Source organism: Salvelinus sp. IW2-2015, linkage group LG4q.2, assembly GCF_002910315.2.
Source record: "Salvelinus sp. IW2-2015 linkage group LG4q.2, ASM291031v2, whole genome shotgun sequence".
NCBI lineage: Eukaryota > Metazoa > Chordata > Actinopteri > Salmoniformes > Salmonidae > Salvelinus > Salvelinus sp. IW2-2015.
The window spans coordinates 3,238,484-3,382,662 of NC_036843.1; the positions used below are offsets into that span (position 1 = coordinate 3,238,484).

The window sequence follows — 144,179 nt, forward strand, 5'->3', positions numbered from 1 at the left end:
GTTAAACGTGCAACCCAATATTGATTATTGAATTATCATGGATCTAGTTCAGTCTTATCAATCACTTAAACATATTTAATAATCTCTTACCTAGCTTAATGACTGTGGGCATTTTTGCTTACTTTTTGTTGTTCTAAATAGAGATGGCTAGAAGGGCCATGGGTCAAATTAAATTGTGTAGAAATGCAGGAAATGTTCATTAGATGCCCCCAAAAATGTGAGGACCCCCAGACCTCCTTCCAAATTATGTCCATCTTTGCAAATAGCACTGCTGGGTGATTTAAAAAGTCATAGTCAATCGATCAATAGTATAATAATACTCTGAGCAAAAACTATTATTTTTAATTTACCATATGTAGAATCTATGAGAATAGAAAGGTTTAGAACTTCTGTGAAATATCACAGCACAGTTGAAAAATATATGGCAAATAGAAATCAAAACTGGATGGTGTTCAGAGAAAGATGGGAGGGGTTGAGTGGAGCTGAATGGGACTAAAAACAAACAAAAGATAACTATTGTAAAATATACTGTGGCTGTAAAATGTATATAGTATGTATAAGCTGGAAATAGAGGCTTAAGTGTTGTTGTCCATTAGTTTACTCCAATTAGGGGAGAGATGGTATTAGGGGAAAAGGAAAATATATATTTTTAAATATATATATTTACAAAGAAATATATGGGGGATTGGAAATGATGCAGACAATTACATTGATTGAAGCCACCATCTATCTGCAATATTGCCCCCTAAAAAATGTAAATAAATAATAATAATAATTCTGTCCCCACCACTTCTAAAACCAAAGTTACGCCCCTAGGACAAGGTATGACAGAAATCCATGCGTTGGTTTTGTTGTCCACTGTTTCAAATGCTAACTTTTTAGCATTTGCAGCACAAATCCAATGCAAATCAATGGTACCTATATTAGCATTTCTGTGCTTCATATCCAAATCATCTATAAGTAATATCATTGAGTTACAAAATCAATTTTTATCAGTGGAGGCTGCTGAGGGAAGTACGGCACATAATAATGGCTGGAACGAAGAGAATGGAATGGCATCAAACACATGGAAACCATGTACTGTATTTGATACCATTCCACTTTTTCTGCTTTGTGCCACAAATGCTAAAACGTTTTCATTTGAAACAGTGGACAAAAAAAACAACGCATGGATTTCTCTCATACCTTGTCCATAGACTAAATCACCTGGAACAGCACCATCTAGTGGTAATATCAGGATGTAGAATGGGACATAAACCCAACAACTTCAATGACTAATTTATCTGAACAGGGGGGAAAAAACATCACCAAATTCACTGAGAATACATAGCATAGGTTGAAGAAACAATACCCTGAGCCATAGCTCCATACTACTTTACAGACATATAAAACTGATACTTTATAGTTGTTGTTGGGGTGTGATTGGCGTGGGGTCTGAAGGGTCTGGGGTGGCTTTTGAACATTTCTTTGGATTCCTCATGTCTAACTCATTGTTTGAAAAAAGTCTGATCCAAATCAGACGTTAGGTACTATATTTATTGAATATTATATGAATCCCATAAATTAAAATGGCCAAATTTGGGTGCAATCAAATAGCTTAATTTCCCAGAGATCAAATTATATTTCAACAAAATAATATTGCAGGAATGCTAATCTTAGCAGTTTCTAACAACTGAAATTTCATAACAATTATCTGAGATGGTGGGTGTCAAAATCCTCTTTCTTGTCCTTTTTGAGTGCTTACCGCCATGAAAATATTGTCCCCTGTTATTTTGAACAACATTGTCCCCAAGTTTGCCCAATAGTTTCAGATTGTGCTGCGCTGGCCTTAATGAAACAGTCAAGTAAACATTTCAGAGAAAGAACAATAACAATTCTACATGAGACAGTGCTTCCAGATATTGCAATCTCAGAGGTCCTTCTGAGGTAAGTAAATAATCTGGTGACTGACTAAATACAGGAAAGGTATCCATGATTCCAGATTAAGCTAATCCTTTATGTGATGCACATCCTATCTGGGTCAGCAATGTAATGACTGCTACATCAGAAAAGACAAGCCTTCAGGCTACAATATGTTTTGGGCCTGGAAAACATAGAAAAATAATAACTATTGTGATGTATTATTGCCATGGTAATTTGTAATGCTCAGTCAATGATCATTCCAATGGCCAAAGCTGATTTTGGACTATGAGACCCTGGGCTATATTAGAATGAGCCAGTAATATGCATAGATATCATTAGGCTATGTATAATGCATTGCTTGAGTCAGTGTTTGGGTAAATGTACATTCCCGTGTTGCAAGGCCATCTGTCCAGGTCGGAATGTAAAGTTGCAAATTCGTTCAACTCAAGTTACTCAAGTCAAGTGATTGCAAATGTTTGTTGTTTTGACTGAGCCTTTTGAACTAAAAGATTAAAAGTAGTAATTATAGCTTAACCCATATGCTTACCTTGCACACGCTTATACAAAAGGTCTATCCAATCCTGAGTGAAGATACCGTTGGGCAGATAAAAGCACAGGGCCATTTACCTCAGACACACGCTCTGTAAAGTGAATCATACTGATATAAAAGCAAACCCTTATTTATCATTTAAACTCTAAAATGCCTTTTAAGCCAATCAGAATCAAGTATCAAGTAACAATACCGTGGGTTCCATGTAACGCCACAATCATATTAGGCCACTTTACGTCACAAATTACAGTCAGTGAACATGGGTAAATAGAATGGGATGTAATAAAATATAATATAATAATGTAATTTCTCCCAGATGGACTTCAGGGAAGTCTGATTAGGCTACATGTATATGCATATCATATATGCACATCATGTATATGCACATTTAATTGAGAATACATGTATTCGGGGGCAGACTGACCATCTTGGCTGGTCCATTTTTCGCCCAGTGGGCCTGTCTAATTTGTTTATTTTTTGCAAAATGAAAATGATCTGGCTAATAATGGGTGCTTCAAGGAATAAAATGGGCCTCAAGGGAAAAAAATGTGTTAGATATGCCAGAGGCGATTTCTAGTCCCAGTCAGCCCCTGCATGTACTGCATCACTGAAATCCTATGAGGATAATCATAACAATAATAATCATAATAATAGTAATGTATACATCATCATGAGTAGCCTAGCTTTAGTTAGGTCAACCAATAGAGGCCAAGTCTTTGAGTGCATGCATCCTCCAAATATGGAGAGGGACAGTTCAGACGATATGATGACATGTCCTGAAACACTGAGTGACACAAGAAAGTGATCAATTCCAAATTATTGATTACACTGCTGTATACGATTTATACAATAATTGAAAATTTTCTGTTCGAATGACTTCAGAGTTTCGAACCTCTGCCTCACATAGGGAAAACATTTTTCTGATTAATTTATATGGCCTCATGGGCTAGTGAGTGTCTTTTTATTTATTTTTTTGCATAAAAGGGGAGTGCTCCTCAACTGATCACGTGCAACACCATTGGTTTAGGAGCTTCCTGATTCTTTCTCATCCTTAGCTGCCTACTTTCGCAGAAGATCGAAATCCTCTCCAAAGCAAATCCAAAATGTTTGTATTTTTTTAAATGATTACATTTCATGTTACGTAACATTATAGAGAAGATAACTTTCGTTTCTAAGGGAATCAATCAATCCGCTTTCTCGCGACATAGCCAGCTGTCACTATTGTTGACAGTGTGGATTATTTTGTTCGACGAGAACTGCAGCCATGATGGCGTCTAACTACAACGCTAAGGAAGAGGACGGGCACCAACCTGCTGCTATTGGCCATGGAGGAGCAGAAACTGTGAAAAATAAAAAGCCGGACAACACTGCGTTCAAACAACAAAGACTACCCGCTTGGCAACCTATTTTGACAGCCGGCACTGTTCTTCCTGCTTTCTTTGTCATTGGTCTCATCTTTATCCCAATCGGCATTGGCCTATTCGTGACATCAAACAACATCAAAGAGTTAGAGGTAACGTTAACTAACTAGCAAGCCAACACAACAGGAAGTAGCCAATTTATTGTGTTTGTATGTGTTAGCTCTGTTTGGCTAGCTATCTTTCAGTTCTTGTCTATATTTAGTGTATAACACTTATTTATATACACATAAGTGCCATTGATCATCTCCTTACTTTACAGATCGATTACACTGGTGTTGACATGTCAAGTCCGTGCTATAACTGCTCTCAAAGTTACAGCTGGAACAGCACAAAGCCATGCACCTGCTCTGTTCCCTTCTCTCTGGATCAACCATTTGAGGTAAGCTGAGCAGAACCTGCAACCTTTACGGTCCCCAAACTACTGTATAATCACAGTTAAAAGTGTAGGCTAATTATTCAATAATTGATGTTAGTGTTTTCACATCAAATCGTTGTTATTTATTTGTCACATGCGCTAGTGTAACCGATGTGAAATGACTAGCTAGTTAGCGGTGGTGCGCGCTAATAGCGTTTCAATCGGTGACGTCACTCGCTTTGAGACCTTGAAGTAAGTAGTGGTTCCCCTTGCTCTGCAAGGGCCGCAGCTTTTGTGGAGCGATGGGTAACGATGCTTTGTGGGTGACTGTTGTTGATGTGTGCAGAGGGTCCCTGGTTCGCGCCCAGGGCGAGGGGTCGGACTAAAGTTATACTGTTACACTGAATACAACAGGTGTAGACCTTACAGTGAAATGCTTACTTACAGGCCCTAACCAACAGTGATTTTTAAGTAAGAAATTAGTATTAGGTGAACAATAGATAAGTAAAGAAACAAAAACAACAGCAAAAAGACAGTAGCGAGGCTATAACAGTAGCAAGGCTATATACAGGCACCGGTTAGTCGGGCTAATTGAGGTAGTATGTACATGTAGGTATGGTTAAGGTGACTATGCATATATGATAAACAGAGTAGCAGCAGCGTAAAAGACGGCTGGCTGGGGGGGGGGCGGGACAATGCAAATAGTCCGGGCAGCCATTTGATTACTTGTTCAGGTGTCTTATGGCTTGGGGTAAAAACTGTTGAGAAGCCTTTTGGTCCTAGACTTGGCGCTAGGCGGTCTCGTCATAGTCGGTGGTCAGGCCTACCACTGTTGTCTTTTGCAAACTTAATGATGGTGTTGTAGCAGGAAGAAGGACTGATTTCCCCCAGTCCACAACAATGCTTAAACCACATCAGGGAACCATTTTTGTGTGTGTAGTTATCCTTTAATTCAGGTGTGTACCAGCCACACAGTGCACTTGTGATGGCGTTCTCAAAACAAATGGCTACTGGATTGATGCAAATAATCATGATTCTGCCGGTAGGCAAATCTACTTTTAATTGCCTTATCATCTACCTGAAAATGATACGGCCATCAATAGCATTGCTAACGACTACACAAAGTGGTAGACGTATAGGCCTTACGCGCACCTTACACAGCAGGGTTTGATATTCAGGTATATTTACCAGTGCCAACTGAAAGCTACTGGCCCGAAAGGAAAAAACGAAATATATATTCTTGACCCATCCTGCCATGGGTCAAGATCTGACAGGGAAGCGAATGATACGTGCAACATTTCAATAGCAGGTGATTTATCTTTCATTTGCGGGCTGATCAAGTAGCCTATACAGGGCTACCTTTTTTATATTTTTTATATACATTTTATATTTGTTTTAATAGCAAATACTGTTGACCAACCACATTCCTTAAAAATGTGCGCAACCGCGGCATTCAAACGAGGCTGCAATAAAAGCTAATGGGACTCTAGCAACTGTGTTGGCATCAAAATCTGGGGTGTGAACTACATTTCTATTCAAGCATTAATCGACATGGTAATGGCCCGATTATTATTGGAGAAAAGTAGAATAAACTGACCCCTCCGACGCTGTACATTAAATTGTGACGTGTCGTGACATAACGCACAACTCATTCTGTGTCGTACAGCCTCTCTCCAGCAGGTTTCGCTTCCCCACCCGCCATTTTGAAAAAGACCCTACGAAGCGCTTTGCCTTCTTCAATCAGCAGAGATGGGCAGCATCAAGTCTCCTCATTGATTTTGCTGGAAAGGGGAGAAATTGTGCTTTACAATGGTATTCATATTACAGTTGACCTGGATGTATTACGTTTTTTTGGGTACTAAAATAAGGTCAATTGTACGTTACAGTGCGATGTACAGAAGTGCGTTAGCTCACAGTAGAAGGAACCCCCCTCTCTCCCCAAATGTATGCAACAAAAAAGTATGCGTTACCACTTTAAGAGTAATGCATCTTTTAATAAGCCTACAAAATGGAATTATGTATTGACATTATTTTACATTCTAAACATTATTTTTACTTTTTTTTTTTAAATACAAAAACGTGGGCAATGTTGGACTACATGCTCCCAACACACATCATCAATCAAATGTATTTATAAAGCCCTTTATACATCAGCAGATGTTAAAGTGACAAACACACTAATAAAGTCTGTCCTTGTGGTAGCGAATCCTTTCTCGCCATTTGAGATGTTGAGTTTAGGGCTGTCCCCGACCCCCAAAAAATCTTGGTATATCGAAAAGAAGCCATCCACCCTTGATGTCAATGTCAGATTTTTCTTTTCATTGAATTTCCTTTAGGATATTGGTTGGGATACAATTAGGCTGTGGAATAATGTAGCCTAAATAAATAAGGAGTAAGCCTATTTTGCTCAATCGCGTACAGTATAGGCAACTCCAACAACCGCAGAGGTTGTGAAATACAGTATGAACACAAGACTCACATGTTGCGGTTCATTTATTGTTTAATTATTCAAGGCCCCCTCATTTATTTTTAATGTTATAAGTAAAATGCTTGAACTAATTAATTATTTATAGATAGATATAGAAGTAGCAATGGAAGAGAACTCTTTGGAGATTATGGGGCAATTATCAGACCAAATGTGGACACAACAGTTCACCTGATACAAGACTAAAGTTGGAAATGTATCAATATCACAGGCCTGTTTTGCCCTAATGAAAAATACATAAAATGTAAATGTATTATAATCCACATTATAGATAATGATTTATATACAGTTTAAGTCGGAAGTTTACATACACCTTAGCCAAATACATTTAAACTCAGTTTTTCACAATTCCCCATAATGATAAAACGAAAACAGGTTTTAGAAATGTTTGCAAATGTATTAAAAAGAAAAAACAGATGCCTTATTTACAAAAGTATTCAGACCCTTTGCTATGAGACTTGAAATTGAGCTCAGGTGAATCCTGTTTTCCATTGATCATCCTTGAAACATTTCTACAACTTTATTGGAGTCCGCTTGTGGTAAATTCAATTGATTGGACATGATTTGGAAAGGCACACACCTGTCTATATAAGGTCTCACAGTTGACAGTGCATGTCAGAGCAAAAACCAAGCCATGAGGTCGAAGGATTTGTCTGTAGAGCTCAGACAGGATTGTGTCGAGGCACAGATCTGGGGAAGGGTACCAAAAAATGTGCGCAGCATTGAAAGTCCCCAAGAACACAATAGCCTCCATTCTTAAATGGAAGAAGTTTTGAACCACCAAGACTCTTCTTAGAGCTGGCCTCCTGGCCAAACTGAGCTATCGGGGGAGAAAGGCCTTGGTCAGGGAGGTGAAACCAAGATTAAACTCTTTGGCCTGAATGCCAAGCATCACGTCTTGAGGAAACCTTGCACCATCCATATGGTGAAGTGTGGTGGCAGGGATGTTTTTCAGTGGCAGGGAGTGGGAGACTAGTCAGGATCAAGGTAAAGATGAGAGGTCCTTGATTTTAAAACCTGCTCCAGAGCACTCAGGACCTCAGACTGGGGCCAAGGTTCACCTTCCAACAGGACAACGACCCTAAGCACGCAGCCAAGACAACACAGGAGTGACTTTGGGACAAGTCTCTGAATGATCTTGAGTGGCCCAGCTAGAGCCCGGACTTGAACCCGACCGGAAAATAGCTGTGCAGCTATGCTCCCCGTCCAACCTGGTAGAGCTTGAGAGGATTTGCAGAGAGAAATTGGAAGGTAGTACAGGTGTGCCAAGCTTGTAGGGTCATACCCAAGAAGGTGCTTCAACAAAGTACTGAGTAAAAGGTCTGAACTCTTATGTAAATGTTTTGTTTAAAAAATAATAATAATAATAATATAAATTAGCACAAATTTCTTAACCTGTTCTTGCTTTGTCGTTATGGGGTGTTGTGTGTAGATTGAGGGGGGGAAATAATTTTATAATAAAGCTGTAACCTAACAATGTGGAAAAGGTCAAGAGGTCTGAATACTGATGCACTGTATGTTGAGAAACGTGCCTATTTTCCTTAAATACATATTGTCACGATTCTAAAGCTATACGATACTACAGATGGCAGGTTAATTATCTCATATCTTGGGAAATATTTGTAATGTTGTACTTCTTCTTGATGAGATTTGTGCTAATGTTGAGTTTTTGAGCTATTGCCCAATAGACTCCTATTCACTCTTTAAAAGGGGCGGGCTCCTTGTACCAGAATCGCTCAGAATGCGCTCCTCTGTTAGGCACATTGATCTGCAGGTTGAACAGGGTGAGATTGTAAACACCTAAATTGATAGTGCAGTTTGTTTAGGTGATTTTTACAACTATCTAGCTTCGTTACATGCTGATATTGTCTTTGGTATTATTGTGTGTAGCTATGTTTGCTTGCTAGCCAGCCAGCCCATAGAGAGAGCATTGCATTGTGGATGTTGTAGTCTACTTGAGTTGCAACAGATTTCCACCTATTTAAAAAATAAAAAATAAAATAAAATAAAGATTTCTCCCCCCAATGCCAAAATGAAACATTAGTTCACAAAAATATAGTTTGCAGTGTTATTTAACACTGTAAATGAAAGTAATGGGTGGATTTTTTTCCTTTTAATGGTCAGGCTCTTTCCTCAGAATATATCATTACTATTTTAAAACATTGTCCTGAAAGTTATTTCACACACACGGCTTTTATAGGAGGATGTTATTGATTGCAGGAATTCCTTTAGACTCACCCAACCCCCTGCTCTTTCATCTTAGGGTTGCAATGTTGTTGCATTGTCTTATGAAGTCCTACTCTCTCATCCGATGAATAACTAAACTAATTCATTGGTCCTTAATCTGCAATTCTTCCCCTCTAGAGCAACGTGTTTATGTACTACGGATTGTCAAACTTCTATCAGAATCACAGACGCTATGTGAAGTCCAGAGATGACAGCCAGTTGAACGGAGACAAAGCTTCTCTGAAGGTATGTTTACAGGTGCACTTAGTAGAGAGAACATAGGCCTACATCCATTCAATGTAATGGTTAATTGTTTGATTTCAACAACCTGCAGTTGCACTGAAACATCTTGACACTCTTTACAGAGCCCCAGCAAGGAATGTGAGCCGTACCGCACCAGTGACGAAAAGCCTATTGCTCCATGTGGTGCAATCGCCAACAGCCTCTTCAATGGTAAGACCAGAGGGATACATTTTCTCTTAGCAAATAGTTGTCCCATTTCCAGTACAGGAGTCAAGTAACAATACTACACACTAATGCTCAACCACAATCTTATCATATTTTCCTGTACTTACTTACAATGCTATTCAGATACGTGTCTGCCAATTTGGGCCAACCCTTGTATATGGAGTCTTGTCTGATTTTTACATTATTTTTTTTTAGGTTGAAGTGGTTTTGCTTTAGTTGACCATGTAGCACATCACTGTTGGTCTACTACTTAAGAGACTTGTCTTGCTGTTGATTGCCATGTGGTACTGTGTTTCTCATCAGACACTCTGGAGCTGTATTACATTGACCCCAATGGCTCCAGAACTGCGATTCCTCTGGTGAAGAAGGGTATTGCATGGTGGACAGACAAGCATGTGAAGTTTAGGAACCCCAGTGGAAATGACAACAACCTCACTGTAGTTTTCCAAGGTGATTTGCATACCATGCAAAATGATACCTAGTAGTAATCAAATTATCATGACTAACTAGGCCTTTTTCCTCCTTCAGGCACAAGCAAACCTGTCAACTGGAGGAAGTCTGTCTATGAGCTGGACCCTTCAGACCCTGACAACAATGGCTTCATCAATGAGGATTTCATTGTGTGGATGAGGACAGCTGCCCTGCCCACCTTCCGTAAGCTGTACCGCATCATCCATAAGAAGCCCAACATGACCCCGACTCTGCCCCTAGGACAATACATCCTGGAGGTCACCTACAGTATCCTTTTGAGAAAGATCGCAATAAATCACAACAAAGAGGTTCATGGCAGGCATATAGGTTTGTATTGAGAGAACATTGCACATAGAAGGCATAGAGACATGAGTTTGTGTTCAGTTATACACTAATCCATTTGGTTATAATTACAATTGAGTCAACCAATGTCCAACTACAGTGAACATTGTCAAAGATGGAGTTGATCTGTGTTGTTTTAAAAAAAAAAAAAAAATTTTTTTTTACAGATCACAAGTTCTACACATGATACAAAACATTCACTGACCCATCTGTATCATTCCAGATGTCTTTTCCTTTAACCATATGAACTCAGATTATCCTGTGCGGAGCTTCGAGGGCAGGAAGCGTATGATCCTGAGCACCATCTCCTGGATGGGCGGCAAGAACCCCTTCCTGGGCATCGCTTACATCACTGTGGGCTCAGTCTGCTTCTTCCTGGGCATCGTCCTCCTCATCATCCACCACAAATATGGCAACCGTAACCACAGTGCAGACATTCCCAGCTAAAGGTCTTCCTAGTATGGAGACCGTACCTCCTCCTCCCTCTGCATGCCTGGGTCTAGCCACCACTGGTCTGGCCCTGCTCTGGACTGCTTGCTGATTTAGCCTGGATGCACTGGTCTTTGTTTGTTCAAATGTTTGTGTTTTGTGTTGAAATGTTAGCTCACTCCTCCTCACCTCCAGGGGAAGGCTGCAGTCTGGTGTTTGTTCAGAAGATTGATACATTCAGCACATTCTAGATAAATATATTTTGTGTAGAACTGACACAGACGAGTCTGTTCTACAAAATATATTTCTAACATTGTGCACTCCCGAATAAGCCCAAGGTATGTGTTGTAGTTTGAGTGACACCCTGTAAACTAATGGGATGAGACACAAGAAGGCTCTGGGAGCTTAGGATACTGTGTCTTTGTATGACATGACTGCTGAAATTGTTGTCTGTGTACCTTAAGTACATTTTGTATTTCTATTTATCCATATGTTGTCTCAAAGGAGAACATGTATATTATTTGAGCAATGCTTGTCATGATGCTTGTCATACATTTCTCGATACTGAAGAATGTTTATATTTTTAACCAAGTTCCACACTCATATTATGTAATATGTCCTGCTGGTGAATGTACTAATGTATTTAATTTACATACCTCTGAGGCTTAAATGGGGAACGTAATGAGGGCCAACATTTTTAAGGGATAAAAGCAGTCATCGATTTTACCAAATGTTCACGTACAGATTGTATTGACTCTCACCAATTTGTTTGTCAATGTCTAATAGTTCAATGTATAATCAAAAAACATTTTTTTTTCAATTTTATTTGAAGGTTTTTATGGACCAATGCTACTGACCTTGTCTCTACGATGATGCTTGACTATCAAAATCTATTTAAAAACAAATGTATAATTTCAATGTCGACCAAATGCTGTGCATTTTACAAGTGTCACATTTGTTATGCAGTTCTTACATTTTTCATTTGGTCGTTATCTCTTTCAAAGCTAATTCTGCCTTTTATTCTTTAATATGGTGTTGGATAATTTAATAAAAGTTAATAAAAAAAATTAAAAAAGAATGGTATTTGTAAGTTATTGATTAGTTTTTGTTTCCCTCACCAATGGTGTTTAAAGGCAATTCAATGTAAGGTCCAGTCCTTGGTCTTGCCCGATAACAAAGTGTAATTTCCCACACACAGGGCTGCTCTCACAATTTACACATTTTAGATGTTACTGTCAGCCAGCAGCCTACTGAATGCCAGGCCAGGCTTCTCTACATCTGCACGTAGAACACACAAATGCACACAGACACATGATGGACCCAATATTGATCTCTGATAGATGGGGACCGATTGGTGGAGATTTCACTTCAGGACAAATGGATGGTCTAAAATATACAAACTCCGCTACCCGGGGCACCGGACCATGCAAAACGAGCTCGCCCATTTGTCACTCAATGTAAAATGTTTGCTAGCCTTGTGCTATCGAATAAAGATCAGAGTCCAGCCTTCACACACCAACCAATGAGCAGCCAGTGAACATGACCGGAAATGTAGCAATTTCTCGCCGCAAAGGATTTTGGGATATCACCGGAAGCAGTAGCTAGGTTTTCGAAGTGTCCTTGTGCACTCACCTCGAAATTAACACGTTTGCCAAAATGTACAAGCAACTTATGGTAAGTGTTCAATATTATTTGTTCGAACTTTTCATGGCTAACGTTACTGCAATTACCTGACGTCTCCTCAATTATTAACTAGCTAGCCTAGCTAGTTACATCGGGGTAGTTGGCTAACTAGCTAGCATTCTTGGGCTGCTAATGCTAGCTATCACCGGTTATTTTAAAATTGCTTGATAAAATCAGATAGACTTCTGATCTAAACACACAGTATTTTATTGTTAGTTAGCTACTTAACGGTAGTAGCAAATCAATCAGGTCGACCTAGTAAAAGCGTGCCCCTTAATCTCAGCTACAGTGAACAAGTAAGTGAAAAACAGTGAGGGCAAGTGTAGAGGTCGCATAGGGCTACTAAAAGTCACAACATGAGAAGTCACATTTCCTTGTTTTTTTTAACAATACATTTTATTTGATCACAAGGTACAATCATTGATATGTATGAAGTTTATTTATATATGTATATATACACACACACACACAATGTGCAATATCCACATAAATAGTTAGATACATAGGTACCCCAATTCTGATATACCTTCCACCAATCGTTCCCCATCCACACCAGATCTTTTTCAGAACTTTTCTTATTGGTCAAAAGACCAGAACTGGGCCACTTTATTTTATTTTTTATTTTTTTTGAAAGTGAAAAACGGACAAGTTTTTATTTTCGTCAAAAACAACTGTAAATCGAAGTAGAGCGTTTGATATGACGGCCTCCACATGCGCAGTTTGGCGCGTGACGAACGTTAGACCCGTGAGGTGTTTCTACGCATTAGTTTCGCTCGCCAACGTTGCCATGACATCGCCTACAAGCGTGATGAGGGATTTAATTTAATTTATTTTTTATTTTTATTATGAACACGACAAATACAAAAAAACGGAAATTTACAAACAAGAGTACATAAACCTAACAGACAGAACAGGACCACCTGTCCAAACGCAGCCCAACTGATGTGTTCCAAGATGGCATAGCATTCAAGAAATGAAAGGGGGGAGAAAAACAGAATAGTCACCTATTTTTTTAAAATGTATTTTAATTCACCTTTATTTAACCAGGTAGGCTAGTTGAGAACAAGTTCTCATTTGCAACTGCGACCTGGCCAAGATAAAGCAAAGCAGTTCCACACATACAACAACACAGAGTTACACATGGAATAAACAAACATACAATCAATAATACAGTAGAAAAATCTATATACAGCATGTGCAAATGAGGTAGGATAAGAGAGGTAAGGCAATAAATAGGCCATGGTGGCAGAGTAATTACAATATAGTAATTGAACACTGGAGTGGTAGGATGTGCAGAAGATGAATGTGCAAGTTGAGATACTGGGGTGCAAAGGAGCAAAATAAATAAATATATACAGTATGGGCATGAGGTAGATTGGATGGGCTATTTACAGATGAGCTATGTACAGGTGCAGTGATCTGTGAGCTGCTCTGACAGCTGGTGCTTAAAGCTAGTGGGGGAGGTAAGAGTCTCCAGCTTCAGAGCTTTTGCAGTTCGTTCCAGTCATTGGCAGCAGAGAGCTGTAAGGAGAGACGGCCAAAGGAAGAATTGGCTTTGGGGGTGACAAGTGAGATATACCTGCTGGAGCGCATGCTACGGGTGGGTGCTGCTATAGTGACCAGTGAGCTGAGATAAGGCGGGGCTTTACCTAGCAGAGACTTGTAGATGACCTGGAGCCAGTGGGTTTGGCGACGAGTATGAAGCGAGGGCCAGCCAACGAGATCATACAGGTCGCAGTGGTGGGTAGTATATGGGGCTTTGGTGACAATACGGATGGCACTGTGATAGACTGCATCCAATTTGTTGAGTAGAGTGTTGGAGGCTATTTTTGTTAATGACATCGCCGAAGTCGAGGATCGGTAGGATGGTCAGTTTTACGAGGGTATGTTTGGCAGCATGAGTGAAGGATGCTTTGTTGCGAAATAGGAAGCCGATTCTAGATTTAATTTTGGATTGGAGATGCTTAATGTGAGTCTGGAAGGAGAGTTTACAGTCTAACCAGACACCTAGGTATTTGTAGTTGTCCACATATTCTAAGTCAGAACCGTCCAGAGTAGTGATGCTGGACGGGCGGGCAGGTGCAGGCAGCGATTGGTTGAAGAGCATGCATTTAGTTTTACTTGCATTTAAGAGCAGTTGGAGGCCACGGAAGGAGAGTTGTATGGCATTGAAGCTCGTCTGGAGGTTTGTTAACACAGTGTCCAAAGAAGGGCCAGAGGTATACAGAATGGTGTTGTTTGTGTAGAGGTGGATCAAAGAATCACCAGGAGCGAGAGCGACATCATTGATGTATACAGATAAGAGAGTCGGCCTGAGAATTGAGACCTGTGGCACCCTCATAGAGACTGCCAGAGGTCCGGACAACAGGCCCTCCAATTTGACATACTGAACTCTATCGGAGAAGTAGTTGGTGAACCAATCTAGGCAATCATTTGAGAAACCAAGGCTGTTGAGTCTGCCAATAAGAATGTTGTGATTGACGGAGTCGAAAGCCTTAGCCAGGTCAATGAATAATGCTGCACTGTAATGTCTCTTATCGATGGTGGTTATGATATCGTTTAGGACCTTGAGCGTGGCTGAGGTGCACCCATGACCAGCTCGGAAACCAGATTGCATAGCGGAGAGTTTACGGTGAGATCCGAAATGGTCGGTAATCTGTTAACTTGGCTTTCAAAGACATTAGAAAGGCAGGGTAGAATAGATATAGGTCTATAGCAGTTTGGGTCTAGAGTGTCTCCCCCTTTGAAGAGGGGGATGACCGTGGTAGCTTTCCAATCTTTGAGAATCTCAGACAATACGAAAGAGAGGTTGAACAGGCTAGTAATAGGGGTTGCAATAATTTCGGCAGATAATATTAGAGAGGGTCCAGATTGTCTAGCCCGGCTGATTTGTAGGGGTCCAGATTTTGCAGCTCTTTCAGAACATCAGCTGACTGGATTTGGGTGTGGGGGAGGTTTGGGCGAGTTGCTGTGGGGAGCGCAGGGCTGTTGACCGGGGTAGGTGTAGCCAGGTGGAAAGCGTGGCCCTACTGGGGTTCCAAGTAGCAGAAGTCCAATTGGCAAAATGGGTATAGTGGTCCAACTAGATAGCTAGCAGGCTGCGGTTAGCAGAATGGGCCTTCAGGGGACGTCGCACCTGTTGGGATCCTCGGGCAGATTTTGTCGGTATTCCAGTCGTGAAGGATCGGCGGGGTTCCGTGCCCCGTACCGGCAGTAGAAGGGTTTTGGATATTGTAGCCGAGGAGTGGGCTTCAGGAGTAGCCCAGGAGCCCTAGTCCGGAGATAGGTCTAGCGTGGGCTAGCCCCAGGCTAGTTGGTGCTTGCTCCGGGATGGAAACGATTAGCCAGGAGTAGTCAACCCGGGTTACGGTTAGTTAGCTGCCATGATCCAGATGAAAGGGTTCAGAGTTTGCGGTAGGAATCTGGGGATATGGAGAGAGAAATAGGTCCCGTATGCTCTGGTTTGAAACGCGTTGTACGAACTGGCGAGAGCTTTCCGAGCTAAAGGTTAGCTGACTGATAGCTGGTAGCTAGCTAGCTAGCTTCAGTTGAGGTATTCCAGTTCGGAGTTAAATAGAAATACTTTAGAAAAAAACAGATCCACACCACATTGGGTGAGGCGGGTTGCAGGAGAGTATTTTGAAGTTGAGGTTTAGGAAAAATATTAAAAAGAATGCGAAGAAAAAGATATATACATGGGACAAGACAAAGACGTCTGACTGCTACGCCATCTTGGATCTACTTTTCTTTATTTATTTTTATTTTTTTTGACTACTTCTGGCAGAGTATTATTATCTAAAATACCAGCAATGGAACATTGCTGTGGGGACTTGCTTCCATTCAGACACCAACATTATTCAGGTCAGGCACGCAGTCGGCGTTCCAATTCATCCCAAAGATGTTCGATGGGGTTGAGGTCAGGGCTCTGCAGGCCAGTCAAGTTCTTCCACACCCGTCTCGACAAACCTTTTGTGTATGGACCTCTCTTTGTGCACAGGGGCATTGTCATGCTGAAACAGGAAAGGACTGTGTATATATATATACAGGCCTCTCTCGTCTTTTTAAGTGGGAGAACTTGCACAATTGGTGGCTGACTAAATACTTTTTGCCCCACTGTGTGTGTGTGTGTGTATGTATATATATATATATACACACACACACACACAGTGGGGCAAAAAGTATTTAGTCAGCCACCAATTGTCGCACTTTCTCACATTAAAAAGACGAGAGAGGCTGTAATTTTCATCATAGGTACACTTCAAACTATGACAGACAAAATTAGAAAAAAAATCCAGAAAACACATTGTAGGATTTTTAATGAATTTATTTGCAAATTATGGTGGAAAATAAGTATTTGGTCAATAACAAAAGTTTCTCAATACTTTGTTATATACCCTTTGTTGGCAATGACAGAGTCAAACGTTTTCTGTAAGTCTTCACAGGTTTTCATACACTGTTGCTGGTATTTTGGCCCATCCTCCATGCAGATCTCCTCTAGAGCAGTGATGTTTTGGGGCTGTTGCTGGGCAACACGGACTTTCAACTCCCTCCAAAGATTTTCTATGGGGTTGAGATCTGAGGACTGGCTAGGCCACTCCAGGACCTTGAAATGCTTCTTACAAGCCACTCCTTCGTTGCCTGGGCGGTGTGTTTGGGATCATTGTCATGCTGAAAGACCCAGCCACGTTTCATCTTCAATGCCCTTGCTGATGAAGGAGGTTTTCACTCAAAATCTCACGATACATTGCCCCATTCATTCTTTCCTTTACACGGATCAGTCGTCCTGGTCCCTTTGCAGAAAAACAGCCCCAAAGCATGATGTTCCACCCCATGCTTCACAGTAGGATGGTGTTCTTTGGATGCAACTCAGCATTCTTTGTCCTCCAAACACGACGTTGAGTTTTTCCCAAAAGTTATATTTGTATTTTGGTTTCATCTGACCATATGACATTCTCCCAATCTTCTTCTGGATCATCCAAATGTCTCTAGCAAACTTCATACGGGCCTGGACATGTACTGGCTTAAGCAGAGGGGACACGTCTGGCACTGCAGGATTTGAGTCCCTGGCGGCGTAGTGTGTTACTGATGGTAGGCTTTGTTACTTGGTCTCACGTCTCTGCAGGTCATTCACTAGGTCCCCGTGTGGTTCTGGGATTTTGCTCACTGTTCTTGTTGATCATTTTGACCCCACGGGGTGAGATCTTGCGTGGAGCCCCAGATCGAGGGAGATTATCAGTGGTCTTGTATGTCTTCCATTTCCTAATAATTGCTCCCACAGTTGATTCTTCAAACCAAGCTGCTTACCTATTGCAGATTCAGTCTTCCCAGCCTGCTGCAGGTTTACAAGCGAGCTTTGACAGCTCTTTGGTCTGCCATAGTGGAAGTTTGGATGTGACTTAGGTGTGGACAGGTGTCTTTTATACTGATAACAAGTTCAAACAGGTGCCATTAATATAGGAACGAGTGGAGAAAGAGGAGGCTCTTAAAGAAGAAGTTACAGGTCTGTGAGAGCCAGAAATCTTGCTTGTTTGTAGGGGACCAAATACTTATTTTCCACCATAACTTGCAAATAAATTCATAAAAAATCCTACAATGTGATATTTCTGGTTTTTTTCTCATTTTGTCTGTCATAGTTGAAGTGTACATGATGAAAATTACAGGCCTCATTTTTAAGTGGGAGAACTTGCACAATTGGTGGCTGACTAATACTTTTTTAGAAGTATTTGAGACACTGCCGATTTTGCAGGTTTTCCTACTTACAAAGCTATGTAGAGGTCTGTAAATTTATCAGGTATACACTTCAACTGTGAGAGACGGAATCTAAAACAAAAATCCAGAAAATCACATTGATGTTGTTAAGTAATTAATTTGCATTTTTATTGCATGAATAAGTTTGATCGCCTACCAACCAGTAAGAATTCCGGCTCTCACAGACCTGTTAGTTTTTCTTTAAGAAGACCTCCTGTCTTCCACTCATTACCTGTATTAACTACACCTGTTTGAACTCGTTACCTGTATAAAAGACACCTGTCCACACACTTCAATCAAACAGACTCCAACCTCTCCACAATGGCCAAGACCAGAGAGCTGTGTAAGGACATCAGGGATAAAATTGTAGACCTGCACAAGGCTGGGATGGGCTACAGGCAATAGGCAAGCAGCTTGGTAGAAGGGCAACAACTGTTGCGCATCTATTAGAAAATGGAAGTAGTTCAAGATGACGGTCAATCACCCTCGGTCTGGGGCTCCATAGCAAGATCTCACCTCGTGGGGCATCAATGATCATGAGGAAGGTAGGATCAGCCCAGAACTACACGGCAGGACTGGTCAATGACCTGAGAGAGAAGCTGGGACCACAGTCTCAAAGAAAACCATTAGTAACACACTACGCCGTCATGGATTAAAATCCTGCAGCGCACGCAAGTCCCCCTGCTCAAGCCAGCGCATGTCAGGCCCGTCTGAAGTTTGCCAATGACCATCTGGATGATCCAGGAGAGGAATGGAGAAGGTGATGTGTCTGATTAGACAAAAACTCTATTTTTGTATCAACTCAACTCGCCGTGTTTGTGAGAGAAATAGAAGGATGAGTCAACCCCAAACACCATCCAACGTGAAGCATGGAGGTGGAAACATACATTCTTTGGGAGATGCTTTCTGCAAAGGGACAGGACGACTTGCACCGTATTGAGGGGGAGGATGGAAGCTGGCCATGATATCGCGAAGATCATTTGGCCAACAACCTCCTTCCTCAGTAGAGCCATTGAAGATGGGTCGTGGCTTGGGGCTTCCAGATGACAACGACCGAAACACACAGCCAGGGGCAACTAAGAGAGTGGCTCCGAAGAAGCAATCTCAAGGTCCTGGCAGTTGCCTAGCCAGGTCTCCAGACCGAAGCCCAATAGAAAACTTTGGAGGAGTATGACAGTCGAAACTGAAGGTCTGTATGGAGGAGTGGGCAGAAAATCCCTGCTCAGTGGTGCAACAACCGTCAAAGAACTAAGGAAACGTACTGATCTCTGTAATTGCAACAAAGGTTTCTGTACCAAATATTAAGTTCTGCTTTTCTGATGTATCAAATACTTATGTCATGCAATAAAATGCAAATGAATTACTTAAAAATCATACAATGTGACTTTTGTTTTAGATTCCGTCTCTCACAGTTGAAGTGTACCTATGATAAAAATTGCAGACCTCTACATGCTTTGTAAGTAGGAAAACCTGCAAAATCGGCAGTGTATCAAATACTTGTTCTCCCCACTGTATATATATACACACACACAAGAAAAAAATTAAACTCTGTATGTAATCAGACACTGGTATCGGTTTCAACAAAAGAAAGAAAAGTTTGCCATATCTTAAAATAAAGTTGTGGATCCACGTAGGGTACATTAAGTTTTCTCCAAAGTGAGACTTTGTAAAATGCTATTGACCCATTGATTGTAAGCTGGTGAGTTTGGGTTTTTCCATTTGGTCAAAATCAGGTTTCTGGCAATAAGCCCAGCATATGCCAAGGTATTTGATTCCACCTTTACTATTCCAGAACTACCAACAGTTGTCCCAAAGATGGCTATCAGTGGTTCAGGACTTATACATACGTCGCTATAGCCTTTCGGACACAACCAGAACATATGTTTATGAGTTGCAGTGTTATATTGGCATCATTCACATTTGGTGTCAACTTGGTGTCAACAAGTTCTATGTATCACTTCAAAGTGTGTAACAACATGCCTGTTACATATAGAAGGAACTTTGATCCCAACTATCAGTTGAAATTTCGATTCCTAAATCCTCTTACCAAGTTGGTCTCAATGATTGTAGGCATGGAGTGCCAACAATTAATAATTTTGAGTACACAGTTGATAGACATCCTTTTGCAGATGTTGGTTTTACTTTTGACAATATCATCCAAAATGGTGTGAGATGGGACCTGTGGGAAATCAATTGGGCTCAAAAAAATGACAATCTCTGGCTGGTAAGTACATAAATAAATAGTTATTTGAAATATTTAATTTATTTAAAATATATTCAAATCATTTGATTTGTCACATGTGCCGAATACAATACAGTGAAATGCTTACTTACAAGCCCTTAATCAACAATGCAGTTTAAGCAAAAAAACAATACAAAAAAAAGAAATAAAAGTAACAAATAATTAAAAAACAGCAGTAAAATAACAATGGTGAGGCTATATACAGGGGGTACCGGTACAGAGTTAATGCGGGGGCACCGGTTAGTCGAGGTAATTAAGGTAATATGTAGGTAGTGTTATTAAAGTGACTATGCATAGATACTAACAGAGAGTAGCAGTGGCGTAAAAGAGGGGGGATGCAAATAGTCTGGGTAGCCATTTGATTAGATGTTCAGGAGTCTTATGGCTTGGGGGTAGAAGCTGTTTAGAAGCCTCTTGGACCTAGACTTGGTGACCGGGTGCCACTTGCCATGCGGTAGCAGAGAGAACAGTCTATTACTAGGGTGGCTGGAGTCTTTGACTATTTTTAGGGCCTTCCTCTGACACCGCCTGGTATAGAGGTCCAGGATGGCAGGAAGCTTGGCCCCAGTGATGTACTGGGCCGTATGCACTACCCTCTGTAGCGCCTTGCGGTCGGAGGCCGAGCAGTTGCCAAACCAGGCAGTGATGCAACCAGTCAGGATGCTGAAAAGGCAGTGTGGAGTGCAATAGAGATTGCGTCATCTGTTGGGGCGGTATGCAAATTGGAGTGGGTCTAGGGTTTCTGGGACAATGGTGTTGATGTGAGCCATGACCAGCCTTTCGAAGCACTGCATTGCTATAGATGTGAGTGCTATGGGTTGGTAGTCATTTAGGCAGGTTACCTTAGTGTTCTTGGGCAGAGGGACTATGGTGGTCTGCTTGAAACATGTTGGTATTACAGACTCGGACAGGGAGAGGTTGAAAATGTCAGTGAAGACACTTGCCAGTTGGTCAGCGCATGCTCGCAGTACACGTCCTGGTAATCCATCTGGCCCTGTGCCTTTGTGAATGTTGACCTGTTTAAATTATGCAAATGCAGTGGTGTAAAGTACTTAAAAATATTTTTACTTAATTAAGTAGTTTTTTGGGGTATCTGTACTTGACTTTACTATTTATATTCATGGCAACTTTTACTTCACTACATTCCAAAAGAAGATTATGTACTTTTTACTCCATACATTTTCCCTGATAACCAAAAGTACTCGTTACATTTTGACAGGAAAATTATCCAATTCACACATTTATCAAGACAACAGTCCTGGTCCTCCCTACTGCCTCTGATCTGGCAGACTCACTAAATACAAATGCTTTGTTTGTACATTATGTCTGAGTGTTGGAGTGTGCCCCTGGCTATCCGTAAAGAAATATATAAATTAATGGTGCCGTTTGGTTTGCTTAATATAAGGTGAAATTATTTATACTTGTACTTAAGTATCAAAAGTCGAAGTGAATTTCAGCAATTACATTTAATTGAGTACTTTTTCCACCACTGTGCAAAAGTAACACCTTTGTAGAGGTCATAGTAATTTCACATCATTTTATCTCCATATATCATTTTGTCTGCAGGGGATGGTGGAAATAGATGGTTACAAACTAAAGGGGAGTAGGGAAGAATCTCTCCAAGTTCAGCCTTACATGCTGACTACACCGGGCACGTGGATGGTGATTTTTGTCCATCCACACTAGATGCGATCAGGACACGCAGGCTGTAATATCAAAATGAACTCTGAACCAACTATACTGAACAAAAATATAAATGCAACGTGCAACAATTTCAAAGATCATATGAGGAAATATATTCATTAGCCCCTAATCTATGGATTTCACGACTGGGAATACAGATATGCATCTGTTGGTCACATATACCTTTAAAAAGATGGACCTCAGGATCTCGTCACGGTATTTCTGTGCATTCAAATTGCTATAGATTAAAATGCAGTTGTGTTTGTTGTCCGTAGCTTATGCCTGCCCATACCACGCAACGCGGCCGGTGAGGTCAGCATGTTGGGTTATTCAATATCTTCAGAGTTTGTCTGACCAGGTAATTCTTTCCAAAGGCAGTTGCAAGGGGAGAGCATACGATAGCTCTTAACGATGTGGCCATACAGCATTTGGATTCTACGATTGCCCACTCTGGAGTTAGAGTCATGAGGATGAATCCAAAACATATTACAAATGTTTGCAGCCCCATAATATTTCTGAAAATGAAGGAGCCCCAAACCCCCTAGTTCTTTTGGTTTTTGCAGTATGGCTTTACGGATTCGTTGCTTTTTATTATTCCATATAAACTCTGAGCTCATTGTGTCCAGCATCTTTAAAAATAGTTTTGGGTATAGCAATTGGGATACACCCGGAAAAATGTAGGAATTTCAGTTGGACGTTAATTTTTATAAAATGTATTCGACCCATAACTGATATTGGTAGGGTTGACCATTGTATCAGGTCTTTCTTAGTCATTTCCAATTGCCGCATGAGCTTTTCCTTTAGGTATGACGAGGTTGGCTTAACAGTAATTCCTAAGCATCTAAAATGATCTGTAACGATTTTAAATGGGACATTTAAGAGTAGTATTAGACAGTAGTCTTTGTAATTGGGTACAGTTAACTTTTGCTTTAATTTAGTATGTATCCTGAGATTAAGTAAAAATGTTAAGGACCAGTGGAATGGAAGCAACCGGTTCTGAAATTTATAAAAGCAAGTCTTCTGCACATACACTGCCTGTTTTGTCCTCTCTTTTCACTCCACTAATATTTCCATTGGCCCGGATTGAGATGGCCAGAGGTTCTATCGCAATGGCAAATAGGAGCCCCAAAAGTGGGCACACTAGCCTAGTTTCACGTTTTAGTGAGGAAATATTGTGATTTGTGTCCATTCATTCTTACTGAAGCACATGGTAAAGCGTACAATACTTTTACCAAAGGAAATGAAATTGCAGCCAAATCCACCTTTTCATAACGTTGCAAAGCGGTAATTCCATTTGTTGTTGTTGTATAAGTCAGATGGGAACCCGTCAGGTCCAGGTGACTTATTAGTTTGCGTTGATTTAATAGCTTCTTTTTTTTTCATTGACACTTAGACACTTGTCAAAGAGCTATCTCGAGAATCAAGAGTGTGTAATGAGAGTTTAAAAAAAATAAAAAAATATTCAATTATTAAGGGAGTGTTTCCAATAGATTCTGATATAAATTAAAATACGTTTTTGAACACTCGGTTTATTTCATTGTCACAGGTGGCCATACCATTACTGTCATTTATTTGTGCAATTGTATGCGATGCGGCAGATCGATGTATTTGTTGAGCTAGTATTTCACTGGCTTTTTCTACCTGATTCGTAATGTTAATGGGTCTTTCTATAAGTAATAGGGACATTGTGAGACATTGGGGTCAATGTTTCAAAATGTTTTGAAACAAAATAAGTGATATATATATATATATACAGTGGGGCAAAAAAGTATTTAGTCAGCCACCAATTGTGCAAGTTCTCCCACTTAAAAAGATGAGAGAGGCCTGTAATTTTCATCATAGGTACACTTCAACTATGACAGGCAAAATGAGAAAAATCCAGAAAATCACATTGTAGGATTTTTAATGAATTTATTTGCAAATTATGGTGGAAAATAAGTATTTGGTCACCTACAAACAAGCAAGATTTCTGGCTCTCACAGACCTGTAACTTCTTATTTAAGAGGCTCCTCTGTCCTCCACTTCGTTACCTGTATTAATGGCACCTGTTTGAACTTGTTATCAGTATAAAGACACCTGTCACAACCTCAAACAGTCACACTCCAAACTCCACTATGGCCAAGACCAAAGAGCTGTCAAAGGACACCAGAAACAAAATTGTAGACCTGCACCAGGCTGGGAAGACTGAATCTGCAATAGGTAAGCAGCTTGGTTTGAGGAAATCAACTGTGGGAGCAATTATTGGAAATGGAAGACATACAAGACCACTGATAATCTCCCTCGATCTGGGGCTCCACGCAAGATCTCACCCCGTGGGTCAAAATGATCACAAGAACGGTGAGCAAAAATCCAGAACCACACGGGGGGACCTAGTGAATGACCTGCAGAGAGCTGACCAAAGTAACAAAGCCTACCATAGTAACACACTACGCCGCCAGGGACTCAAATCCTGCAGTGCCAGACGTGTCCCCTGCTTAAGCAGTACATGTCCAGGCCCGTATGAAGTTTGCTAGAGAGTCTTGGATGATCCAGAAGAAGATTGGGAGAATGTCATATGGTCAGTGAAACCAAAATATAACTTTTTGGTAAAAACTCAACTCGTTGTGTTTGGAGGACAAAGAATGCTGAGTTGCATCCAAAGACACCATACCTACTGTGAAACATCATGCTTTGGGGCTGTTTTCTGCAAAGGGACCAGGACGACTGATCCGTGTAAAGGAAGAATGAATGGGCAATGTATCGTGAGATTTTGAGTGAAAACCTCCTTCCATCAGCAAGGGCATTGAAGATGAAACGTGGCTGGGTCTTTCAGCATGACAATGATCCCAAACACACCGCCCGGGCACGAAGGAGTGGCTTCGTAAGAAGCATTTCAAGGTCTTGGAGTGGCCTAGCCAGTCTCCAGATCTCAACCCCATAGAAAATCTTTGGAGGGAGTTGAAAGTCCGTGTTGCCCAGCAACAGCCCCAAAACAGCACTGCTCTAGAGGAGATCTGCATGGAGGAATGGGCCAAAATACCAGACCGTGTGTGAAAACCTTGTGAAGACTTACATAAAACGTTTGACCTCTGTCATTGCCAACAAAGGGTTATAACAAAGTATTGAGAAACTTTTTATTGACCAAATACTTATTTTCCACCATAATTTGCATAAATTCATTAAAAATCCTACAATTGTGATTTTCTGGATTTTTCTCATTTTGCCTGTCTATGTTGAAGTATACCTATGATGAAAATTACAGCCTCATCTTTTTAAGTGGGAGAACTTGCACAATTGGTGGCTGACTAAATACTTTTTTGCCCACTGTGTATATTATATATATATACACAGTGGGGAGAAAAGTATTTGATACACTGCCGATTTTGCAGGTTTTCCTACTTACAAAGCATGTAGAGGTCTGTAATTTTTATCATAGGTACACTTCAACTGTGAGAGACGGAATCTAAAACAAAAATCCAGAAAATCACATTGTATGATTTTTAAGTAATTAATTTGCATTTTATTGCATGACATAAGTATTTGATACATCAGAGAAGCACAACTTAATATTTGGTACAGAAACCTTTGTTTGCAATTACAGACATCATACGTTTCCTGTAGTTTTTGACCAGGTTTGCAACACTGCAGAGGGATTTTGGCCCACTCCTCCATACAGACCTTCTCCAGATCCTTCAAGTTTCGGGGCTGTCGCTGGGCAATCGGACTTTCAGCTCCCTCCAAAGATTTTCTATTGGGTTCAGGTCTGGAGACTGGAAGGCCACTCCAGGACTTGAGATGCTTCTTACGGAGCCACTCCTTAGTTGCCCTGGCTGTGTGTTTCGGGTCGTTGTCATGCTGGAAGACAGCCACGACCCATTCTCAATGCTCTTACTGAGGGAAGGAGGTTGTTGGCCAAGATCTCGCGATACATGGCCCCATCCATCCTCCCCTCAATACGGTGCAGTTGTCCTGTCCCCTTTGCAGAAAAGCATCCCCAAAGAATGATGTTTCCACCTCCATGCTTCACGGTTGGGATGGTGTCTTTGGGTTGTACTCATCCTTCTTCTTCCTCCAAACACGGCGAGTGGAGTTTAGACCAAAAGGCTCAATTTCTGTCTCATCAGACCACATGACCTTCTCCCATTCCTCCTCTGGATCATCCAGATGTCATTGGCAAACTTCAGACGGGCCTGGACATGCACTGGCTTGAGCAGGGGGACCTTGCGTGCGCTGCAGGATTTTAATCCATGACGGCGTAGTGTGTTACTAATCGTTTTCTTTGAGACTGTGGTCCAGCTCTCTCCAGGTCATTGACCAGGTCCTGCCGTGTAGTTCTGGCTGATCCCTCACCTTCCTCATGATCATTGATGCCCCACGAGGTGAGATCTTGCATGGAGCCCAGACCGAGGGTGATTGACCGTCATCTTGAACTTCTTCCATTTTCGAATAATTGCGCCAACAGTTGTTGCCTTCTCACCAAGCTGCTTGCCTATTGTCCTGTAGCCCATCCCAGCCTTGTGCAGGTCTACAATTCTATCCCTGATGTCCTTACACAGCTCTCTGGTCTTGGCCATTGTGGAGAGGTTGGAGTCTGTTTGATTGAGTGTGTGGACAGGTGTCTTTTACAGGTAACGAGTTCAACAGGTGCTAATACATGTAATGAGTGGAGAACAGGAGGGCTTCTTAAGAAAGACTACAGGTCTGTGAGAGCTGGAATTCTTACTTGGTTGGTAGGTGATCAAATACTTATGTCATGCAATAAAATGCAAATTAATTATTTAAAAATCATACAATATGATTTTCTGGATTTTTGTTTTAGATTCCGTCTCTCACAGTTGAAGTGTACCTATGATAAAAATTACAGACCTCTACATGCTTTGTAAGTAGGAAAACTTGCAAAATCGGCAGTGTATCAAATACTTGTTCTCCCCACTGTATATACACAAATTAACCCATAACTCCACCCTAAACAACAACATAAGTCTAGGACTATACATCCTTTAAGCAGGACTCATCTACTGTATCTAGCAGAAGAAGTATTTATAGGCCACTAGTTGGTCCACATATTATTACTTCAGTAATCATTGACAAACATTTTCATGTATCTTTTCCTGATCACCTGTTTTTTTTCAGGGTCTTCAGCAGCTGTCCAGGCGGACTATCTCCAGTAGTGCCCGCAGACAGGTGGACAACATGGTCAAAGAGAAGCAGAAGCTGTTCCAGGTAAGGCCTGGGTCGAGGCAAACGGGTGACGATGCAGCTGATGGTTCCCCTGAAGAGCAGTAGAAATGTGGAACTGAACACCTGTCTACCGAAGCTGAAATACTGTTTTTAAAAGTTAACAATTCTATCCTGGTTTAGTTTTATTTACCTAATTTGACAGTCAATGTGTGTTGATTCTTGTTTGACCAGTAATGGTACAGGAATGTTAAGGTTAAAGTTTGCACTTTATTCCCAGGTTCTGGAAACAGAATCTTATTTCCCCCCTTTGTAGCCTGAAAGATAAGTATGTGTTTGCTCACAGGGTTCACTCATAGTTTGGCCTGGACTAACACATTTTTGCATGCAGTATGATACGTTAACAGGCATCAGTCAACGCAAAATCAGACTTATGATATCCAATGCTTTGCTGATTCTTGTCTAACCTCTATGGTGTCCACAGCTGGCACTCACACTGCCTTAAAAATCATAGAGCTAAAGCAATGACTGCTTCTCGGCAATTTGTTGTTGAAATGCATTTTAGCCTAAGAAATTCCTGACCCTTTTAAGGGCACATGTTTATGATATGTGTTTCCGTTTGTATTAGGTTCAGCTATAACATCTCCCAAGCAGCACTTCGCTCTCCAAGAAGTAGCCTTGTTAAAACCATTTTAGTTGTTTTAATTGGGGTTATATACAGTGGCTTTCGAAAGTATTCACCCCCCTTAGCATTTTTCCTATTTTGTTGCTTTACAACCTAGAATTAAAATAAATTTTTTGGGGGATTTGTATAATTTTATTTACACAACAAAATAAAATAATTATATTCCCCACCGTCATTTTTTTTATTTATTTTTTATCTTTGACCATCATACTATTTGTAGTCTTGCCTGATGTCTACTTTTATTTTAATTAGCATTTTCAAATCTGATGGTAAATAGATTTTGAAGATGCTAAATATTTTTTCTGAAACAAACAAGGAATAACACAAAACTATTTCACCCCCCCCCCCCAAAAAAAGTTAATACTTTGTAGAGCCACCTTTTGCAGCAATTACAGCTACAAGTCTCTTGGGGTATGTCTCTATAAGCTTGGCACATCTAGCCACTGGGATATTTGCCCATTCTTCAAGGCAAAACTACTCCAGCTTCTTCAAGTTGGATGGGTTCCTGTTGGTGTATAGTAATCTTTAAGTCGTATCACAGATTCTCAATTGGATTGAAGTCTGGGCCATTCCAAGACATTTAAATGTTTCCCCTTAAACCACTCGAGTGTTGCTTCAGCAGTGTGCTTAGGGTCATCATCCTGCTGGAAGGTGAACTTCAGTCTCAAATCTCTGGAAGACTGAAACAGGTTTCCCTCAGGAATCTACCTGTATTTAGCACCATCCATAATTTCTTAAATTCTGGCCAGTGTCCCTGCTGATGGAAAAACATCCCCACAGCATGATGCTGCCACCATCATGCTTCACTGTGGGGATGGTGTTCTCGGGGTGATGAGGTGTTGGGTTTGCGCCAGACTTAGCGTTTTCCTTGATGGCCAAAAAGCTCAATTTTAGTCTCATCTGACCTTCCATATGTTTGGGGAGTCTTACACATTCCTTTTGTTCTTTAAGCAATGACTTTTCTGACCACCTTTCCGTAAAGCACAGCTCTGTGAAGTGCATGGCTTAAAGTGGTCCTATGGACAGATACTCCAATCTCCGCTGTGGAGCTTTGGTCTCTTTGTTGCCTCTCTGGTTAATGGCCTCCTTGCCTGGTCCGTGAGTTTTGGTGGTCAGGTTTGTTGTGGTATCAAATCAAAGTGTATTTGTCACGTGTGCCGAATACAACACGTGTAGACCTTACAGTGAAATGCTTACTTACAGGCTCTAACCAATAGTGCAAAAAAGGTATTAGGTGAACAATAAGTAAAGAAATAAAACAACAGTAAAAAGACAGGCTGTATTCAGTAGCAAGGCTATAAAAAGTAGCGAGGTTACATACAGACACCGGTTAGTCAGGCTGATTGAGGTAGTATGTACATGTAGATATGGTTAAAGTGGCTATGCATGTCTGATGAACAGAGAGTAGCAGTAGCGTAAAATAGGGGTTGGGGGGGCACACAATGCAAATAGTCCGGGTAGCCATTTGATTACCTGTTCAGGAGTCTTATGGCTTGTGGGTAAAAACTGTTGAGAAGCCTTTTTGTCCTAGACTTGGCACTCCAGTACTGCTTGCCATGCGGTAGTAGAGAGAACAGTCTATGACTGAGGTAGCTGGGGTCTTTGACAATTTTTAGGGCCTTCCTCTGACACGCCTGGTGCAGAGGTCCTGGATGGCAGGCAGCTTAGCCCCAGTGATGTACTGGGCCGTACACACTACCCTCTGTAGTGCCTTGCGGTCAGAGGCCAAGCAATTGCCGTACCAGGCAGTGATGCAACCAGTCAGGATGCTCTCGATGTTGCAGCTGTAGAACCTTTTGAGGATCTCAGGAACCATGCCAAATCTTTAGTGCCCTGAGGGGGAATAGGCTTTGTCATGCCCTCTTCACGACTGTCTTGGTGTGTTTGGACCATTCTAGTTTGTTGTGGACGCCAAGGAACTTGAAGCTCTCAACCTGCTACACTAGAGCCCCGTCGCTGAGAATGGGGGCGTGCTCGGTCCTCCTTTTCCTGTAATCCACAATCATCTCCTTAGTCTTGGTTACATTGAGGGATAGGTTGTTATTCTGGCACCACCCCACAAGGTCTCTGACCTCCTCCCTATAGGCTGTCTCGTCGCTGTCGGTGATCAGGCCTACCAATGTTGTTGCGTCTGCAATCTTAATGATGGTGTTGGAGTCGTGCCTGGCCATGCAGTCATGGGTGAACAGGGAGTACAGGAGCAGACTGAGCACGCACCCCTGGGGAGCTCTAGTGTTGAGGATCAGCGTGGCAGATGTGTTGCTACCTACCCTCACCACCTGGGGGCGGCCCGTCAGGAAGTCCAGGATCAAGTTGCAGAGGGAGGTGTTTAGTCCCAGGATCCTTAGCTTAGTGATGAGGTTTGGGGGTACTATGGTGTTGAATGCTGAGCTGTAGTCAATGAATAGCATTCTCACATAGGTGTTCCTTTTGTCCAGGTGAGAAAGGGCAGTGTGGAGTGCAATTGAGATTGCATCATCTGTGGATCTGTTTGGGCGGTATGCAAATTGGAGTGGGTCTAGGGTTTCTGGGATAATGGTGTTGATGTGAGCCATTACCAACCTTTCCAAGCACTTCATGGCTATGGACGTGAGTGCTACGGGTCTGTAGTCATTTAGGCAGGTTGCCTTTGTGTTCTTGGGCACAGGGACTATGGTGGTCTGCTTGAAACATGTTGGAATTAGACTCAAATCAGGGACATGTTGAAATTGTCAGTGAAGACACCTGCCAGTTGGTCAGCACATGCTCACAGTACACGTCCTGGTAATCCGTCTGGCCCCGCAGCCGTATGTATGTTGACCTGTTTAAAGGTCTTACACACGTCAGCTACGGAGAGTGTGATCACAGCTGATGCTCTCATGAATGCCATGAGTGTTGCTTGCCTCGAAGCGAGCATAGAAGTGATTAGCTCATCTGGTAGGCTCGTTTCACTGGGCAGCTCGCGGCTGTGCTTCCCTTTGTAGTCTGTAATAGTTTGCAAGCCCTGCCACATAAGACGAGCGTCGGAGGCGGTGTAGTATGATTCAATCTTAGCCCTGTATTGACGCTTTGCCTGTTTGATGGTTCGTCGCAGGGCATAGCAGGATTTCTTGTAAGCTTCCGGGTTAGAGTCCCGCACCTTGAAAGCGGCAGCTCTACCCTTTAGCTCAGGTCGAATGTTGCCTGTAATCCATAACTTCTGGTTGGTGTATGTACGTACAGTCACTGTGAGAACAACGTCCTCGATGCACTTATTGATAATGCCAGTGACTGATGTGGTGTACTCCTCAATGCCATCGGAAGAATCCCGGAACATGTTCCAGTCTGTGATAGCAAAACAGTCCTGTAGTTTAGCATCTGCTTCATCTGACAACTTTTTTATAGACCGAGCCACTGGTGCTTCCTGCTTTAATTTTTGCTTGTTAGCAGGAATCAGGAGGATAGAGTTGTGGTCGGATTTACCAAATGGAGGGCGAGGGAGAGCTTTGTACACGTCTCTGTGTGTGGAGTACAGGTGATCTAGANTTCCAGTCTGTGATAGCAAAACAGTCCTGTAGTTTAGCATCTGCTTCATCTGACAACTTTTTTATAGACCGAGCCACTGGTGCTTCCTGCTTTAATTTTTGCTTGTTAGCAGGAATCAGGAGGATAGAGTTGTGGTCGGATTTACCAAATGGAGGGCGAGGGAGAGCTTTGTACACGTCTCTGTGTGTGGAGTACAGGTGATCTAGAATTTTTTTTCCCCTCTGGTTGCACATTTAACATGTTGATAGAAATTTGGTAGAACTGATTTAAGTTTCCTGGCATTAAAGTCTCCGGCCACTAGGAACGCTGCCTCTGGGTGAGTGATTTCCTGTTTGCTTATTTCCTTATACAGCTGACTGAGTGTGGTCTTAGTGCCAGCATCTGTTTGTGGTGGTAAATAAGCAGCTATAAAATGTGTAGCTGAAAACTCTCTAGGCAAGTAGTGTGGCCTGCAATTTATCACAATATTCTCTACTTCAGGCGAGCAAAATCTAGAGACTTCCTTAGATTTCGTGCACCAGCTGTTGTTTACAAATATGCACAGACCACCCCCTTCCCTGTGCAGCGTATATCCCGCTAGCTGAATATCCATGTCGTCATTCAGCCACGATTCCGTGAAACATAGGATATTACTGTTTTTGATGTCCCGTTGGTAGGATATTCGTGATCGTACCTCGTCTAATTTATTGTCCAATGATTGCACGTTGGCGAGTAGTATTGACGGTAGCGGCAGCGTTCCCTCTGGCCTTCTCCGGGTTCTGACCAGCCATCCGGCTCTTTGTCCTCTGTATCTGCGTCGCTTCCTCTTGCAAATAACGGGGATGTCGGGCCTATGGGGTGAATGGAGAATGTCTTGTGCGTTCTCCTTGTTGTAGAAAAATTCTTCATCTAATCCGAGGTGAGTGATCGCTGTCCTGATATCCAGAAGCTCTTTTTTTGCCGTAAGATACGGTTGCAGAAACATTATATACAAAATAAGTTACAAATAACGCGAAAAACCCCCACATAATAGCACAATTGGTTTTGTTCGCCTGTAAAACTGCTGCCATTTCTTCCGGCGTCATTTTACTGCCACTACCAACTAGAGGTCGACCGATTATGATTTTTCAATACCGATTATTGGAGGACAAAAAAAGCCGATACCGATTAATCGGCCGATTTATTAAAAAAAAATATATATCATACACACACACACACACATTTTTGTAATAATGACACTTGCTACAATACTGAATGAACAATGAACACTTTTATTTTAACTTAATATAATACATAAATACACACACGCACACAGCTCTGAAGTGACAATGATACTGAAGAGTCAAATACTCTCAACTGTTTGAATAAAAATAGAGTTTAAGTTACCTGTGATGAATGTTGAAAACAAAAACTTTAATTTCTATATGCAGGAAATCCTATTTTAATAACGGGCATGGTAAGAATTGACAACCAAAGTGCGAGTCATAATTCCCATGACACCTAGCAAAATCTGAAAAGCGGTTCCTTCATTTATTCCATAGGATATTTTTAGATTCACTTAAAATAAGGTCTGTGTTTCGTGTAGGCTTACATCACTGTGCCAATTTTATAACTGTGTAGATATCCATAGGACAAGGTAACTCTGATCAATATTGGCTAAATATAAGCGAAGATATAAAAAAATTGTAGAGTGGATTTATGAAAATATGTTGACAAACGTTACCTTATCCTAGTGAGATTTACACAGGTATCAAAACGTCGAGGCGGTTTAAGCCTGCACGAAACACAGACCTTATTTGAAGTAGATCAAGACATTCTCTATGGAAGACATGAACGGTAAAATAACGAAGGAACCCCTTTCAAATTCAGCCGCAAGTTATTACAGGAATTATAACGCGTCGACTATTTCTCTCTAAACCATATACCTTTGACTAATCCGGAAACTATCACCTCGAAAACAAAACGTTTATTCCGTTCTGTATTTTATCTAACGGGTGGCATCCATGAGTCTAAATATTCCTGTTACATTGCACAACCTTCAATGTTGTCATTGAATTACGTAAAGTTCTGGCAAATTAGTTCGCAAAGAGCCAGGCGGCCCAAACTGTTGCATAAACCCTGACTCTGCGTGCAATGAACGCAAGAGAAATGACACAATTTCACCTGGTTAATATTGCCTGCTAACCTGGATTTCTTTTAGCTAAATATGCAGGTTTAAAAATATATACTTGTGTTTTGGTTTTAAGAAAGGCATTGATGTTTATGGTTAAGTACACATTGGAGCAATGACAGTCATTGATTGATTGTTTTTATAAGATACGTTTAATGCTAGCTAGCAACTTACCTTAGCTTACTGCATTCGCTAACAGGCAGGCTCCTCGTGGAGTGCAATGTAATCAATGCAAGATTGGATCCCCCGAGCTGATAAGGTTAAAAATCTGTCGTTCTGCCTCGTTCCTAGGCCGTCATTGAAAATAAGAATGTGTTCTTAACTGACTTGCCTAGTTAAATAAAGATTCAATAAAGGTGTAAAAAAAAAAATATATATATTTTTTTTAAATAAAATAATAATAAAAAAATCGGCAAATCGGCGCCCAAAAATACCGATTTCCGATTGTTATAAAAACTTTAAATCGTCCCCGATTTAATCGGTCGACCTCTACTACCAACAGACCTGTACTCAGGTGCCATATTCTTTCAATGTTTTTAATAATGGATTTAATGGTGCTCCGTGGGATGTTCAAAGTTTCTGATATTTTTTTATAACCCAACCCTGATCTGTACTTCTCCACAACTTTGTTCCTGACCTGTTTGGAGAGCTCCTTGGTCTTCATGGTGCCGCTTGCTTGGTGGTGCCCCTTGCTTAGTAGTGTTGCAATCTCTGGGGCCTTTCAGAACAGTTGTTCTGTAATATACTGAGATCATGTGACACTTAAAGTCCACCTGTGTGCAATCTATTTGACTAATTATGTGACTTCTGAAGGTAATTGGTTGCACCAGATCTTATTTAGGGGCATCATAGCAAAGGTGAATACATACGCACGCACCACTTTTCTGTTTTTTATTTTTTGAAACCGGTTATTTGTTTCACTTCATTTCACATGAAATCCAAATAAAAATCCATTTAAATTTCAAGTTGTAATGCAACAAAATAGGAAAAACGCCAAGGGGGATGAATACTTTTTCAAGTCTCACTGAATATTTGGGGCTTTGCCAGGTCTAATTATAGTGCCGTGCTGATGAATGAAATGCATCAACAAACATATTCAGGTGGTGCCATTTAAAATACTACTGCCACCACCAGCAGACCTGTACCCAGGCAGAATCATTTAGCTTTTGGCTCATTTGTTGCCCTAAAGGGCTTGTCAGTTTTCTGAATGCCGGATGATAATTTCCTCTTTGTGCAGGCAGATAACGGGATTCCAGTCCATCTGAAGGGAGGAGCCAAGGATGCTATTCTGTACAGGCTAACAATGGCCCTTACAGTCTTTGGTAAGTGCATTAACCTGAAATTGGGTATGTGAAATTGTACAGCCCTGATATAACCCTCCTTGATTGTAAGTGTTAATGGCATCTTTACGGCAGTTGATCAAGTAATCTTGACTGGAGTCATGTCTAACCACAAACAGTGGAGTCCAATGCCAGTTTCACACACATTTCTTGCTTTGCCTGTTATTTTCAAAATCTTTCCTATCTTTTCACAGGAAGTGGATTTGTCGTGTATGAACTCCTCAATGCAGCAATGCCCAAGAAGGCATGAGTGCCCTTGTCCATGTCCATCTCTACATTAATGCTCTCTGTTGTGCAGATGTATGATCTGGGAGATTATTTGTCCTGTCAATAATGCCAATATGTTTCATGCCTGGGATCAATATTTATTGATTGTACAATTAATGTACCATAGATAATAAAACAACTACAATACAAAGTCATATCCATGTGTATGTCTTCATTTTAAAATCTCAATTAATCTGATGTTGTCATAAACAGACAGCTTAAAATAAAAATATATAAAGCTTTGTATATGACAATAACGTTTTTAGCTGTGATTGTGCACATGAACCAATAAATTAACCGTTATATTGGATAGAAACCCCTGGGCCTATAGCCTAGTGGTCACTTCTGCACGTGAATGACTTTCAATGTGCTGTCCTATATGTATGTCCTGCTTTTAAACACTAGAGGGCCTCACTGACCAAGAAATGAGTGACATAATCTAGATTTGGTTTTAGGAAACTGGACTGACCATTTCTACTCCACGAAGATCCATTCAAAACGTTTACAATGAAAGGCAACACTGCCTCAATAATACCCAAACTATTCAAGGCTGTTCACATGGCCTACCTGACCTGTAATTACTTAATCAAGCGAAATGGTACTAAATAAGTAATATATTTTATTGTTTGTAATTTTCCTTAAATGTAGGACTGTTAGTGTGTTTTAACATTGGTGGCTCAACTTGGTTTACTACAATTTTCAATGCGTAAAAGTTGCCTGAGTGAGCGCATCTCGAGATCCACAAGAAAATCCACAAACGGATCTTTGGATGGTAAATTCAACAGATTTTTATTGATTGAACAAATACTTAAAATGAAATATAAAAAATATAGTTGACACCTATTTGACCATTATTTATTTATATATACACTAACGTTCAAAAGTTTGGGGTCACTTAGAAATGTCCTTGTTTTGAAAGAAGAGCAAATTTTATTCAATTTTAAAATAACATCAAATTGATCAGAAATACAATGTAGACATTGTTAATGTTGTAAATGACTATTGTAGCTGGAAACAGCAGATTTTAAAAAATGGAATATCTACATAGGCGTACAGAGGCCCATTATCAGCAACCATCACTCCTGTGTTCCAATGACACGTTAGCTAATCCAAGTTAGAAAACCCTTTTGCAATTATGTTATTATGAAAACTGTTGTTCTGGTTAAAGAAGCAATGAAACTGGTCTTCTTTAGACTAGTTGAGTATCTGGAGCATCAGCATTTGTGGGTTCGATTACAGGCTCAAAATGGCCAGAAACAAATTACTTTCTTCTGAAACTCGGCAGTCTATTCTTGTTTTAAGAAATTATGGCTATTCCGTGCAATAAATTGCCAAGAAACTGAGGATCTCGTACAATGCTGTGTACTACTCCCTTCACAGAACAGTGCAAACTGGCTCTAACCAGAATAGAAAGAGGAGTGGGAGGCCCCGGTGCGCAACTGAGCAAGAGGACAAGTACATTAGTGTCTAGTTTGATAAACAGACACCTCACAAGTCCTCAACTGGCAGCTTCATTCAATAGTACCTGCAAAATACCAGTCTCAACGTCAACAGTGAAGAGGTGACTCCGGGATGCTGGCCTTCTAGGCAGAGTTGCAAAGAAAAGGCATGATCTCAGACTGGCCAATAAAAAGAAAAGATTAAGATGGGCAAAATAACAGACGCAGGACAGAGGAACTCTGCCTAGAAGGCCAGCATCCCGGAGTCGCCTATTCACTGTTGATAGTCCCACTAAGCGCAAACCAGATGGGATGGCATATCGCCGCAGAATGAAAAGCACCATCACACCTCCTCCATGCTTCACGGTGGGAACCACACATGCGGAGATCATCCGTTCACCTACTCTGCATCTCACAAAGACACTGCGGTTGGAACCAAAAATCAAAAATTTAGACTTGTCAGATCAAAGGACAGATGTCCACCGGTCTAATTTCCATTGCTCGTGTTTCTTGGCCCAAGCAAGTATTTTCTTCTTATTGGTGTCCTTTAGTAGCAGTTTCTTTGCAGCAATTCGACCATGAAGGCCTGATTCACGCAGTCTCTGAACAGTTGATGTCCGTTACTTGAACTCTGTGAAGCATTTATTTGGTCTGCAATTTTCTGAGGCTGGTAACACTAATGAACGTATCCTCTGCAGTAGAGGTAACTCTGGGTCTTCCTTTCCTGTGGCGGTCCTCATGAGAGCCAGTTTCATCATATCGCTTGATGGTTTTTGCGACTGCACTTGAAGAAACTTTCAAAGTTCTTGAAATGTTCCGCATTGACTGACCTTCATGTCTTAAGGTAATGATGGACTGTCATTTCTCTTGCTTATTTGAGCTGGTCTTGCCATAATATGGACTTGGTCTTTTACAAAATAGGGCTATCTTCTGTATACCAACCCTACCTTGTCACAACACAATTGATTGGCGCAAATGCATTAAGAAGGAACGAAATTCCACAAATTAACTTTTAACAAGGCACACCTGTTAATTGAAATGCATTCCAGGTGCCTACCTCATGAAGCTGGTTGAGAGAATGCCAAGAGAGTGCAAAGCTGTCATCAAGGCAAAGTGACAACTTTGAAGCATCTCAAATATAAAATAAATTTAGATTTATTTGACACTTTTTTCATTACTACATGATTCCATATGTGTTATTTCATAGTTTTGATGTCTTCACTATTATTCTACAATTTAGAAAATAGTAAAAAATAAAAACCCTTGAATGAGTAGGTGTCCAAGCTTTTTACTGATACTGTATATATAGTATGTATATATATATATGTATGTATGTATGTGTATATATACGTATATATATATATATATAGCCTACATGTTAAGTTCCTTAGGGTTGCCCATTAGGCACTTGTAACTCATAAGATCAAAGTGCCAAATTAATTCAGAAAATAATGCAGTTTCCAGAAGTGTATTCCCACTTTGGGGGATGTTTCATATATCAAACCATTGCGAGGTTTACCAGTGGAGCTTCGTAAGAGCTTATTGTAAAATGAGAGTTGGGAACAGCCCCCTATTAAGTAGCAGATTGTGGAAAGATTCTTCCCACTTGGAAGGAGACTTTCATTCTGGGACACATGCTGTTGGATCTTCCAGTAGCCAGCTAGAGAGAAGAGTCCACCCAGAGCTCCTGAAAGTTCTCTATCAGTTTTTAGAAGGGGGAGTCTTCAAGGCGGGTGCACCTACATTTTTTGATTTTATTCTGTTAAGATTGACCAGGTGAGCAACATATTTTATTTTATTCTATCCTGCTGTGGGTTAGAAATAATATAAGATTTCTACAAAATAAATGGTTTTCAATTAATCAAACATTGTGCTTAGCTGTATGTGCTATATTTATGAGCTTTTTCTAATGAAAGGACTGATTTATTCTTTTTCTGTGAATAACTGCCAGACAATTGGAAGATTTTTTTGTGCTTGGTTAGTTCTTCAGCCTGTATTTTTCCCATAAAGGAATATATATGTTGGATTATGACGGTACCCCTGTGTGGAATCAATAAGTATACTGTATTAGAGTATGAACATTGAATTAGAATAGCCTAGCCAAAGTAACCAACAAATGAGTTGATTATTAGTAATTTGCTAATAGGCACATTGTTTTGGCAAAAGTTATTTATACTACATTGTTTTTCAAAGTTATCTATGGGCCTGATGTATATTAAGTTGACAATCATGATAGGATATATAAGGGCCAATTCTGAGGGTCTTGGGAGCTAAATGGGATAACTGAATAAAATGTCCTTCCAGTTTCAGTAGGCCTATATGAGCTCCTGTGCCACTAGGCGGGGTGCACAACCTGTAGGACCAGTAGCCTATATCTGATATTCCAGGCAGGTTTGCTTTTGACGAAATTCTCAACCGTTTTCAATGTCGAGCCTATACGACAGGTCGAATTATGATTAAATTATTTACTAAAAGTACGTGATTTATTTTTTTTAAACGAATGGTTATTAACGAATAGAGTTATGATCATTCTTGAGACCATCATTGTAAATAAGAATGTGTTATTAACTGACTTGCTTAGAGGAAAAATGAAAAAATGTAAAAGACAACGCATGCATGAGGTGACAAAAATTAGGTCGTTACTTTCACTCCTTTGAACCAAATTTTGCCTCTTCAGTCACGTTAATTTAATATATTCCCTTTCAAAGGCTCGTGACTTTTTGCCCATTCTCTTCTCAAAGCTAAACCTAATGGGTTTGAACGCAACTCTCTCCTCAGATTCATGAATGTGCAGCTGCTGACCCATAACTTCTAAAAATGAAGATAAGGCTGTCATTGGCCGTGTCGGCTTTCGTTGCAGTGTTATTCGCCTCCGTTGAAGCGCAAGGTAAATGTGCCTCCCTCCTGCCCTTTTCACATACCCCCCCCAACTCTGGCTCGCTTTCTCTATCTCTCTCCAGTTGTTTGATATAAACCTACAGGATTTAGGGTATTTATTGTGTGAGAAACATCACATGGAAACAACCATAATGCATTGTACAGTATGATTAATAAAATGATACCCAGTTGTGAGTATTTGACTTGATTTGACTTGCCCTGCACCCAGGGGCACCATGCACCCCCAAAATCTGAGGGCACAAAGTACATGTTGTAGGGGGTGGTCGGGAGAATTTAGAATTTTTCAAACAGCTGAAACAGCTTTTTCCTGGAATCAAGAGGCATAATCACCAATTTGTAAGTCGCTCTGGATAAGAGCGTCTGCTAAATGACTTAAATGTAAATGTAAATGTAATCATTATGCCTAATTTTATGTAAAAAAGAAAAAGGGATAAAGCTATATTTTCTGCATAAGTTATGTAAGCATACTGCCTTCACCTGTTCAATTGTCATTTTAATAAACTGTTATGCCTTTAGTACAACTGCCACATGGGTATATAGTATCATTACACAATAATTAAAGCAATTTTATTCAAGTGTGTATCTATTTGTCATTAGAGTGTTGAAAATAACAATCTAAATATCTGTCAATCTTTGCATGCATAGCTCTGTCTATTAATTTCAGTGGTTACATTTCCCCAGCCCCAGCCTGCATCTTTGCTAAAATATGGGTAAAATAATAGAACATGAGTCTTATTCAGTACATTTAGTAATTTCTTGCTTTTTTAAAGTCTAGCAACCTTGCCAGCAGGCATGCAATTGCCAGCTAAGATAGTTAGGCAAGGTAGACAATCTTGCTAAAACTTGATTGATAGCCTGAAATGGCTTCTTGGTAGCTCGTTATGAAAGGGAAGAGATGTAGAGCCCATTTATAGATGGGCTACCAACTTGGCTAAAGCCAACTTGATAAAATTGCTAGCTAGCTGGCTAGAATTACAGAGAAACAACAAAACATATTAGTTTTATTTATTAATCAAGAGGGAATCTTGATCAAATTAATTTACAAACATACCTCCTGCGAGTTCTGCCCATTACATACAACGGTATGTGGACACCCCTTCAAATTAGTGGATTCGGCTATTTCAGCCCCACTCATTGCTGACAGATGTATAAAATCGAGCATACAGCCATGCTATCTCCATAGACACACAATGGCAGTAGAATGGCATTACGGAAGAGCTCAGTAACTTTCAACGTGGCACCGTCATAGGATGCCACCTTTCCAACAAGTCAGTTTGTAAAATTTCTGCCCTGCTAGAGCTGCCCCGGTCAACTGTAAGTGCTGTTATTGTGAAGTGGAAACATCTAGGAGCAAGAACGGCTCAGCCGCAAAGTGGTAGGCCACACAAGCTCACAGAACGGGACCGCTGAGTGCTGAAGCGTGCGGCATGTCCTCGGTTGCAACACTCACTAAGAGTTCCAAACTGCCTCTGGAAGCAACGTCGGTACAAGAACTGTTCATCGGGAGCTTCATGAAATGGGTTTCCATGGCCGAGCAGCCACACACAAGCCTAAGATCACCATGTGCAATGCCAAGCGTTGGCTGGTATGGTGTAAAGCTCGCCCCCATTGGACTCTGGAGAAGGGGAAACGTGGTCTCTGGAGTGATGAATCACGCTTCACCATCTGGCAGTCTGACGGACAAATCTGGGTTTAGCGGATGCCAGGAAAACACTACCTGCTCCAATGCATAGTGCCAACTGTAAAGTTTGGTGGAGGAGGAATAATTATCCGGGGCTGTTTTTTGTGGTTCGGGCTAGACCCCTTAGTTCCCTTAGCATTACAGCATACAATGACATTCCAGAATACTTCTGTGTTTCCAAGAAATAGACTGGCCTGCACAAAGCCTTGACCTCAACCCCGTCGAAGACCTTTGGAATGAATTGGAAGAACAACTGAGAGGCAGGCCTAATCGCCCAACATCAATGCCCAACCTCACTAATGATCTTGTGGCTGAATGGAAGCAAGTCCCCGCAGCAATGTTCCAACATCTAGTGTAAAGCCTTCCCAGAAGAGTGGAGTCTGTTCTAGCAGCAAAGGGGGGGGACCAACTCCATATTAATGCACCTGATTTTGGAATGAGATGTTCGACGAGAAGGTGTCCACATACTTTTGGTCATGTAGTGTGTGTGCGTGCAGCGTGTCACTCTAGTCTACAACAAAGATGGTGGATAGTATACTCATACTCAGAATCACAACAACTTGCAGACTTCTGGCCGAATGAAGCGTCTGCATTGCTTTCGTGACGTTGTCAGCTAACCCATCTATAGAGAATGATAGAGAAAACATCTCTATATAGTTCCCATTATGGTGTATGTGAGCACATGGGCAGCGCCATTGAGGCAATCTTCATTTTGAAGTCGTTAATTTTTTTCTAAATGATTAGGTGATCCCTTCTAATGACCCAGTTGGACATGACTCCAACAGGGTCATCAGGAGGGATCAGCCAATAAAGTTGGAAGTCCCACCCAGTTGACTACATTAAAATGGTGGAAGCCCTCAATGGCGCTGCCCATGCTAAAACTGCCTTTTGGCCACTAGATGGAAAATCTTTATTAAGTTTAGTAATTCATTTATTAATTTATGTTTTTTTAGCAGGACAAATCTGAGACGGAACGTGCCCCTGGGCGTGACGCTTCTGTCTACACCTCTTCCCTTTCTCTGTGATGTAATATGATGCCCCATTCTAGGAGTCCCATTCTAGGAGTCCCATTCTAGGAGTCCCATTCTAGGAGTCCCATTCTAGAAGTTATTTCAGGATAATTACAATTTTATTAATTTATTTGACATTTAGTCCATATTGGTATATGTGTGTATATGTATATATATTGGTACTGTGTGTATATGTATATATATTGGTACTGTGTGTATATGTATATATATATTCTCAATTTGGTTTTTTAAATGTCATATCCCAAATTTTGGAAGTGTTTCCAACTTTACCAATGAGAAAACAGTGACTCATGTTGTCAACTGTAACAGTTGGATCTGACTCTTACATTGATGTCAGTGTCTTCACAAGGCCAGGTAACAATGTGTTACCTTAGTCTTATTGACGTTATTGTTTGGTAGAAGAATCCAGGACCCAATAGTCAGTCCTTTAAAAATTGGATATGATTGTTGTTGTTTTTTTCAATTATGTTTTCTCAAACAAAAATTAAGTAAAGTAAAACTACAATTATTTCATGGTTTAGCTATTCCCCTCTGTAATTATGTTGTTACATTGACGTTACGGTAGCTGTTCTAGATTAGATTTTTTCTCATATTTCAATATCCAAACCAAATTAGTGGGCTTGATCATTTGTAGAAATGTGACATCATAGTTTCAATATCCTTGATGTTCAAAAACTGGAGCATTCAATTGTTCTCTTTTTTGCCCTGAAAGCTTTTTGGGGGAGTCCAATGTCTACTCCCATATATCTTCACTAACGGAATGGAAAGATGTAATATGAGATTCGCTAATTAATCCTCAGACAGGGCAAAGACAAAGAGCCTTTTTAGGCTTTTTACGGACATTCTCAAAACGCTGAGTTGCAATCCATATAGAAAGTTAATATGCAGAAATGTTTAATGTCAGCACATGTTGCGGAATTACTTTGGCATCTGTTCTGCCTTTTTGGGAGAGTCAGAGCTCTTTCTTTGACTGGCTGGCCTGGCAGTAGAGCAGGCCAGGATGAATGGCTGACTGGCCGCAGACTGAGGTTACTGACAGTAGCCAAAGTCTGGCCATGGGTAAGGCAGAGGTGTCCTCTGGTCGGTCAGGGTGCTGTGATGTGCATCCACCCCTGGCATAGGGAACGAGACTGAAAAGATATCTGCTAATGCTTATTATGATTATTTTATATCTTCAATGTATTTGTTTCAATATCTTGTTTTAGAAAATTACATTAAAACGCAACATGAGAAGCTTGAAAAGAAAATGTGTGAAGTAACAACTCTGTCATGAATGATTCCAACTACTTGCGACTTTTTGTACAACGATGAGCGAGGTGACACAGCTCTTTGCTCTTGTGAGTGAAGACATTCTCCCTACCCAACTTTCCTCCCCACTGCCCCTCCCAACCCCCAAGTGGGTTTATTGATTCTTGTTCGAGAGACTTTGTTGGAGAGGAGGGCAGCTTACCCGGGCCCCTAAATTGATGTGGCAGGTTGGTGATCCTCCTTTACCGTGTACCAATACCAGCTTGGCTCAGGTCCTAGATGTTGTCTGCCTGTACATTCAGTGTGTCCTGAGCTGTGGCTTTTCTCAGCAGGTATTTTACAGTGATATTCTTGCATCCCATCCCAATGCCCCTCCTCAGCAGCTTGCATGCCGTCCACTCGCTGACATAGTCTGAAATGCCAGCCTTTGTATGTATGTCTTTATCACATCCTCATCATCATCCTGGACTATAGTATGTAGCCATGAGAGGTACATATACAGCCATAGGCTACAGGAAGAATAGAAACTCATACATCACCTCATAGATATTAAGACTTTCTTATATTCTACGCAGTTAAAGCTTGTTATGCTGTTTACCCTTAAGTACAAGTTTGTCTGTCCAAAACAAGAAATAGTACTTTTTAAACACTTTGTTTCCACTCTCCTTTAACTGCACTCACATAAAGGTGAAAGGTCACCCAACACTCTGATCTAAATAGGTTGCATGTGAAACCCCAGTGAGGAAGAATATCATTGTAAAATACATTTATTGTCTCTATGTGTGGTCCCTCGTGTACATGGAAACACTTTCACCCAATTTGTCAAGTTGTTCTGAACAACTTTCTCATGTACACATGCATGGTGCCGTGGCAACCTGCTCAATGTGGACACGCCTGTTGTCGGACTGCATCTGTCGCAGTTTTTGTTTGTTTATTTTGAATGTGTACACTATTTTTCCTCTGTATCTTAACTCTCTCTTCATTTTGACTGTGTACGCAGTGTGCCTTCACCTCATGCCATCTTGTGCACTCTGCCAATGAAAAGAACATACACAACAGTCTCCTGTGACACATTGTGTATTCTTTTTGCAAGGTTTGCAATGGATGTATGCCAATGACTTGTGCTAGAGTCTCTCTCTCTCTCTCTCTCTCTCTCTCTCTCTCTCTCTCTCTCTCTCTCTCTCTATATATATATATATATATATATATATATATATAAATATAAATATACATAAACACTTCATTTTGTCAAAATATGTATATATACTCTGTATTTTTATTTATTTAAACAGGGAAATCCCATTGAGGCCCCTTTTACAAGGGTGCCCCACACACAATCATACAAATTCACAATATTTACAATTCCAACACAATAAAAGCATACAATATTTACAAGTAATTTAAGATAGGTAACTTACAAAACACCATCATGAAAAACAAACACATTCCTCAGTAAAAAAAGTAATCAACCAGCTGTCTGAACTGCTCTAGCAAAACATCCATCTTTAGAGTATATATATAACATTGGGTGTTAAATTCAGCAAATGCCACCCTCAACTTTACCTGGCAATCTTGACTCCATTGTATAATCAATAACGTTGGAAGGAAAATGTTGCTGTACTTATGTGTTGTTCAAGTCAACGTGTTGGTGCTGGTTGGTTGGGCATGCGTGGTAAGGACTGCACTCAGCATGTATTGGATGGTTCACTCAATGTTTGCACTCAGGGGAGTTTTGTGTGGAGTTGGTCTGTATTAATGTTGTGTACTCCAGACTTCCGGTGCTTGAGTTGTTGACTAGGGTTACCTGGTTGTGCAACTCAAACAAATGCCATTTTGTTTTCCAAAATGGCTACTCACACTTTTTAAATGTTGTTGTGTGTTTCTTTTTTTGTCACTTTTACCATGGATGTTGGTTCTTCTTGTCTCCCTCAACAATGAACGTCTCAACTTCAGTCCTGAAGTGTTTATCGTTGGGCTAAATGTGAATGCTTGATATAAAATGTCTTGCTGAAATACTTGATCAACATTTTTAAACTCATACACACGTTTTGTGATTCATGTATGTAAGTTAACATCAGTTCCTCTTTTGTTTGCAGTGGAGCCCCCCTCAGACTTGAAATTTACAATTCTAAATGAGAACACAGTGCAAATGTCATGGAGAAAACCATCGCATAGGATACGGGGCTACAAAATACAAGTTGTATCGGATACAGGTTTGTATTTATTGATCTCATTAGTTCATTGATGTTTGCCTGACTAGTTATAGCTTTTCATGCCAACCCGAATGATCATTTGCACCAATTCTAATAGCAACCCATTCTCTATATCCCAGATGAACCAGCCAGAGAGTTTAACCTCCCAGCCACTGCTACAAAGACGTCTATTACAGACCTGACTCCTGATCTGGACTACTCCGTGTCCATCAACTCCTATGATGGCACAGAGGAGAGTATACCCATCTTTGGGCAGCTCACTAGTAAGTGTTCAAGATTCTGATGCTGTTACAAGGTTAAACATAACTTTGGGAAAGTCTGATGGCTTTCTCAAAAGGCTGATATGGACTGATATGAAAAGGGTTTAATCTCAGATCAGATTCTTCTGTCATAGGACCCATAGGACCCACAAAGGACCCATTACATGGTTTCAAACCTCCAGCTTGTCTGTTAGCTTCTAGCAACATTAGAATCAAATAAATCTGTTTTTAAAACTTGAATCACACTCTGTTTATCGCTGATTAACCAGGACAAATGTGTTTATATGTCTGTGATTGGTATCCCATTGAAGAGGCTTGATGATTTGTTGAATGTCTTGGATTTATTCCCCATACATGGCACATGGCACACAGGATGTCATGATAACAGTCCAAATTATTTTGTGTTTCAGTTCAGTCCAGTAACACAAGTGAAACAGAAAGGAGGCCACAGACTTCAGATGCAATCAGTAAGTATATTTACATCAATGTCAACCAATCTGCGCTATGCCCATTGCCTGTCCACATAGCTTTATGATCTTACCAGTCCATTTTTTGTGTTTTTCCAATCTAATCATAATATTGTTCCCTGGAATAATTTCCTCAGACTCAAATACCCCATCTGTACTGCTGAGTTGTTCATATTTGAGCAGACAGGTGGTTCCGACAGTGGCTGAGAATTAGTTGGTGATTGAAAACAGTCTTCACATCAAAATCTAAGAATGAGAGGTTTCTGTTATGCGTATAATCCAAGGAGAGTGATGACGTCACTGTCGTGCCAGCTCTGTGCATTTCCTTCTTTTTAAATGTTGAAAGAAGTGGAAAGGATTACTGCTCTGACCAGAAGTCCTTTTACTGGAGTTCTGTGCCTCTCTCTGTGAGTTCAGTCTGTGGATTGACAGGGAGACATGCTCACTTTTTCCCTCACCATGTACGCTTTGGGTGGAAATTGAAAAGTTCCTGATGGTCCAAAAACCTTTGCTCCTAGAAGCTATTTCTGGTGGAACGCTCATAACACTCTTTCACATTTGACCTAATTGGCCAGATAAATCCATAGAACTTGATATTTGATGTTTTGTCAAGAAATCTTCAAAAGGCGTAATAACAAGATGCGAGAAGCGTGGAAGGATATTCAGTCAAGTGGACCTACGAGAGCTAAGATTTGAGACATTCACAGAAGTCCCGCCAATCATCTTGGATGTTCCAGAGAAACTAAACTATCCATGATAAACCCCAAAAAATCACGGGGGTTTGAAAACATAAAACCAAACAATGCCGCTGAAAGTTTGAGTGATTATTTGGTCTATAAAAACACATTTTTGTCATCATGTCTGTTGAAATACCATCTGTCAGAGACCGTCTGTCAGATATACAGTATTCATTAAAGTACCGAAAAGTTGTGCCAATCTGCCAGATTGGGTCCAGACAGTTGATTGTGTTCCTGCTCTACCCCCATCCCCCTCTCCACCCCTCCAGAGTGTTCAGTCAATGCCATAGCAGACCTGGTCTTCCTGGTGGATGGCTCCTGGAGCGTTGGCAGGGAAAACTTCAAGCACATCCGCAGCTTCATCAGTGCTATGGCTGGGGCCTTTGACATCGGAGAGGATAAGACCAGGGTGGCTGTGGTCCAGTACAGCACAGACACCCGCACTGAGTTCCCCCTCAACCGCCACTCCAAACGAGGAGAGCTGCTCAGAGCCATCAACACCCTGCCCTACAAGGGAGGAAACACCATGACAGGTATACATGATAGGTGGGACTAGACAGCATGGATATACAGTACTGCCGATATTTTGTAAATTCTTGCTGGACTGAATCCTAACTTGAGATCTGTGTGTGTAACTAGAACATTGGTGCAAGTCTTCCGTTGATTGAGGTACATGTTTTGGTTACACGCTTGTTCTCAAGGTAGGCTTTCGCCCACAGAGAGTAAATGTTATAATAAGCAACAATGTTTTAAGAAACGCTATTTTCTTAAAGGTTAAATATGTTACACTCTGTGTCTAGGGGACGCCTTGGACTACCTGCTGAAAAATATATTTACGGAGGCGGCCGGCGCCAGGAAAGGCTTTCCAAAGATAGCCATGATCATCACAGACGGAAAATCCCAGGACCCAGTGGAGGAGTACGCTAAACGACTCAGGAACATTGGAGTGGAAGTATTTGCCTTAGGTACTGTGTGTTTTACTGCTGAATGCTACTGCTGAATGCTTACTCTCTCTTGAGAACATCTCTATAATGCTTTTAGTTTTTGAACGCCTGGAAGTTCTGGAGATACCGTATTGGCTGATTTCCACAGTACTCCATTTCTCAGGCTAACTTCTGAGATGTTTTTCACCATTTAGGCATCAAAGGAGCAGATGAGGATGAACTGAAGGAAATGGCCTCAACTCCCCACAGCACACATGTCTACAACGTACCTAACTTTGATATGATCAAGGCAGTGCAGCAGAAGCTCATCATTCAGGTGTGCTCCGGTGTGGAAGACCAGCTCAACTCTCTAGTGAGCGGAGATGATGGTAAGACATTATAGATGATGCATTACATCACATTTCTGTTGTTTGAATTAAATCGTCACTTATTTCAAGTACATTGTCTATAGGCGGTAAGTGTAATGAATCGACAACAACTATGTAACTGTAAATGTATTGTTAAAGTGTTTTCCAACCATACTACAGTACATTCCAACCTCAACCGTGTTTATTTTTTGTGTCTCTAGTGGTGGAACCGGCTTCTAACCTCCAGGTGCTTGAGATCTCCTCAAAGTCCATGAGGGTGACGTGGGATGCCTCTCTAGGGGAGATCACGGGCTACAAGCTGACCCTGATGCCCATGATGGCTGGGATGAAGCGCCAGGTTGTATACGTGGGGCCCACCCAGACCACTGTCAACATCCGGGACCTGTCCCCAGAGACCGAGTACGAGATCAGCCTGTTCGCCCTGAAGGGTCTGACCCCCAGCGACGCTGTCCTGGCCATGGAGAAGACTCAGCCCGTCAAGGTGTCATTGGGTGAGATAAAGCTCTGTAACAGCATATCAGCGATCCAGTCCCTCACTCACTCACTCACTCACTGAAACATTACATTGTTGCTATAAAAACAAACAAAAATCACGATGTAGACCATATACAGATGGTATCTAATGTCCTTCCCTCCCCAGAATGCTCTCTTGGAGTGGACGTACAGGCTGACGTGGTCCTGCTGGTTGATGGCTCCTACAGTATCGGATTACAAAACTTTGCCAAGGTCAGAGCTTTCCTGGAGGTCCTGGTCAACTCCTTCGACGTCGCGCTCGACAAGATCCGGCTCAGCTTAGTCCAGTACAGCAGAGACCCCCACACAGAGTTTGCCCTCAACACCTATAATGACATTGCTTCAGTAGTCAAGGCTGTCCGGACGTTCCCCTACCGAGGAGGCTCCACCAACACMGGCAAGGCCATGAACTACGTTCGAGAGAAGATCTTTATCCCCACCCGAGGGTCTCGCGACAGTGTCCCACGTGTCATGGTCCTCATCACTGACGGGAAGTCCTCTGACTCCTTCAAGGATGCTGCRACCAACCTGAGGAATGTAGATGTGGAGATCTTTGCTGTGGGTGTGAAGGACGCTGTGAGGTCCGAGTTGGAAGCCATTGCTAACACCCCGGCGGCCACCCACGTGTACACTGTGGAGGACTTTGATGCTTTCCAGAGGATCTCCAAGGAGCTCACCCAGTCCATCTGCCTGAGYATCGAACAGGAGCTCCTCAACATCAAGAAGAGGAGTGAGTAGCCATTTAACATACCCTTATAACAAAAGGCCAGGGTTTTCTTGGTCTGGGCATGTGGTCAACTCCTAGACCTACTCATAACACATACCCCTGTTTGAAGTTGAGCATGCTTACCATGGACCGTACATGTGCCTGTAACTATAGCTACATAGCCATACATTCTGGTTAACTTTAGTGGCAGCCGCTAAATGACCTCAAACTCCAGACAGTCTATTGTAATCGGTTATTTGCGATGTGGTACAGCAGGTCAAACTGAGCTGTGCTACTGAAATAGTGATGTCACGATGTAACTACATCTGCACAACACAAAAAGGCTGAGTAATTATCTTCATCTCTTATTTCCCAATGCCTTGGGTCTGTTTCAGGCAGGCACAAGCGAGACATATTCATTGTTTTAACTTTCCCTGACTGATCACGCTGCCTCAAATACCACAGAACCATATGCCTGCATCTCAGGGGAGCCCGTTACACCATTTGTTATCGTTTACTGTTTTTAAACACTATAGTAACTGACRGGATACTTTTATTCTGACCTAATTGTKCTGCTAATTTCAAAGGCCACCTGTCTCTGAAAGTCAGCGGGACTGTGGATGGTTTTCAACACCATGGRAGCATGACATGAGTTTCTCCGCTGCACATATTGSTAYTGATCCCCCTGTCACAAGAACACAGAACATTTAGGCATTGGCAATGTCCAGGGGTTTGTAATATAAATGTGTTGCAACCCTGTCAACTGAATGCATACTGCTAGCATACGAGGAGTGTTTCCCATGGCGAAGACACTCATGAAAAATAKATGTTCAGAGATGGAACTGTGAACAAAGTTGAATGAGTTCAAATAATTGGTTCCATTCCAGCTTTTCTGAAGGAATGAGATATACAGCTCGGCTTAATGTTYTCAAAAGCCATTATGATGACATTGTCTATGAGGACAAAACACAAACCGGCCATTTAATTGTGTTTTATCCCGCTCTTCAGGTCTGATTGCACCCAGGGACCTGGTGTTCTCTGAGGTGACGTCTAGAAGCTTTCGTGCCACCTGGGCCACCGATGCCACCAACGTCATGTCTTACCTGGTGCGTTTCCGTAAGGCCGAGGACATCACTGAGGATTACATCTCCCTGGCTGTGCCAGCCGACACCACCAGCACAATCTTGCCACACCTCACTCCCCTCACCACCTACGAGGTCAACGTATTCGCCCAGTACGACAAAGGAGATAGTTTCCCTCTGTCGGGGGAGGAGACCACGCTGGAAGGTAAGGGGTTGAAGGTGTACAAGTTCAGGGGTTTCACAGCATAAGCAAGTGAAGAGATTTATGTTTTAGTGCTTTTGTTTTTTCACAAGAAACTTACATGGCTTCTTCAAGTTGCCTCCTTTAGATGCATAATCATTCAATAGGTTATCTAGAATATTTATTCTTAAAAGTTATATTGACAAGCTACTGCTAAACAAAGCCTAAACATTCTCCATTCCAGAGCAAGGGACTGTGCGGGGACTGAGTGTGTCTGAAGAGACCACGGATAGTTTCCGGGCGTCGTGGCTGGCGGCGCCAGGGCCCGTGGTGAGGTACCGGTTGTCCTATGTCCCCTTAACGGGGGGAGGAGAGAGGCTGGAGGCCCAGACCAACGGACCTGACACCACCATCGTGCTCCAGGAGCTGTTCCCTATCACCACCTACCGCGTGTCTGTGTCTGCAGAGTACACCTCCGGCCTGGGGGACGAGATGCAGGTGGACGGAACCACCAAGGAAGGTCAGCAAGTCAGCCAGCATGGCTGCTAACATTTAAATTCCTTACCTGTAACTAATGCATTTTTTTTTACTATACAGTACATAAGTGAAGATGCAGTAATTGGTTGACCCCTGTCTTTTCCCCCTCAGTCCGTGGTTCTCCCCGTGATCTCCGCGTCTTCAACGAGACCGTGTCCAGCATGATGGTGTCATGGCGGGCCGCTCCCGGGAACGTCCTCCAGTACCGCGTGGCCTTCAAACCAGCCGACGGCACCGGGGAGAGGAAGGAGATAGCTGTGAAGGGAGACACCACCGTGGCCCTGCTGAAGAACCTCCAGCCTGCTACTGAATATGAGCTGTTTGTCAGTGCCCGCTACACCTCTGGGCTGGGAGACCCCCTCCTGGGTACAGGCACCACCCTGGAAGGTACAGGAACAACTTTCTTGTGTCTGTCTATTATGACTGTCTGCTCTTTGGCTGCTTTGAAGAATGGGGTTGTGTTTCTTTGACAGCTGATGTGAGCGAGAGTGTGAAAAAAAGCTTGAGGCCATCTTCAAAGGGAGTGTCTATACTGGCCTCTCTGTGTACTGCATTGTGTCCTTCTCCACTTTAAAGACTGAAAGAAGTATAGTGCCATTAAGTGTGTATGCCTCTGTTTCTTAACCTTCCATTTTTTGTAAAGGGAAAATTGTCTTTTTTTATGTTCTTTGTTTTCGGAGTGCGATGTGAAAGTCTTTAGAAAAACATACTGCCCTATAAATCCTTCCTAGATATCTCAGGATCCCTCTTCTCTGACTCAGTGTATAAGGGAAACTGTGCAAAAGCTGGAATGTGGAGCTTAATGTCATTCCTGTGGCACAGACAGACTGTAGGTTAGTTCTGCTTTACCGCCCATGAAGCTGGAAGAGATGGAAATGAGTGGGGGTACTCTCGTAAACATAAAAAATCTCCTGGAACAGCCAACACATGCCATGCTAGGCTAGCTCATGCAGTTTTATACACTCCGGGGACATATGGTTTATTCAAGATTATTTTATTTGGCACATGGGGAGTTGTTTAACAATTCTTCGATATCACTTTAACGATTTGTAAACCATTTGGATTAGCAATGCTGCTGAGCAGAGACCTCTGCTATTCTGCTAACTAAGATCCTCAACCATAGGGTTTGATGCATGCGTAGGCCTACGTCTTCAAGAATCTAAATGAGCAACATTAGCCAACATTTACCAAACCCTTTGAAGACTATACCGCTCTCTCTAACCCTAGGGGATAGTGTTAGGAAACTGACCATTATTCAGGACTGACATGTAGTCAATTAGTGTGAGGGACATCTGTTAGTGCTATATAGGCTTTTCAGTAGGCAGCCCTGCCTAGAGGAAAACCTTCAGGCCATGGCAGCAGGAGGTTATGGTCCGGGTCACGCTAGCTTGGTTCCCAGGGCGCCCAACAACCACAAAGACCCCTGTATCCTACAAGCCAGAACTTACACGCCCCCACAATCCATTCTGCTCACGGCAGCCCAACCACAGGTCTCTGGATAGCTTTATGACATTAGTGGAGTTCCATCCTGAGGGTGGTCTAGGAGAGAAAGCTCTGGGGAGGGGAGGCTCAACTAGGACTGGGGTCAGGCACTCAGGAGGCTGTTGTGCTTTAGTTTGGTTTGGGGATCAGTAGTATGTCATGTTTGGACTAGAGATATATAGTCCTTGTCACTGGACGAATTAAAGATCACTCGAATGGAAATTAATTGAGGGCAGAGAGGAAAAAAGATTTAGCAGTGATATAACTTCAACCCTAACTGGCTCTGATCAGAATCCAGCCTTCTCCCTTTAGTGTCTCCTCTCTCATTCAGAGGCCAAGTTGAATGCAGGTAGTGGATACCAAATTTGACCCATTTCAGGAAACTGGGTGTATGTCGCAGGTCACAACTTCACAGGAGAGCCGCTTGAACATAAACTTTATTTTTTTAAATAAAGATGCATTTTTTGGGGCAGAAATGCCTTCTTGAACATGTGAACTTTCATGTGCCTTAATAACAAACTTGTATGCCATTTGTAAATATAAATACAATTGTTAAATTGCAAGCCTAGTTGGTTTAGCCAAAGAAAAAATCAGCAACCTTTCCGCTAGCCATGATTGGCTGAGATAATGAGTGGGCTGGACATGCCGAGAGATGAGTTTGGATTGGTCTGCCATATAGGATTCTTCTGTCTATTTGAGCTGGTCAGTATGTCTAGGTAATTGTCTCTAACGAGGCTTTTTTTTATGTATCGCGTAGGAAAACTGCACAAGTCTAATGTCAAGTTAAAGTGTACTGTTAGCTAGCTAACGTTATGTGTATGCTCTCCACTTTCTGGAGGACTGAGTTTTGAAATCAGTGGAATTCAAGTATGATAGCTAAGGAGATGGAAAAAACACCAGTCTAGCTTGGGTGCTTGACTGCCGTTGTGAGGTCAGAACACTTGGAACAACCCTACTCCTCGGCCAGAGCGTCCAGTGTGCGCGTAATGTCTTTGAGCTCTTCTTTCATTTGTGTCTGGAAGTAGCTAGCAAGTTAGCTTGGGTGCTTTTTTTTGTTATTATTATTATTATGAACAAAGCAAATACAAAACAGAAATATACAAACAAGAGTAACTAAACCTAACAGACAGGGGTATTGTCACGGTCGTGTGGAAGAGATTCGGACCAAAACGCAGCATGAGGAAAATAAGCCATCTTCCTTTTAATAAATGAACGAAGATGAACATGAAACGAAAACACTATACAAACAAACAAAAAAACAACAAATGATCGTGAAGCTAAATAACGCAAGTGCACAGACAAGCAACAAACGTTAAACAAGACAACTACCCACAAAAGCCTACTGCCTATGGCTACCTTAAATATGGCTCCCAATCAGAGACAAATGAATGACAGCTGTCTCTGATTGAGACCCAATCTAGGCAGCCATAGACATAACTAGACAACCTAACAATACTCTATCCCATACACATACAACACCCATAGACTCACCAAAACACACACAACATACAATGCCCACCCCAACTCACGCCCTGACCAACTAAACATAATCAAAAATAACATAAATAGGTCAGGAACGTGACAGGTATTACATTTTCAATTTGTTAATTTTTTTTTATGGTACGTATTGCTTTTTAATTGTTTTTTGCACTTTTTAATTGTTTTACACTTACTGATTATTTCAAAATAATATTTCAATTTTATCTTAAACAATGTGAAGAGGGGTTTGTTCTCCACCCACTTAATTTTATGGATAAGGAATCTGCCATGAAAAATAAACAAATTAACAATGAAAGTTAAATCAGGGTCCATTTAATTTGGATCAAAATAAAACATAATATCAGAGTCTTTCAAATGAACATTAATATTAGTTCATTCTTCTAACTCACATCTTCTTGCATAAGAACAGTCCCAAAATAAATAGTCAAGAGTCTCTGGGTCACAACCAGAAAATACACATTTGTTGTCAATAGCTATTTTGAATCTGTGTATAATAAAGGTTTTTACTTAGGTGCTTGACTGCTGTTGTTAGTACAGAACGCTCTGATCAACCCTTAAAGAGATGGGTGGGGCAAAAGCTTAAGATGGAGTGAACGATGCTGAATGGGTGTAGACAAAGAAGGGCTCTCCAGTAGTAGTACCAAAACATTCAAAGGCCATTTTCTCACAAGTGAGTTTATCAACCTTCAAAGCAAAACTACTTTCCCATTGTTCCTCAACTGTAGTGTATGATTTACCATTTTGTAGCTCTGAGTCTCTACTTTTATCCAATGTAAAAAACACAATTTCAAATTTTGTTTCATAAGACCGATTTGAGCCGGTCGGTCACAAATGGTCTCTCCTCTCAAAAGCAGTTTGAGCCCTCGACACATCAAAGCTTATATCATTCATCATGACCAAACTGTGGAGTCCTTGTCTCTCAATGTCACCTCCTACCTAAATGACAACATGTCTAGCAGATAAAATGGCTTCTACACAAGGGAATATCTGAAGCCTTCTCCTGCACTGGAGGACAATGGAGAGGTGTCCTGCTATGAAGTATCATGTAGCTATTTTCAGTTCACATGCTGAATGGTGCACATTCATTCTTTCTCCATGGGACTATCCTGCTTGAGGCTACCTTCTTCCCCTTCTTTGACAACAAAACTGACCTCATGTGTCCACCTCTGGACCTCCAGCCTGGGAATGGTCAGAAGGTCAGAAGTCAGATGCTGAGATTCCATGACATGGTCAGTTATGCTGAGTCATTAGCCTTAGCCTCCCACCAGAATAGAACCAATGTCTGGGCTCCTCTCTGTGCTCCGTGACAAAGCATTTGGTCTGGTTACAGCAGCACAGCTTGACGTCAGAAAAACAGGCCAACACTGATCTCATTGTTTAGGGGGCCACAGACTTCCAGTCATCCACTGTGTGAGTTATCCTATGTAGGCGGACCTGGAGAACCCGGAGACACAGTCAGGCTGTATGGTAGAGAATGCTAACGGGCTGATGGTGACAATAGCGCCCCCTGTGGCAAGCTTAAGGTACGTTGAGCCTACCATATCCTGATTCCTGACCAATAAAGATTGGCTTGATTAATGGAGTCAACTCTGGCCCCGAATCATGTAAAGTGGAGCTGAGTAATTGCTGAGATTCATATTCCAAATGTGAGCCTTTAGAAAACAATATGGTGAGAATATGTATTAAAGCAGGGAGTCTTTCTCAACATGTGTTAGGTTTTACCTAGGAGATGCGTTACGTCAAAGCTGTGAGCGGTCGAGTACTGGCTGGTTCCTCCAGCAGATAACTGACTGTTCACTTCCTCCCAGGCCAGTGAGGGGCCCGAAGAGCATGGGGAGAGAAAGAGCAGATAGAACCCACTCCACACTAAGCCCAGTTTGAAGAACAAAGAATACAGTTGAAGTCGGAAGTTTACATACACTTAGGTTAGAGTCATTAAAACTCGTGTTTCAACCACTCCACACATTTCTTGTTAACAAACTATAGTTTTGGCAAGTTGATAAGGACATCTACTTTGTGCATGACACAAGAAATCTTTCAAGAAATTTTTTACCGATGGATTATTTCACTTAGAATTCACTGTATCACAATTCCAGTGGGTCAGAAGTTTACATACACTAAGTTGACTGTGCCTTTAAACAGCTTGGAAAATTCCAGAAAATGATGTCATGGCTTAAGAAGCTTCTGATAGGCTAATTTACATAATTTGAGCCAATTGGAGGTGTACCTGTGGATGTATTTCAAGACCTACCTTCAAACTCAGTGCCTCTTTGCTTGACATCATGGGAAAATCAAAAGAAATCAGCCAAGACCTCAGAAAAAAATTGTGGACCTCCACAATTCTGGTTCATCCTTGGGAGCAATTTCCAAACGCCTGAAGGTACAACGTTCATCTGTACAAACAATAGTACGCAAGTATAAACACCATGGGACCACGCAGCCATCATATCGCTCAGGAATGAGATGCGTTCTGTCTCCTAGAGATGAACGTACTTTGGTGCGAAAAGTGCAAATCAATCCCAGAACAACAGCAAAGGACCTTGTGAAGATGCTGGAGGAAACAGGTACAAAAGTATCTATATCCACAGTAAAATGAGTCCTATATCGACATAACCTGAAAGTCCGCTCAGCAAGGAAGAAGCCACTGCTCCAAAATCACCATAAAAAAGCCAGACTACGGTTTGCAACTGCACATGGGGACAAAGATCGACTATTTGGAGAAATGTCCTTTGGTCTGATGAAACAAAAATGGAACTGTTTGGTCATAATGACCATCGTTATGTTTGGAGGAAATAATGGGGAGGCTTGCAAGCCGAAGAACACCATCCCAACCGTGAAGCACGGGGGTGGCAGCATCATGTTGTGGGGGTGCTTTGCTGCAGGAGGGACTGGTGCACTTCACAAAATAGATGGCATCATGAGGAAAGACAATTATGTGGATATATTGAAGCAACATCTCAAGACATCAGTCAGGAAGTTAGAGCTTGGTCGCAAATGGATCTTCCAAATGGACAATGACCCCAAGCATACTTCCAAAGTTGTGGCAAAATGGCTTAAAGACAACAAAGTCAAGGTATTGAGTGGCCATTACAAAGCCCTGACCTCAATCCTATAGAAAATTTGTGGGCAGAACTGAAAAAGCGTGTGCGAGCAAGGAGGCCTACAAACCTGATTTAGTTACACCAGCTCTGTCAGGAGGAATGTGCCAATATTCACCCAACTTATTGTGGGAAGCTTGTGGAAGACTACCCGAAAAGTTTGACCCAAGTTAAACAATTTAAAGGCAATGCTACCAAATACAAATTGAGTGTATGTAAACTTCTGACCCACGGGGAATGTGATGAAAGACATAAAAGCTGAAATAAATCATTCTCTCTACTATTATTCTGACATTTCACATCCTAACTGACCTAAGACAGGGGATTTTTACTCAGATTAAATGTCAGGAATTGTGAAAAACGGAGTTGAACCTTTTATGGCTGCAGTCCCGTTAACGGACTAAGCCATGAGGTCGAAAGATATGCTCTTGGGGCAGAATCCGATCCAAGGAGATATTACGATATCTCGACACATTCCATCAGCCAACCTGATTGACCATTCTTTCCGTGATTTCGAGCCAGCTGTCTCTGTTAAATGTATTTGGCTAAGGTGTATGTAAACTTCCGACTTCAACTGTAAACTTTTGCTTATGTTTTGGGTCGGAGGGCGAAAATATGTTTTCTATAAAATTATTGAAAACATGCCCTTTTAGTGTAAGAGCTGTTTGAAAAGACTGCCTGAAATTTCAGCCTGTTGAGGTGGGATGTTTTGGCCTGCCTGGTGACATCCCCAGGTGCTAAATTAGTTCATAGTCCAAGAAGAAAGAGAGTTCCAAACCTCTCTACCAATAACAGCAAGTTTAACATTTTCCTGTCCCCACTCAGACAACTCCCAGACAGTCCTAGCTAAATTATTGCTTGAGAAATTGCTTGAGAAATTGCACTATATACAGTGAGCTCCAAAACTATTGGGAGAGTGACAATCTGTTGTTTTGGCTCTGTACTCCAGAACGTTGGATGTGAAGTGAGACAATGAGGTTAAAGTGCAGAATGTCAGCTTTAATTTTAGGGTATTTTCATCCATATCGGGTGAACCGTTTAGAAAATACAGCCCCCTTTGTACATAGTCCCCCCATTTTATGGGTCCAAGATTATTGGGACAAATTCACATACAGTGCATTCGGAAAGTATTCAAACCCCTTTGACATTTTCAACAGTTTGTTACATTACAACCTTATTCTAAAATGGATTAAAATAAACCATTGTCCTCATCAATCTACACACAATACCCCATAATGACAAAGCGAAAACAGGTTTTTAGAAACTTTTCCAAATTTATTAAAAAATATATATTAAAAAAATTACGTACAGTATTTACACAAGTATTCAGACACTTTGCTATGAGACTCGAAATTGAGCTCAGGTGCGTCCTGTTTCCATTGATCATCCTTGAGATATTTCTAAAATTGATCGGAATCCACCTCTGGTAAATTCTATTGATTGGACAAGATTTGGGAAAGGCACACACCTGTCTATATAAGGTCCCACAGTTGACAGTGCATGTACGAGCAACTAAGCCATGAGGTCGAAGGAATTGTCCGTACTGATCTGGGGAAGGCTACCAAAACATTTCAGCAGCATTGAAGGTCCCCAAGAACACAGTGGCCTCCATCATTCTTATATGGAAGAAGTTTGGAATCACCAAGACTATTCCTAGAGGTGGCTGGCCAAGCTGAGCAATCGTGGGAGAAGGGCCTTGGTCAGGGAGGTGACCAAGAACTCGATGGTCACTCTGACAGAGCTCCAGAGTTCCTCTGTGGAGATGGGAGAACCTTCCAGTAAAGGCACATGACAGCCCTCTTGGAGTTTGCTAAAAGGCACCTTAAGGACTCTCCGAACATGAGAAACAAGATTCTCTGGTCTGATGAAACGAAGATTGAACTCTTTGGCCTGAATGTCAAGGATCACGTCGGGAGGAACCCTGGCACCATCCCTACAGTGAAGCATGGTGGTGGCAGCATCATGCTGTGGGGATGTTTTTCAGAGGAAGGGACTGGGAGACCAGTCAGGATCGAGGGAAAGATGAACGAAGCAAAGTACAGTAAGATCCTTGATGAAAACCTTGTTGTCATGTTGGAAGGTTCACCTTCCAACAGGACAACGACCCTAAGCACACAACCATGACAATGCAGGAGTGGCTTCGGGACAAGTCTCTGAATGTCCTTGAGTGGCCCAGCCAGAGCCCGGACTTGAACCCGATCGAACATCTCTGGAGAGACCTGAAAATAGCTGTGCAGCAACACTCCCCATCCAACCTGACAGAGCTTGAGAGGATCTGCGGAGAAGAATGGGAGAAACTCCCCAAATACAGGTGTGCCAAGCTTGTAGTGTCATACCCAAGAAGACTCAAGGCTGTAATCGCTGCCAAAGGTGCTTCAACAAAGTGCTGAGTAAAGGGTCTGAATACTTATATAAATGTGATATTTAAATGTGAAATTAGCAAAAATATCTAATAACCTGTTTTTGCTTTGTCATTATGGGGTATTGTGTGTAGACTATATAATCAATTTTAGAATAAGGCTGTAATGAAACAAATGTGGAAAAATTCAAGGTGTCTGAATACTTTCTGAATGCACTGTATGTGTGTTAAGTCAAAGTTTAATATTTGGTCCCATATTCCTAGCACACAATGATTACATCAAGCTTTTGACTCTATAAACGTGTTGGATGCATTTGCTGTTTGTTTTGGTTGTGTTTCAGAGTATTTTTTGTCTCTGTTATTTTTTTCACTCATCATTATTCACGATTCCTTCAGGACTATCCATAATCATGGTAGCATCCATATTAATCTAGAAGTGTTTAGAAGCATATTCTGTTTTTATTTACAATAAACGTCACTCCAAAATGACACAATACATTATTTACCATGAATTTCTGTCTGGGCACAAAATAATCTGAAACACAACCAAAACAAACAGCAAATGCATCCAACAAGTTTTTACAGTCACAAGCTTGATGTAGTCAAATTTGTTCTTGGAATATGGGACCAAATACTAAACGTTTACACCTAAGTGAATTTGTCCCAATACTTTTGGTCACCCAATATGGATGAAAATTCTCTCAAATTAAAGCTGACAGTCTTCCCTTTAACCTCATCATCATTGTATCATTTCACATCCAAAGTGCTGGAGAACAGAGCCAAAACACCAAAAATGTGTCACTGTCCCAATACTTTTGGAGCTCACTATAGGTTATACAAGCTTCAAAGCATGAAAGGACATAGCAAGCTGGTGTGCAAGTAGCTGGAGAAGCATTTCATGGGCCACAGAGTGTGGCGTGAAACCAGGTGAATTCCTAGCCATTTGAGTTGATTTCCTTTCATGACGATCCCTTTGGAAACTGGGCTCTTGGCGGAGTGGTGATTTGCCAGGCTCATTGTCGCAGTGGAGCAAGTAGCGGCTGTTTTCCTCCAGACTGAAGGTCCTTCGAGGCGAAAGGGCAGAGCAGGGCATCCCTCACACGCAGGTGAACCCTGTGTCTTTACCATGGTCTGGCCTAGACAAATTCTAGGTGGACCAGGCTCCAGGGCAGTTACATGAAGGAACTGTAAATGGGAGTGCCAGGCCTAAAATGGCACTTTGGAGGAATAGTGGGTTTGATGGATCCTCTTTAGACCAGCCATCTGGAAAGAGCTGTTCTCAAATCAGACTGAACTAAACTGCTGATCTCTACATTTCAGTGAATATCTCCATTTCCAGTGGCGTTTCTTCTTTACCTGTGTGCTCAAGAAATAGAACAGTCTGTAGGCTGTTTGTCGGGCAATAAATCATGTACTGTATGAATGCAGTCAATGCATGCTATTATGTTACATTGACAAGACCGCTATTTGTGTCCACATGTGAGCGGAGAGGGTGAGCTTTTTATGAATGCTCAGCCTCATAGCAGGTTGCACACATGGTGTACTTTTCCTAGCACCTGACTCATCCTCTTGACACATTCCAATTCAAGCCCAAACTCACAAGCCTTTTGGCAGTCAATTTGAAGGTTAGGTACATCAACAAACGTGCCTTGGTTCCAGGAAGCCCCTGGCTTGTCTACTCCTATACTTCAGTTAGGGAAGTATACAGATTAGGCTCTGTGTCTCAATGATATAGTGAAGACCCATTGTGTTTGTCAGATCTGTTTCCTTATTGGGCTATTGGAGATTTGGGAGATTACGATGATAACTGTTTAGCCAATTTGCTGATGACTATGTGCTCTAAGTCATCCTTGGTTGATGGCTCCTTCCTCAGTGCTTCCTTAATGCTTTTCTTTGGTTCGCTACACAGAGGCTAGGCCCAATTATGTAGTTACAAATCTAAGTTCCGCTTGCAATTGTTGGTTTCAAATGCAAGTTTAGCTTATTCCAACTGATTCAACTTTGATGATGAACTCAAAATGGCGCCAGCTAGCTGTCTACGTCTGTGTTCCATGTGTTTCATGTGTGTGCTTTAGTGGTCAGACAGGGCCCTGTGACTGTGCTGTTCTCAAAGTACTGAGGGAAAGTGGGCCATTGTCTGCAGAAGTGATTATTGTGTGATCCGGTCCCTCTCGTGCAGCAGCACAGCCGGGAAAGACAGCAGCTCGCTGCACACTGGATAGAGGGGACTTGGCATCTACAGGGGCCACAACACATTATCCTGGACAGGCACTCCAAAATCTGTAATTCTCCGTCCATTCCTTGTTGAATTCATTACTCCTCATATCTGGAGCCGCTCTTTCTCTCTCTGTGCAACCCAAACTGCCTCGTTGGTGAATAGCGGTTGAATAGTGAACCCTGGATTATTCATTTAGATTTATGACATTTGATAACACAGAGAATCATGCTAGCTTCACAGCCAAACCAGTCACTGAGGTGTCTCTTTACTGGCACACATTAACTACCTGATATCTGATTTGATATCTCTAGCTGTTCCCTCATTAGCAGTGTTAGGTCCAGGCTGTGTGCAGGTTACAGCAACAGCTCTGTCCTCTCCTGTCCTGTTCTGAGGTTGTGTGGGAGAGAGATGTGAGGTGGTCTTTCTCCCTGTGGTGAGTGAAACTTGTCTGCGCAGCCAGGCTGTGTTGAGAGAGCCCATCTCAGTAGGGGCGCCCAAAACAGCCAAAGATCTGTTGGCAGACAGCTGACACAGCTAACGCCACCACAAATCCTTCTCCCGTAACTCAGCGTCTGCTACTTCCCACCCACCCCAATAGTCTCTCAGGAAAGAGAGAGATGTAGAGAGACAGAGAGCTAGAGAGAGCAACATCTGCGATTGTAGCAAACACACTTTAATGGATCAAATTACTTCTGTTTCGATGGAAAATGAAAGTGTTGCTAGACGCTCTAAACTGAGCTGAGGGCTGTAATCGTGTGATTGGTTTTGCAGAGCTTTTTCCAAACCCTCAGATTATGAATAAGGTAAATCACTGGTTTTAAAAACACCCCGAGGGGTTAAACAGAAACAGATCAGTGATTGTTGGTGGTTTATCGCTATACCAGCTCATTTCTCCTGCTCAATAGAACACAGTCCCCCAGACTGCATCTGTCTGCCTTCAAATCATCAGCACCCACATGCAGACAAACAACCACATCAACTAGCACCCTTGACACAAACTCTGCTGTGGTTCATTTGTCAAAGACTCTATGTACTAACACTGATATGTGAGATGATGTTTCCCAGCTTCCTAAGGTTTTAACCCTGTCCTTCTCCCTTCACAGTCCTTGGCTCCCCTAAAGACCTGGTCACCAAAGACGTCACAGACAACAGCTTCGCTGTCTCTTGGACGGCGGCGCTCGGTAACGTGCGCTCATACCGGTTGAAGTGGAAGTCGCTGTACACGGAGGAGACAGGGGAGAAGTCCGTCCCCGGGGACGTAACGACCACTGTGCTTGAGGGGCTCACTCCGGAGACGCGCTACCAGGTCTCTGTGTACGCCGCCTACGGCAGGGGAGAGGGAGAGCCGCTTGTGGGTGCTGAGACCACAGATAGTAAGTCACTCCCTAATGTTTCCACCATACACACACTTACTGTGGGATCTCTCTCTCTCTCTCTCTCTCTCTCTCTCTCTCTCTCTCTCTCTCTCTCTCTCTCTCTCTCTCTCTCCTCCTCTCTCTCTCTTCTCTCTCTCTCTCTCTCTCTCTTCTCTCATCTCTCTCTCTCCCTTCTCTCTCTCTCTCTCTCTCTCTCTCTCTCCTCTCTCTTCTCTCTTCTCTCTCTCTCTCTCTCTCTCTCTCTCTCTCTCTCTCTCTCTCTCTCTCTCTCTCTCTCTCTCTCCTCTCCGCTCTCTCTCTCTCTCTCTCTCTCTCTCTTCTTCTCTCTCTCTCTCTCCTCTTCCTTTCTCTCTCCTCTCTCTCTCTCTCTCTTCTCTCTCTTCTCTCTCTCTCTCTCTCTCTCTCTCTCTCTCTTCTCTCTCTCTCTCCTCTCTCTCTCTCCTTCTCTCCCCTGCTCTCACACCCTGAGTCAATACTTTGTTAGAAGGCACCTTGGTAGGCGATTACAGCCTATGAGGGCGGGGGCGGCCTTATCTGGGTCAGTCTCTAAGTGCTTTCACACACGCATTTCTTATTAAAAATCTTCAAGCCTGTCAAATTGGTGTTCATCATTGCTAGATAACCATAACATGATGCAGCACCCATTATGCTTCGAAATATGGAGAGGTTGGCTATTCAGTAATGTTGTATGTTAGGAATTGCCCCAAACATAACAACACTTCTTTGTTTTCAGGCACAAAAAATGTGAATTTTCTTTGCCACATTTTTTGCAGTTATTACATTAATGCCTTATTACACACAGGATGCATGTTTGGCGTATTGTATTTGTACAAGCTTCCTTCTTTACTCTGTCAATTAGGTATATTGTGGAGTAACTACAATGTTGTTGATCCATCCTCAGTTTTCTCCTATCACAGCCATTAAACTCTGTAACTGTTTTAAAGTCACCATTGTCCTCATGGTGAAATCCTTGCGTGGTTTCCCTCCTCTTCGGGCAACTGAGTGAGGAAGGACGCCTGTATCTTTGTAGTGACTGGGTGTATTGATACACCATCCAAATTGTAATTAATAACTTTGGAAAACCCCCTGTTGGAAAACCCCCCTGTTCTTTGTGGTTGAACCTGTTTGAAATGTACTGCTCGACTGAGGGACCTTACAGATAATTGTATGTGTGAGGTACAGAGATGAGGTAGTCATTCCAAAATAATGTTAAACACTTATTGCACACATAGTGAGTCCATTCAACTTATTATGTGACTTGTTAAGCACATTTTTACTCCTGAACTTATTTAGGTTTGCCATAACAATGGCGTTGAATACTTATTGGCTCAAGACATTTTCGTTTTTCATTTGTAGTTCATCTGTAAAATGACATTTGACATTATGGTGTAGTGTAGGCCAGTGACAGAAAAATCTGAATCGTATTCATTCATTTAAAGTTCAGCCTATAACACAACAAAATGTGGAAATGGTGTGTGATTACTTTCTGAAGGCACTGTAGGTCATTATATAACTGGAATGTGCCTATGTAGAGCACCAGGAATGACGATTTGGGTACAGACCTCATTTCCATAAATAAACCATCAACGTATGTCTTTCATAGCCCGTATAATCCACAAATAGAACCTAGACATGGTAAGAAAAAAAACATTAAATGACTTCACTCCTATCGCCTTCTTGGGCGTGATGTGGAAAAAGTGAGATACGGTGACAGTTACGGCTCATTCTTTGAGCTTGCAGATAACGTCACCGCTTCTGGCAGTCACCTGATCCATCTAAAAGGCCACTGAAATGCTTTTGTAATCAGGGTGACGACGTGTGTATTATATAGTATATGGCCATGACGCAATACGCCACACCTGCTACCAGTTATCAGGGGAGGTTGTGGATTCAGTTAGACACAGGAGTAGACAGTGCTTCCCCTCTCCTTGCAATACAGCAACCCACTGAAGTGAGAAAAGCACATTGACGGAAACTTGCCCCGATTGGGGAATTTATCCGCTGCTTAGCGAGACAAAATGTGCTAATGGAAAACTGTGTCGCTCCATCGTTGTGCTTATTGATTCTGGCAAGCGGGACATGTGCAATTTACACCAAAAACAACCTTCAGGCACCTCCAGAGGCTTGTATGGTTTATATCCGTGGTCACTTCACCCTGCTGGTTCCTCCACCAGAACCACAAGCTCTCTCTCTGTCTGTGCTAACAGGGCAGGTCCATTTGGGTTGAGCCACACACTGAAAACTTGGACAAGCTGCTTTTTTTCCATCCATAAAACTCCTCCCTCTGAAGTCTAGCTGTCTGAATATTTTCCTGAGCTCGTTAAGGGTTTTGACAATTCACACTTGTCCTTCCTGCACCAAAAACATACTGGGGTCATAGTATGGAAATCTGCACAGTGGGTCTGGTCAGTGTATGTTCTGACTGGGATATAAAACAATGTTTGGGTGGATCTGTGTTCACAAGCGTATGAAAACTGAACCGATACCTCAGTAAAAATCTCAGAGCTAACCAAGCATGTCAATGTTTAGATTGCCCACAAGCAGTTATGGCTTTGTACCATTTGGAAATGTCGGCAGCAATTTGGCATGCATTTCAATTCAGCTCTCTGCTCAAACTCAAACACACCATGATACCGTTATCAATCCATCAAGCATTGGTGTTTAATTTTCCTTCTTTTGTGCTCCCAGTGTCTGCAGCCGGAAAAGTTGTGGTGGTTTCCGAGGAGACGGAGAAGAGCATGAAGGTGACTTGGCAACCTGCACCCGGAAACGTTGTCAACTACCGGGTGACGTACAAGCCAGCGTCGGGAGGGCGACAGCTGGCCGCCAAGGTGCCTGGTGGTACCACCAACACCATCCTGAGACGCTTAACGCCCATGACCACCTACGACATCACGGTGCTGCCTGTGTACAAGCAGGGAGAAGGAAAAGCAAGGCAAGGAGTAGGAACCACACGTACGTTGGTTTATCATTAACCACAACTGAACTGTGCTCTGTGCTGCTTGCGTTAGCTTAGGGGAGTCCTGTGCAGTAGCTAGTCGCTGGAGGGTTATGCAGACTTGTATCATGTACTCATCATCAATCATCATCAACTACTAAATCTACGATAGGCCAGGAGAAAATGGGTCTCCAGAGGCCGCTAAGAACTAGCATTTTACCTGTAATAATCTAATATTTAGCCTAAAGTTTAGCCTAATTTTACTTCCACTTTATATTCATCTGCTTATATAGTCATCTGCTTATATCAAATCTTCATGTTCTCTGTTCCAGTGTCACCGTACAAAGCCCCTAGAAACTTGCAGACCTCAGAGCCTGCTAGGACCAGTTTCAGAGTGACCTGGGACCCCGCTCCAGGGGAAGTCAAGGGCTACAAAGTCACTTTCCACCCCATTGGAAATGATATAGACCTGGGAGAGCTGCTGGTAGGACCCTATGACAACACTGTGGTTCTGGAGGAGCTCAGGTAGGTCTATCTTTGGAATGTAAAGTACAGTGCATTCGAAAGTATTCAGACCCCTTGACTTTTTCCAAATTTTGTTAGGATACAGCCTTATTCTAAAATGGAGTAAATTAAACAGGTTTCGCAAATTTTAGCTAAGTTATAAAAAATAGAAAACTGAAATATCACATTTGCATAAATATTCAGACCCTTTACTCAGTACTTTGTTGAAGCACCTTTGCCAGCGATTACAGTCTTGTTGGGTATGACGCTACAAGCTTGGCCCACCTGTATTTGGTGAGTTTCTCCCATTCTTCTCTGCAGATCCTCTCAAAATCTTGTTTCTCATGGTCTGAGAGTCCTTTAGGTGCCTTTTGGCAAACTCCAAACAGCTGTCATGTGCCTTTTACTGAGGAGTGGCTTCCTTCTTGTCACTCTATCGTAAAGGCCTGTTTGGTTGAGTGCTGCAGAGGTGGTTGTCCTTCAGGAAGGTTCTCTTATCTCCACAAAGGAACTCTAGAGCTCTGTCAGAGTGACCATTGGGTTATTGGTCACCTCCCTGACCAAGGCCCTTCTCGCCTAATTGCTCAGTTTGACTGGGCGGCCAGCTCTAGGAAGAGTCTTGGTGGTTCCAAACTTCTTCCATTGAAGAATGACGGAGGCCACTGTGTTCTTGGGGACATTTTGGCACCCTTCCCCAGATCTGTGCCTTGACACAATCCTGTCTCGGAGCTCTACGAACAGTTCCTTCGACCTCATGGCTTAGTTTTTGCTCAGACATGCACTGTCAACTGTGGGAGCTTGTATAGACAGGCATGTGGCTTTCCAAATTATGTCCAATCAATTGAATTTACCACAGGTGGACTCCAATCAAGTTGTAGAAACATTTCAAGGATTATCAATGGAAACAGGATGAACCTGAGCTCAATTTCGAGTCTTATAGCAAAGGGTCTGAATACTTATGTAAATAAGGTATTTCTGTTTTTCTAAAAATCTGTTTTTGCTTTGTCATTATGGGGTATTGTGTGTAGATTGCTGACAAATTGTTTTTATTTAATCCATTTTAGAATAAGGCTGTAAATGTAACAAAATGTGAAGAAAGTGAAGGGGTCTGAATACTTTACGAATGCACTGTATATCAGATGGTTTGTCACAGTTACTGTATTTCCTTGCAAAGATAGAATGAACTATGCTACTTTTTCATTATTTCGCGAGTTTGTTGTGTCCGTCTATCAGTAATTTCTCTCAGACAAACTGACAAACTTGTTGAGATGAATGAAGTGTAACTGATTTATGTTGTTTCTCACAGGGCTGGTACCAAGTACACAGTGAGTGTGTTTGGGATGTTCGAGGGGGGAGAGAGCCAGCCATTGGCTGGTGAGGAGAAGACCACTCTCTCTGACGCCCCTGAACCACCATTGTATGATGGAGGTAATGCCTCCTCTCAAACTCCTCCTACATAATTAATCATATGGCCAGCAACACCAGCCACACAGCACTTGTTACACAAGAGACTACATTGTAAAGTACTGTATTCACCTTATGCCCAGCCAATTAACAGGCACGGCAGCCATGTTGAAAAGTAAAAGGTCATGCATAAGGTGAAAATAAGTCTGTAGGAATCGTATAAACAAGCTGTGATCCATTTTATAGAGGCAAAAGTGAAACAACACATTTTCCTCAAAGAACTGAACAGCCCTACCCACTGGGCACACACTGGTTGAATCAACGTTGTTTCACCGAAATGTGTCAATGTTTTGTGATGTGGAATCAATGTGGAAAATACATTGGATTTGAAAAAAAGTCATCAACCAGCGTTGTAAACATTGAAATTAAGGCTCACCTTCAAATTAAATACATTGACTCAACCTGACTAACAGGTTTTAACATCAATCTGATTTCAACATAATCATCAAAACTATGTATACGTTGAAATTGAGTTAAATTCCTCATAGAATGTAATTTTTTTCTTCCTATATCCTATATTCAATATACTGTATATTGATTGGGTGGTTGAAATTATGTCGAATTTTATAGTTGGTTAGACATTTTATTTGGCCTTGTTTCAATGTTGATAGTAAAATGGTATGTTTGATTCAACGATACAGTTTTGCCTAACAGTGACTCCTACTGGTATATGAAGGGTAATGCATACAAGTCTACCATCCAGATGCCTATCCTCTATGTACCCTGCTAAGCTTTGGAAACAAGCTGTGTTCAATTCAGCTGAACTATCATGTAGACACTTATCATGTCAGACACCGATCAGCTCCATACTCATTAGCGTAGACTACCTAAATAACGTTGAATAGTTTAAAGTAACTCCTCTAACTTTTCTTACACAAGCTGTATGTGAAAGTACACTGACACGGAACCCAAACCGGCTGCGCGCGTGCGCCATCGTGCGCTATCGTGCATAAATGTATTTTGTCCCCCTACACCAAACGCGATCACGACACGCAGGTTAAAATATCAAAACAGACTTTGAACCAATTACATTCATTTGGGGACAGGTCGAAAAGCATTAAACATGTATGGCAATTTAGCTAGTTAGCTTGCACTTGCTAGCTAATTTGTACTATTTAGCTAACTTGCTTTTGCTAGCTAATTTGTCCTGGGATATAAACATTGAGTTGTTATTTTACCTGAAATGCACAAGGTCCTCTACTCTGGCAATTAATCCACACTGTCCATTTCGTCTTTCAATCACCCACGTGGGTATAACCAATGAGGAGATGGCACGTGGGTACCTGCTTCTATAAACCAATGAGGAGATGGGAGAGGCAGAACTTGCAGCGCGATCTGCGTCAGAAATAGGAATGACTTCTATTTTAGCCCTTGGCAACGCAGACGCTCGTTGGCGCGTGCGAGCAGTGTGGGTGCAATAATTGAATAACATGGATTTCTACATTTACGACGCTTGCGCACGCGACGTGTCCGGTCTGGTCAGCATGTGAGTGTACAAAACATCAGGAACACCGTCCTAAAATTGAGTTGCACCCACTTTTGCACTCAGAACAGCCTTAATTCGTCGGGGCATGGACTCTACAAGGTGTCGAAAGCGTTCCTCAGGGATGCTGGCCCATGTTGACTTCAATGCTTCTCACAGTTGTGTCAAGTTGGCTAGATGTCCTTTGGGTGGTGGACCATTCTTGATACATACGGGAAGCTGTTGAGCGTGAAAAACCCAGCAGCATTGCAGTTCTTGACACACTCAAACTGGTGCGCCTGGCACCTACTACCATTCCCCATTCAAAGGCACTTACATTTTTTGCCTTGCCCATTCACCCTCTGAATGGCACGATCCATGTCTCAATTATCTCAAGACTTTTTACCTGTCTCCTCCCCTTCATCTATACTGATTGAAGTGGATTTAACAGGCTATATCAGTAAGGGATCATAGCTTTCACCTGGATTCACCTGGTCAGTCTATGTCATGGAAAGAGCTTTGTTTTGTACACTCGGTGTATATTTGGAGTGCGTTTGGGGTTGTTGGTTACATTGACATCTGATTTGCCCAACAAAGGACCCCATCGTTTCGAACCCAATGTATTTTCCACGTTAATTCCACGTCACAATAGGTTGACAAATTACATTGAAACAATGTTGATTCAACCAGTGTATGCCCAATGGTAAATAACCAATATGATTTTAAATTCCATTTTTAATCTCCCTCATCATACTTAAGAACTTATACAGTACATATATTATATGTTGTGACTTCTGCGGCCATAACCGAAGTGTGGGACATATATCACGCTGTCCATTTTTCGTTAGGAAAATCCGTTCTAATCCCTCTCCCCATAAAAACAGATGAGTTGCCCTAAATGCCTTTCCTCAAAGCTAATTGTCTCACCAAATAACAGATGTAACTACTATTCCATCTGTTGGCTGCTCGCTTTTTCATCATTTCGTCACTTTGGGTTCCTTTTTCTTTTTCTTGATCCAGCAGCAGCTAAGAGCAGCAGAATTGACAAAAAAAATGTAATCTGTTTGCAATTATAAATGTTTTACAACCTCACGGGTGTGAGCGCGCGGCACGACACAGGGCAGTGAGTGTTAGGAGAGGAAAGAGAGAGAGGAAAATGTTATGTGTTTTAAGGAAGGCTCCAGAGGCTAGTCCTGACCCTCAGCTGCCTGGAAGGCCTCCTCTAATAGAGAGCAGATTCAGTGACAGACCCTGTCAATCAGTCGCCCACAATAATATAATTTAATAGAGGAGGCAGAAAACCTCTTCTCCACCCCATTACCCCCTTCTCCTCAGCCAGTACGCCTCAATTTAATCCCCCATCCTGATCCTGAAGGAGGACTGAGAGTAAGAGAGGAGAGGGGATTAGGTGCACTAAAAGAGCCTAAAGTAATCTGTACATCAGCCTCCCTCTCCTTTGAACATATTTTACAAGAGACAGTAATGAACATTTTTGTTTCCACTTTGAAAGTTTTTTTCTTCTTCCTGTAAATAAAAGATAACCTTCTCTTGAGTGACAGATACGTATGTGCTGCAATACACAAGTTGTAAAGCTAACGTTGAATTTATAGTGCCATTAACAGGGACTGGACGTGAATTTATTTACTTGCCGAAATATATATTGCAGTCAAAGGGCAAACATCTGGCGTGGCCAATAAATCTTCCCCTCTTGTCTCTGTCCTATAGCCTTAGATAGTTTTCTTTATTACGACTAACTATAACAGACTGTAGTCTGAACGGCACATGGTTCAGCCACTCTAGGACCCTCACACTCCGCTGGGCATCTGTTTATCTGTGGGTCGCATGGGGAGGGAAAGAGAAGTCTGTAAATCAAACATGTAACAGTGGCAGATTGCGCAATCTGTGCGTTGCTGCCGCCCCTGCGGTCTTAACGGACTGCGGACGAGTCCTTCTTCTCATCATGCAGGTGTCCGGAACACAGCGAGAGCTGTGCCAGTGAGGAATGCACAGTAACTCTCACCAAGGAGACCCTTGTATATATCACATCAGGAGGGCTTCTTCTTCTTGTTCCCCGGGAGAGGCTGAGGAGTGGCCAGAGAAGAACACTCCTCAGACACAGAGAGCGAGAGATCATCTCGGAAGAAAAGAAGACAACCAACATATTGACACCTGGAAATGAAATGTGTGATGATGAAAATGGCTCGTAACCCTGAAAATGGAATAGAAAGTGTTTTTACTGCTGGCTTGTAAAGAGACAGATATAGATGTGTTTGGGAAGTGTGTGTGATGTTCTGTGAATCCATGTCAACAAGGTCACATGTCAATGACTTCCTTTCTTTCCTACTCCTTCACTTCCCTTCTCACTCATGCATTTTGAACCCCTCTGCCCTCATAACTCCAGCTGTGTTATACCTGAAACTGCATGATAATAACTAGTGCCCCATCACTGTTCTGTACTGTCTCGCTGACCTGTAACCTCTGTCCTCTCAGATGTGGTGTGTAAGACCAAAGCCCGGGCTGATATTGTCCTGCTGGTCGACGGCTCCTGGAGTATCGGCCGTCTGAACTTTAAGACCATCCGCTCTTTCATCTCTCGCATGGTGGGAGTCTTCGACATCAGCCCTGACAGGGTCCAGATTGGTAGGTTAAACTTCAGTGTGCCTGAAGTCTCACAGGACATGCGCATTCCTGCAACCAGATAACACTATTATGTCTCCACTCTTTAGTCATTTTCTAGGATCATGTTGGATGGTTATACAAGGCATCTGATCTGACAGAGGCTCTGTGTGTTTCTCCCAGGTCTGGCCCAGTACAGTGGTGACCCCAAGACTGAGTGGCACCTGAACGCCCACAGGACCAGGGCTTCCCTGCTGGAGGCTGTAGCCAACCTGCCCTACAAAGGAGGCAACACCCTCACTGGTACTGTACTCAATCTACAACCACAACCTCCATTCGGAGACTGTTGTATACCGTTAGTCCCATTTAAAGGTCTATCGTGTTCAAGCTTCTATTGGCTATTTAGACGGGTAATGAAAGAAGTTCCAGTTCATGAACTTCAAAATGAAAACTGTGCCTCTGCTTTGGTTGTTGACGGTTGAGCTGTTTGTGGGATAGCCAGAAGGTGAAGGAAATTGAATTGTATGCTCCATTATGCGAATAAAACTGAGTTGTTCCTAATAGGCTCACAATGTATTTTATCATAATCTCCTTGCTCTTTAGCTGCCTTGTTGGAAAGGCCTCCGAGAAATGATTAAACCAGATAATCAGTGTGAATAATTGTTTTTGCCCTCGTTGCAGGTCTCGCTTTAAACTATATCCTCCAGAACAATTTCAAGGAAAATGTTGGGATGAGACCCAATGCTCGTAAGATCGGAGTGCTGGTCACTGATGGCAAGTCTCAGGATGACATCATTGCCAACTCCCAGAACCTGCGTGACCAGGGCATTGAGCTGTATGCCATTGGTGAGTCTCAGCCATCGTCACTAGGCAGTTTTACCTTTGCTCTATTTTGACTAGATAGGACATCTGAAGCTCCTTGTATCTATCTCAACTCGAATAAGGCAGTTATCTTTGTTATCTTCAAGTACAGTGTGAATGCTCAAGTTGCCCCAGAATAATTCCTTACACACCTTTGCCATTCTCCACTTATCTTCCTCATGAAATATCTGTAATGTATCCTCGACCTGCTCTGAGGGGATAGCTGACTTGATGTCCCTGTTTGACTCCTCCTAGGTGTGAAGAACGCTGATGAGAATGAGCTGAGGTCCATCGCCACTGACCCGGATGAGATCCACATGTACAACGTGGCTGACTTCTCCTTCCTGCTGGACATAGTGGACGACCTGACCAACAACCTCTGTAACAGTGTCAAGGGACCAGGTACATTCAGGCCGGCATTACTGTACATTCCCTACCGTGACAGTTGAGGTGGCCGTCTAAATAGGCTATGTAGGTTATCAATCAGTCTTATTACTAATGCCTTCAAGGCTCATATTCACAGTGTCTCAGAGTAAATGTGCTGATCTAGGATCAGTTTTGCATTTAAAATCACAATGAATAAGGGCCCATATTCTCAAACCATTTTAGAGTAGGAGTGCTGATCTAGGATCTGTCCATATAATTTGTATCATTATGATCTAAAAGGCTAAACTGAGCCTAGATCAGCACTCTTACTTTGAGACTTTTTGTGAATACGGGGGATGATCTCTGCAGCCAGCTGTGTTGTGTGAGGCTGTAGTTATGTAAACAGGGTTTAGGTCATGGCTAGAGGAGACCCTCAGTAGAGTAGCATGTCTGGTGCACCAGGGGAGACAACACAAGGAGCTGAAGGCCAGCCAACCACTGGAAATAATTTAGAATCTAAAGCCCTCCTTTCCCCACTGATAGTTTATTTTTTCCTGTCTAAAATGAGAAATAGTCTGCTCCTTAATCAAATTCAAAAGATGTAACTGAATACTATGTAGGGTACATTTTTTAGGAATGGCTTAGACTGTCTATATGTCTGTCTCCTGGATTTTCTGCTAGGGAGCTGTTTCCATATCTGAGAAGGATGTAATGAGATCCTATGCTTAGGGTTGATTTGACCCCCCTCTTTTCCCTGATAGGTGGTGGCCCCGATGCGCCCACTGACCTGGTGACCTCGGAGGTGACCCACTACTCGTTCCGTGCCAGCTGGACAGGCCCTGAAGGTCCGGTGGAGAAGTACCGTGTGGAGTACATGACCTTGTCTGGACGCCCTCAGAAGGTTAGTACCCCTAACGTCCACCCGACCGGTAACCACGACCAACCCCAAACTCCTCTGCCAATCCCCCTCTATCAGCCTCCCAAACCCGTCTCACTACAACCCTGAGCCTGAGGATGGAAGCAAGTTGTAGTAAAGCCTATGTTCTGTGACTTACTTGGCTGAATAAAGATGAAAGAGATTACATTAGAATTCATACTTACCCCACACCTAACTTTGACTGCAGGGTATTGGCTCCAGTGTGCTAGAATGGGGTAAGCTAGCTGCTAGATCCACTTCCAACTCCTTAGACTCCAATTTCATTTAAAAAGTGTTTTAGTCCAGCTCTCATGGTTTGGTGAGGCAGTGGTCTAGTATGTGATCTATGTTGTTTTTGTGTTTGTTCTCTTATAAATAGAAACGCACACTGGGTTGAAACCGGTAGAGTTTGGTCAGAGTTCTACAACTTCATTTGTGGTTCAATTGAAACCAGATGCATCAACACAGGAAACACTTATAGCTGTAGTTTGTTGTATTGTTTGTCTTGTTTGTCCGCCAATAGAAACAAACCTTTCCAATGCAAGTGAATGGGTTACGTAAAATAGACATTCCAAGTCATTCTCCCTATTCACGCTGTGTTCGCCTGGTTCATGTGCACTCTTGTTGTCTGGTTGTAGATGTTTGTTGATGGCTCAGTGACCACAGCCATGCTGCCCAACCTGAACCCTCTGACTGAGTATCTGGTCAACGTCTACTCTGTCATCGGAGAGGAGAGCAGCGATCCGCTGAAGGGGACTGAAACCACCTGTGAGTCCTAATCTGTTTTTCTGTGTTATTCTTTGATCCTCTATATCCCCCCCCCCGCCCACCCCCCCAGGCACTACACAGCTGATTCAAATAACCAACTCATCATTAAGTTTGGATTATTTGAATCAGCTGTATTGTGCTCGGCAAAAACAGTCCAGGACTGAGTTTGAGAAACCCTGCACTATACTGTACCTGTCCATTACTGTGCTTCAACATACCTGTGTCCCAAACGTAATCCCTGTGGGATCAACTAATGGACATCTTTGGGACTGTAAAACAAACTTCTTCCAGTATATTTAGCACACCCTGTTCCGTGATGCTTGTGTGGTCCCTGTGTTCACAATTAAAGAAAGAACAAAACCGTTTTGTTTATGATACCATATGAGGCTTAAAGACAGCATCATTGTAATAACAAAGATATATATATATTGCGCCCACTCACTCTTGCAGCGAGAATTAAGTGTTTCTTTAACATCGTTCTTCAGCTTTACTTTATTTGTCCTCTAGAATAGCGTGATTTTACGAAGCAAGTCATTTCTCCATAAAAGCGGCCATAAAATAACTCATTGTTTAGTTCTCACCACATGAAATCTGCATGGCTGCGTCTCACTGTGAACATGTCGTTTTGGATGTGTACTGTGCGCGCGTGTGTGTTTGTGTGCAGTGTGTTTAGAATCTAACAGTGTTCAACTCTCCCTGTTTCCCTGTCCAGTGCCCCTCAGCGCGGTGAGGAAGATGACCATCTACGAGGAGCGTCCCACCACCATGAGGGTGAAGTGGGAGGAGGCAGTGGGCGCCACGGGCTACATGCTGCTCTACAGTGCCATCAATGCCACCGAGCCCTCTGTGGACAAAGAGGTGAGAAGGCCGGGCCAGATAGAGAGAGAGAGAGAGAGAGAGAGGGAGGTCTGGCTGGGACTCCAGGCCGACCAGCTGTGGAACTGACACAGTCAAAGTCTCCACTACACACACACACGTACACACACACACGTACACGCACGCACGCACACACACACACACACACACACACACACACACACACACACACACACACACACACACACACACACACACACACACACACACACACCCACACACACACACACACACACACACACACACACACACACACACACACACACACAGTACCAACACAACAGCCAATGACCAAATACACCGGTACCCTGGCAATGTCTCCTGACAGCATGCCGATGTCACAGAGCAGTGATGAGTTACAAAGTGAGCCGTGTTTTAACTCTCGTTTTACGGACGCCGAGTCAACAAAACACACAATTATTGAGACTCAGAGGGATGTGAGGATTATTAGCTTACTGTGGCAGGATATTAGTCCCGGAGGTGTCAAATCCAGAGGGTAAGATCGTCTGTAGTATTGGCAACACTTAGATTGTTTCAGCACACTGGACACCACCAAAGATTTGTAATCTGTTCATCTAAACTGCCTGTCTGAATAACAGTAAGCCTTGTAAACTAAGGTTTGTTCCGTTATGGTCCTCCCCTGCAGATAAGAGTTGGAGAGGACACGACTGATGTCCAGCTGGTGCAGCTGATCCCCAACACGGCCTACACTCTGTCCATCTTCGCCCTGCATGGAGAGTCAGCCAGCGACCCCCTCACCAAGCAAGGAGTCACACGTACGTGCAGTGAAGAATTCCTCTACATTCACATTCATGTTCATGTTTTACTCTCTGTGCTTCATGGACGGTAAAGGACGACAGGTCCTTACTCCTACAGAGTAAACCATGGCTCCTCACTACCAGGTTTATGGAACTAAAGTGATTAAAGGAATAAAATATGGAATTTAGTAATCCTCATCTTTCTGTCCCTCTGTCCCCACCATAGTGCCCATGCCCCCTGCTGGAGAGCTGAGGGTCAGAGACGTTACCCACAGCGCCCTGAAGATGAACTGGGACGCAGCACCTGGAGCCGTCCTCAAATACATCATCACCTACAAGCCTGACGAGGGAGAAGCCAAAGAGGTGAGACTCAATGGTCACAATACATCTGTTGGACACAGACGGTAGTGAAAGCAATACTCTTCACCCTAGATAGATACTCCCCCTGGGGCTGAAGTATAGGCCTAGCAAGCCCATCTACTGGTGACAGCAGAAACCAGCTCCTGTGCTTAGCCCGTTCTCTGTTTATGCCATAATAAGCCATGATAGTGATCCTGGAGAGAGCTAGCAGATTGATACATTTTACAGATCATTTGAGGTATGACATTAGACAGCATAATGGGAAAAGCAGCTGGTGAGAGGGGTATGCAGGGGACCTCTGGGGCTTTGCTATTGGACCGGGTACCTGGTGGAATGATCACACCACTGTCGGCAGGAGATGGGGAGAGCAGGTCCCTGCCCCGCATCCTGGGGTATAAATCACATGGCGGTGCGCAAATCACATGTCCCTCCATTGGACTTAAGAGATGAAAAGCACATCCACGCGTCTGATTGGGATGCTGTGGCAGCGGTGGAGGGGAGGGGAGCGGTGGCTAACCTCATGCCCAGAAAGTGGCAGCGTTCTGGGCTAGCTGATGGATGATGACGCAGGCCTGGATTAGCAGTTCCAGCTCTGTTCCTGACACTGAGAAAACAGGAAGGGCTATTCTTCTGCATCCAAGAAAGAGCGTTTGCTGTGGATTTATGATCCAGAGCCCCTAGCAAAGAAGTTTCTCACCGAACAACTCTGAATGCAAAAACAATAAGCCTAAAGAAAGACAGAGATTTCGGAATGGCGTGATCATGAGATTCCAGCAGTGGTGGAAAAAGTACTCAATTGTCATACTTGAGTAAAAGTAAAGATACCTTAATAGAAAATGACTCAAGTAAAAGTGAAAGTCACCCAGTAAAATACTACTTGAGTAAAAGTCAAAAATTATTTGGTTTTAAATATACTTAAGTATCAAAAATAAAAGTATGAATAATTTAAAATTCCTTATATTATGCAAACCAGACGGCACAATTTGTATTTTTTATTTTTTTATTTACAGATAGCCAGGGGCACACTCCAACACTCAGACATCATTTAAAAACAAAGCATTTGTGTTTAGTGAGTCTGCCAGATCAGAGGCAGTAGGGATGACCAGGGATGTTCTCTTGATAAGTGTGCGAATTGGACCATTTTCTATCCTGCTAAACATTCAAAATGTAATGAGTACTTTTGGGTGTCAGGGAAAATGTATAGAGTAAAAAGTACATCATTTTCTTTACCAATGCAGTGAAGTAAAAGATGTCAAAAATATAAATACTAAAGCAAAGTACAGATGCCCCCAAAAAGTTGTATTTTTATTTAAGTACTTTACACCACTGGATTCCAGAGGCATGAAAAGCAATGGAGAAGTTAAAGGTGCATTATGAAGAAACAAAAACATACTACTGCTTCTACTTTGACAGAATATTTGTTTTGTTCATTGTTTATCCCTCTCCACCTCTGGATGTGCTGAGAATTTAAACATTTCCTGTGAAGGAAGTGAAGTTTACAGACTGTCTCGCCGGATGTTTACAAGGTCGCCCAGAGTTCTCGCACAGATTCTTTGGAACTCATCATTGAGACCAGAATGAGACTTTGGAAGCCATTCAACGTGGCCTTGATGATGACATTATTACTCATTATTACTAACCCTAACCCTTCATTTACAAAAAAAAGTAGTCATTCAGCTGTTGATACAAGCACGCTTTAAAACCTAATATCTGTGACACAAAGAAGCTTAATTTTAACAAGGATGTTTTCTTGGTCTGCAGCTTGAAGTGGGAGGAGGCGTGACCGCCAAAGCCCTGGACAACCTCATCTCTCAGACTGAGTATAACCTTGCTGTTACACCCATCTACGACGAGGGAGCTGGCAACCCCATGCTCAACACAGCCATCACAGGTACAGTACAGTTACACAGCTTAGTACAGGGTTAACACACTGGGGTTACACTCCATGGAACTCCTACTCACTACTATACAGTAGGTAAGGCCTGACCAGGAAAAATATTATTGATGGCATGGCAATCTCACCAATATCATTTTCCCTTTCTTCTGTCTAGATGTTGTTCCTGCTCCTAAGAACCTGCGTTTCTCTGAGGTGACCCAGACCAGCTTCAGAGCCCACTGGGACTATGGGGCCCCTGATGTGGCCCTCTACCGTATCGGCTGGACCAAGAAGGGAGAAACCAACTTCCAATATGTAAGAGCACTAGTATTACTGGTTCTCATCTTTTAATATACAACAAAACCTGTCGAATGAGGCAAAACATTAGGCAACAAACCCTTACAAGCAAAGCAATTGATGGCTTTGGGTAGTTTAAAGTCTTACGGGTGTTCTAGCTCCTTAAGGTCCATCGTGTTGTGTCTCCCAGGCCATCCTGAACAGTGATGAGACCAGTAATGTGTTGGAGAACCTAGAGCCAGACACTCTGTACGACGTGTCCGTCACCGCCATCTACCCTGACGAGTCTGAGAGTGAAGACCTGCTTGGCAGCCAGAGAACATGTAAGACAAGTCCATCATCTAATCTAATGCCATCACAATACATCAATCAAGATACATCGTTGTAGATTCCCATCAATGCCTGATGAGATTTACTAATAAGAGCTCATTATATTTCTGTTTCTCTCTCCAGTGTCCAAGGTCATCATCACGCCTGGTAAGTTTGTTTGTTGCAATCAAGCAAAACCCATACAGCACTCCGAGAGAGCATGCATTTGAATCAAATACATTCCATTTTGTTCAGCAAATTTTACACAGGTGATCACTATCCAGAAGGTAAAATGTGAAGATGATCTGTTTTGGTTGGATGTGTGTTTAAGTGGTTGTTTATGTTGTTGTGTTCGTTCCCAGCCCCCACAGGCCCTCCCCAGAACCTGCAGGTGTTCAATGCCACCACCACCACTCTGACCGTCAAGTGGGACCACGCCCCTGGTCGTGTCCAGACCTACAAGATCACATATGTCCCCACCGCCGGAGGCAAGACCCAGTCGGTAAGAACCAGCCAGTAGCCACATGGCTCAGCTTAAGCATCACAGTCCCAAGTCCCATGCCTTTCATAGTGCTAACGTCATTGTTTAATTCTAACCATCCTCTGGATGATGAAAGGAAAAGGAACACTTTGAGGATCATGTCCATGGAGGCCTTGTAGCACGACACACAATCACCTGGTTCGTGTGATAGAAAGATCATATAAACCTATGAGAGTCTCCCACCGAAATCCCCCCAGTAAAACATCAAGATGACAGGGTACATTTTAGGAGCACATGTGGGTCAGGGACATTGACCAGAGCCTCAGGGGAGTGAGTGTTATCAGTGAGGAAAGAGGGAGAGGTGGAGGACGGGGGAGAGATGGAATGCCTGGAGCTCAGCCGGGTTGTGTGTGTGTGGGTGGATGTGTGTGTGTTTGTCTGCATGTGTGTGTTTATGTAACAGGACGGGAGTGTGGTACCAGGGGTCGTTGACCTCAGACTGTTACAGGGTTACACAATGCTGTCTGACCTTGCTGCTGCTCCACTCTAGAGCTGGATAGTAGTTTAGTCAGACAGGCTTTTTTCATCAGGCCAGATGTTTAGGCGCTTAGAGTTTGCGTGATGTAAACTCAGATACAGTAAATGGATGGAGGCAGTTTGAGATGTTTTCTCTCTCGTTTCAGACTTGTCTGTAATGTATATCTGCCATGTTGGAGTTCAAGGGTAGCTAGCGTAATGTCAGTTATTCGTCCATTCAGAGTTTCCATTGCAATGCGAGATGGAATGTTTTCCATTTCTTAATTAGAGGAGGGGAAACCTAGTTCTGTCCAGCGGCCATCCGTCCACCGGTTTCTGCGATGATGTCACACGCTAAACGTTGAGGCATTGTTGAAAAGCTGGAAGCTAATGAGCCAAGCTCAGCCAAGTGTTTCTGGTTCACTGACAGCTTTTCAACAAGTATGGAGAGCTCAGGAGGCCGCGCTTTGTTTCATTTGTGACAACAGGTCTGTGTAGGAAATGGGAGACACACGCTCCATGCTTGTGTACAAGGAAAATTGTCTTGGTGCCGAATAACATGACTTCCATCATACAGTTTCCCATTGCCTGCTGATAAGCGTTTTCCCCAGGCAACACAAAGCTTAACTTGAAAACCCACACGCACGCACACAGAGTTTACTGAGTCAGCCGTCTCTGTGAGGCGATGCAACCCAGAAGTGTTCCTTTCAATACAGCGTCACCCTGGTAAAAAAAATAATAAACGATGCACTAAATTCACCACTCATACCTCTAAGACAACACATCCCGCTGGAGAATAGATTTACCTTGGCTCTTACAATAACAAAGTGCAAAAATGCTCGCTGCATCCTCAGACAAAAACGTTGACAGTCTGCTATTGCTCAACCCGAATTCTTTCGATCAAGTTGCTGACACTGACAGAAAACTGTCAAGGGAGAGAAGAGAGAATCAGAGGCATCCACATCCAATGAGAAAATAAGTATTTTTTTCCTGTTCATGTCTTCTGAGGCCACGCTGAAGAAATGATTTGATGCATTTGTAATCTGAAGGGAATATAAGAACCATTCATGTTTGATCCAATCATTTTAAAATGAGTCAGCCCTTAGGCCCTTAGTGCAATCATTGACCAGGTGAGAACAGTCATTTGAATCGGTCTTCATCCCCCAACAGACGCAGATCGGAGGGAAGAAGAACACGGTGCTTCTTCCCAAGCTGACCCCTGACACTCCCTACTCCATCACCGTTGCAGCCATCTACGGCAGCGGGGAGAGCAAGGACATCTCTGGCAACGGAAAGACAAGTGAGTGACCTTGCTGTGGCCTGTCGAAGGCCTTCGTGATTACATCATGTTCCCTTTTGGCCCCTCAGCTGCACCCTCCCTCCTTCAGGGAATCAGGGTTACATTTGATGCCTAGATGAAGATGTTAAAGTTGCCCTAAATACTGTCTTTGTAAAACATAGATTCACACCTACCATATGCCACGTCTGTACCTCCACATGCATTTGAACATCAGAACCTCAGGGTTCTCATTCCACATAGTATGAATCCTATGGCCTCCCTTCTCTCTCTCCAGAGCCTCTGGGAGGAGTGAGGAACCTCCAGGTCACTGACCCCACCACCAGCACCCTGAACGTCCAATGGGAGGCTGCCGAGGGCAACGTCCGCCAGTACAAGATCTACTATGTACCTGCTGCTGGAGGAGCTGAGGATGTGGTAGGCTGAGCCACCTCTAACCAATCACTACTGAATTTCACTATGGAATGCACACACATCCGTTATCAAATCCATGATCTACTGCTAAAAGAATACTACACTGATACTTGGCATATTCACTCAGTCAAACACACATGCAGAAATACTGTTCCTTTACCAGATGTTTTATATCAGATCAGCTCTGTGTAGCTAGTATGACTGTTGTGTGGGTATGTGTATTTACAGTCCCAGGTCTCTGGTACTACCACCAACACTGTGCTGAAGAACCTGATGTCTGACACCCTCTACACCGTCACTGTGGTCCCTGTCTACCCCCCTGGAGAGGGCAAACGCATGTCTGAGAACGGCAAGACACGTGAGTCCACATACAGGTTTACTGTGAGGATGGTTAATGTTCTGTAGTACAGCTTCAACAACCCTTTTCTCATGGTAATTGTCATGCTATACCATGGTCACTCTGGAATATAATGAAGAACCGGTGTTCAATACGACATGATTATATTTCTACCATTATTAGTTCAGACTTTCCTGAGGAGAAGATTGTACAGTATGCTAAGGCTACAATATCAGATTACGAGTTGGGAGTTTGTTTCGTCGTTCTTTGAGAGCTGGCTTATCTGTAGAGCATACAATCCCGGGCCTTGTATTGGCTTGCTTACTCCTTATGCCAGTAAACTCTTGGATGTGCCCTTATTGTACCTGAATTGTCCTCGTAAAATAAGCCAACCCCTTTTATATCTGAAGGCAATGCCAAAAATATAGAACATGGTTTGTTTTTCATCTGAAATATCCACTTCAATGCTTGATAGAGGGATTCACTGTAGACACTATATTTAGTTTTCCTTTCCATTTTGAACACTTTCTCCCACAATTATAAGGCCGGGCCTCCCCTCAGTATGACTCAATCTTTAGTGGTCTGATTGCACAGCAAAGGAATTCCTCTGCGTTGGCAACACTAGTGGTGTCTCCAGCCTTACGGTAACGGGGTCCGTTTATGGGGTGTAATGCCTGGTTGTGGTGGTGGTAGCACAGCGGGGGGGGCTGGCATGACGTCTTTTTTCGACATTCAACTCAGCAGTCTTCTCTAGACTGGTTATATTTCTGTCATTACTGTTACTGGAACCCTTATTACCCCCCCCCAGAACGTATCCCAGGGTACACCGGGCAATGATAGCGTTGAAGTTTTTGATCTCTATCAGAAGTGTGGGACTCTACATCTGCGTTCTCCATTCTCAGTGGAATCTATGTCTCTTCAGGTAGTCTGACAAATGTCATTAATCAAACCTAACAGATACATTTTACCGTGGCCTTGGGTCATCTCGTTCAATTTCAGGGATTGATGTATTGCTCTGACAGGAGCTATCGATATGGACTACCTGTTGATGATGTGCTTTCAGGGTGAAGTCCTTTCATTCTGGCCAATACTGTCTGGTCTCTAAGTAAAGAAGCTTGCCATGTACTTCCCACTCTGTCTTTATGAGGGTACATTGCTGAGTGGTACAAAGACTGGAAACATCTGCTTTAGTTTTAAAGGCAATTTTCAGGGGGCTACAGACCTTCTCTCCTCTTCTTCTGAGCAACCGTTAGCTACTGTAGGTACTCTAGTGTTGTTTACTGAAGGTGTACAGTGTAAAGCTGATGTATGTTTACTGTGTGGTATTGAAGACTGGCCAACTATGTTGTGTTTTGCTGCAGTTTTAATGGTTGAGTCAACTAGTATGTATTGTACACAGGCCCAGTGAAAGCTTTGATGGCTTCAAGGCGAACATTCCCTAGTGTCTCATTCAGGCACCAATAAATCTTTAGTCAGACTCTCTAATTGATGTTTTCAGCTGCTGTTCTCAACCCAACTCTCTTATTTTCCCCCTCTCCCCTGTCCCTCTATCCGTCCCTCCATCTCTGTGTCTCTCTCTATAGTGGAGCGTATTCCAGTGAGGAACATCCAAGTCTTCAGCCCCACCACTAACACCCTGAACGTACGCTGGGAGCCTGCCTCTGGCGAGGTCGTGCAGTACAGGGTTGTCTACGCCCCCCTGAGCGGCACCAAGCCCTCTGAGTCGGTGAGTCACCGCCAAGGAGACCCACAGGGCCTCTGATTGACCCCGCCCCAGGTCAGAGGTCAAATGTTAGAGTCCAGGGACTTGGGGTGTGTGCAAGGGTGGCCGAGTCCAACGCTTCAGTTCATTTGCAGCACTACAGCTCTTTGTGAAGGAACGGAACGGAACGGAGCAACATCAACCTCGCCCCTGACTTACTGCTAGTTAAAGAAAGCTCTCTCTGTCTGTGCTCCACATGGACTGTCTCTCTGGTGGCAGTTTTATTTAACAGTCTAGTACTGGTTTAAGGCGAGCTGTTCATGTTTATTAATTAAAACAGGAAACCCCGTCTGGGCTTTTCCCCTCCTTATCTGGCATGGCTGTGCCCACCTCTCTGGAGTTATGAAGTATGTATGGAGAAGCCCCACAAACAACTAATAGAGTGTTACTTGACACTGCGCAAACAGCCACATCTGTGAGAAGCATTGAGACACTGAGACCCTGTTTTTATTTAAAGTCAAAGAACATTAGTTCTTTGAAGAGTGATGCCGTTCCATTTTATTGATACCTAGAGGTGCTCTCGTTTTTTTTAATAAAGTCATCACATTTAGTTTCTTGGGGAATATTTTGATGGACTCAGGGCTGGGCTTTTCCAGTGCCAGAGCCAGCTTTCCAGGTCAGCATGTGGCCAGTGTCACGATCTACCATCAAATTGAACACTGGGAGATTTGGTGTATGCTTAACCAGATTAGGAAAGCAGCTTTGTAATATTGGGTTTACCTCGAGAGGAATATGTCGCTATTAAACCCAGAGCAGAGACCGAAGTAAGGGTTTGATGACGCTCGTTAAAAACAGTCATGTGAAGCAGAGAGAAAAAGCACACATTGAGCATGATGCAATGGTGCTTTGGGTCAGAAGTGAGAGTGAAACCAGATGGCTGTGGACAGGACTCCTGTATATTTTGTATAGTATGTGACTCTAGGTGACTAGGACATGGCAGGTAGATGAGAAGAGACTAGTTTCCCTTTGAGATCATGTTGGCAAGACACAGACAAGTGGGGTCTGGTATCCAGTATGGGTGAACTAACACAGACACACGCAGGCGACTGATAGTCAGTCAGATAGGTCATAAGAGCCAGGCGGCTGTAAGCAACTGTCAGCACATTACGTTAGTTACTCAGTGTGTTATTTCCCTGACTGCTTGGATGGGTCCTACATCATTGACATCAAAGCATACTTTTGTCCTTTCAGTGAGCACTGAGCAGTGACAACACAAGAGGTTGTTGAGTGAGGTGAGGACGAGCTGTCAGGGTTGTCACATGAAACAGCTGTCAGGCTGGGAGGGTCATAGCTGCTAGGACCATGCGGGTCATAACAGCATAATGGCATGCTTGTTGTTTTCCCCATACAGCTGACACATTTTTAAAACAGGAAGGACTCCTCCCCGATCTGGATATTGCAGTGTAGGCTAGCCTAACTGATCACTGTTCTTCTACAGATCTCCTTGATATTTCTGTTCATTCTAGTCCTGATCAGTGTTTTTCCAGTTTTCAGAATCAAACATGTATGAGGGTAGTAATTTGATTGAATCCATCCATCTATATATGTATTTCTAGAACTACAACCCTAAACCTAAATGCTTGTTCTAATTCAACTCATTACAATTCTCTCTCACAAACATGAGCAAGCTCACAAATGCATTTCATACACCCTCTCATTCACGCACGCACGCACACACACACTTTCTCATTCTCTCTCACACGCAAACAAACAAAGGCCTGCTGTTTGCTTCATCCTCCCATTGGGCCCAGTCCTTCAGCATTGACTCCTGTGTCTCTGTCCTCTCTGTCCCTATTCAGGTCCTGGTTCCTGGGACATCCACCACCACCCTGCTAGAGCAGCTGGTCCCAGACACGTCCTACAATGTGGGAGTGGTCGCCATCTATACTGACGGAGAAGGACCGCCGGCCGAAGACAACGGCAAAACACGTAAGATCCACTAAATCATACATAAGATCCTGTGGCCTTTACAGGTTTATCCACGTTCACCTACTCGCTTGATATCGTGCTAACTTCCTTATTATCCCGGTCCCAGTTCCCCGCAGTGGCCCAAGGAACATGCGTGTGTTTGATGCCACCACCAGCTCTCTGAGTGTGGGATGGGAACATGCTGAAGGTCCAGTGCAGCAGTACAAGATCACCTACGCCCCCACCACTGGAGACCCCATTGAGGAGCACGTAAGCACCCATATTGCTGATTTGTCTAATGAAATTCTCATCAAACACCACCAAAGTTGTATGTGGCCCAAGGCACGTGTGGCCCAAAGTCCTTATTTATCCTCTGGTTGAAGTAACTGTAGTTTCAAATAGTCATGCAGTGTCCTGCCTGTATGTCCTGTAGACTATGGTTCCTGGGAACAGAAATACTGTCATCCTGCCCAACCTGGATCCAGACACTCCCTATAAGATCAACGTGCAGGCCATCTACCTTGATGGACCAGGAGGAGATCTGGATGGAGACGGACACACAGGTATGCTAGCACATTGTATGCTTGGTCCTCTATGCAACATGATAGAATAGCAGACCCACACGGCGCTCCACAAACGCACAGTTATTACATACTGGAAGTCATAGTCGCACGCGCGCACGCACGCACACACACACACACACACACACACGCACACATACAGTACAAAGTTAATGGAGAGAAAGAATTACCAGTAGAGGGGTTTTATAAACTCAGACACTGATTATTATCCTAGATCTAAGAAACAATAGAAACTGCATGACTTGGCTTCAGCTCAGACTGCTTGTTTGTGCCAGAGACGTGAACTGGCTGTCCTCCAATGGGAGATCTCATACGGGAGCTGCCCAATACCCAGTCTCATTTCCCCTAACAAATTACACCACATCAAAGCAAATACATGGCTTAGGATCGCATGGCTATGATATTCATGTTCAAAGCGTTTAAATATGTTGTTAATATGTTTTGAATGTCTGTGTTTCCTTCCCCACAGTTGGCATGCTGGGGCCTCAGAACCTGAGAGTGTCAGATGAGTGGTACACTCGCTTCAGAGTGTCCTGGGACCCCGCCCCCTCCAGAGTGGTGGGCTACAAACTGGTCTACTCACCTGCAGGTCAGATAGCTACTGTTCTATTCTATTCAGCCGTGAAAGAACATTGTCTGACGACAAATCACTTGACTTGCTTAATATACTCTATCCTGCTAAAGAAGAAAGTCACATATCTTTTGAAGATGTGATTGCTTGCCTGCTGTTATTGACCTGGAGTGTCCCTGTCTGTGTTTGAAGGTACTGATCAGACCATGGAGACTTTCGTTGGAGATGTGACCACCTACCAGCTGCACAACCTGCAGCCAGGAACCACCTATGACCTCAAGGTGTTGGCCCAGTATGACGCTGGCCTTAGCGGACCTCTCATTGGACAAGGAACCACACGTAAGTGATTGATTGGTTGTTTGATTGTTTTGGTTGATCAAATGGTTGATTGATTGGTTAGTTGATTGATTGACTGTTCCTGTCTTTCACAGTGTACCTGAACATCACTGACCTGACCACCTACAATGTTGGTTATGACACCTTCTGCATGAGATGGACCCCCCACAGGGCTGCCACTTCCTACAGACTCAAACTGAATCCCTTCGACTGTAAGTACTATTCCTGGCTGGGAGCCAGACGAGGCTGGTGGGAGGAGCTATAGGAGGACAGGCTCATTGTAATGGCTGGTATGGAATAAATGGAACAGAGTCAAACGTGGTTTCCATATGTTTATGTGTCTGATACCGTTCCATTATTCCGTTCCAGCCAGTACAATAAGCCCATCCTCCTGTAGCTCCTCCCACCAGCCTCCTCTGCTGGGATCCCATTCATAACATTGATCCCAATGGGAGAGGATTGTTTCTATACATTGCCTCTTGTTTTATATTTATTTCAGAATGTCTACTGTCGATCAGATATGTAGCCAAAGTTACCAACCTATCACAAAGGTGTAGTTGATAAAAATGACTTAAGAATGTTAGATAATTGTATTTTATTTATGCCCACTGATCCTTCTGTTTCTTATTAACTCTCCGACGCTAGAGTTATGTAAGAGGAAAAAATATGGAAAGAAATGTTGGAATATTTAAGTCTGTTTACAGTATGGTAGCCATTATAGATGGAAGCAGTGCACTTTGCCACATTAAATGAATTCTTGTTTATTTGAAAGGGTATCTGTTGAATAACAGAAATCACTGTGTAAGCCCACTGCTGCCTCAGTACCACTGGCTGTAACCCCTCTGAGGGAATACGTTTAGAGTGTCTGGGGATAAATCACGTGATCCACTACCGATGTGGGTAACTCTTTCCTCTTCCCTGCAGCCTCTAACAAGGGAGCTCAGGAGACCACCATTACTGGGTCTGAGAGCCACTACTGCTGGGACGGCCTGACTCCTGACGCCCTCTACAACGCCACAGTGTACACACAGACCACCAACCTGGAGGGACCCGGAGTCAGCGTCAAGGAGAGGACGCGTAAGAAACCCCAATAACCATCAGACCTGTAACATGCCCCCCCCACACACACACCACCACACTCAGGGTGTAAGAAAACACCTCAGTGTCTTTGCAGGGGGCTAACATGGCATGCTAGTAAAAGCCAAATGGTTTGACTGTTTATGTTCTGGTCTTTGTTACAGTGATCAAGCCCACAGAGGCCCCAACTGAGCCCCCCACCCCACCTCCACCTGCCACCATCCCCCCTGCTTTGGACGGTAAGGAGAGGCTTCAAGTCAGCAGGCTGTGGAGTGACGTGAAGCTAACACAGAGAAGAGACTCTTTATATGTCTCCTACCTGACATGTCCGTTGACTTTGCTCTGTGTGTTCCACAGTGTGCAGAGGAGCCAAGGCTGACCTGGTGTTCCTGATTGATGGCTCCTGGAGTATCGGAGACGAGAGCTTCAGTAAAGTGATCCAGTTTGTCTTCAGCATGATCGGCGCCTTCGACGTCATCCACCCTGGCGGCATGCAGGTACATAGCCATGCAGACTATCCTCTGAGATATAACGCTTCAAAGCGAAAGTGATGAGTCTGCTTGTTTACAGCATATTCTCTTCTCCTTTCCTTTTTTAGAGTGGATTCATGTCAATGATTTATGTTCTCCCTCTCTCTCTCTCTCTCTTCTTCTGGAAACAGGTGTCTTTTGTGCAATACAGTGACAGTGCCAAGACAGAGTTCAAACTGAACACTTACCAAGACAAGGGAAGGACCTTGGCTGCGCTGCAGCTCGTCCGCTACATGGGAGGAAACACCAAAACAGGTACGCCCACAGACCACTCTGACTGGCTGCCAGTCTCAATGTGACTGACTGACATCCTTAACCCTCAATGCATAATGTTGAGTTAATAGAAAAGTTGAGATACATTCACTCAGCGGCAATGTCATCATAGTGTCTTCATCATGCTGGTGGAGTTGAATGAGTCCATAGTTAAAGGTTGAGACTGATGTCCGACCCCTCTGTGTACAGGTGCTGCTCTGAAGCACGTTGGCGAGAAGGTGTTCACCTCAGACAACGGCATGAGGAAGCACGTGCCTAAGGTTCTGGTGGTCGTCACCGATGGTCGCTCCCAAGACGAGGTCCAGAAGAGTGCTTCCAACCTGATACACTCTGGTAAGTGTTCAAAGTTGGGATTTGTCCTTATAGAAGTCAGAAACTGGATTTTTTTCAGTCAAGGTTTAGTAAACCTTAGTTGACTTTAAACGTCATTTTAGTGTAGCTAGCTATGTAACTTGTTTTGAGGTATAACATTGTTTACCTCTTTTGGGGGGTTTTCGTTTTTTTCAAGTTGGAGTGCTGTACTGGCAGATCTAATCAGCTACTGTGAAATAGATGTGAACAGCCACTAAGGTTTGATTAGGCCATGGCGTATGGATTCTAAAGGTTGTCTTTGTACTCATCTCACTCCAGGTTACAGCGTGTTTGTGGTCGGTGTGGCCGATGTGGACATGACAGAGTTGAGGAACATCGGCAGCAAGCCAAGTGAAAGACACGTCTTTGTTGTGGATGACTTTGACGCGTTCGCCAAGATCCAGGACAACCTCATCACGTTCATCTGTGAAACGGCCACATCCAGTAAGATTAGCATCGGCATGACGCAGTACCTTAAGACACAAGTTAAACCAGATTGACGTTTGCTGTCTGTTGTCCTCTAGCCTTTAACAGCTCATCATGTTGTTTCATTTCTCCCTCTTCAGCTTGTCCTTTGATCTACATCAATGGGTTTACTTCACCTGGTAAGTATAGATTCTGAATAAACTGACAGATACTGATAACACCTACGGGCCAGTCAGTATCTGTCAGTTTATACAGAATCAGTACTGTCAGTACTGTACAGAATCTTCCTTTGTATTAACTTGTATTTTCTCATGATTGTGTATTGACCTGATGTGTATTCTCCAGGCTTCAGAATGCTTGAGGGCTTCAACATCACAGACAGGACCTTTGCTGCCATGAATGGCGTGTCCATGGAATCTGGCTCCTTCAACAGTTTTATAACCTACAGGCTTCACAAGGACGCATTCCTCTCTGCGCCCACAAAGTAAGTGTGTGTGTGTGCTTGCAGCCTGTTTCCTTCGTGCGCGGCCTGCTCCTCTCCTGCGTACTATAATGCTGGCCTGTGTAATTATTTTTAATGACCTTCAAAGGCTCGGCAGCCTGCAGTCCCCCCAGCGCCCATCCAGCATCTACAGAGCCCCTTGCCAGTTCTGTTTGTTGTTGCAGCTTGTAGAATATGAAGTGTTAGTAAGAGAAAATAATTTTGTTCGGAGTGTAAAGCTCTCAGGGTAGGGCCCTCTTCCACATATGTCATAGAGGGAGCAACCAAAGCAGCCACAGGTCAAAAGCCCAGGTCTTTATTGAGCCCATTAAAATGTCTTCAAGCAATTGCTGAGCTGCTCAAGAATTCTGTTCTAACCTCTAAGGCACGAGCATGCTTTGTTAATTTGTCCATAATGGTTTGTATTTGTGCGTGGGTTAGCCATTGACTCAATGTGCACATGTGAAAACACTTCCAGCCGTAAAGTAGGGACAGAAAAATATTTCAATATGTCAGTAATTTTTCAAGGCTGGGCTAAAACTGGCAACCATTTTCAGGTTGTGTGGCCAACGTGACAGGGTGGATATTGTGTGTCTTTTTGGTTTATGGTGTGGTTTTTAAGGTGCCAACATTGTTGCTCTCTGTCTTTGGTCTTCCAGGAGTTACAAAGAATTTAGTGTTTCATCCTGACCCAAGGCTCTATAGGTTACGATTTGCCATCTTAATCCAAACAGGTTTTTGTGAACTCTCTCATGTTGCTCAAAGATGTATCATTATCTGATGATCTATATCCACTAGGCACACCCTGGTTGAATCAACATTTCCATGTCATTTCATTGAAATTACGTTGAATCAACGTGGAATAGACTTTTGAATTGACATCTGTGCCCACTGGGTAAACTAGTGATCAGATATTCTCAAGGCTGGTGTCTATGAAGTTGACCGTCTTACAAAAGTAGAATCCTTTTTGCTCCATGAAAGATGTCTGCCATGACACCTGTATCCTGTATTTTTGTTCCTGCCAGGGAGATCCACCCAGAGGGTCTTCCTCCATCCTACACCATAATCCTGCTCTTCCGTCTCCTCCCCGACACCCCCAACCAGGCATTTGATATCTGGCAGATTGCTGACAGCAACAACAACCCTGAGGTTGGGGTCACCGTCAACCGTAAGCCCCCGCCATGCTTTGTTTCTCTTATAGGGTAAGCTGTGGCTGCCCAACAGCTATGGTCTGATGCCCCTCCTTACTGCATCAGATAACAGTGTTTAGAAACTTAGACCAGTGTAATGACCTGTAAGCCACTACGGTCCATTGATCCTCTGTTGGTAAATGCAGGATAAAGGAGATTCAGACCTCTGAATGCAAAAGCATCAACCCCCAGACTTGGCTGTATCAAGTTCTCTCTCATAGGAAAGTGTTTTGGTTTGACACTGACTTTTACGCTCTGTGTGTATGTCCAAGTCCATAAGTGTTCCCTTGTGTGCCTAAGTTTGTGATCAAGTATTGTACCTAAGTATTCGCTAGTTACGTAAGTGTTTAGTTGTTCATAAGTGTTTACTTGTGAGGGCTATCTCCCCTGTAGCTCACTCTCTGTGTCTGTTTCCATGTGTGTTGCATGACTTCTCCCTGTAATGTATGGGGGCCATCTGAAACCATCGTTCCCTCTTTTCAGCTTCCAGCAAAACAATCACGTTCTACAACAAGGACACCAGAGGGGAGATCCAGAGAGCCACGTTTAATGAGGATCAAGTGAAGAGAGTTTTCCACGGAAGCTTCCACAAGGTAAACACCATTTCACTTGAATGACATTAAGGCTTGCCAAAGGAATCACATATCTTGGCTTATTTTCCTGGTTGAATTTCCTGAGGACATACAGATCTGCAATAATTTGGGATAATTACTTCCAAAACACCAGGGTCCAAGGAAGCCTTTTCACATGAATAATGGATTTCTGTGGTAAAATGTTTAGATGAATGATTATTCCTGTCTGGGATGTGTACCCTTGATATGGTCACCTCCTATGATAGATGTAATTGTCTGTTACCAGTCTTTATGAGCGGTCATGTCTGTTCATAGTTGACGTTTCTGTGGATTAGTGTTTTGCCTCATTGAGTTCACCTACTGAGGTGATAATCAATGCCAAGACTAAGGTCTAGCTAGGATCTGGTTACCTACCTCTCACGACATTGAATGCGATATGGATTCGGTGCCAAAGTGGAGTTCAGGCCGTTTTCGGAGACTTTAGGCAGTTATTTTGATGAATGGTTTGGAAGAACTATAAATATCTTTCCAAAGGTTGGAGGAGACTTTTGTGACCCATGGTCACCTTGCACAATGTGCAACCAGTTAGCCTAGCGATGGAGGCTTACACTGATTGGCCATTGTCCTGGCGGCGGTCAGGTGGGAATTCCTGAACATTCTGAGGAAGTGGGCTGTTATTGGATCAGTGTTTGTTGTGGTTTACCTCGTTTACAATAAATAAAACCTGATACATTGGGAAAATGACCAGGTCGTACTTTTACCACGCAAAACAGAAAGCTAGCTGCGTGTGCACTATGAAGTATTTTCAAGAGTATTTGCTGCTTGAATCAAATTATCTGTTAATAACATTAATTTCCTGCTTCAACAGATGGTTTCTAAAAGTCAGAGTAAAATCCTCTCAAAGTATTATCACACGCCATGTTTGCAGCCGGGGGAATAAACTGATGTAATCGACCCAAAAAATTCAACAAGCCCAAAGAGACTTACAAACATCTGTAAACATGAATGGAGATATTTGGAGATATATTGCATCTCCTATACTTCACATCTTCCTGCCTCTGAGTGTGGATTCCCATTGCCGCCCTATTACTTTCCTATGGTGGGATTACAATGTCAAGTCTGAGTGGGGGTCATTGAGTACATACCTACAGTCATTAGCCACTCAAGGCTTTTCAACCCTGTTGAAATAACACTACAGACAATGCCGTAATTGATTTTAAAAGCCCTTGTTTCTCTAGAATGATTTTGTCACAAGCCAAGTTTTAAAACCGTCATATACAGTGTTTCTGCCACATTCTGGGTACCGCAATGTCACAGCAGGAGTAGAGGAGCTCAGATGGCACATCAAACGCTAGGCCCAACTCAAAGCAGGGCACAACGTAAAACATCCTCTGTTATGCTCATCTATCATAAGATGAGAAGGATTTAAACAATGAACGTCAGTATATTTTCATATTATTTTATGAATGTTTCAAGATGTAAGATGCATCTAAGATGTAGATGTTACTGTTTCCAATGGACTTGAAGAATGTTTCAAGTGTATCCATGTTTCTGAGGACCCTCTCGTGTAGTCTACTCTGATCTGACATCAAATGTACTTCCTAAGGTCAATGAGTCCACTCTGAACACTTAAAGGTTATGAGGGAGAAGGGTTTGCCCATAGAACCTCAAATGAATGTAGTTTCAGTCAGACCACTAAGCAGCAAAGCTAATTACAGGACAGTGTTATGAATGGGACCCTGGAAAATGTTGGGTCAGGGCTATATCCGATGACGTCAGTGACATCAGCACAATGACATCATCAGAGCTCTAGTTAGGTACCAGCCTACGTGTCTGTGTTTCTTGTCTATTGCTGTGGTGGTGCCTGCAGTCTGACTGTTCTGAGTGGCTAGTATGTGGTGCTGTGGTTACTGCGCTGAGGGAAAAGGAATCTACAGCGGTCTACCTACCAGATTAATTGCTGGACTGGTGCATGTGTATACTGTAGTTACTGACTGGTGTTTTTGTGTGTATTGTGGTTTCCCAATGGTTCATCCATGGGTGGTTTGGAGTGACCTCAGCGTATGGCGCTGGAACCTATCTGACTAGTGAAGTCAGAAAGGACAGCTGGACTTAAACACAGCTGTTACACAAATGCTCAAATGTAGCCCTTAGCATGGATAGTGTGCCCTACCTCAGAGCACCTCATATCTTTTGATATGAACTCAGAATAGATTGTTATGAGACTCATAATACATTTGAGGTTTTCCCCTCCTCGCGACTATTTCACTCACAAAATGAATTGTTAATTCTAAGATTAGACATGTCCATGGGAAAATATGAGACAATAATCCAAACCAACCCTCATCTTTATTTCTAGTCTGACCCATGCTCTCATTTGAACTATAGTCCTGATGTTTGCCAAGTGTAGTAAAACGTGTAGGGTGTAGCTACTTCATATAGTTTAATAGCAGGGTAAATGTTTTTTCATCAACTCATATATTGTATGTATCATTGGGGGTTTTGCATTTTGTTGCGATCAAGTGGAAATATTAACGTTTTTAGTGGTTTTTGTCATAGCTAGATGTATTCAGTCCACCCACTCTGCAGTTTCCCCATACTTAAAGCTTCACAAATGCAGCTATTATTCTCTGAGAGGACCCAAACTCTCTCAAACTTTCCATTCAGGGATTGGGTGGTTAGGTTTTGCCAGTATTTGCATGCACTAATTGAGAATGAGTGGGAGAAGAGAATGCTCCAAAGAACCCAAGTTGTTTAAAACGTTGGTCTTTGGTCAATCTCTAACTGATACTTTGCCAAAGCCCTGACTGCCCTCCTTGTACTCTCGTTATTACAGTGTTTTCTCTGATGCATTATTTTAAAAGCCTTCCATTCCGTGAGGTAGTCAAGCAGATTTAATGACGTATACAACCATTCCAGCCCCAGAGGAAGCCACTCGGAAATGAAATGGTGACAACCAAGGCTAAGCACCTCCTTCGGAAGCCTGAATGGGAATATTCCATTGTCCTCCAGGACTGGACATGGGAGCATAGATGTCTGGAATGATATGGTGGCAGTAGTATACCTAAACTAGGATTTTGTCTCTTCCTGAAAAAAGTTGAGATCTGTGAATGCAATTTAGCGTTGCATCAAAACATTTCAGATAAGTGAGAGAGATATGTCAATCTAATTAAGGAATCCTATCTTAGGTAGCGAGGCTGGATGTGAACTGTGATTTCATGGCCATCAGGGCTCAGGATGGAGAAAAAGGAGGAGCCGTGAAGACAGCCAATACTAAGAAAATGGAGTCCGATAGAAATCATGAACGTATGTCAGGGGAATCAGGGGGAAAGAAGGCAACAGAAGCCAATATATGACTATATGAACTGTTACTGTACTGTCTGTGGACTGGACACCTAGCTCTGATATAGCCTACATTATGGTGTCTACAGTATACCAATGGGAGAATCCATACTAGTGTGAATGGAGTGCTGAGAAAGAGATGTGTCCAAGATGTGTCAATGTCCAGAAGAGCTATGGGCAGAGGAAGTGAGGATTAATTGAGTGTAATTGTGACTTGGCTGGTCACGGTGGAAGTCGAGGTCTGGTCTGTCTTGACTCCTGTGGTTTTTGATCCATTCAGAAGATGTTAATCATCTGTGTCAGTGTGATAGTTTTCTCAGGCCTTTGTTAGAGAATGAGCCATTGTGCGATTCAATGATTGGGTTCCAATTGAATAAGCTTCCTGTTCACCAACATCAGCCTATTTCAGTTGATGGAATTCTATTTTGCTTTCAAATGATGAGAGAAAACACTGACCGTTTTATGGTGAATCCTCATTTTCCAGTAACATTTTCCAGTAATATTTTCCAGTAATATTTTCCAGTAACATTTTCCAGTAATATTTTCCAGTAATATTTTCCAGTAACATTTTCCAGTAATATTTTCCAGTAATATTTTCCAGTAATGTATAAGTTTGCATTCTTTGCACTTGCAGTACACCATTGAGCGTTATTTTTGGTAAGCCCACAAGTGCATCATAGTATCTATGTCCATGCCAGGATCCTGAGGTATCAGACCCCTCTCCTGTGGTTGGCCAGATAGTCTGTTCTCTTGCCAAGAAAGTCCACTGTAATTTTGTGAGTGGTTGCCAAGTGCGGTTTTTATTGCTCTATAGGACAGTAATGTTAGCCTGCTCTCTCTGTCAGGGTGACAGCTTGTCAGACTGTTAAAAAAAATCCAACTGCACAGGAAAGTATGTAAAGTATAGCACTTTTGATGGGTTACCACAAACAACATCATTTCAAAGGCCCATATTCTGACACTGTGTGTTGTTTCATATATAGCCAGAGCTTGTTTTATCTTTTAGATTTTTTTATGTTTGAAATCAACTTTCTTCCAAGGGACCTACAACCAGAATGTTCTTACGTGATTCTAAGCTATTGCCTTACCTCCTTACTCCATTTGCACACACTGTATATAGACTTCTCTATTGTGTTATTGACTGTACTTTTGTTTATCCCACGTGTAACTCTGTGTTGTTGTTTTTTGTTGCACTGCCTTGCTTTATCTTGGCCTGGTCGCAGTTGTAAATGAGAACTTGTTCTCAACTGGCCTACCTGGTTAAATAAATGTCAAATAAAATGTACAGTGGGGAGAACAAGTATTTGATACACTGCCGATTTTGCAGGTTTTCCTACTTACAAAGCATGTAGAGGTCTGTAATTTTTATCACAGGTACACTTCAACTGTGAGAGACGGAATCTAAAACAAAAATCCAGAAAATCACATTGTATGATTTTTAAGTAATTAATTTGCATTTTATTGCATGACATAAGTATTTGATCACCTACCAACCAGTAAGATTTCCGGCTCTCACAGACCTGTTAGTTTTTCTTTAAGACGCCCTCCTGTTCTCCACTCATTACCTGTATTAACTGCACCTGTTTGAACTCGATACCTATATAAAAGACACCTGTCCACACACTCAATCAAACAGACTCCAACCTCTCCACAATGGCCAAGACCAGAGAGCTGTGTAAGGACATCAGGGATAAAATTGTAGACCTGCACAAGGCTAGGATGGACTAAATCAAATCAAATCAAATTTTATTAGTCACATACACATGGTTAGCAGATGTTAATGCGAGTGTAGCGAAATGCTTGTGCTTCTAGTTCCGACAATGCAGTAATACACACATGGTACGTAATCTAAACCTAACAAATTCCACAACTACTACCTTACACCACACACACAAGTGTAAGGATAAAGAATATGTACATAAAGATATATGAATGAGTGGTGGTACAGAACGGCATGGCAGATGCAGTAGATGGTATAGAGTACGGTATATACATATGAGATGAGTACTGTAGGGTATGTAAACATAAAGTGGCATAGTTTAAAGTGGCTAGTGGTACATGTATTACATAAGATGAGAAGATGCAGTAGATGATAATAGGAGTACAGTAATATACATATGGATAGGGTAATGTAGGGTATGTAAACATTATATTAAGTGGCATTTTAAAGTGGCTAGTGGTAATTTTTACATAATTTCCATCATTCCCATTTTAAAGTGGCTGGAGTTGAGTCAGTATGTTGGCAGCGGCCGCTAAATGTTAGTGGTGGCTGTTTAACAGTCTGATGGCCTGAGAAAGAAGCTGTTTTTCAGTCTCTCGGTCCTGCTTTGATGCACCTGTACTGACCTCGCCTTCTGGATGATAGCGGGGTGAAGAGCAGTGCTTGGGTGGTGTTTGTCCTTGATGATCTTTATGGCCTTCCTGTGACATCGGGTGGTGTAGGTGTCCTGGAGGGCAGGTAGTTTGCCCCCGTGATGCGTTCTGCAGACCTCACTACCTACTCTCTGGAGAGCCTTACGGTTGTGGCGGTGGAGCAGTTGCTCCGTGATACACGACAGGATGCTCTCGATTGTGCATCTGTAGAAGTTTGTGAGTGCTTTTGGTGACAAGCCGAATTTCTTCAGCCTCCTGAGGTTGAAAGAGCGCTGCTGGCGCCTTCTTCACAACGCTGTCTGTGTGGTGGACCAATTCAGTTTGTCCGTGATGTGTACACCGAGAACTTAAAACTTTCCACCTTCTCCACTACTGACCGTCGATGTGGATAGGGGGTGCTCCCTCTGCTGTTTCCTGAAGTCCACAATCATCTCTCTTGTTTTGTTGACGTTGAGTGTGAGGTTATTTTCCTGACACCACACTCCGAGGGCCCTCACCTCCTCCCTGTAGGCCGTCTCGTCGTTGTTGGTAATCAAGCCTACCACTGTAGTGTCATCCGCAAACTTGATGATTGAGTTGGAGGCGTGCATGGCCACGCAGTCGTGGGTGAACAGGGAGTACAGGAGAGGGCTCAGAACGCCCTTGTGGGGCCCCAGTGTTGAGGATCAGCGGGGTGGAGATGTTGTTACCTACCCTCACCACCTGGGGGCGGCCCGTCAGGAAGTCCAGGACCCAGTTGCACAGGGCGGGGTCGAGACCAGGGTCTCGAGCTTGATGACGAGTTTGGAGGGTACTATGGTGTTAATGCTGAGCTGTAATCGATGAACAGCATTCTCACATGGGTATTCCTCTTGTCCAGATGGGTTAGGGAGTGTGCAGTGTGGTTGGATTGCGTCGTCTGTGACCTATTGGGTCGTAAGCAAATTGGAGTGGGTCTAGGGTGCCCGGTAGGGTGGAGGTGATATGGTCCTTGACTAGTCCTTCAAAGCACTTCATGAGACGGAAGTGAGTGCTACGGGGCGGTAGTCGTTTAGCTCAGTTACCTTAGCTTTCTTGGGAACAGGAACAATGGTGGCCCTCTTGAAGCATGTGGGAACAGCAGACTGGGATAAGGATTGATTGAATATGTCCGTAAACACACCAGCCAGCTGTGCTGCGCATGCTCTGAGGACGCGGCTGGGAATGCCGTCTGGGCCTCGCAGCCTTGCGAGGGTTAACCGTTTAAATGTTTACTCACTCTCGGCTGCATGAAGGAGAGCCCGCAGGTTTTGGTAGGGGGCGTGTCAGTGGCACTGTATTGTCCTCAAAGCGGGCAAAAAGTTGTTTAGCCTGTCTGGAGCAAGACATCCTGGTCCGCGACGGGGCTGGTTTTCTTTTGTAATCCGTGATTGACTGTAGACGCCACATACCTCTTGTGTCTGAGCTGTTGAATTGCGACTCGATTTTGTTCTGTACTGGGACTTAGCCTGTTTGATTGCCTTGCGGAGAGAATAGCTACACTGTTGTACGGTCATGCTTCCGGTCACCTGCCCTGGTTAAAAGCAGTGGTTCGCGCTTCAGTTTCACGCGAATGCTGCCGTCAATCCACGGTTTCTGGTTTGGGAATGTTTTAATCGTTGCTGTGGGTACGACATCGTCAATGCACTCCTAATGAACTCGCTCACCGAATCAGCATATTCGTCAATATTGTTGTGACGCGATGCGGACATATTCCAATCCGCGTGATCGAAGCAGTCTTGAAGCGTGGATTCAGATTGGTCGGACCAGCGTTGAACAGACCTGAGCGCGGGAGCTTGTTGTTTGAGTTTCTGTTTGTAGGCTGGAATCAAAAAATGGAGTCGTGGTCAGCTTTTCCGAAAGGGGGCGGTGGAGGGCCTTATATGCGTCGCGGAAATTAGTATAACAATGATCTAGGGTTTTTCCAGCCCTGGTAGCACAATCGATATGCTGATAGAATTTAGGGAGTTTTGTTTTTAGATTAGCCTTGTTAAAATCCCCAGCTACGATGAATGCAGCCTCAGGGTGTGGTTTCCAGTTTACAAAGAGTCAGATAAAGTTCGTTCAGGGCATCGATGTGTCTGCTTGGGGGGAAATATACGGCTGTGATATGATTGAAGAGAATTCCTTTGGTAGATAATGCGGTCGACATTGATTGTGAGGAGTTCTAGATCAGGTGAACAGAATGACTTGAGTTCCTGTGTGTTGTTATGATGATCACACCCTTCTGTTAATCATAGCATACCCGCCCTCTTCTTACCGGAAAGATGTTTGTTCTGTCGGCGCGATGCATGAAAAACCAGCTGGCTACCGACTCCGTTAGCGTCCTTGAGTTAGCAATGTTTCGGTCGAAGCAGAGCACTTTGCAATCCCTGATGTCTTGCTCGAATGCTACACTGCTCGATATAAATATTGTAAAGAGACTGGACATTGGCGAGTAGTATGCTAGGAGATGGAGCGCGATGTGCCGGTCTCCGAAGCTGACCACGAGACCGCCTCGTTTGCCCCTTTTTCGGCGTCGCACAGGGTCGCCGGCTGGGATCAGATCCATTGTTATGGGTGAAGCAAAACACTGGATCCGTTTCGGGAAAGTCATATTCCTGGTAGGAACGATGATGAGTTGACGTTAATCGTAATTCAGTAGTTCCTCCCGACTGTATGTAATGAAACCTAAGATTACCTGGGGTACCGATGTAGAAATAACATAAAAGAACAAAATACTGCATATTTCCCAAGAACGCGAAGCGAGGCGGCCATCTCTTTTCGCGCCGGAAGACTACAGGACAATAGGCAAGCAGCTTGGTGAGAAGGCAACAACTGTTGCGGCAATTATTAGAAAATGGAAGAAGTTCAAGATGACGGTCAATCACCCTTGGTCTGGGGCTCCATGCAAGATCTCACCTCGTGGGGCATCAATGATCATGAGGAAGGTGAGGGATCAGCCCAGAACTACACGGCAGGACCTGGTCAATGACCTGAAGAGAGCTGGGACCACAGTCTCAAAGAAAACATTAGTAACACACTACGCCGTATGGATTAAAATCCTGCAGCGCACGCAAGGTCCCTCTGCTCAAGCCAGCGCATGTCCAGGACGTCTGAAGTTTGCCAATGACCATCTGGATGATCCAGAGGAGGAATGGGAGAAGGTCATGTGGTCTGATGAGACAAAAATATAGCTATTTGGTCTAAACTCCACTCGCCGTGTTTGGAGGAAGAAGAAGGATGAGTACAACCCCAAGACACCATCTCAACCGTGAAGCATGGAGGTGGAAACATCATTCTTTGGGGATGCTTTTCTGCAAAGGGGACAGGGCGACTGCACCGTATTGAGGGAGGATGGATGGGGCCATTTATCGGAGATCTTGGCCAACAACCTCCTTCCCTCAGTAAGAGCATTGAAGATGGGTCGTGGCTGGGTCTTCCAGCATGACAACGACCCGAAACACACAGCCAGGGCAACTAAGGATGGCTCCGTAAGAAGCATCTCAAGGTCCTGGAGTGGCCTAGCCAGTCTCCAGACCTGAACCCAATATAAAATCTTTGGAGTTAGCTGAAAGTCCGTATTGCCCAGCGACAGCCCCCAAACCTGAAGGATCTGGAGAAGGTCTGTATGGGGAGTGGGCCAAATCCCTGCTGCAGTGTGTGCAAACCTGGTCAGAGACTACAGGAAATGTATGATCTCTGTAATTGCAAACAAAGGTTTTGACCAAATATAAAGCTTCTGCTTTTCTGATGTATCAAATACTTATTTCATGCAATAAAATGCAAATTAATTACTTAAAAATCATACAATGTGATTTTCTGGATATTTGTTTTAGATTCTGTCTCTCACAGTTGAAGTGTACCTATGATAAAAATTACAGACCTCTACATGCTTTGTAAGTAGGAAAACCTGCAAAATCGGCAGTGTATCAAATACTTGTTCTCCCCACTGTATATATAATAACTTAATTATAAGGAGGACTGAATAACAAATCATGTTAATAGTGGTGATTTAGTGAAATACATTATCAGCATCTTAATAGACATCAGTTAGACTTTAGGTGTTTCGACTCCACGTGGGTTCAACTGGGTTCTTAGTTTCAAATCAAATAAAAAAACTAGTTTATGTTACGAGACTATCGAATCATGTTGCTTATTAGGTCTTTCCATTGTAGAGAGAGGATCTTTTTTAATAGGGAAACGGCATGTCAAAAACTCTGGACGCTCTCAGTATCTCACGCAGGCCTGGATGTCCAAACATTGTAATGAAATAATAATAATAATATGGCGGGTGCTTATATTTGGCCTACTTCACTTTGGAAATGTGTTTTTTTACATATCCCAACTCCCCCTGAGACGCACTCTGAGAGTATAGGGTCACGGCCATGGTCTGCCATTATCAAGGTGACCCTGGAGCAATTAGGGTTAAGTGCCTTGCTCAAGGGCACATCGACTGATTTTTCACCTTGTCGGCTCGGGGATTCAAACTAGCGTCTTTTTGGTTACTGGCCCAACGCTCTAACCGCTAGACTACCTGTCACCCGTTGTTGTTGCTGTCGTAGTTCATATTGAGATTAGAGTGGTCTTGACTAATAATCCTCTCCTCTTCTTCCTCCTGCTACAGCTTCACATCAGTGTTTCTCCCGAAAGGGTCAAACTGAACGTGGACTGCCAGGAGGTGGCAGAGAAACCCATCAAGGAGGCCAACAACATCTCCACAGACGGCTATGAGGTGCTGGGAAAGATGGCCAAGTCAGGAGGATCAAAAAGGGAGTCGGCAACGGTGAGTGGAAAATGTACAACACTTATTCAAACTGGAAAACCCCTAAGGAAATGCATCCGTCACTCACACACAAGCTATTGGTGTTAAGTGTGAAGTGCAAAGTGCCCAGGTTTTACACCTAGCTCCTCATCTGCTGATGCTCAAGTAAGAGCTACAACTCACAGTCATTGCTGGAGGAATGAAAGACGCTGCTCTCTCTCTCTCCCTCTCATCTCACCTGTGTTCCAGCTCTCTGTGGGTGCTGGTCTGTGTCTGGAGCCGTGCCGTGTTGAGTCCTCAACGCTGGAGCTCAATGGAAGCCATGTGTAACGCCCATCTGTGTTCTGATCTCTCTTTTTCTCCTCTCTCTGTTCTGTTGTACAGTTCCAGCTCCAGATGTTTGATATTGTGTGCAGCTTGAGCTGGACCAGCAGAGACAAATGTTGTGACCTCCCGGCCACGGTAAGAGCAGTTTAGTAAGGCCTCATACCTGTACAGTACCATCCAGCCTTGGCACTTTGACTCGCCCTCTAGCACGTACTATAAGTTAAGAGCGCCATTATATTCTTACACGCATGCACGTGTCAGAGGTTATATGTTATTTCTAAAGTGTGCATGTGCTGTATAGACTTTGTCTGAAGCCTAGCTGGGAAAAAGTTTAAAATGAAATGATTGCATTGGCAGGCCTGAATAGACCATTGTATTCCTCTTTAATTGGATTAATCTCAGTACAGTTTTACAATTCCAGTCCCACCAAAACAACTGGTCCTTTTGATCATGTGGTGAACAGACGAATCATTGTACTCATCTGTGATATGTTTATTGCCAGATACATGTGCACTTACTTACTTGACTGTAGCCAATTACCCATCTCTCCCTCTCTGTGTAATTTGCATGATATATTCATATATCATGGCAAAGAAGGCTGTGTTGTGTAAGATGTCACATATTTCCTTCCACAAAACAGTTGGGTTTCAGTTGTCAAAGAGTATTTGTGTGTAGGCCATGCACTCCACTAGGGCAGCAGTTATATTTCAGTATGCACCCCAGTTTTATTAAAACTTTATCAGCTTTTCTAATGGGTTTCCTTAAGGAAAACTTCAAGGCACCATTTTATGGTTTGGGTTGTCAGAGCAGTGGCACTCATTTTCAAGACAGATACTCCTATCTGCACTTATCTGTATTTTGTGGGTTACCAGAAAGGCCCACAGATGTCAAGAGATCCTCAATGGGTCATTCTATTAATATTGTATTTTAGTGAAGTATTTTTTACATTCTCATTATCTTCCATTCCCTCCCCCTCTCCTTCCTTTCTGTATTGCAGAGAGATGAGCTCAAGTGCCCGGCTCTTCCACACGCGTGCACATGTGCACAGGACAGTGTTGGCCCTCCGGGGCCACCCGGCCCCTCGGTAAAGACATTAACCATACCTCCATCCCTCCATTTCGTCTTGTCTTGGTGCAGGGTTCTCTCTACTTCGGTCTGTCCTCGCCTGGCAGCAAAGCTCTCTGTCTACTCTCTCATATAATGATGATGATGATACCACTCTGTCTCCACTATGATGATGATGATGACATATAGGAATAGTGTTACAGGGGTATTATTTTTTCTTCATAATTGTTGCCCTGCTCTAAAGTTTAAGCATGTGGATATTAGAGTGGGGACATCCCTCATCTGTGTTTTTTCCCATGGAAAACAAAAGAGAGGGGGATGAGATGAATGGCATGCGATGAGGTGTGGGCTATCAGGCTTAGAGATGTGTCAAAAGATAAATGCCCATCTGAAGAAAAAAAAACTGGAAAAACCTTGAAGAGGAGTCTGGAATATGTATGCTTCACTTTGCAACCTCACTACGCCCCTGTGGAGATTCCTGAAGGCTTGGGGTTTAGGTCTGGACGCAGCTCCTGTTGTGGGGATGGCTCTGATTCTCCGTCTCTGACTCTGTCTTTCATTCTGTCTTGACTTTCCCAGGGTGGACCAGGTACTAGAGGAACCAGAGGAGAAAGAGGAGACTCAGGCCCAACTGTAAGTCAAGATTTTGGACCATTGTCAAGCCATTTAACACACACTTGGATCCAGAGCGATTAATGAGTCTGAGTCATTGGATATTATGGTGTTGTGTGGTCCGAGCCGCAATCAAACGTTGAATCAAGCCATATCCAACTGAGCTAGCTCGGCTGCAGTCCAAGGCCCAACTCATTTACAGTAAAGCAGAGTTCAGCATGATGCAGTAGGGATCTCAAAGCAGTTACCACTGAACAGTACAGTCCACCATTTGCATGCCCCATCAGACAAAACAGATTGCTCACATCTGAACTCACTTATTGAATGTTCTGTATATTCTTCAGCTTGATTTGTACGGTGTATTTTTCTGGAGGCCAGTGTCGAGAAGTCTGATGAGAAATAGAACTTGTTTCTCACCAACAGTTCATTCTCATTCTCTCAGCCCTGCTGTGGAGAAGTCTACAGGGAGATATGGTGTGAATAGTTTAAAAGTAATGGGACTATGTTTGGTTTTGTCATTCCGCTTCAACCATAGGGTTCAATGGGCCCCCGTGGAGAACAAGGACTTCCAGGACAATCCGGACCTCCAGGTCCACAAGGTCCTAACGGCTTGTCTCTGCCAGGAGAACCTGTAAGTAACACCCCCTTAGGTTACGAGGAAAACCGGTGTCTTAGGGGTTTATGTTAGTGAACATAAAAATACAATTGCTGCAGCTATCCTTCATCTGGAGTGTTCTGTAGGATTCACAGTGTGTGGAGACTGTAGGACGTCCTCCCTGACTTATGATTTACACACACAGTCACCGAGTGTTAAGATCTTATTTATTCTAGAAAGTTCTTCCTCCTAGAAATTCTCCTAAAGCTGGGTGTAAATTCACTCTCAGTTACAGACTACATGACAAAGAGAAACACCAGATCCCTGTAGTTGTTCAGGGTTGGACTTCCCTTTGTACTCATAGTTCTAATCCTCTCCTTCTCTTCGTCTTCTCAGGGACGCCCCGGACCAAAGGGAGATCCCGGAGACTCAGGCCTGACTGGGCTGAAAGTGAGTGCAGCTCTCTTTTTCATTAGCTGTGGTTTGGAACAGGAAACCGGAGGCGATTCACTGAGAGAAGCAGCGCTACTGGAGCCTGGAATCTGTCCACATGGCAACGCTGCAACCACTTTCAAAGTAGGAGGTAGACCATACAGTCCCCAGAGTGGGGTATACTCTCCAATCAACCTGCTGTTTGACACTCAGTGGACGGCCACCAGTTAAGATATTATGGGAAACAGAATGGTCTTGCCAATGGGAGTGGAGGATTGACATGAACTGTACATGTTTGTGTAGGCCATCATTGTAAATAAGAATTTGTTCTTAACTGACTTTCCCAGTTAAATAAATAAAATAAAAAATAAATCTAAAAAATCCACTACTGTCCTTCAACTGCGCTTACTCTAAACCCTGTAGTCAAGGCCAAAAATAGATATTTGCAGACTATTCGTTGCTCTACTTGAGTACCACTAATTGGATTGAAATAGCTGGGAAAGAATGTGTTGAGAAGACAAACAACCTCAGCATTGGATGAGTACATCCCTCAAGGTTGCCAATGACCACATGATTATGTTCTCAAAGTGTATTTGGAGCCTACATTGCATCAAATGCCCAAAGAGTGATTTCTGGAGACAATGGGACTAAAGATCAAGAGTTTTCTTGGAAGATATCCTTCATCTTCTCATAGATGGACTCCTTGCCCATCTTAGAAGGGGACCACAACATACTGTGATAATTCTTTGGTACTGGTCCTCCACACAACATCCACCAAGGCCAGGGACTTTACAAACTGAAAACTCCAGTGCTGAATGATCTGAGACTCCTTGATTCCAACGATCGGAGGGAGTATTCTGTAACGTCAATGAGCATAATTTACGTAGTCATTTCGCATCCCATCAAGGGCGACTTTACCTTGGGAATATGAGACTCCCCTGAACCCTAACAATTACCCTGCAAAGTTAATAATACTAAAGAAGCATTTTGTTGAGAATTTCTCATTGTGTTATGATTATGGCTATAGCAGCCTTGTCTGTCAAAAGCTCCTATTAACAACATGCATTTCAATAGCCAATACACGTATCCTAAGGTACCAGCACTAAGATGCATCAGAAAAGTGCATCATGTTCTCACTAAATCACAGGGAACCTAGAGAGAAACAGAGAGAAAACGAATACCTATAATTTCTGGCAATATGAAAATGCAATTATGGGCCATTTGGGACAAGTCCGATGTGTGTGTGTGTGTGTGTTATTACTGGTTATCACAGTTTGATTGAGTGTGTTGTTTTACTGCAGGGTCCTGCTGGTGCTGCTGGTCCTATGGGTCCTATTGGACCAGGTGGAGTGAGGGTAAGATCTGCCTCTCTGCACCTCTACACAGAGCTGCTTAGTGTACACGCTCTGTTGAAAGGCCATGAATCTAGCCAGCACCTACTTAAGCATGTGATCACCTGTGTGCAGTTAAAATGTTGTGTGCTCATAGTTTTCTGTTGCCTGTTAATGATGTTACTACCCATGTCAGATAACATAGTTTGGCTCCGTTGGACTGGTGCAGTAAAATACACTACAGAGATGGGTTGCTAGGGAGATTAGAGAGGTCCTGGTTCATTTCACTAAATCTTTACATACTCATCTCTTGGAACGACAACATAACTTTGAAACAACAACTTTATACCAACAACTTAATGACTGCAACTAAATCTTAATGCCAACTTATTTTTAATGAAGTGTAACTTTTATTGTTGCCTGTTTGTGATTGCCCATCTTCTTTCCCCAGGGACCACCAGGGAAGGAAGGACCCTCGGGACCTAGAGGCCCAACGGGACCGATGGTGAGTACTGGATTTCAGTCAAGAGAAGTAAAACCTCCTGGGAGTGTCTTTTAATACCTGATAGTTGGCCTGTTAGTTAGCCTGCAGCACGTGGTCAAAACACAGACCAACTCAGTCCTTCAGTAAGTATTGACGATAAAGCATGCATCTCATTCCCTATACTGTGGTGGAGGCCTGCCTCCAGTTAATGAATGGCCACACCATTCCAATAGGAAGAGGGCCTACTTTACCGTAAGGACTGATCTGAGGACCGAAAAGCATCCTATCCCTGTTGGGAGTGTTCCCACCCACTTTAGTGTTCTTGGCACAGTACACAGTATACCTACTATACTGGATATACAACACAATATAAGGCTGGGCCGTATTTTACCACATGTTATTTAACAGAGACCGGGAGTGGTTGTTGTTCTTGTATTTACTCCTTGGTAACTTTGGTAAGTGGATGTAACAATAACGCTGTTATCTTTCCATCATCCAGGGAAGTCCAGGATCTCCAGGAAACACAGGAAACACAGGCAACCAAGGAAAACCAGGAGACACAGGAAACCCAGTATGTACAAATACAAGTGGTCATATGGTGATTTGCGTGGGTCATCAAGGAGGCAATCGCAAAGATGTGCCAAAATAGTGCAGAATTTCCTCCCACTCTTGAAATTAAGTTCTAAACTTAATTTGTGGAAGCATGAAGGGATGGTTTGGTTAAAAACATTGGAAACTACAACAGTTGATTGCATTGTGTCTTGGATTTTACTCTGGTTCTGACTGGACGACCTTATTCGGAACATTTACCCCTGATTGCATTCGATTCAGTTGGAAAACGTTGCAAATCTCATGCAAATGAATGCCATTCCTGTTATTGAGAAAATCCATGTTTCCTCTCTTTCACAGGGATTGGCTGGAATAAAGGGAGAAAAGGGAGAGAGGGTATGTACAGTACTGTATCTTTGGACACTTCATAACTTTTCAGAGTAGCATTACCTTGTCTCACCAAAATGTGTCTGTTTTCCAGGGAGACTTTGCATCTCAAAATCTGATGCGCTCCATTGCCAGACAAGTTTGCGAACAGCTTGTGAACAGTGAGTGACCGTTTAGAACTTCATAAGCCAGCATTGGTTGGGTACACAAACACAGACTGGATTCATTGTCTGACATCATATCTTTATTCATTCCTCTCAGGTCAAATGAGCAGAATTGATAATATGATCAACCAGATCCCCACTGGTTACCGTAGCAACAACCCGGGCCCTGCCGGCCCCCCTGGTCCTGCCGGCAACACAGGTCCCCCTGGAGAACCTGGACAGACTGGCCGAAACGGTTTCCCTGGAAACTCCGGCTTACCTGGAAACCAAGGAGAGAGAGGTGAGTGTGATATGTGTTGTTTTTTGTTTGCCTGTTGTATTACTTCCTGTCTGTTTTTGGATGGCTAGAAAGTCAATTACAAGTTCTACAGAGATGCAGAACTTCAAGTTGTGACTTACATGTAGGACACAGTCTGTGCTCTTGTTCATCCCATGTAACCTCATAGCAAATCATCTGGAGTAGCATTGAAACTTTTACAATGATGGTATAATTCAATAATGACGAGCTCAAAGATCAAATGGCAGTTTTGATTGCAAGCGATTGTGCATAACCCCCCATCTACAGTAGTCTGAACATATAGAGTTGAAGTTGGAACCTGACATCATGCTAAGACCTGAGGGTCATCTGCCATCATGCTTCACTTCCTACAGTAAATCTATGATCTATGCTACAATTTCCTCCATCCTCAAACATGCTCATTTGTGGTTTCAAGAGCAGTTACTTTCTGTTCCAGATACATTGTACCATACAATGGGACTTTTTGTCATTGCTAATAACCCGTTCTCTGTGTCTGATTGTGTTGTTGCAGGGACGTCAGGAGAGAAGGGCGAGAGAGGATCCCCTGGAACAGGACAGAGAGGACAGAGAGGACTCAGTGGTCCGCCTGGTAAGACCTCGGACATCACTTCTCAAGTACAATAACCTATTGCACAGCTATGCCTCTTCCAAGGTACCCCCCCATCTCACGAGAAAACAGGGACCATTAATGCAAGCCACTGACTCTGTAATTCAGCTCATGTACCTTAACAACGAGGCATGGAACATAAGAATATTCCCACATATTTACTCTAAACGGTCATTTTTAACAGCTGGAGACATTATGTTCCCATTCATTACTTCCAGATCTACAGTTCTAACCTAGTTTCACCATGGCAGCCATTTTGTTCTACATCCTATACTTGGACCTCTCTTTGTGACCTTTAGAACTGAGAACCTGAGGGGCAGGCCAAGATTTGCCTAGCTGTGTCTCAAGAACCTTCGTTTGGGCTGCTGTGCTTCATAAATTCTTAGTGAACGATCAAATGTATTTCCAGCCAAACACTTCTCCTTTCTAGAGAGAATGTATGTTTCTTCTTCATGGGATCGGTCCGCACAGATGTGTTCACACGTTTGCCATGGGAATTAAAGTTCCTCTTGATCAACATACCACAAGTCTGACGATGCAAGATCAACATACAGTATAATACATCAAATGACTGAGGGGCTAGGTCTATTTCTGAACGAAGGATTTAACATGTGCTGATGCATTATAGATGCTATTTTCTATAATCAAAACAATCTTACTCCTACCTCTAATCATTCACCAGTGATCCCAAACCCATTCTAGAAATGGCTGAGGATTAGTCTCTAATAGCCGTCTTTTTCAATGTTGATATTATTCTGTCTTCACGGAGGCCCCTTTAACATAGCATTCCCCTTTAATTGAAATTCAGCATGTGAAGGCCCTGAGTCCCCAGAAGCTTTCCTATCACGGGCTAGTGGAGATATCAGGCCAGTCATTGATGTCTACTTTTCCCCTTCAGTCGAACACTGCCAAGTCTGTTTCTGTGAATGAAGTGAGACACAACCTAGCAGCAGAGGGAGGAAGGTAGCTAGCGATGATTACTCATTGTTGAGTGGGAGAATCAGATTTTTGTACAATGAGCATTGCTTTGGTGGCTCATTCATTGACAACACATGTGCTCACTTAAGCGAGCGAGAGAGAGTGGGGGGAAATTCCATCCTTGGTTTGTACTGTCTAGACAGACTGGGGCAGGGGGTAACTCCACAGTCTGACTGGCTTGCTTTTTTTCAGACTTTTAATTGAGCTGTCTAAATATCTAAATTACAGTGGTAGAAACCAATTCCTCCCCTCCACTTCCAGTTGCGATTTAAGGGTTATGTCAGTGGGGTTTCGCTCTGAGTCTGAGTATTCGTTATTTAATTCCCACACCCTACCTTCCTTTATCTACTCCCAGGGCCACCAGGTGAGGCTCGGACTGGCCCCACAGGTGCTACGGGCTCTGCTGGGCCTCGTGGCCCTCCTGGTCGCCAGGGAACCCCAGGAGTGAGGGGACCACCCGGGCCCCCTGGCTACTGCGACTCCTCCCAGTGTGTTGGTATTCCTTACAATGGACAAGGCTACCCAGGTATGTCCACGACTGACTGAATCTCTATCTGCACGGCAGGATAGCTGAATACATAGTGAATGTACGAATGTAACGTATGCACACTAATTTATTTACAACTTACAGAGAGATACTGTACTCAACAGCTAACTTTCTGCTCTGGTTCAATGTATGGAGACCATGGGTTTCAAGGGTTTTTAACAAAAGTGCAATGTTGATATTCAGTATAAGTACCCAGTTCCTTTTGATCCAACAAACTTTATGCAAATGGCACAGTGGATTTATCTTAGTGCTCACATCAGGCTTTTCACAACATGATAAACCCTTTACTTCCAAGGTCTCAATATGTTTGTCATAGAGTTAATATTCATAATAGCATGTAAAACAAATAGAAATGGCAAATAACTTTCTCCAACAGAGAGATCTAACCCCCTGTTTGAACTGTTTCCAGGTCGGTCCTAGTAAACTTTCTAAGCCGCCTTACACTTTGAAGTCCTGTTTCTGAGATGTTAGCTCACTGGCTAATGACCCCGTAAGGATAACCATCGTGGACATAACTAATGAACAACGTTAAAAACCCAAAACGAGAAAGAAAGGAGTGGACTGGCACTAACACCACTTCACAGCTTCTATCAGACAAGCTGCAGAGATGGCAACCCTACTGGCCWGTTTGCATCTTGAGCAAAAACCCCAGCAAACCGAGAGAGAGAGAGAGGGCTTCTCTGCACAGGAAGGAGCATGTAAAAAACCACTCAAAAAAACCCTACTAATAAATTGGATCTCATAACAAAAGAACAACAGTGTTAATATGGAGACGTGATATCTGTAAATAAACTAATTGTGCCTTGTAAATGATGTTTGAACCACACAATCCACTAAAATCAGTTGACATCTGTATTGAGCTCGTGCCTTATAACCCGCTTCTTACTGACTTACTTCCAGCATAACCCTCTGTTTTATTATGATGCCTGAGTGATTTACACAGCTTGTACTCCGATCCAAACTGAAGCATGTGCCATTTGTACATTTAATAATGATGTTCTTTGTATGTTTGCCTAATCTATGCTAAATGTTATTTTCTTGCCATTTTCTTCATTTAAAACAAAAAACATATATATATACACATCATATTAGTTCCTTTGCCGTAGAACATTTGTTTTCTAATACCTCAGTGGGTTTTAGGACTAGCAACGGGATATKGGCAAGAGCTAGACACTAGTGGCAGTGTCGTCTTAGGGTTTTGATGCAAATTCCATCCCAGCTTTATTACTTGTATTGGTATTTATCTTCATTTGGGGTATGTGTTCCATATGGATTGATAGTTGTCAATAACCTTAAATGCTAGAGTGCATGGAATCACGAACATTCTTAGAAACAGAGAATTTAACAGATAAATAACAGTTCTTAGGTGAATACCGTGGTTGATTATTCACATTTAGGAGATAGTCAAAAGTTTAGGTTGTACTTTGTGCATGTCAAGTCTCAGACTGCCAACTAAAGTCCTGCTTGATTGGCCAAACAAATATTTCTAGCCACRGGCTACGAGCTCGATCCTGAAACCTACATAGTCCCTATACTCGAGGAAGAATCGGAAGACGAATCTGAGGCTATACAGTCGCCTGGTTACTCACGAAACCAGAGAGGAAAGAGGTCACTATCAAGAGATGATGCAGAGAGGATATCCCAATAAACAAAAACAAAACAAAGAATTGTTATTTTGAATTTATCTACATTTTTACATGAGCGAGTATTAGTGAAATTCAGATGATAAAATCTATGGGTTTGATACCCCTAGCTTTATTGTGCATATCTTTACACATAAACAAGCTATGTTTAGGAAGATTAAGTGAAAAATATAAAGAATCTAGACATTATTTCATTACAAATCTGTGTGCTTGCTAACTGTTCCCTTAAGTGTCTCTGCTTGTAATATAACTGCATTAAGTGTTTATGAGAGGCCAATGTTTAATGCACTAATCATGTCAAAGTCAGCAAATACATTGGGGGAAGTATACAGTGGCAAGAAAAAGTATGTGAACCCTTTGGAATTAACTGGATATCTGCATAAATTGGTCTGATCTTCATCTAAGTCTCAACAATAGACAAACACAGTCTGCTTAAACTAATAACACACAAACAATTATACGCTTTCATGTCTTTATTGAACACACCGAATCGACATTCACAGTGCAGGGTGGAAAAGGATGTGAACCCTTGGTTGACCCTCCTTTGGCAGCAATAACCTCAACCAAAGTTTTCTGTAGTTGCGGATCAGACCTGCACAACTGTCAAGAGGAATGTTGGAACCATTTCTCTTTACAAAACTGTTTCAGATCAGCAATGTTCTTGGGATGTCTGGTGTGAACTGTTCTTTTGAGGTCATGCCACAGCATCTCAATTGGGTTGAGGACAGGATTCTGACTGGGCCACTCCAGAAGGCATATTTTCTTCTGTTGAAGCCATTCTGTTGTTGATTTACTTCTGTGTTTTGGGTCGTTGTCCTGTTGCATCACCCAACTTCTGTTGAGGTTCAATTGGCGAACATATAGCCTTACATTTTCCAACAACTCAACTTTAGTTTCATCGGTCCACAGAATATTTTGCCAGTAGCGCTGTGGAACATCCATATGCTCTTTTGCGGACTTCAGACGTGCAGCAATGTTTTTTTTGGACAGCAGTGGCTTCTTCCGTGGTGTCCTCCCATGAACACCATTCTTGTTTAGTGTTTTACGTATCGTAGACTCGTCAACAGAGATGTTAGCATGTTCCAGGGATTTCTTTGTCTTTAGCTGACACTCTAAGATTCTTCTTAACRTCATTGAGCTTTCTGCTCTGTGCTCTGACAGTCATCTTTGCAGGAAAGCCACTCCTAGGGAGAGTAGCAACAGTGCTGAACTTTCTCCATTTATAYACAATTTGTCTTACCGTGGACTGATGAACATCAAGGCTTTTAGAGATACTTGTGTAACCCTTTCCAGCTTTATGCAAGTCAACAATTCTTAATCTTGGGTCTTCTGAGATCTCTTTTGTTCGAGGCATGGTTCACATCAGGCAATGCTTTTTGTGAATAGCAAACAACAATTTTGTGAGTTTTTTTTTTAGGGCAGGGCAGCTCTAACCAACATCTCCAAACTCGTCTCGATGATTGTACTCCAGGTTAGCTGACTCCTGACTCCAATTTGTTTTTGGAAGTGGTTAGCCTAGGGGTTCACATACTTTTTCCAACCTACACTGTGAGCGTTTAAATGATGTATTCAATATAGACATGAAAAATACAATAATTTGTGTGTTATTAGTTTAAGCAGACTGTTTGTCTGTTGTTGTGACTTAGATGAAGATCAGATAAAAAAAATTGATCAATTTATGCAGAAATTCAGATAATTCCAAAGGGTTCACATACTTTTTCTTGCCACTGTATGTATGTATGTTTCTGTACCCATCCACATTACCCCTGTCCCTCACAATTCATTGTAAATTTCACAATGTCAAGCGGTCTGTTCTATTGAAATCACGTAGTTTGCCACCCTCATCATCAGAAAGAGGGTTACTGGTTCCAGCTCCYTTAAAGGTTCTGGTGAAAACGACTGGTAAATCCGGCTTTCAATTAGTTACTTTAAACCGAATGTGTGTCTGTTTTTATAATACCAACTCACAGCTGATTTTTTACCAAAGGTGGAATTGCATGTCTGTGTTGTTTATTTAGTAAAGAAAAAAWGAAAAAAAAAGAATATAGTTGTTGTTTTGTGTCAATACCAAATGCAGTTGGAATTTGTTTGCAAGACTATGGACATAGAATTGCTTTTCTCATGTTTTAACTGCACATTGTGAAATCCACAGCCTTATTTTCTTATTTATTTCTGAAACAGAAGAGGCATTTTTCAATAAAACTACTGAAAATGTATATTTTGTTTCAGTCTCATGTCTGTGGTGTGCACTGTAGCAGCAAACATTAGATACAGTATGATCACATGGCAGATGCCAATCCCTCCCAAAATGTATTTAGTAGAGCGAGTATTAATACACAGGTATAAGAGCAGTCCCAAATGAATTTCCAAGGTTATAGCTACACATAGACCTATAGGTACAGGAACACTTAGTATGCAGAGATCACATGGAACATGCAATTGAAGGAGAAGGTCCACAACTGTACAATATTAACTGCACTATTAAGATTGGCACACATACTGTACAAGAACAGGCATACCATACCGTACCACATGAGTAGAAAATGTAGTGACCATAATCGTGACCATATAGTGGCTATATCCAGAAAAGTTCCCAAGGCCAGGCCGAAAATAGTTTATAAGAAATCATACAACACGTTTTGTAATGATTCCTATGTTCAAGATGTAAAAAATATTTATTGGTCAGATGTGTGTAATGAGGAGCGTACAGTGGCTGCACGTGATGCTTTTATGAAAATGTTTCTTCCCAGTTATTGATAAACATGCACCATAAGAAAATTACTGTTAGAACTGTTACGACGCCATGGATTGATGAGGAATTTAAAACATTTGTGGTTGAGAGAGATGAAGCAAAAGGAGTGGCTAATAAGTCTGGCTGTACAGCTGATTGGAAAAATTTACTGTACATTGAGAAATGATGTGACTAAAATGAAAATAAACTGAAAATAATAAGAAAATGGATTATGAAACTAAAATAAATGCTATAAAGTATGATGGAAAAAAGCTTTGGAGTACTTTAAATTAACTCTGTGAAGCATTTATTTGGCCTGCAATTTCTGAGGCTGGTAACTCTAACTTATCRTCGGCAGCAGAGGTAACTCTGTGTCTTCCTTCATGAGAGACAGTTTCATCATAACGCTTGATGGTTTTTGCGACTGCACTTGAAGAAACCTTCAAAGTTCTTGAAATTTTCCAGATTGACTGACCTTTATGTCTTAAAGTAATGATGGACTGTCATTTCTCTTTGCTTATTTGAGCTGTTCTTGCCATAATATGGACTTGGCCTTTTACCAAATAGGGCTATCTTCTGTATACCACCCCTACCTTGTTACAACACAACTGATTGGCTCAAACGCATTAAGAAGGAAAGAAATTACACAAATTAAATTTTAAGAAGGCACACCTGTTAATTGAAATGCATTCCAGGTGGCTACCTCATGAAGCTGGTTGAGAGAATGCCAGGAGTGTGCAAAGCTGTCATCAAGGCAAAGGGTGGCTATTTGAAGAATCTCAAATACAAAATATGTTTTGATTTGTTTAACACTTTTTTGGTTACTACATGATTCCATARGTGTTATTTCATAGTTTTGATGTCTTCACTATTATTCTACAATGTAGAAAATAGTACAAATAAAGAAAAACCCTTWAATGAGTAGGTGTTCTTAAACTTTTGACCGGTAGTGTATATAAATATATTTATTTACCAAAAAATATATTTGGGGTATTGGAAATGATGAAGACAATTACATTGATGGAATCTACAATCTATCTGCAATATTAAAGCTGATCTACCCCCTAAAAAAACACACAAAAAAACATGCAGACTTGGAACAGGGATGTACCTATCAAAGACACTTAGAATTGAAAGCAAAGTTAAGAGCAGTGCTTGGGTGTGTGTTTAAACAAGGTGCTCTTTGGAGTTATTAGAGCTTACTTCAGTGTTCAAAACATTTTCCAGGCACTCTTTAAATTGTGGAACGTTTAAAAGCCTTTATTATATTGGCATGAACATAAGGTTCAGGTTAAAAACTTCAAACATGGTACACTAAGAAAAACACTCTGTGAAATGCAACATGGGAGTCCACCAAAGGGGGCTGTCTAAAGATTAGAATGTTCAGAATGCAAGATGACCTAATTTTCTCTTAACTAAAAACGGAGGCTCTTTCAGAGTACAGCAATGGTTGATGAGTTTAATGATCAGAAATTGATTTACGTGTTGCTTAATAATAACTATTTGATAGTGATCTGGCTGTTACTCCTATGAATTTTTGGCWCAAAGAGCACCTGGCAAATTCCTGCAGATCTCTATCCAAAGAAACGAACTCCATGTGAGTGCCTGAATAAGGTCAGAACTGTGATGTAAGGAACAACTGAGATTATTTATATTTATCATGATGAAGAGAAAATACCTTACAGGGGGRTCTATAGAAGAAAGGCCTGGAGAAAGAGTGGGAGAAGAGGCATTTGGAGGTCAATATTGCTACCCCAGCAGACATGGGAAACTGTTAAAAACACTCAATTCTCAGCAGTCAAAGGATCCAAGTGTTTTCACACTCTCCGCCTGGATGCAAACATTAACGGCTGTAAAACGGCTTATTAAAAACATTTTATTTGCTTCTTGGATCTTCAAATAAATTCGATACAAGCGTTTTATTTGATAGAGCCCTGCATATAACAGTTAGTGCTGAACTGCCTGCAGGTAGGGTTTTGTGACCAGATGATATGTGTTAGCCATGAACAATTTGAGAAAACCATATCCACTAATGTACGTAGCCTAACCCTTTAGGGGTTTTAATCTTTAGCTATCAAAGGAAATATGAGAATCAGAATAGTGGAACTAAAGTACCTTTGTTTATAAGATATTGTTAAGTGCAGTAAAAACCAATCCTCTCTGCTTTTAAGATGTCAACCGCAGTATAAACATACAGATTTGTGTCAAAAGCAACTGTTTTTTGAAGCCGATACGTACTACTGTTCTGATTAGGAAGGGAGTATACTATGGAGATAASTAAAACAATCTATACAAAAGACCACATTCCATGCACTTCAAAGCCTGACCCCTCAGCATTTCTGAATCATGACTACTAATAGTAGACTAAACAATGGCTATTTCACTATTCTTTATAAAACCATCATAGCCAACCATAGCCCTAAATCAGGAAATTCTATTGTCTATACACAAATAAGTCCAACTCAGTTGTGGCAACATCCTGGTACTAGTCACCATGTCTGGTTACTCTCTTTTTGCTTGTCAGAATTTGTCATAACCCAACGTGCCTCTGTGATCAATTTGTGGCAATGTGTTTAAAGTGGGCTATGTCTCAGAGACTCTGGTTGTGAGGGATCTTTACTGGCTCCCTAATTCACTTCCAGTTGTCTCCCTCATTGTCAGACAATGTGCAAGCTTCATATGGCTCAGACCTGCAATTATGTCAAATTGTCTCTGTAGACTACAACACAGATTTCATTGATTATACTGCATTTGTTCTGTCGGATGGGATGACATGTCTGCCTTGCTTCCTAATGACATGGACTGTTTATGTTCAGAAAATAGAATTCCTTAAAAGAAAATCTATTGCCCTCGTTGCACTTTTAAATTCCATTCAAAAAGCTTATTGTCCAACAACATGTACATATGATGAAAAATTMTCTTTGATTTGACTCATAACACTCAACACAAATTGACACTTGACTCCCGAAGATCTGACTTCGGGTGACCTTTCCTTCTTTTTTTTCCCACAGACGACAACCATATGAGGACTGATAGGTACAGTATGTGGTTAGATTAACTTTCTATTGAATAAGTAACTTGATATTACATTTGATTCCAAACAGTCTACCACACTGCTTTGATGTGCCCTCTTACAAGAATAACATCATCACTAAGATGCCTGCCTTTGCATGTTTCAAAGGCTTTTCTCCCTGGTGTGATATGACAGTACTAAATTCACATCGACCCCCCGAGGACAGATCCTTGCGGAGACATAATGTCAGACACATTGGCAAGTCAAAACACCCTGTCTGTCTGTGTGTACGGAGGTTCAAAGAGAGGGAACCATAACCACAGTGGTTCCCAKAAGTTTCTGATTTACAATCGAACCACTAAGCTGAGACAAGTTTAATTAAAGAACGTTTGAGAAGTTGTCTTTGTATCTTTGTTTAACAATTTACAATTATTTGTAAGCTATTAATCAAATGGTCAGATTTATAGTGAGRCGTTGCATAAAGCACCAGACATGATTTTAAGCCAAAACAGGCTKAAATAATTGGAACATGCAAGGACATTGGATAGTCCATGAGCGAAATGTACCAAGTATTGAAAAAWGTATTAAAAGTGATTGAGAAGCAAACTCTATTTTTAAGAGGTCAATGAAAAGGCTAGTATGAGGAGTTGTTGGAAATAAGGCTCAGAAAAGGAAATTACTCATAAAAACGAACATGAGAACATTCATGTGGAAAATCTTTATATTTTCATGAAACCGTGTTAATGGTCAGTGCCTTTTGATGTCATACTGTAATGTGTTACGGTTGTTGTAGGGTAAAATGCACACACTTATGGTKATTTTAAAAGAACCACATGTCACGCCCTGACCGTAGAGAGCRTTTTATGTCTCTATTTTGGTTTGGTCAGGGTYTGATTTGGGTGGGCATTCTATGTTCTTTTTTCTATGATTTGTATTTCTGTGTGTTTGGACGGGTGTGGTTTTCAATCAGAGGCAGCTGTCTATCGTTGTCTCTSATTGAGAACCATTCTTAGGTTGCCTTTTCCCACCTGTATTTGTGGGTAGTTGTCTATGTGTAGTGACCTGCGAGCACTACATAGCTTTACGTTCGTTTGTTATTTTCTTGGTTTTTGGCGACATTAAATAAACTAAAATCTACGCTCACAACGCTGCGCCTTGGTCCATTCCTTTCGACGAGCGTGACAGAACTACCCACCACCAAAGMACCAAGCAGCGTGGAAGAGAGGACTGGACATGGGAGGACATCCTGGACGGCAAGGGATCCTACACATGGGAGGAGATCCTGGCTGGAAGGGATCGCCTCCCATGGGAACAGGTGGAGGCAGCCAGGAAGGCGGAGGCAGCTAGGAAAGGGGCCAAGATACACGGGAACACGGCTGGCAAGGAAGCTCAAGAGGCAGCCCCAAACATTTTTGGGGGGGGTACACGGGGTGTCTGGCAGAGTCAGGTTGGGAGACCTGAGGCAACTCCCCGTGCTTACCGTGGCGAGCAGTTGACTGGGTCAGGCCCCGTGCTATGGGTGATGCACACTGTGTCTTGCGCGAGCATTCACAGGCTGGTGTGCTCGGTGCCAGCGTCCCGCATTTGCCGGGTGGAGGGGGATCCAGCCAGAACGGGTGGTGCCAGCTCTGCGCTCAGAACCGCCAGTGCGCCCACGGCCCAGGTATCCGGTGCCTCGGCCAAGGAAGAGGCCTCCTGTGTGTCTCCCCAGCTTGGTGAGTCCTGTGCCTGCCCTTCAGTCCGTGGCTTCCCAAGAGGGTCGCCAGTCCGGCCCCCGCAACAGAGGTCCCCAGCCTCGGGAGTCGGCGGCGAGGGTCCCCGCTCTAGAGGCGCCACCTAAGTGGGCCAAGCCAGAGATGGAGCGGTTCCTACAGTTCCGCACCAGAAGCCGCCACCGTGGTGAAATGCCCACCCCAGACCTCCCTATAGGTTCAGGTTTTGCGGCCGGAGTCCGCACCTTTGGGGGGGGGGGGTACTGTCACGCCCTGACCGTAAGAGCTTTTTATGTCTCTATTTTGGTTTGGTTTGGTGTGGGCTTCTATGTTCTTTTTCTATGATTTTGTATTTCGTGTAGTTATTGCGCGGTAGTGGTTCTCAATCAGAGGCAGCTGTCTATCGTTGTCTCTGATTGAGAACCATACTTAGGTTGRCTTTTCCCACCTGTATTTGTGGGTAGTTGTCTATGTGRAGTGGCCTGCGWGCYCWACGTAGCTTTACGTTCGTTTGTTATTTTCTTGTTTTTTGGCGACATTAAATAAACTAAAATGTACGCTCACAACGCTGCGCCTTGGTCCATTCCTTTTGACGAGCGTGACACCACAACAGATTAGAAATGGAAAACTCTTGATTGTTTTGTTGGCAAATTATGAACACTGCTCTTGTCAAAGATGTGTGGTTGGAGTTAACCACCTTAATATCATCATTGCTCTCTGAATGACTGTTTTAAGAAGTCTGCAGTTACTTATGTCCTTTTGTAGCACCCATATTACGTTATATGCCTTAGTCAACTCTGCTTTTGATCTTGATCACTATGTGGATATCAATACGTTGTTTTCTGTATCCTTGTTACGTTACCACACAGACAGCAGCTCCAAGTATCAGACTGTTTGTGTTTTGCTATGGGATAGACTGACAGGCTCCACATTTATGAAGGTTTTATATAAAATCTGTCTTTTGTATTGAACCATGCCATTTATAATTTCATAATCTGAAAACACTCTGTAAACTACAGCATATCTAACTCATGTTAGTTTTCCTCTACAATTTAGGTACTAAATACGTTAGAATTTGGTTTGGAATTTATTTTAAAAACACATTTCTTTTTTGTGAGTTTCAAGACTGGAAATGTGAAGAAATACCCAGTAATGCATCAAATATTGGATATTGAAAGGATTCAATCTTTCTACTATTGTTTAATGTGGAGGCAATACAGAACACCATTTTTCCAGAGGAGGACAATGGAAGCACTTATTAAATTCACTTGATACCTTTGGAATGGAGGAACCAGAATGAAGTTACTGAACCGGAATTCCTCATCCACTTATACTGAGGTTACTGCTTTGTGTAAAATCTCCTTAGAATTGCATTCTCTATGCAGCCTTACATCCGATGCGTTCCTGATGTCGTAACCTTTTCCATGTGTACTCTTCATCTCGACACAAATACTGTTTCTGGAAAGTTTTCGATGTAAAACAAAATGGTCAGAACCACCAAAAACACACAAATTGCTTGACTTAACTGAAAATGGTGCAGAAAGTCTTTAATTCATAATCTGCCAAGCAACACTTCAGGAAGGAATGAAGTGGTCTTTCAGAACTAGAAGGGGGTTGTCCTCAAAGGTCAAGCATTCAGCATTCAGACACTAGTTTTCCATCGAGGTTCCAAAACCAACAGGAGAGCAGCAACACCAATTGAATGAGTATAAGGAGGAAGGTCAAGAGCTCTCCAACTGACTCATTAAAGTGAAGCAGTCGGGTCCGCAGTCATGAATTAAAGCCTGTCCTCATCTGCTCCTGTCATTACCTGTCCCTCCCATGTCCCAGACACTGGAAAAGAAAAACATGAGAATACTGTACAGTGTACAGTATATGGTAGTACAGTATGCAGATAACAGTAGTTCCAAGTCATTGAATTATCATTTCCTACTTTTAGTTTCCCATGTGAATAGTCACTATAATCCAGTAATAGTATCTGAGTATAGATCGTCTGTAATGTCAAGTGTTGTTTAGCCATGCTGGGAGGCTTAGTAACACAGATTACACTTACAGGAAGCCTCGGAATTGACAACTGATTTTAATTGACCTTTGTCATAAAAGTGTACCTCATTACTCTAGTAGTCTGTTAATTCTCTCAGTCTTAAGTCATTAGAGTGTTTTACACCCGTCTTGCTCCTGCAGGTAAAGGAGGAGAGGAGTCTCCCTGTGTCCTCCATCTAGGCTCAAACAGCTTCCTCTCCAGCAGGAAGCACCACATGGAGTCTGAGAGACACAGCTGTGCAGATAGCTGATACTGAGCCAGCCGCTGTTTAGATTCTTCTTTCCCATAGAGGAACTGTTTATATTTGTGACACAAACTTCTGATCTTGTCTAAGTGTGTTTTCCCTGAAGTGAAAGTCTTCCTCGATGTTTTGCTATTTGTCCAGTGTTGTGTCTGGAGGGTTTTTGAGGTGAATTGTCTTGGATGGTTGGCTGTTGCAGGTTTCAGCMGTTATTTTTAGGAGAGGTCAGATTTCAAATGATTGTTCATAATTCAGATTTTGCACTACATGAACAACATACATTTTAAGAACTCTAAACATTTTAAGAACTCATAAACCATCAAATCCTTGGCGTAAATGGTCAGGATCTTAGTTATTGTCCAAAATATGTAATAGTCAAACCCCATCCATTTCAATAGTCCTCCTTGTTATCCAAACTGTTAACATGTTTATATGTTTATTATGCCTTTGTTGGAGCCTCCAAATACCGCCAGGCAGCTGTGAAATATATTATTACTACAAGTCATCTCCAATGTTTGCAGGGGRGAACTGGGATAAAAAATCAACCCTGGCATTGCTAACACACAGGCCCACTATTTTCTTTGAGGCCCCCACACCGGCCCATTCTTTTCCTTCAAGCCCCCACACTGGCTCATTATTTTCCTTGAGGCCCCCATTATTAGCCAGATAATGACAATTCTGCGCAAAAAAAAAGAAATTAGACAGGCCCACTGGGCAAGAAATGGACCAGCCCATCTGGCAATTGGCCAGTCCGCCCCTGAATGTTTTTGGCATGGTCCATCAGCTTCCATTAAAACATGCTAATTTCATCCCAACTTCTTACTTAGCCCATTTGATGTGTTAATAATAAATGATATACATTTTGTTTGGCAGATGCCTTTCAGGACACTCAAGGAAATGTTACATTAAAGTAGGCCTAAATAAAATCAAGTGCAGAAGTCTGTTCAACAGATTTTTTAAAAACAATACATTGTTGACATTATTATTATTTTTTAAATATAATGTTTAAATGGTCTATTTTATATATGTGCCTTCATTTTCAATACATTGAATCCATGATGCTTGTGTTATAAGACAATATCTTAGCGGTCACATTTGGAAAATGCAGTGGATATAATTTATTATATGTATTTAATCCTAGCAGATTAATTCTTACTTTAGTAGATTGAAGATGAGTTGGGTTATGGAAATACTTGATCAAGATGATCTTACAGATGATTTTACCATTAGCCTTTAGATATGTTTAAATCAGTGGTTTTATAACGACAGAAGGCGAGACACAGATGCAGACACAGGAGGCAGATGGTTCGAGTCTCTGATATTTAATGAACAACGAGGGGCAGGCAAGAGGCAGGTCGAGGACAAGCAAGAGTTCATAACCAGGTCAGAGTCCAAATGGTGCAGTGCGGCAGGTTTCGAGGTCAGGGGCAGGCAGAATAGTCAGGCAGGCGGGCTCAGTGTCAGGGCAGGCAAAAGGTCAGAACCGGGAGGACTAGAAAAGAGAGACTAGGAAAAACAGGAGCTTGGAAAAACGCTGGTTGACTAGGCAAGACTAGATGAACTGGCAACAGGCAAACAGAGAACACAGGTATAAATACACTGAGGGTATTAGGGAAGATAGTTGACACCTGGAGGGGGTGGAGACAATCACAAGGACAGGTGAAAACAGATCAGGGTGTGACAGGTTTTGACTGTAAAACGTAATATTTTGTTATTTCAGGGGGAATTGGGCATGTATAGACCCAACAATGAGTGGTTTGAAAGGAATCAGTGGCTATCTGCAAGTTTTGCGAAGCAATCACTAGTCTGCTATTCACTGGAGTGGGTGTGTGGTCCAAGTCTGGGTTTAAAGGTCTCTTTACCAAGCTTAAAAGGATAAACATTTACATGCCATGGGCAAAATAGGTTGAATACATTGGCCATGCTGTCAATCCAGCATGATTTCTGACATCATGATTCAACCTAATTTCCCAGTTGTCTTGAAAGCACCATAAATCCAGAGTATGCTAGACTTTGATGACAAAATTTGCCCACAAGAAGGACTGCTGCGCCACCTTCCTGTTCAAGTGAGCACACCACAACAAGGTCAGTCCAAAAATGTGTTGTATGCTGCTGCATAAATAATGTAATATGCCAAGGAGACATGTATTCTGTAGCTAAGAAAGTAATATGTTGTGTAGTAAGCTGTTAGTAGCCCATGTGCCTCACCCTAATAATGTGATCCCTTTCCCCATCATAATTTTGCCTGCTGTTCTGACTTGGTGGTGTACAAGTAGCCTATAGCCTGTTGTAGAGAAATGTAATCATTGAATATTGTAAGATTTCATTGTCTACTTATATGCCCCCTTTATTTATCCTACGGTTCTGACTTGGTGTAGAGGGAGAATACTGTAAGAACAGCCCATGTTCTGATTTCTGTCGCTGTACATTTCAAAAGTGCTGAACAAATAGTTATATTGACTACGTCGGTCCTAGCTCGCTCATTAATGTCTTAATCGAAATTACAGATTGCCTCTTATCCGCTCATCGTTCCCTTATGCCATAGTTTGTACATCTCAATTGTCAGTAGAAACCACATTTGTTTAAGCAAGTCAGCCATATCAGCTATGTTTTTTTTAAAGGGAGTAAATGAGGCTGAATGAACTGTTTTGCTGCCAGACAAGGCTCCACTGATAGCCAGGTTTAGCGGTGGTAAGGATTCACTCCATGGTGCTGAAAAGAAAGCTCTTCTTTTGGGACAGCTTTATGTAGGCCCTAACAGTTTGTGCGCTCCGTTTGTCACCATTATAGTGCAATTAATGTATTGTTTAGTGTTGTGTTGTGTAGTGGCTTGCTGGCATGCATCCCAAACATTTTTGGGGAGTTTGCCCCACCAAGATGTACATGCTAAAATCGCCACTGGTAGGGTCCCTCAGTCGAGCAGTGAATTTCAAATACAGATTAAACCACAAAGACCAGGTTTTCCAATGTCTAGCAAAGAAGGGCACCTATTGGTAGATGGGTAAATAAAATTAAAAGCAGACATTAAATATCTCTTTGAGAATGGAAAAGTTATTAAATGTACTTGTCCTCTTGCTCAGTTGTGCCCTGGGGCCTCCCACTCCTTTTTATATTCTGTTTAGAGCCAGTTTGCGCTGTTCTGCGAAGGGAGTATTACACAGCGTTGTACGAGATCTTTAGTTTCTTGGCAATTTCTCGAATAGAATAGCCTTCATTTCTCAGAACAGGAATAGACTGACGAGTTTCAGAAGAAAGGTCTTTGTTTCTGGACATTTTGAGCCTGTAATTGAACCCACAAATGCTGATGCTCCAGATACTCAACTAGTCTAAAGAASGKCKYTTTTATTGCTTCTTTAATCAGGACAACAGTTTTCAGCTGTGCTAARATAATTGCAAAAGGGTTTTCTAATGATCAATTAGCCTTTTAAAATGATAAACTTGGATTAGGTAACACAACGTGCCTTTGGAACACAGGAGTGATGGTTGTTGATAATGGGCCTCTGTACGCCTATGTAGATATTCAATAAAAGATCTGCCGTTTCCAGCTACAATAGTAATTTGCAACATTAACAATGTCTACACTGTATTTCTGATCAATTTGATGTTATTTTAATGGACATTTAAAATAAAATCTTTCAAAAACAAGGACATTTCTAAGTGACCCCAAACTTTTGAACGGTAGTATATATATATATATAGCCTTCCACAAGCTTCCCACAATAAGTTGGGTGAATGTTGGCCCATTCCTCCTGACAGAGCTGGTGTAACTGAGTCAGGTTTGTAGGCCTCCTTGCTCGCACACGCTTTTCAGTTCTGCCCACAAATTTTCAATAGGATTGAGGTCAGGGCTTTGTGATGGCCACTCCAATACCTTGACTTTGTTGTCCATAAGCTAGTCTGCCACAACTTTGGAAGTATGCTTGGGGTCATTGTCCATTTGGAAGACCCATTTGCGACCAAGCTTTAACTTCCTGACTGATATCTTGAGATGTTGCTTCAATATGTCCATATAATTTTCCTACCTCATGATGCCATCTATTTTGTGAACTGGGACTGCACCAGTCCCTCTTGCAGCAAAGCACCCCCACAACATGATGCTGCCACCCCCGTGCTTCATGGTTGGGATGGTGTTCTTCGGCTTGCAAYGCTCCCCCTTTTTCCTCCAAACATAACGATGGTCATTATGGCCAAACAGTTCTATTTTCTGTTTCATCAGACCAGAGGACATTTCTCCAAAAAGTACGCTCTTTGTCCCCATGTGCAGTTGCAAACTGTAGTCTGGCTTTTTTATGGCGGTTTTGGAGCAGGGGCTTCTTCCTTGCTGAGCGGCCTTTCAGGTTATGTCGATATAGGACTCGTTTTACTATGGATATAGATACTTTTGCACCTGTTTCCTCCAGCATCTTCACAAGGTCCTTTGCTGTTGTTCTGGGAATGATTTGCACTCTTCGCACCAAAGTAAGTTCATCTCTAGGAGACAGAACGCTTCTCCTTCCTGAGTGGTATGACGGCTGCGTGGTCCCATGGTGTTTATTCTTGCGTACTATTGTTTGTACAGATGAACGTTGTACCTTCAGGCATTTGGAAATTMCTCCCAAGGATGAACCAGACTTGTGGAGGTGTACCATTTTTTTCCTGAGGTCTTGGCTGATTTCTTTTTATTTTCCCATGATGTCAAGCGAAGAGGCACTGAGTTTGAAGGTAGGCCTTGAAATACATCCACAGGTACACCTCCAATGGACTCAAATGATGTCAATTAGTCTATCAGAAGCTTCGAAAGCCATGACATAATTTTCTGGAATTTTCCAAGCTATTTAAAGGCAGTCAACTAGTGAATGTAAACTTCTGACCCACTGGAATTATGATACAGTGAATTATAAGTGAAATAATCTGTCTGTAAACAATTGTTGGAAAAAATACTTGTCATGCACAAAGTAGATGTCCTAACCAACTTGCCAAAACTATAGTTTGTTAAGAAGACATTTTTGGAGTGGTTGAAAAACGAGTTTTAATGACTCCAACCTAAGTGTATGTCAACTTCTGATTTCAACTGTAGTTATATTGACTACATCCGTCTTAGTTCGCTCATTAATGTCTTAATCGAAATTACGGAATGCCTCTTATCCGCTCATCATTCTTTTAGTTTAGTAACCTAAACCGATCGATGTTGCATTGAACTGGGTGAATGAATATGAATGACAGTCAACCAATATGCTGTAACTCCCAAAAAATAATCGTACTCCCTCATCTTAGGCCCGCCACTGATCTGAATGTGTGTGAAACTTTAATAAGGCCGGACCACTGAGGTGACTTCTTGATATACAGGGAACTGCCGAAATAATGGAAACACTTGAGTAAATGAGGGATACAAAGTATATTGATAGCAGGTGCTTCCACACAGTTGTGGTTCCTGAGTTAATTAAGCATTTAACATCCCATCATGCTTTGGGTAATGTATAAAAATGCTAGGCAGGCCATTATTTTGGCTACCATGGCTGTGCCCCCATCAGATGACAATGCCCCCAGCCACAGGGCACAAGTGGTCACTGAATGGTTTGGTTAGCATGAAAATTATGTAAACCATATGCCATGGCCATCTAAGGCAGCAGCCTGTGTCAGAGATGAAGGCTGTGTCTAGAGGGAAACACTGAAAAGAGAATGGATGCCTCTTCATGGATGTATTATTTTGAGGAATAAATTTCCATCCTGAAAGTCATTCTTCTCAATGTGAACAAGACAATGAAATATATTAGAAAATACACATTCCTATTCAAATCACCTTGATCCAAGTAAAAAATATGATTCGTGGAGCGTATGAAAAAATGCAAGAAAATCTCCAGGAAGGTTAGTTTTGTCTGATTGAAGCTTTTACAGTGGCTTGCGAAAGTATTCACCCCCCCTTGGCATTTTTCCTATTTTGTTYCCTTACAACCTGGAATTAAAATAGATTTTTTTGGGGGGGGGGGTTGTATCATTTGATGTATACAACATGCCTACCACTTTGAAGATGCAAATTATTTTTTATTGTGAAACAAACAAGAAATAAGACAACAAAACTGAAAACTTGAGCGTTTAAGTTATACCACAGATTCTCAATTGGATTGAGGTCTGGGCTTTGACTAGGCCATTCCAATACATTTAAATGTTTCCCCTTAAACCACTCGAGTGTTGCTTTAGCAGTATGCTTAGTGTCATTGTCCTGCTGGAAGGTGAACCTCCGCCCCAGTCTCAAATCTATGGAACAGGTTTCCATCAAGAATTTCCCTGTATTTAGCACCATCAATCATTTCTTCAATTCTGACCAGTTTCCCAGTCCCTGCCGATGAAAAACATCTCCACAGCATGATGCTGCCACCACCATGCTTCATTGTGGGGATGACCAAAAAGCTCAATTTTAGTCTCATCTGACCAGAGTACCTTCTTCCATATGTTTGGGAAGTCTCCCACGTGCCTTTTGGCGAACATTATTTTATTATTTTTTATTATTTTTTTCTGGTCACTCTTCTGTAATGCCCAGCTCTGTGGAGTGTATGGCTTAAAGTGGTCCTATGGACAGATACTCCAATCTCCGCTGGGGAGCTTTGCAGCTCCTTCAGGGTTATCTTTGGTCTCTTTGTTGCCTCTCTGGTTAATGCCCTCCTTGCCTGGTCCATGAGGGCGGCCCTTTTGGTGGGCGGCCCTCTCTTGGCAGGTTTGTTGTGGTGCCATATTCTTTCCATTTTTTAATAATGGATTTAATGGTGCTCCGTGGGATGTTCAAAGTTTCAGATATTTTTTTATAACCCAACCCTGATCTGTACTTCTCCACAACTTTGTCCCTGACCTGTTTGGAGAGCTCCTTGCTCTTCATGGTGCCGCTTGCTTGGTGGTGCCCCTTGCTTAGTGGTGTTGCACACTCTGGGGCCTTTCAGAACAGGTGTATATATACTGAGATCATGTGACAGATCATTTGACACTTAGATTGCACACAGATGGACTTTATTTAACTAATTATGTGACTTCTGAAGGTAATTGGTTGCACCAGATCTTATTTAGGGGCTTCATAGCAAAGGGGGTGAATACATATGCATGCACCACTTTTAAGTTAAACATTCAAAAAATATATATAATAAAAATAATCTTTTTTTCATTTCACTTCACCAATTTGGACTATTTTGTGTATGTCCATTGCATGAAATACAAATAAAAATCAACTTAAATTAAAGGTTGCAATGCAACAAAATAGGAAAAACGCCAAGGGGGATGAATACTTTTGCAAGGCACTGTAGTATTTGCACTGGCACCCTTCTGGGACTAAGGGAGAACATTTCAGTTGGTCATTTCAAACTGGGCTCATTTAGACGTAGCTGAGCTTAGTATGGGTGGTGGGGAGGGGGCCTAGAAAGTTAATGTCCGGCCAAATGAGTTAAAATGCCTCTCTCTAGAGAGGCAATGAGGAGAAACAATCAATGAGGAGAAACACTCACTGCAGTCTGGAACCAACACACCCTGAACAGCTTACCCCCAAGCCATAAGATTGCTAAATAGTTAGTTAAATAGTTAACCAATAGCTACCCGGACTCTCACGCCTGCTCCCGCTCTTCCTCCCCCTTGCACTCGGGGGCACCAGGATCCCCGGCATGAAGCACTCAAGCCACCATCAGTACGCACACCTGTCTTCTCCCCGTCACGTGCATCAGCGATCATTGGACTCACGTGGACTCAATTACTTGTGTCATTACCTTCCCTATATCTGTCTGTTCCCAAGCTCTGTTCCCTGGTTCGGGATTAATTGTCTCTTGTCCGTGTTACCCGTGGTCTGACGCTGTTCCTGTCTGTTCCCGAATAAAGGTCTGACTCCCCTTACCTGCTTCTCCTGTCCGGCGTCGGCCCTTACACCGGACTATCTGCATTGACCCTTTTTGCACTCTTTTGACACATCACATACGCTGCTGCTACTGTTTATTATCTATCCTGTTGCCTAGTCACTTAATCCATACCTACAGTGTACAAAACATTAGGAACACTTGGTCTTTACATGACATAGACTGACCAGGTGAATTCAGCTGAAAGCTATGATCCCTTACTGATGTCACTTCAATCAGCGTAGATGAGTGGGAGGAGACAGGTTAAAGAAGGATTTTTAAGCCTTGAGACAACTGAGGCATGGATTGTGTATGTGTGCCATTCAAAAGGTGAATCGGCAAGACAAAAGATTGAAGTGCCTTTGAACAGGGTAGGTGCTATGTGTACCAGTTTGAGTGCTGGGTTTTTATCACTCCAGTGTTAATCTGCTAAATTGTAATTATTCGCTCCTATGGCCTATTTATTGCCTACCTCCTCATGCCTTTTGCACAKTCTGTATATAGACTTTCTTTTTTTTCTACTGTGTCATTGACTTGTTTGTGTTATTGGCTTGTTTATTGTTTATTCCATGTGTAACTCTGTGTTGTTGTCTGTCACACTGCTTTGCTTTATCTTGGCCAGGTCGCAGTTGTAAATGAGAACTTGTTCTCAACTAGCCTACCTGGTTAAATAAAGGTAAAAAAATWAAAAATAAAAAGTCCATGCCCAGACGAATTGAGGCTGTTCAAAGGGCAAAATGGGGTGTAACTCAATATTAGGAAGGTATTCAGTGTATGTACATATCTACCTCAATTACCTCGTACCCCTGCACATCGACTGCAACCCCGTGTATATAGCCAAGTTATCGTTACCCACTGGGTATTCATTCCTTGTGTTATTATTTTCTATTATTTCTCTATTTTCTTTCTCTCTGCATTGTTGGGAAGGGCACGTAAGTAAGCATTTCACTGATAGTCTACACCTGTTGTGTAACGCCTGTCGTCGGAAGGAGTGGACCAAAGCGCAGCGTGAAAAGTGTTCATGATTTTATTTATTATCAAAAAACACTCGAACAAAGTAACAAAACGAAAGCGAACAGTTCTGTCAGGTAACAGAGACTAAACAGAAAATAACTACCCACAAAACACAGGTGGGAAAAAAGGCTACCTAAGTATGATTCCCAATCAGAGACAACGATAGACAGCTGCCTCTGATTGGGAACCACACTCGGCCAAAAACAAAGAAATAGGAAACATAGAATGCCCACCCTAATCACACCCTGACCTAACCAAAAAGAGAAATAAAACGGCTCTCTAAGGTCAGGGCGTGACATGTTGTTTACGAAGTATGTGACAAATCTTTTTTACAGAATAGTATTGTCTTGTGTCAAAATCCTTTCTCAGTTCTCCATGATAGGCATCTAGTTCTGAGCAGCTGGTAGACTGTTGGTCATCATGTCCTGGGACCATTGGGATGTGGTAAGCAGGGGGAAACCCCCAACAGAGGAAGAGAACCATGATTACAAAGCTCCCATGAGTGTTTGTCTGGGTGAGGGGGAGGCAGTGTGGGGCTTATGGGCCGGCTGATGAGAAACACCTGCTGTTGTTCAATGGAAAGCGAAGACTGGTCATGATGAAGAATGTTGTCTGGTGTTTTCATTCATTCTTTGCCAAAGAAATAGTGAGTTTTCCCAGATGAAGACATGTGGGTGGATGTAAATAAGATTTCAAGATTTAGGATGCAATAAACATGCTCACATGGAGTGAATGAGAGGAGTGGAATTGTGTTTGTTTTTGGTATGAAATMATCTGTATTTTGTATCTCCACTTGTATGGAGTTCTGGTAGAATGTGATATGCATACATTTTAGTTAGCAAACTGTGAATGAATTAGATAATAGACATGATTGTCAAATGAGACCTCACAATGTTTTTCTAAGAACATYTACTCTACTGCCAATGTGAACATGTGTAGAAAACAGTTACATGTGTCCCTTGCTAGTCATTCCTTTTCATGCTTAAATTCCTCTTGTCCTAGAGGTAATGCGAGCCAGTCACTATTTTATGGTGAGAGCACGGCTTGAAGGCACGAACACCCTCGTAAGCCTTACAGTTTTTACACTGACATCGTCACCAAACGTCCCCATGGAATATATGTAGGTTTTAGTTTATGGAACATACATCAAGGTTAGGTTCCACCACTTGGTCTTTCACTCACTGCCATAAAATAGTCAGTTATGTGGAATCCTATTATGTGGCAGAGATGGGATGTTATCTTGTTATGGCTGCAGGGGGCGTATTGAATAACTGGAAAGAGGTGCCCATTTTCAAACGGCCTCGTACTCAATTCTTGCTCGTACAATATGCATATTATTATTACTATTGGATAGAAAACACTCTCTAGTTTCTAAAACCGTTTGAATTATTTCTCTAAGTGAAACAGAACTCTTTTTACAGACCATTTCCTATCCGGAAGTGAGATTTCCAAAAGCGATTGTCCCTCTCGTTCAACGAGGCGTCGTCTATAAAAGGGCATGTCACTTAGGACTGTAGAAACACGTCATACACTTCCCCTGGGTGTCATGCGGAAGTGAGAGCAGAAATGACTTGATTATCTCGTTCTGGGATTGAATACAACCTCTTGGAGTGAGAAGTGCGCCATACATTTTTTTTGGAAGGCGCGAAGTTGGATCTGGAGTCGCCTCCTGGAAAACCGTCGTTATAGGTGAATATGATCTCTGGCTTCGATTTTATTGATACATGTCACAATATCATCCTAAAGTATGTTTTTTCAATATAGTTTAATTATATTATTGAAATTTATTCTGGACTTTAGACGTGATGTGCGTGCAAGAATTAGTTCAAGAAGGAGAGGTTAGCACCGCACGGCCAGTGTGCTTGCTAATTCAAGAGGGAAATAGTTCGTTCTGGATCCAAATAAAGACGGTTCTGAACAAAGGACCCCTTGGAGAACATTCTGATGGAAGATCAACAAAGATAAGGACCCAATTTGGATACTATTTCATATATCTGTCGAACTGTGCTATCTGAGCGTGATGAATCTGCTGTCGTGTGAGCATTGATAGTAATAGTATATTGTGATTGTTTCTGCCGTTGCAACTTCAAAATCGGAAATATTGGGCTGTATTCACAAGATCTTTGTCTTTCATTAGCTATCCAATATATTTTTTCTGAAATGTTTTATGATGAGTAATTAGGTAGTTGACGTGTCTGTATTTTCTCTGGCTACTACTGTGCGATTTCTGACTGTAGCTATGATGGTGGCTATGATGGAGTAGTAACTGATTTTGCTAATGCACTTCGAACAAAACATGATTTATTGTGTAACATGTTATAGGACTGTCATCTGAGGAGTTTTTTTGGATTTAGGTTGGTTCTAGGTTAGTTGTTAGCTTTGGCATGCTGATCTTTGCTAGGTTGCTGTGAAAAAATGTCTGTCTGTCTTTTGTATTTGGTGGTGAGCTAACATAAATATATGTGGGTGTTTCGCTGTAAAACATTTTAAAAATCGGAAATATTGGCTGTATTCACAAGATCTTTGTCTTTCATTTGCTATCCACCATATATTTTTCTGAAATGTTTTATGATGTGTAATTAGGTAGTTGACGTTGGTGTCTGTATTTTCTCTGGCTACTCCCGTGCGATTTTGACTGTAGCTATGATGGTAGCAGTAATGTAAAACTGATTTATAGCTAAAATATGCACATTTTTTGAAAAAACATAGATTTATTGTGTAACATGTTATAGGACTGTCATCTGAGGGAGTTTTTTCTAGGTTATTTAGGTTGGTTCTAGGTTAGTTAGGTTGGCTTGTGCATGCTACCTGCATCCTACTTGTGCTGTGAAAAATGTCTGTCCTCTTTTTTATTTGGTGGTGAACTAACATAAATATATGTGGTGTTTTCTCTGTAAAACATTTTAAAATCGGAATTGTTGGCTGGATTCACAAGATGTTTATCTTTCAAATGCTGTATTGGACTTGTTAATGTGTGAAAGTTAAATATTTAAAAAAAAATGATTTTGAATTTCGCGCCCTGCACTTGAGCTGGATGTTGTCATAGGTGTACCGGCGTCGGGCTTGCAGCCATAACAGGATTATACTGTCTACCCAGTGTTCCACCTTAGTGAATTTCCCAAAATACAAGGTAGTATGTCTCATGCAGTTCCCAGCATGCATGTGTGGTCCCATAGATTATACTTATATGGCTGTTTATATGAGCTGTATGTGTGAGTAAAGTTGTCCTCGTAATAAATAAATAATATGACACTCACAATATGACATGTTGTATAAAATATCATGTGTGGGTGGGATATTCCAAAGGGATGATAATGGACTTTAATAACCCAGTTTTTATCATTGATGATCTTCACAGATGTCTGTTTTGGTTAGTGTACACTGTGCAGGTCCCATGCTACAGCCTAACGTGATAACCCCTTGAGAAAAAACAGTTCTCAAAGAACTGTTGTACCTCCCTCCCTCAGAAACCTTGTCTCCTACTGTAGTAATGTGTATGGGCAACACATGGAGCGCCACAGAAGTGATGGTCCTGTTTTGCATTTGAGGGTGATTGAGAACATTTCAGCACGTTGGCTTTAATGTAAGCCAGAGAGCTGTACACGTGAGACACTGTATGCCGTGCAGCCTCCGAATACAGCACCAGTCTTCACGCTGAGATCAAAGAGGATCAAATATAAACTATGCTATTTATTGCACATAAACAATATCTTCATGACATCTAAAGTGGTCCATTGTTATGTTGACAGCAAATTAACATTTTGGTTTGATTGAAGAATTGCTGTTGGTGAAGAAATTGTTAAGACATTTTTTGAACTAAACAATCATAGTGGCAGTATATGATATATGGTGCAGTACCGTATATCCGTTAGTGTTGTATTTGGCTCTACACGTGTGAGTGTGAGTTATGTGTTGTAATGCTTTTTTTCCTGAAATGAATGTGATACATTGGATTCAGACCTTAAGCCTGTTACTAACTGTAACTAATGAAGGCCAGGACATATTTCAGCTCTAGGGAATTTGACCAGGTTTCCGAAATAAATTGCAAACATTTGTCTTCTTCCGCATGTCTGTTTGGATTCATGTACTCTGCAAAAAAATGTTTATGATACCAAAAAAGTAAACCAACTGAATATTAACTTAAATACCCAGACATTGCATCATAAGTGTTATTTCTGACATTTCCCGGGTTTGATTGAAAAGGGCCATATCATATATTAGGGAAAAGCGGATTGAGTGTTCTACTGTCAGCCATGGCAAAGTTGATAAAAACATTTCTTCATAAGTTTTAACAGTGGAGCTAAACAAAATGGTCTAATCATCTCTCCACATATTGGTTTCAACAGGAGTGATGAAGGAAAGTTTGTGGCACTCGATAGAAGTTGCAACGTTTACCCAGTGAAGACAGCTGATAGACAGTCATTGGGTTCCCACAATTGTCCCCATGTCAGGGAATAAGACATTTAAAATTCTAGGTTCGAAATAAAATAAGTCACCAAATACTGTTCCAAAATGTTTTCGTTTTTTTATTGAGACCTTATGGTGGCACTCTAACATATGCAAATTCCTAGGAACTCAGCCATTTTTAAAAGCTCAGGGCTTGTGCAAGTGTGTCATGCCTTCATTTTTTGTTTTCATGAATGATATACTGTGTATTCACACCCTTGACCTTTTACCACATGGTGTTGTGTTACAGCCTGAATTTAAAAAGGGATTAAATAGAGATTTTGTGGTCACTGGCCTACGGGTCTACTGGCCTACTGGCCTACGGGCCTACTGGCCTACACATAATGTCCAAGTGGAATTACTGTATGTTTTACAAAACAAAAAATCTTAAAATTAACAAGTCACATAGTAAGTTGCAGGGGCTCACTGTGTGCAATAAGAGGGCTTAACATGATTTTTGAATGACTACCTCTTCTCTGTATCCCACACATGCAATTATCTGTAAGGTCCCTCCAGTTGAGCAGTGAATTACAAACACAGATTCAACCATAAAGAGCAGGGAGGTTTTCCAATGCCTCGCAAAGAAGGGCACCTATTGGTAAATGGGTAAATTCATTTGCCGGAGAGGAAAGGAAAAGTACCACTCTTTCAATTATATGGGTATGCTTGTCGTCGTTAAGGACTGCAGAGTTTCTCAGGATGAAAAAGAAACTTAGTGGAGCTAAGCACAGGCAAAATCCTAGAGGAAAACCTGGTTCAGTCTGCTTTCCACCAGACACTGGGAGACGAATCCACCCAGCAGTGAATGTTCCTGAGTGGCTGAGTTACAGTTTTGACTTAAAMCTSCTTGAAAATCTATGGCAAGARCTGAAAATGAATGTCTAGCAGAGATAAACAACCAATTTGACAGAGCTTGAAGAATTTTGAAAAGAATAATGGGCAAGTGTTGCACAATCCAGGTGTGGACGCTCTTAGCGATTTACCCAGAAAGACTCACAGCTGTAATCGCTGCCAAAGGGGATTCTAACATGTATTGACTCGGGGGGTTGAATACTTATCACTTTTGGTAACTTGACCTACATTGCATACGCTATATGACCATAGCGCATGATTTATGGCGGTGGGGGMAAGATTCTTATGACAGTGCCAGCAGTAAGATTTGAGTTCAATTTCCAAAAACATAATGGTTGTAGCTTTCAAATGATATGTCATGTTCTGTACTTGCCGGGCCCTGTACATGGCCCAAAACAACCGCTCAGAGTTTGTTGAAGTGGCAGCACTCAAACCTCCTTTCACACTGAGTCACTGACATTTGGTGGCCGTTACTGGGCTTAGCCCAAACTGGCAAACATGACAACACTGCCCATGTAAACTATGAGGATCAGGCATGCTGTCAGTAATTACATTGACAAAACATTGTCAGACCATGTTGGGTTGGGTGGCAGAAAMGGTTTAGATCCTTTGACAAGGCACATAAAAGCAGACAATGCYTCAGTGTCTACAGCAGGGCTTTAGTAACTGTGCAATTGCCTTGTTGTTAAATTTAGCATTTGACATAAGCAGAGATGGGACCAAGTTACAATTTTGCAAGTCCTAAGCAAGTCTCAACCTTCGAGTCTCGAGTCAAGTCCCAAGTAATAATGGGCAAGTCTCAAGTTCCCCAGCTTAGGTCGAGTCAAGCCACACGTCCCTAATTTAGAGGTTTTGAGTCCTCAAGTCAATGTTTAAGTGTTTTATGCATATTTCATTGCAATTGCAATGATTCAGTGATTTTGGACCCACATGTTTTACAAACTGCATCCCCCCCCCCCCACTACCACATACTGTAGTCCTTGAAACCAAACTCAAATATTTTTGGGTTGTCTAGCAGTGATCAACAACCAGAGTTGTGGGGCAACAAAAAAAAATCCCAGGGGCCCGGAGGTTTTCCTAACTCTATAGGGTCTGACAGCGATTCATTAGATGTAAAAAGCTTTTTATATGGGCAATCAGACCAGATTTACATTTTAATCATTTAGCAGACACTCTTATCCAGAGTGATTTACAGGAGCAATTAGGATTATGTGTCTTGCTCAAGGGCACACCAAAAGCTTTTTCACCTKGTCGGCTCTGGGATTCAAACCATCAACCTTTGGTTACTGGCCCAAKTCTCTTAATCACTAGGCTACCTGCTGCCTAGGTATACAGATATGTTCTAAACAGGTCACATGGTTTTAAAGAAATTCTGGAAAAACTCCTGGCTCTAGGGAGGATGAAAACCCTGTCAAACTGCAGCAACCTTGTACTGACTTATATTTTAAAACGTTCCTTTACACAGACACACCCACTGCAATTGGACAATAAAACGCACAGGGCTGAGCTTACTTTATGCGTGTAGACCTGTGCCAACTGCAATTAAAAAGTAAGTCTATTTATGTAATCTGCATTGTGCTGTTTGATTAATTTCAGTTAATAATTTTGGGTTGAAGAGGTAGCCTAGCCAGCCTGCCCAAGTTTGAATATAGCCTACACCAAATTTGATCACATTCACATTTTCTCCTAACAGAAATTCATGGGCTCTAAATAGGCAAAATTATGTATTTTCCGGATGTTGAAATCAGGTAAATCTTTTGTTCTGACTGAAAGTTGAAAAGACGTCATTTTTGGACGTCTATGTTAGGACCAAAGCAAGGCTGGTCCAGACCGGACAAAATCTGAATCAAACATAAACTTCTATGATTGGTTCCGATTTAGTCCGGACCGTACCAAAAATCAATGTCGGTGGACGTTGAAATAAAGTTTGGTCCGGACTGCACCAAAAAAAGAKGTCCAAAAGGCGRCGGTGTCGGTCCGTGCTTACTGAGATGCAGCCTACACTGTTGCCTGAAATTTAATTTCATGAATGCCCATCTATGTGGTAAGCTTACCGTTAATAAAACAAAAAAAAGACATCCAGTCCAAAGAAAGTAATCCAAAAGAAGTTGACTCGTGCTTACTGGGGTGTAGCCTACRATGTCGCCCCCCAATGGATTTTTTTCTGAATGCCCATCCATGTGGTAGGCCCASCATTTGTAAAACAGGCCGTTGCATTGGCCTTATTAGTCCTGATTCCCGTGACTAATCAATTTGCCGATTTTAAGCTCTGAACATCAGCTACCCAACTTTATCAGGAGTTATCAGTSAGCCTATTTGCAATGTGTTTACACAGTGGGAAATGCAGAAGCATTTTCTTTTTTGCTATGATCAGCTTTTCAAAAATTGACAGATACAAACTTGAAYCCACTGATCATGACAATGAGGTGCCACTCCTGGACAACAGTTGTGATTGATTGACCATTCCATATTGTCCATTTTACTTTGACCTGTCCTGTTTTTAGTATATGTTGTTTGTTAACATGACAGCACATTTTTTATTTGAATGAGCGCCATTTAGGTAAGGCTATTTGATCAGAGAAACCTAAATGATATAAAAAGTGTCTCATTACATTGTCATACATTTTATCMCTAGCCGGTAGCTACAGAAAAGGCCACGTACTCTTTCGACAATATACGATTTCTGCTACAGGATTTATGTTCGATTATTTTCTTTGATGGAATGTTGGTGGAGCATGGCAGCGATACGTCTCTCCAAAAGCACCCTGGAGAGGCGCGCTGGGAATGGACAAGCAAAATATTTTGCGCCCCTGACTTTGACAAAGTAGGCACTGCTTATCACAGGGCAGCATCAACTCTCACCTAAAAAGCCCTTATGCAACTGGTTGAGAGAAATTGTCATTGTTTTGGGGCAGAATTATGTGAGGTTTTAGGTGTTGTTGTTGGAGGGGCGTCTTGGTCAGTTTAGCTCAGAAAATGCTGCCCTCCTCAATCTGCCYCCACCGGRGGCCACCTAATCCTGCCTAATGAGCYGGCTGGCCCTTTTTCTTCCTATACACTTTAAGTGTAGGCTGCTGCAACATTTCTGTGAAGAGTTCTTGCTTGTGTCTTTACGGAGTGATGTGTTATCACATTTGCTAAATAAATACCGGAGGACATTGGAGCAGATCGCTTTGCTAGATGACATGCATTGTGCCCAGCCTGCACAACCTGTAATTTCCGTGAATCTGATTGGTCAAGACACAGAACGCACAGAACCTGCAGCACTCCGTTATAAAAAAAACAACAGTGGCGACCCGTCATTCAGGGCAGAGKCCCACCTGTTTGAAGCCCCACATGTCTTTTTTTGTGTGCCTGTTTTGCATGTTATTTTGGCATTAATTGTGTCACATATCAGTTTGCAAACAATGTAAAAAATAAAATAAATAATTGAGTTAATAAAGCTGCATACAAACTTGGTCTCGTTTTTGCTTTCTTGAGTAAAGCAGCTCCAAAATGCAGGTGTTTCAGCCTAGCTCAGTGCTTTCTGTGGTGGTGGGACAGTCAGCAGGAAATACGGATCACAGGGGTTCTCTAGTTGTGCTGTGATTGGTTCAGTGTTCTGTCACTCATGGGGACAACCCTTGGGTGCTACCAAAGAGTTACATTAGATGTGCCCATCCAAGAAGGCTCAAGGTCATTGGCCACAGATAAAATGACATCAAATCCCGTTATATCTACAGTAGCTTTAAATGGATTGTCAACATCATACTTTCAAAATTTAGCTAGCAAACTAGAAGTAATCATCATGAATCAAGTTAACCATCTACTGGCAAATCCTTTTCAATCCTTGTCATATGAAGATAAATAGTGAAGAGAAATTATAGATAAAATGTATCGGTGCTCATCGGCCATTGGACATAAACATTACACAACAAGTTGGAAATCGCAAATTCAACAATGAGTGGTTTGGAAGGAATCAGCGGCTCATGGTCATCCAACTTGGAATTGCAAGTCAGGAACTCTGGGCTCTTTCTAGATCACTGACATGATCATGATTCAACCTTGTTTTCTCCAAGTTACCAGTTGTCTTGAAAGCACCATAAATCCAGAGAATGCCAGAATATAAATGAGAAAGTTTGATGACAAAATTTGCCCATGAAGGACCGCCGCGCCACGGTCCTGTTCATGTGAGCACAGCACAACAAGGTGTCCAAAATGTATTGTATGCTGCTGCATAAATTATGTAATATACCAGGGAGATATGTATACTGTCTGTAGCTAAGAAAGTAATACTAAGTGTATGTTGTGTAGTAAGCTGCTAMTAGCCTACAGTATGTGCCTCACCCTAATAACTTGGTCACTTTTCCACTTTTCATAATTTTGCCTACTGTTCTGACTTGGTGGTGCACATGTAGCCTATAGCCTGTTTTAGAGAAATGTAATCATTGAATATTGTAAGAGCTTACATTGTCTGCTTATATGACCACTTTATTTATCCTACGGTTCTGAKTTGATGTACAGGGAGAATATTGTAAAAACGGCCCATGTTCTGAATTCTGTCTTGTTTCAAAAGTGCTGAACAAAGTTATATTGACTACGTCCGTCCTAGCTCGCTCAATAATGTCCTAATCGAAATTACGAATTGCCATTCATCCGCTCGTAGTCCACTTATGCCATAGTTTGTACATCAGTAGAAACCACATTTGTTTACGCAAGTCATTCATATCAACGATCAACTTTTTTAAAAGACAGTAAATGAGGCTGAATGAACTGTTTTGCTGCCAGACTGCGCTGATAGCCAGGTGTAGCAGGTGTAAGGTGTTGGGACTGCTGTTAGGACTCTGCTGTTGGGACAGCTTTATGTAGGCTCTAACAGTTTTTGGGCACCGTTTGTCACCGTTATAGTGCAATGAATGTATTGTTTAGTGTTGTGTTGTGTAGTGGCTTTGCTGGCATGCATCTAAAACAAAATTGGGGGAGTTTGCACCACCAAGACTTACGTGCTCAAATCGGCACTGAAAAACAGATAAGCCTACATTGTGTGCGAGATGACAAATCAAGTCTCTTGAGTCATATAGCTCAATTCCAAGTTAAGTCACAAGTCATAGAAGCTTAAGTCGAGTGGCAAGTGTTTTTATTTTTGCCAAGTCAAGTCTCAAGTCTCACATGACTTGAGTCCACATCTCTGGGCATAAGTGACCACAGGTATTGTTTCCTAAAGTATAGACGTGAGAGACTGGCCACAGTTCCTTGTAAGTGACATGAAATTCAATACTTGGGGTATGATAAGCAATTGAAAGCCAGTTGTGCATGTGAGTTGATGAATAGCAGTAATATACTGTAGCTACCCTGGTTTATAAGCACGGATATCAACTGTCCCGTAGAGGTTAAATAATATTTAACCTCTACGGGATCAGTGCCCCCCCCCCCCCCRCCSAGCGGGACGGTTGAGTTAACGTAGGCTAATGTGATTAGCATGAGGATGTAAGTTTTTAAAACATATCCCAGGACATAGACATTAATCTAACTGCACTGTCCAATTTACATGAGCTATTACAGTGAAAGAATGCCATGCTATTGTTTGAGGAGAGTGCACAATTATTGTAGCGAGTGCTCTGAGAGTCGGGAAGCAAGTTCAGGGAGTGAGTGTTTTAATAAATAAACGTTACATAATACAAAACAAGAAAACACGATCAACGCACAGACATGAAACAGAAACAGAAACAATGACGCCGTGGGAAGGAACGGCGTCATTGTGACATATAGGGAGTGACATATAGGGAACGTAATCAGGGAAGTGATGGAGTCCAGGTGAGTCTGACGACGCGCAGGTGCGCGTAACGATGGTGACAGGTGTGCGCCATAATGAGCAGCCTGGTGACCTGGAGGCCGGAGATGGAGCACACGTCACAATTATGAACTTGCAAATGTATTCATAAACAAATTAGGCATATTTGGGCAGTCTTAATACAACATTTTGAACAGATATCCAATGAACCATTGCCTCAGTCTAAAACTTTTCACATACACTGCTGCCATCTAGTGGCCAAAATCTAAATTGCGCCTGGGCTAGAATAATACATTATGGCCTTTCTCTTACATTTCAAAGATGATGGTTCAAAAAAAGAAGGAAAAAACTTTTTTTTCCTTTGTATTATATTTGACCAGATCTAATGTGTTTTATTCTCCTACACTCATTTCACATTTCCACAAACTTCAAAGTGTTTCCATTGAAATGATATCAAGAATATGCATATCCTTGCTTCAGGTCCTGAGCTACAGGTAGTTAGATTTGTCATTATAGAAAAAAAAGGATTGGATCCTTAAGAGGTTGCATGCTCAAGTGGTAGAGTCGATATCAGCACTTATAAACCAGGGTCGCTACAATACATTAATGGACTGCATACTATAAAGATCTATTTTGCCATATCTCCACTCCACTCTCCATGGGGCAGACGTGTTCTGGTGTGGTAGTTAATCATTTATCGATACTGCAGACCCTCAGCCAGCACCAGCTACAAGCTGAGGAGAGAAACAGAAATAATTCCACAGTAGAGCATCAGTTTTCACTCTACCTTCCTCCGTCCCTCAAAATCCATCACTTTTCACTCTCAATTTCCCCAAAAATTCCTARGCATTTAAGTGTAGTGGATTTTCAATTTGTGTAACTGTACTTCTAATACCAGTTGTTGATAGAATGTTTGTGTTGAACGTCCCTTGACGAATCAGAATCAATGGAGGCAAATCGTTAATGGAGGCAACTCTTTTTCCCCTTATCAAAAAGGGACACCGGGGCCTCCCAGGTGATGCAGTGGTCTAAGGCCCTGCATCTCAGTGCTAGCTGTGCCACCAGAGACTCTGGGTTCGAGCCCAGGCTCTGTCGCAGCCGGCCGCGACCGGGAGGTC

General features: G+C 42.4%; 3 protein-coding genes across 4 annotated transcripts; all 3 read left to right on the forward strand.

The window, feature by feature from the left end:
• Nucleotides 1-3,470: 3,470 nt before the first annotated feature.
• Nucleotides 3,471-11,310, forward strand: LOC111963144 (cell cycle control protein 50A). Its single transcript, XM_023986382.2, has 7 exons — nucleotides 3,471-3,965; nucleotides 4,133-4,252; nucleotides 9,078-9,185; nucleotides 9,305-9,392; nucleotides 9,711-9,857; nucleotides 9,936-10,145; nucleotides 10,474-11,310. The coding sequence occupies exons 1-7, from the start codon at nucleotides 3,717-3,719 to the stop codon at nucleotides 10,665-10,667; spliced, it is 1,116 nt and encodes a 371-aa protein (XP_023842150.1). The 5' UTR covers nucleotides 3,471-3,716; the 3' UTR covers nucleotides 10,668-11,310.
• Nucleotides 11,311-12,214: 904 nt separating this feature from the next.
• On the forward strand, nucleotides 12,215-35,262 carry LOC111963145 (cytochrome c oxidase subunit 7A2, mitochondrial). The gene is made up of 4 exons (XM_023986383.2): nucleotides 12,215-12,323; nucleotides 27,118-27,207; nucleotides 34,738-34,822; nucleotides 35,035-35,262. The coding sequence occupies exons 1-4, from the start codon at nucleotides 12,306-12,308 to the stop codon at nucleotides 35,088-35,090; spliced, it is 249 nt and encodes an 82-aa protein (XP_023842151.1). The 5' UTR covers nucleotides 12,215-12,305; the 3' UTR covers nucleotides 35,091-35,262.
• A 2,883-nt stretch (nucleotides 35,263-38,145) lies between these two features.
• LOC111963146 (collagen alpha-1(XII) chain-like) lies at nucleotides 38,146-115,610 on the forward strand. Of its 2 annotated transcripts, XM_023986385.2 has the most exons (66): nucleotides 38,146-38,322; nucleotides 39,325-39,433; nucleotides 45,501-45,617; nucleotides 45,737-45,880; nucleotides 46,288-46,344; nucleotides 47,351-47,614; nucleotides 47,882-48,046; nucleotides 48,220-48,393; nucleotides 48,594-48,884; nucleotides 49,034-49,636; nucleotides 50,621-50,899; nucleotides 51,120-51,395; nucleotides 51,524-51,799; nucleotides 63,173-63,442; nucleotides 66,134-66,400; nucleotides 66,716-66,908; nucleotides 68,194-68,315; nucleotides 72,304-72,453; nucleotides 72,613-72,732; nucleotides 73,111-73,275; nucleotides 73,546-73,692; nucleotides 74,418-74,557; nucleotides 75,211-75,340; nucleotides 76,053-76,198; nucleotides 76,863-76,992; nucleotides 77,201-77,337; nucleotides 79,096-79,225; nucleotides 79,386-79,525; nucleotides 79,698-79,830; nucleotides 79,961-79,984; nucleotides 80,179-80,318; nucleotides 81,984-82,113; nucleotides 82,388-82,527; nucleotides 82,753-82,882; nucleotides 84,445-84,587; nucleotides 86,423-86,552; nucleotides 86,659-86,801; nucleotides 86,965-87,094; nucleotides 87,582-87,701; nucleotides 87,876-88,022; nucleotides 88,115-88,231; nucleotides 88,944-89,096; nucleotides 89,261-89,335; nucleotides 89,454-89,593; nucleotides 89,758-89,881; nucleotides 90,089-90,232; nucleotides 90,530-90,694; nucleotides 90,817-90,855; nucleotides 91,022-91,160; nucleotides 92,183-92,325; nucleotides 92,831-92,940; nucleotides 103,238-103,396; nucleotides 103,760-103,837; nucleotides 104,700-104,786; nucleotides 105,347-105,400; nucleotides 105,915-106,010; nucleotides 106,371-106,424; nucleotides 107,708-107,761; nucleotides 108,189-108,242; nucleotides 108,721-108,792; nucleotides 109,131-109,166; nucleotides 109,252-109,318; nucleotides 109,419-109,601; nucleotides 110,131-110,208; nucleotides 111,560-111,730; nucleotides 112,161-115,610. In XM_023986385.2, exons 2-66 carry the CDS (start codon nucleotides 39,364-39,366, stop codon nucleotides 112,169-112,171), a joined length of 9,216 nt encoding a protein of 3,071 aa, XP_023842153.1. In that variant the 5' UTR covers nucleotides 38,146-38,322; nucleotides 39,325-39,363; the 3' UTR covers nucleotides 112,172-115,610. The 2 variants fall into 2 exon arrangements, with proteins under 2 accessions (XP_023842153.1, XP_023842154.1); XM_023986386.2 differs by lacking the exons at nucleotides 45,501-45,617; nucleotides 45,737-45,880; nucleotides 46,288-46,344; ... (10 more) ...; nucleotides 66,716-66,908; nucleotides 68,194-68,315.
• The last annotated feature ends 28,569 nt before the right edge of the window (nucleotides 115,611-144,179 follow it).

Bases quoted from the DNA above. Each gene is read 5' to 3' on its own strand.
- LOC111963144 (XM_023986382.2), top strand. From the start codon at position 3,717: ATGATGGCGTCTAACTACAACGCTAAGGAAGAGGACGGGCACCAACCT. The intron at 9,186-9,304 runs GTATGTTTACAG...CACTCTTTACAG, and splicing joins GAGACAAAGCTTCTCTGAAG to AGCCCCAGCAAGGAATGTGA. The intron at 10,146-10,473 runs GTATCCTTTTGA...ATATGAACTCAG, and splicing joins CATCCTGGAGGTCACCTACA to ATTATCCTGTGCGGAGCTTC.
- LOC111963145 (XM_023986383.2), top strand. The intron at 27,208-34,737 runs GTAAGGCCTGGG...CTCTTTGTGCAG, and splicing joins AGAAGCAGAAGCTGTTCCAG to GCAGATAACGGGATTCCAGT. The intron at 34,823-35,034 runs GTAAGTGCATTA...ATCTTTTCACAG, and splicing joins AATGGCCCTTACAGTCTTTG to GAAGTGGATTTGTCGTGTAT.